The 107,683-nt window shown below is 45.7% G+C and overlaps 2 protein-coding genes, 1 long non-coding RNA gene and 6 pseudogenes across 32 annotated transcripts, besides 3 other annotated features; 2 read left to right on the top strand and 7 right to left on the bottom strand.

Annotated features, from left to right (window-relative positions):
• Window positions 1-1,587: 1,587 nt before the first annotated feature.
• Window positions 1,588-24,270, bottom strand: GARIN1B (golgi associated RAB2 interactor 1B). 14 transcript variants are annotated; one of them, NR_104243.2, is made up of 9 exons: window positions 24,124-24,270; window positions 19,257-19,408; window positions 16,334-16,518; window positions 14,248-14,439; window positions 10,013-10,134; window positions 8,259-8,562; window positions 6,460-6,497; window positions 3,262-3,429; window positions 1,590-2,231 (listed from the first exon to the last, which is right to left on the bottom strand). NR_104243.2 is itself a non-coding variant. In NM_001282789.2 (8 exons), the coding sequence occupies exons 2-8, from the start codon at window positions 19,209-19,211 to the stop codon at window positions 2,218-2,220; spliced, it is 732 nt and encodes a 243-aa protein (NP_001269718.1). In that variant the 5' UTR covers window positions 19,212-19,408; window positions 24,124-24,270; the 3' UTR covers window positions 1,590-2,217. The 14 variants fall into 14 exon arrangements, 9 of the variants coding, with proteins under 9 accessions (XP_047276946.1, XP_047276947.1, XP_047276943.1 ...); NR_104242.2 differs by lacking the exons at window positions 19,257-19,408; window positions 24,124-24,270 and adding an exon at window positions 17,641-17,940 and having other exon boundaries at window positions 14,248-14,500; NM_001282789.2 differs by lacking the exon at window positions 8,259-8,562 and having other exon boundaries at window positions 19,199-19,408.
• LOC124901825 (uncharacterized) lies at window positions 23,083-23,150 on the top strand (annotated as a pseudogene).
• Window positions 24,165-61,702, bottom strand: GARIN1A (golgi associated RAB2 interactor 1A). Of its 17 annotated transcripts, XR_007060033.1 has the most exons (7): window positions 60,781-61,039; window positions 59,874-59,932; window positions 57,472-57,668; window positions 55,518-55,767; window positions 53,182-53,300; window positions 50,022-50,367; window positions 31,069-31,453 (listed from the first exon to the last, which is right to left on the bottom strand). XR_007060033.1 is itself a non-coding variant. In NM_001290254.2 (6 exons), the coding sequence occupies exons 3-6, from the start codon at window positions 57,549-57,551 to the stop codon at window positions 50,172-50,174; spliced, it is 645 nt and encodes a 214-aa protein (NP_001277183.1). In that variant the 5' UTR covers window positions 57,552-57,683; window positions 59,874-59,932; window positions 60,781-61,039; the 3' UTR covers window positions 45,454-50,171. The 17 variants fall into 17 exon arrangements, 4 of the variants coding, with proteins under 4 accessions (NP_001277183.1, NP_001277184.1, NP_001012457.3 ...); XR_007060024.1 differs by lacking the exons at window positions 31,069-31,453; window positions 59,874-59,932 and adding an exon at window positions 24,165-24,246 and having other exon boundaries at window positions 50,076-50,367; window positions 57,472-57,683; XR_007060032.1 differs by lacking the exons at window positions 59,874-59,932; window positions 60,781-61,039 and adding an exon at window positions 61,054-61,702.
• Window positions 30,670-31,869: an enhancer, noted in NCBI's record as "MED14-independent group 3 enhancer chr7:128341516-128342715 (GRCh37/hg19 assembly coordinates)". NCBI's record gives its function as "activates an origin of replication core promoter dependent on BRD2, BRD4, P300/CBP and CDK7 cofactors, and independent of MED14, by STARR-seq in HCT116 cells {active_cell/tissue: HCT116}" and the evidence as "EXISTENCE:reporter gene assay evidence [ECO:0000049][PMID:35650434]".
• RNA5SP243 (RNA, 5S ribosomal pseudogene 243) lies at window positions 35,587-35,621 on the bottom strand (annotated as a pseudogene).
• On the bottom strand, window positions 35,775-35,892 carry RNA5SP242 (RNA, 5S ribosomal pseudogene 242; annotated as a pseudogene).
• Window positions 39,250-39,750: an enhancer, noted in NCBI's record as "H3K4me1 hESC enhancer chr7:128333635-128334135 (GRCh37/hg19 assembly coordinates)". NCBI's record gives its function as "activates a minimal SCP1, AML or CMV promoter by ChIP-STARR-seq in naive H9 embryonic stem cells {active_cell/tissue: H9 hESC(naive)}" and the evidence as "EXISTENCE:reporter gene assay evidence [ECO:0000049][PMID:30033119]".
• IMP3P2 (IMP3 pseudogene 2) lies at window positions 39,407-39,881 on the bottom strand (annotated as a pseudogene).
• Window positions 60,118-60,177: a silencer, noted in NCBI's record as "silent region_18611". NCBI's record gives its function as "represses an Ori minimal core promoter by ATAC-STARR-seq in GM12878 lymphoblastoid cells {active_cell/tissue: GM12878}" and the evidence as "EXISTENCE:reporter gene assay evidence [ECO:0000049][PMID:35858748]".
• Window positions 72,333-92,090, bottom strand: LINC01000 (long intergenic non-protein coding RNA 1000). Its single transcript, NR_024368.1, has 5 exons — window positions 91,952-92,090; window positions 91,050-91,114; window positions 84,349-84,539; window positions 82,236-82,293; window positions 72,333-82,142 (listed from the first exon to the last, which is right to left on the bottom strand). It is a non-coding gene; the product is annotated as a long intergenic non-protein coding RNA 1000 (long non-coding RNA).
• CICP14 (capicua transcriptional repressor pseudogene 14) lies at window positions 74,501-78,280 on the top strand (annotated as a pseudogene).
• Window positions 106,056-106,159, bottom strand: RNU6-177P (RNA, U6 small nuclear 177, pseudogene; annotated as a pseudogene).

The following is a 107,683-nucleotide window of genomic DNA, read 5'->3' as shown; positions in this document are numbered from 1 at the left end:
GTAATTGGTAGATATGGTGGTGAGAGCCTGAAATTCTCTTTCAATTCTGACTATGTTCTCAGTGAAATAGGAAGCAGGGTCATCAGGAGGAGGCATTGGCAGTTAGAGGAGAGAGGTGTGAAATAGCCATTCAGCAGAGTGAACAGATTTAGGAGAACACATGATGATTTCCAGGCAACATCAAGGACCCCCTTGAGGCCATGATGATGACTTTGCAGGGAGACTGGTTAGTATGTCATGTGATCTTCTCCAGAGAGGTTCAGTGGCAAGTTCAGCAGCATCACACAGGCATGGAGCTGGTAGAGAACTGAATTTAGCCAAGGGAAGAAAGTGAGAGAGTCACAAAGATGTTGAGAATGCATGCCAGGAAGTGATAATAATAATGACTGATCACAGATAATCTAGGTTACAGGGGAAGGAAATGAGAACATGAAGAGAGCGAGGAACAGTGAAAACCTGGTAGAAGCAATAGATTGTAGGATTGGTGGGTCAATGGATTATTGGACTCAGGAAAAAATAGGAGGTGTTATAGCTAGGGAGTGGAAATAATGGGGTTAGGTGCAGTTATTAATGACAAACACTAGGGTAAAATCAAGGGAGACAGTGGTCGAGGAGGGTGGAAAAAGCATTGCTGGAAGGCAGGAGTTCAGGGAACAGAGATCAAAGTATGGGAAGGATCATCCATGTGGATGCTGAAATCACTAAGAATTAGGACATAACTCAGCCTTTGAGTAATGGTGATCCAGGAGCTTATTTTTTAGCCTTCTAACAATTTCAGGCTGAAAACTAGTTAAGTGAGGAAAAAGATGCTGCTAGGATATCTTAAGTCAAATCAAAATACCCTCCCCAGCTGGGGGATGGACAGCTTTCCTGAAATACTCATAGTCTGTTTCTCATTAAATGTGAAATTTTTCTTTTTTTGAGACAGGATCTCACTCTGTCACCCAGGCTGAAGTGCAGTGGCACACTCATTGCTCACTGCAGCCTCGACCTCCTGGGCTCAAGCAATCCTCCCATCTCAGCCTGCCTGGTAGCTGGGACTACAGGCACACACCACCACTCCTGGCTAATTTTTTTGTATTTTTGGCAGAGATGGGTTTTCGCCATGTTTCGCAGGCTGGTCTCAAACTTCTGGGCTCAAGTGGTTCACCTGCCTCAGCCTCCCAAAGCGTTGGGATTACAGGCACGAGCTACTGCTCCTGACACTATTGCACATTTTAAACAAAGAGGCCAGTCCATAGACCATCTGACAAACACTCCTTCATGACTCCCTTCATCTATAATTGGTAAACCTCTGATTAACCTGTATGTTGAGCCTATATCTCCTATCTCTGGAATCTCTAATTTAAAAAGCACTAACAAGGTATGTCGACATTTCAAGGGAGTGTTATACAAAAAAGAAGTTGAGCCAGTGTTTGCGGCACGGAGATAATAGCAAACTTAGGGAATTTGAACACAAAAGAGAAATTCGCCCTACCTTACACACCTTGTCTTACTACCTCCTATAAGAACCTTTCTGCAGCTCAAACCCAAACCTCTATTAGGAACAACAGGGCTAGCAAGTCCAAGTTAGGGAACAGGCCAACAAAGAAGGAATGAAGCTTTAATCAGAAGACAGGAACTAGCAAGAAAAACAGATAGAAAGGGAAATGGAAGGTGTCTGGCAGTTCACATTTGTCCAGAATGGTCTGAGCAGGGAAGAAAACATTTCTTTTTTTTGTTTATGGCTTTACTTTCAAGTTTTAAATTAGATAAATAGAAGCTTGGTGAGCATCTCTCAGGGGTGTGTCCCTTCTCTTGTCCTCCTTATCTCGTCTACCAAGTCTCTTCCGTTTCCTATTACCACTTCTCTTTGTGTCTCTCATCTGCTGACTTTCTCCCACCACCTTTCTCATCACCTCCATTTTGCTTCCTTCCACTTCTCTGGTCCTACTTCCCTTTCACTCCTTTCCTTCATCTCTTGGGCCCGGCCATTCTGAGAGCACATCTTGCTAGGCCAGCTCTGGCAGTGGCATGGAGGTGGCATATGCCGAGGTGCAGTGGCGAGGACGTGGTTATGTACAGCTGGAAAGGCTCTGCTGTCACCGTGAGATGACTCTATTCTTCCTTGGTTGCAGTTTTCTCCTACTCTCCATCCCGATAATCCCTCAGCAGCTGAATGCTGCAAAGTGGTGTTGACGAGGCTTGCATAGATTCTCCCCAGTGCGGAAGGGTGGCTCAAATAGAATTTCCTGTGAGTGTAGGAGAGAAAAGTGTTTGATAGGATATAAATTACCTAAAAAGCTCTTTTGTGGGCACACAGATACTTATGCTAATTTAAAAAAATTGTCAACTATCTATAATAGGTATCTTATAAGGGTTGGTGGTGGCCGGGCCCAGTGGCTCACACCTGTAATCCTAGCACTTTGTGGGAGGCCAAGGTGGGCAGATCACCTGAGGTTGAGAGTTCTGAGGTCGAGAGTTCGAGACAAGACTGGCCAACATGGTGAAACCCTGTGTCTACTAAAAATACAAAAATTAGCTGGGCGTGGTGGTGCATGTCTGTAATTCCAGCTACTCAGGAGGCTGAGGCAGGAGGATCACTTGAACCTGGGAGGCGGAGGTTGCAGTGAGCCAAGATCATGCCACTGCACTCCAGCCTGGGTGATAGAGTGAGACTCCGTCTCAAAAAAAAAAGAGTTGGTGGTTTATTCATGACATTTTACTTTAGAAAACAGAAATCACCCCTCCCTTTTAGGGAAATCTATCTCTGGTCAAACAGAGGCACATAGGAAGTACTTCACAAATGTTTGTTAAATGAATGTGTGGATGGACGAATGGGCCTTGAGCATGAAGACAGAAGGACTGGGACCTTAGGGAGGTCTGACCCCACCCCAGCCCCCTTAACCTACTTCCTTTTCACTCTCTGCATCCCAACCCAAGCAGTAAGAAGGCCCTTCAAGAGCTCCAGGAAAGGAAAAGAGAGGAAAGACCACATGGGGAGTCTGCAGAGGAGATCCCTTACACCTCCCATACAGCAAGAGAAAGCAGCTATAGCGTCAACAGCATCTGGGGGAACTCTGGGGGCCCTGGAGGTGCCACACATCATGGTTTTGCTCAGCCCAGTTGGGAAAAGAGGGCTGAGGTCTCTGTGGCCAGCATTCCTCGACCACACCCCACAACTTTCTGGAATCACCCTCAGGACCCCAGGATCTGACCCAGCCCTGAGGCTGAATGCCAGGGCTGCCCCACAATGGCAGGGGATTCCTCCCATTGCTGTACCTATGGGTGGGGCCAGCTGTGGCCCGGTGGAGGCTGCCAGAGTGCTGAGTAGTGAGAGGGGCTGCAGGCCGGAGGGGTTCTCTCTTTCCCACTCTCCGTACGTGAATGAAGCCCTCCAACGTAGGTCACAGGTGCAAGGGATGCTGTCTTCACGGGAAGAATCTTTCCCTAGATCAAGTAAAGAAATGCATTTGCTTGTGTGCTGGTTCACAGAGCCCTTACAGGTTACAGCTGACATTTGGGGGGGTGCTTACGATGTGCCAGGCACCATTCCAAACAATTACGTGCATTCATGGTCCTTTAATCCTCACCTCTGTGAGGTCAGAGAGGGTGAGTAACTTACCAACTGTCACACAAGGAGAAGCAGAGTCAGAATTCCAAGCCTGGCAGCCTGGCTCCAGAGTCCACGTTCTTACCACTATGTCACGTGAACAAGACAGCACCAGTAAAAGGAGAGACCCAATATGATTCAGATGGGTTAACTGAGTGGATTTCCCCAGGAGACTCATCTAGCTGAACTAGCAATGGCCTTGAACCCAGAAGACCTTAAGCTAGAGCCTGTTCTTGGTCCACTTGGCCCTGGCTCTTCAAAGGATGGCCCACAGCCCAGCACCTTGGGCATTACCTGGGAGCATGTTAGAATCGCAGTCTCAATCCCGCTAGACCCAAGAAATTAGAATCTGCCTTTTAACAAGATCTATGGGGGACTGTTTGGACATTAAAGTTTGGGAAGCACTGCAATAATAGGCCATACCACCTGCTGGTGGTGAGTGGAAAGATTCAGCCACACAGGTGCTGTTGGGCCTCTGGTTTTTCCAATTTTAAGTCTCTTTTTCATCCAAAAGTTCCAGAGGCTGGGGTATAACAGTCTTTTTAAACTGAGAGACTACACTCCCTCGCCGAATGAGAAAAGAGGGCCTGGAGGCCACCTGGGATGGTTAATTTCAATTCAATTTCAGCCTAGGAACATCTTGGCCGTGGTAGGTCCCATGATGCCAGATACCCTGCGACCCTAAAATTCTAGCTGTTTTCTCAAGTCCCAGAAATGTTTGAAATATTCCTCACATCTGTTTTCTTCAACCCTAATGTCATGGGGTATGTTTTGAGTGTGTATGTTTATACATATGTGTGTTTGAATGTATGTTTAAATGCAGAGAAATGAGTCACCATCATGTCATTAGTCGCATAACATGAGAAAACATTCTTAGGCTTGGACAAAATGTGAGGCAGCCACAGCTGTGCTCACCATTTAGAACAGGGGCTGTGAGCTGGCAGCCTCCAGGCTGAATGTGGTCTGCAGATATGTTTTGTTTGCCCACTAAGTGTTAGCCAATACTATGCTTGAATATTTTATGGGAAGGTGGTATGCCACATATGTCCAGATCTTTTGGCTTCTCTTGAAAAATCAGAATATTTGGCCTGGATTCCAGCATGGCAACAACGAATGGAAGTCTTAATTGAAGCTTTCACTTTCTCATTGCCACTATCCCCACCACTCCCTGCTGTCTTCTCAGTTTTGACACCAAGTGTCAGCTGCCAGCAGTTGTTTTACTTATAACAGAATTTAGAGAAAAGTTAACCTTTTCTTACATCCATGTCACCCAGCCCTTTATCCATTTTTTTTTTTTAAGTCTGAGTCTCGCTCTGTCACCAGGCTGGAGTGCAGTGGCGTGATCTCGGCTCACTGCAACCTCCACTTTCCCAGATTCAAGCGATTCTCCTGTCTCAGCCTCCCGAGTAGCTGGGACTACAGGTACGCACCATCATGCCCAGCCAATTTTTGTATTTTTAGTAGAGATGGGGTTTCACCATGTTGGCTAGGCTGGTCTCGAACTCCTAACCTCGTGATCCATCCACCTCGGCCTCCCAAAGTGCTGGGATTACAGGCGTGAGCCACCGCGCCCTGCCCCCTTTACCCATTTATACCACCTGCAGTCCTATGCATTTGTAATCCCTGATTTAGACGAAAGTTAGCAGAGTTCCCCTGGGACCTACAGCCTTCTCTAAATTTATAAATATCTTATGATATTTTGGCTGCCTACTGAGCCAACGTGAAGGAATAATTTATTAGTGCCATGGTATATGGGTATTAATTGCCTCCCATTGTGTTCTCAGGCCTCTGCTTCATGCTGTGGATAATTGAGAAGCCTGAAAACAATTTAGTATTCACTGAAGAAATATCCCTCAAACCTATAAAACAACTAGGGAATAATGAAAGAGAGGTTATGACCGAGGAAGGATTAGCCTGGCAGGAAGGTGTTGTGTGAAGGGTAGGATTTAGAAGGATAGGGAGGATTTAGAGTGAAGCATCGGGGGAAGGGAGTGGATGGGGGATGAAGGAGGCATGGGATGGCTAAGGTTTGCTGGAGCAAAAGATTTGGGCTAGAGAAGATGATTAGGCAGAGGGCTGCTATTAGAGGAAGAGTGAGTGAGCAGGTGAGATGGGTGAGATGGGGGAAGATTGTGCAGGGCCATGCATGCCGAATTGAGTGGATTTGGGGTGAACTAGAACCTGGAAATAGGGAACTGGCTGCTTTTTCCAGAATGTGTCATGCTCCCTCTTGCAGACTCTGTCTCTTCTTCCTAGAATGCCCTGCGTTACCTGTTTCAGCCAGCTCACCTGCACTCATTGTCTATGACTCAGTTCAGAAACCATGCCTCCCAGGCAAGCTTCCTGGCAGGAATGAGGGACCCCCTTCTTTGTGCTCCTTTGGCACCCTAGGCACAAGCTTTGAATGTTGCCTGGAAGGAGACATTTTGTAATTCGGGGATTTTCCCATCTGACACCACCAAATTATAAACTTCTTGCGGGAACATGGTGTCTTTCTACATGGTGGCCCTAGAGCCCATCACAGTAACTGGCACTCAGTGCGTGGTTTTGAATGAATAAATGGATAAATGAACTTATGGAAGAGTGCTACAGGCTTGAGATGAGAAGGGCTGGGCTGGGGTAGGGTCTGTGGGTGTAGAAATGAAGTAAAGAATACAAGATACATTGCAAAGAAAGAAATTGGTTAGGACTTGGTGCCAACTTGATTGTGGTGGCCAGAGAGCCTAAAGGAATTCAAACTAAGGCATGGAAGGACAATGGCAATACTGACAGCACCAGGACAACCAGGATGGGGGCTGGAGGGGATCTTATTCTTATATCCAGAGTAGAAAGCTCTTTGAGGCATGGTACCCTGTGCCCTCCCTTACCTGAGCTGTTCTTGTTGGTCTCCACCTTTCTGCTGCTCCTGAAACTCGAGCCATTTCAGGATCAAGGAAATGAAAGTTGAAAGTAAAGGAAAAGAACATTAAATTTGTATTTCAGATCTTGTTCCAAAGTTCCTGATGCAAAGCTTTAGAGACAGATATAAATATGAAAAAGGCCAGCTGTGGCTATATTGGATGGGTGTGACGCATATTAAAGTTCCAGAAAAAAAAAATCGGGAAGGGGGAGGTGGAATGGGGTGGGAGGTGGGGAGCAGAGCCCATGCTGCTGATTTTGCTGAGGAGGAGGGGGTGACTCCATCTGTTCAGTTCTGCATCTCAGCTATTTATTTTATTTGCTGTTAAGTTGCATGTTGTTGCCAATGTGCAAAAACTGATAATAATTGCAACCAGACTAGAACCAGCCCAAATGAGAGAAAAATCATCACTCAGGGGCTTCATTCTGGGAAACTAACAAGAAAGAGCTAAATGTCTGTACAAAGCAATTATCAAGATAGCAATGAAGCAAAAACTAATCCCTTCCTCCCCTCATTTCTTACATCCTTCCGATCTGCCCAGAGTAGGTTGCCATAGCTCCCTAGCTCGTTTTTCCACATCTCTCCTTCCCTTCAAATTAACTGTCAGGCAACAGCTAGCATGACCTTTTCAAAATGTAAATTGGATCACGTCACTTCCCTGTTTAAAATGCTGCTAAGGCTCCCATGATACTGGAAGTCTAAATATCTTCGCATGGCTTCCCAGGCCCCGCCTGGCTCACTCCTTGCCCTCTTCTATTTATTCTCTTCCACCACTACCCGCTTTTCCCCACTGGCCTTCCACCAAGCTTCTTCCTTTGTGGAAGCCTCAGCCTTGCACCTGCCCATTCCCTTAACCTGCCTGGCCCTTCTTCACCCTTTCTTTAGCTGTCTATTACCTATTTTCTCCTTCAGACCTTAGCCTCCTCTCAACTTCTAGAAATATTAAAAGCTGTCTGTGCCAGAGAGTGCCAGTAGGCCCCCAGTGACCCTTTTTGCCTTCTCCCTGGGGAGCACAGTGTCTAATTTTGTGTTGTGTACATGTCTATGCAAAATGGGGAATGCATTTCCCAGCCTCCCTTGCAGCTGAGTGAGGTCACGTGACTGAGTGTGGCCAATGAGGTATAAACAGAAACGGTTCTTTAAATAGTAATTTAAAAATCAGTGATTTGAGCAGACACAGTGGCTCCCTCCTATAATACCAGCACTTTGGGAGGCTGAGGTGAATGGATCACATAAGGCCAGGAGTTTGAGACCAGCCTGGCCAACATGGTGAAACCCCATCTCTAATAAAAATACAAAAATTAGCCAGGCATGGTAGTGAGTGCCTATAACCCCAGCTACACTGGAGGCTAAGGCATTAGAATCGCTTGAACCCGAGAGGCAGAGGTTGCAGTGAGCTGAGATGCCACTGCACTCCAGCCTGGGCAACAGAGTGAGACTGTCTCAAAAAAGAAAGAAAAAGGAAGGAAGGAAGGAAGGAAGGAAGGAAGGAAGGAAGGAAAGTGATTTGATAATTTGAGATAGCCAAAAAGCAGTTTCAAAATACCTTGCTCTATTAGAGTCCAGTGCCCTCTAGCTCAGCAATATGACATCTCATCGAGAAGTTCCTTAATTACAGAGCTCTGTATGATATATGGAGTGACAATCTCCAGGATATATTCTTTATACTGGGCAACAGATAAGTCTTTTTCTTGTGTTAATAGTTTTCTACCTCCAGCCAAGTTAGAATTAACAATACAAGTTAATACTTATTGAGAGCTTACTTACAATTTGCCTCTAAATCTGCTGAGTAGCATTCTAAGTGCTTGGTGCATATGAGCTCATTGGATCCTGACATCTGGATGGCGTTGGCACTATTTTCATTTCCATTTTACAGATCTGAAGACTGAGCCCCCAGGTTTCGATATGCTCAAGGGTGCAGTCAGAGCAATGACTTGGGCCCATGTCTTTGCGAGCTCTTCGTTGCTATAAGCGCTTGCCTCCTCCAAGCTGTACTGGTTTTCAGTTTATTACCAGTGCTCAGAAAGAAAGGGAATTTGTTCTGCCTCTGAACTGCTGGTCCAACTGGTTCCTGTTGTGACAAAATTCTCCTCTCTGACACCTCATTTTTCTCTCCTGGTGACATTTGCTAATTTATTTCTGTTCTCTCCTTTCTATTAAACCATAAGTAATAGGCACTAGGACCCTGGATCCCACTTTATCTGGGACTGAATATTCTGTGGTACCCTCTGGTCTAAGTACGCTCAACTCCTGTCTCTTTTAAACCAACCAGTTTTATACCAAGACTTAATGCTAAGTCATCTGTACATACAGCGACATTTCCTCAGCCATGAAGAAGATAGATCTGTAGCATGGAGCTTTCCAGAACAGACTCTATATTAAGAAAACGATCACAGAAGCTCCATAAAGTCCAAGCAGAGACCTTGGGTGAGTAGGTAAGTAAATCCAATAAGTTGACAATGTTTTAAACAATGGTTTTGGTTATTTCCCTGTAGGACTAGAAACTGGATTAGAAATTAGGTTTTACATGACTGGGCACAGTGGCTCACGCCTGTAGTCCTGGCACTTTGGGAGGCTGAGACAGGTGGATCACTTTAGGTCAGGAATTCGAGACCAGCCTGGCCAGCATGGTGAAACCCTGTCTCTACTAAAAATACAATAATTAGCTGGGCGTGGTGATGTGTGTCTGTAATCCCAGCTACTTGGGAGGCTGAGGCAGGAGAATCACATCAACCCAGGAGGCAGAGGTTGCAGTGAGCCGAGACTGTGCCACTGCACTCCAGCCTGGGCGACAGAGTGAGACTCTTGTCTCACGTAAACAAATGAACAACAACAACAAAAAGAAATTTAGGTTTTACTTTTTCACCTGTATACCTAACTTATCCTCATTGTTGGAGAACTACTTTTCATTTTTTATAGTAGTCCTCCTCTGGAGTCAAGCCCACCATGCTTGCTGTGTGGAGAAGAAGAACAAGGCAAGAAGAGCTGGAGGAAGGTTGTCCTGAGTCAAGGATAAAGACTGAACAGTGACTGGGCGCGGTGGCTCATGCCTGTAATCCCAGCACTTTGGGAGGCCGAGGCGGGCAGCTCACCTGAGGTCAGGAGTTCCAGACCAGCCTGGCCAATATGGTGAAACCCTGTCTCTACTAAAAATACAAAAATTAGTTGGGGGCATGGTGGCACATGCCTGTAGTCCCAGCTACTCAGGAGGCTGAGGCGGGAGAATCGCTTGAACCCTGGGCGACGGAGTGAGAGCCTATCTCAAAAAGGAAAAAAAAAAAAAAAAGACTGGATAGTGAGTGGCAGTATATCGAGGCCAGGCTGGTCTCAAATTCCTGACCTCAAGCAATCCATCTGCCTTGACCTCCCAAAGTGCCGGGAATACAGGCGTGAGCCACCGTGCCTGGTCACGTAAAACCCTGCGCTCATTAACCAAGCTATTTGGTTTCTGGATCTCACAGCCCAGACCATCTGGGTTGCAGGAGGGAATGTCAGAGGCTGGCTTGATTTAAGTCATGTACCTCAACTGGTTCTGCTGGTGTAAGTCGGCAAAAATCTGAGACAGGGCTTCACTCTCCCCCTTGGTCATTAGCTGAATGAGACTCTCGCTGGGCTGGGAGGCTTGGAGTTTCTTCTGTACTAACTATATGAAGAAAAAAAGCAGAACCAGGTGGTTAAGGCCTTGGGGTCTTCACATTTTCCTAATATCATGGTCCAGACTCTAAAGTGTTGGAACTCAAAATTTTCCAAAGTGCAGCCACACCAGCTGCTCACAGAGGCAATTCTGAGGCCATATTTTTTGGTTTACACTCCTCGTATTGGTAAAAATGTCCTTTTGTGCCTTAAGGGTAATATCTTCATTACATACTTTTAACATTACTTAACAGATACTTATTCCTATTAATATACCTTAATATAATGTATGAATAGCCTATTAATATAAGCTTTAATAAAGTTTATGCTGTTTGGTTTTATACTTAAATGTAGGGGAATCATATATTTGTTATAGAAATTTAATTAGTGGAGTTTTTTTTTTGAGGCAGAGTCTCGCTCTTATAGCCAGGCTGGAGTGCAGTGGTGCGATCTCGGCTCACTGAGACCTCTGCCTCCTGGGTTCAGACGATTCTCCTGCCTCAGCCTCCCAAGTAGCTAGGACTACAGGTGTCTGCCACCACACCTAGCTAATTTTTGTATTTTTAGTAGAGACGGGGTTTCACCATGTTGGCCAGGCTGGTCTCGATCTCCTGACCTCGTGATCTGCCCACCTTGGCCTCCCAAAGTGCTGGGATAATAAGCGTGAGCCACCGCGCCTGGCCTAATTGGTGTTTTAAAACTTAATTTCTCTAAGAAATATCCTATAGTGTGCTGCTTTTTACATCGGGGCAAAATTAATTTCTTTCCTGCTGCCTGTGATACTCAAAAGTGCTCCAGTTGTGCATGCTGTCCATGTCCATAGTCACTCATTCATTCCGTATTTATTGAATGCCAACTAGGAGCCAGGTACTAGGGATATAGCAGTAAAGAAGACAAACAGAAACCCCTGCCTTCATGGAGTTTCTGTTGTAGCTGAAGCCAGACTTACATTCATCATGTTCTGGGGCAAAAAGGCCCAGGTATCTTCACTGGTAAATTCTATCAAATATTTAAAGAAGAAGTAATAGCAATGCTTCATGAATTCTTTCAGAAAATAGAGGAGGGAATACTTTCCAACTTCTTCAATGAGGATAATATTAACTTAATACCAAAGCTAGGGGATCACAAAGATATCCCAAGAAAATTACAGACCAATATCTCTCATGAGCATAGATGCAAAATTCCTTAATGTAATGTAAGCAAACTGAATCTAGTAACATATAAAAAATAAGTATATACACCGTGACCAGGCAGATTTTATCGCAGGAACACAAAGTTGGTTTAACGTTAAAAAAAATCAATTCATGTAATATACTGTATTAACAGAATGAAGGACAAACCACATAATCATCTTAATAGATGCAGAGAAAGCATTTAACAAATCTAATACCCATTCATGATGAAAAAAGAAAAGAAAGAAAACTCTTTCAATAAATAGGAAGAAAGGGAATGTCCTCAATCAGATTAAGGGCATCTACAAATATTCATAATAAGCATCATACTTAACAGCAAAAAACTGAATGTTTTTTTCCTAAGATCAGGAACAAGACAAGGATGTCTGCTTTTGCCTCTTCTATTAAACATGTACTGGAGGTTCCAGCTAATGCAATAGAGCAATAAACAAATCTAGATTGGAAATGAAGATATGAAACTGTCCTTATTGCAGATGGCATGAGTGTGTGTGTGTGTGTGTGGTGTGTGTATGTAGAAGATCCCAAGGAATCTGTAAAACTGCTATAATGTATAATGAGGTTAATATTAAAAAACCAATTGTATTTCTAATACTATCAATGAATGACCCAAAAATGAAATTAAGAAAACACAAACACAGTTCTGGTCACAACAGCATCAACAACAATAAGATACTTAGGAAAACATTTAATCAAATAAGTGCAGAACTTGCAGAATTTGTCTACTAAAAACTACAAAATAGGCCAAGCATGTGGCTCCCAGCACTTTGGGAGGCTGAGGCAGGAGAACTGCTTGAGCCCAGGAGCTCAAGACCAACCTGGGCAACAGAGCAAGACCCCATTGCTATTAAAAACAAAACAAAAGCTACAAAACTTTGCTAAGGGAAACTAAAGTATTGAAATAAATGAAAAGACATTCCATATTCAGATGTTGGAAGACACAATATTATCAGATGGCACTTCTCCCCAAAGTGATGTATAAATTCAACATGTGCTTATCAAAATTCTAACAGGTTTTTTTTTTGTGGAAATTAACAAACTGATTCTAAAATTTATATGAAAATGCAACAGATTTAGAATAGCCAACACAGTTTGAAAAAGAACAAAATTAGAAGACTTATATCACCCATTTTCAAACTTAATATAAAGCTACATTAACCAAGACATTGTTTTATTAACACAAGAATAGGCAAATAAGTCAACAGAATGGAACTGATAATTCAGAAATAAATTTTTATATTGATAGTAAATTGATTTTTGATGAAGGTGCTAAGACAATTCAATGTGGGAAGGAATAGTCTTTTCAACAAATGGTGCTAGGCTAATTACATATCCATATACACAAAAAAAGTACTTAGATCATTACCTCATTCCATACATAAATATTAACTCAAAATGGATCATAGACCTAAATGTAAGAGCTGAATCTATAAAACTCCTAGAATAAAACATAGGATAAAATCTTTGTGACTTTGGAATGAACAAAGAGTTCTTAGGTATGCATAGAAAACCTGATCCATAAAAGAAAAAGTTTCATGCCTGTAATCCCAGGACTTTGGGAGGCTGAGGCAGGCGGATCACTTGAGGTCAGGAGTTCGAGACTAGCCTGGCCAACATGGTGAAACCCTGTCTCTACCAAAAAATACAAAAATTAGTTGAGTGTGGTGGTGCATGCTTGTAATCCCAGCTACTTGGGAGGCTGAGGTGGGAGAATCACTTGAACCCAGGAGGTGGAGGTTGCAATGAGCTAAGATTGTGCCATTGCACTCCAGCCTGGGCAACAGAGGGAGACTGTTTCAAAAAAAAAAAAAAAGAAGAAGGAAAAAGTTGATAATTGCACTTAATCAAAATTAAAAACTTTTGCTCCTCAAAAACATCATTAAGAAAATGAAAGGCAATTCATAGACTGAGAGAAAATATTTTGAAATCATCTATCAGATGAAGAACTTGTATCCAGAATATACAAATAATCCTTACAATGCAATAAGAAGAAAAAACCCAATTGAAAAATGGTCAATGCCGGGCACAGTGCCTCACGCCTGTAACCCCAGCACTTTGGTGGGCCGAGGTGGGTGGATCACCTGAGGTCAGGAGTTCCAGACCAGCCTGGCTAACATGGTGAAACCCCATCTCTACTAAAAATACAAAAATTGGCTGGGCATGGTGGTGCGTGCCTGTAATGCCAGCTACTTGGGAGGCTGAGGCAGGAGAATCACTTGAGCCTGGGAGGCAGAGGTTGCAGTGAGCCAAGATTGTGCCACTGCACTCCAGCCTGGGGGCCAGAGTAAGACTCCATCTCAAAAAAAAAAAAAAAAAAAAGCAAAACAAAACAAAAAAAACTACAAATACTCTGTGACTCTGCCCTGGAGTTGGCCCCATGCTACAATATGGATGAAACTGAAAAATGTTACGCTAAGTGAAAGAAGCCAGACACAAAAGACTATATGTTGTAAGATTCCATTTATATGAAATGCCTAAGATGAATGTGTATAGACTAAAAACAGATAATGGTTGCCTAGAGCTGGGAGTAGGAACAGGGAATGACTGCAAATGGGCGAGGGGGTATTTTTTAGGGTAATGGAAATGTTCTGAAACTGGATTGTGGTGATGGTTACACGACTCTATACAATCTACTGAAAGTGTTGAAACTGTGGTTTCAACATAATCCACCATAAAATCCACAATGGTGGATTTTATAAAACAATAAACAATTTATATAGAATTGTTTATATAAAATATATATAAAACAAAACAATTATAAAACAATAAAATCCACAATGGTGGATTTTATTGTTCTAAATGATACTCAATAAAGCTGTTTAGAAAAGGCCTCACACTGAGATCACCTTCATAGGGCACTCACATACCAGCTGGGTTAAGCTCTACCTTGCTGCTTTGGCCTTGACTGCAGGGTGGCAATGGTGCTCACTTACCTTCGAATCTCCTGAGGGGCTGCTGCAGTTCTTGGGTACCAGGCAGTGCGTGACAAGAATCCTAGGGTCTTTGGTGGTGATGGACAGCCCCTTTTGCAGAATTTGAACCAGTCGGATCCAGAAGTGGAAGACAGTCTCAGGATGGTCAGGATGGAGCTTTAGGTAATAAATCTTCTCAGTGACTGTCCTCAACTGCAGGATGCGTTGATAGTGGTCACATACCTGGAGCTCCACAAACCTCAATGGGAGAATCCTGAAGCCACCAGGGAAGACACACACTGACAACCCTATTGCATCCAATCTGACCCTGTCTTCGTTAAAATGAGGCAGGTCTCCTTTAGGACTAAGGCTTTTGGAGGTAGAAAAGAGGGTGCTTTAGCACAGTGCTGCTCAATTGTTGGGGAGACCAAATACACCTGCTGAGCTTGTTTAAAATGCAGACACCTGAAGACACCACTGAAGATTCAGATTCAGTAGGAATTGGGTGTGGCCCTGGAATTTGCATTGTAACTTCCACCTACCCTGCCATGATTCTCGTGTGCCCTAGACCCTATTTGAGAGAGACAGCCTAGGAGGTAAGGTGGCTAGTCATAGGATTTTACAATTTCTTTCTGTTTTTCTTTTCTTTCTTTCTTTTTTTTTTTTTTTTCTGAGGCAAAGTTTTGCTCTTGTTGCCCAGGCTGGAGTGCAATGGCACGATCTTGGCTCACTGCAACCTCCGCCTCCTAGGTTCAAGCGATTCTCCTGCCCTAGCCTCCTCAGTAGCTGGGATTACAGGCATGTGCCACCAGGCCCGTCTAATTTTTTATTTTTGGTAGAGACGAGGTTTCATCATGTTGGTCAGGCTGGTCTCGAACTCCTGACCTTAGGCGATCCACCTGCCTCTGCCTCCCAAAGTGCTGGGATTACAGGCACGAGCCACCGCGCCCAGCCAAAATTTCTTTCTTGAAAGCACCAAAGGAGCTTGCCCCACTGTCTGGCTTGTGCATTTATTGAGTTTAATGCCACAGTTAGTCTTCCCAAGGGAGTTAAAGTTCAAGGATCTGGCTTTGGATCTAATATTAGTCAGCTGGGACTGGGTGGTACTTGCTAGAGGTACACCAAGAACATCATGGAGAGGTGTGTCACTGAGGTAGCATGGAGAAATGAAGGGTTTTCTTGGACTTTTGGGAATTTCTAGAGATTCTTGAGATATCCTACAGATTATTTAAAGAGGCCCCAAAATTTAAAAAGGCTACTTCGTCCCAGACAAGCATGATGTCACTATATGCTACAGCTCTAAGTGAGACTTAGTCCCATTTATTTTACTGATTAAAAAAAAAAAACAAAAAAAACCTGGCCGGGCACAGTGGCTCACGCCCGTAATCCCAGCACTTTGGGAGGCTGAGGAGGGTGGGTCACCTGAGGTCAGGAGTTCAAGACCAGCCTGGCCAACATGGTGAAACCCTGTCTCTATTAAAAATACAAAAATTATCCAGGTGTGGTGGCAGGCACCTATAATCCCAGCTACTCGGGAGGCTGAGGCAGGAGAATCACTTAAACCTGTGAGGCAGAGGTTGCAGTGAGCCAAGATCCCACCATTGTACTCCAGCCTGGGCGATAGTCTTTTTTGAGACTCAGTCTCAAAAAAAAAAAAAAAGAAAGAAAGAAAAAGAAAAAGACAAAGAAAACTGAGGAGCAGCAAATAACTTGTGATTTTAAAAATTGAGTCCAGTTAGTTGTACACCAAGAACTAGAAATAATCTCCTTTCCCCAACCAGTGCTCCATCTGCCAGACTCACTGCCTCCTTGCCCTTGGGCCCAATGCTGAGAGATTTCCTATGAATTCAGTGGCGTCTGTGCAGCGAGAAAGAAAGTGGGCAGGTAGACTAGCCCCTGACTCCTGTCCACATGACATCTCCCTTTGTCCCACTTGGCCTCTGTCCTTCCAGTGCAACACCTGTCTTAGGATACTCTGTTGTCTAAAAAAATCAATGTCACTGCTGATGACATCTCTATCTTCTCCTTGAGTTTAGTAGTCAAGCAACCTCCACTTTGCATCCACCCCTCACCCCTCTTGTCCTCCATTCTCATCTGCATTGCTCACCTCTTCAGGAAGATGTTGGGGGCTATGGATGGTCTGTTCCATGTCTGGTTCTGCCCCTGGTGCCATTTGACACTGGCCATGAGTAGGATGTTGGGGAGGGGCAGGCAGGGTACCGAGGAGGTCACCCCCAGGGCCATGGTGTTGGAAGCTTTGTAGACGTCTCTCCAATTCCTGCCCCTTTTGACCTGCAACACAGCCCCCAGGCACAACCTGAGCATTTGGCAAAAGCTGCAGTCTGTTTCAGCCCAGGGTTTCTCAACCTCGACACTATTAATGTTTTGGGTTGGATATTCTTTGTTGAGGGTAGGATACTGCCCTGCACACTAAAGAATGCTTAGTAGCATCCTTGACCTCTACCTACTAGTTCTAGTAGCACTACCAGCCAAATCGTGACAATAAAAAATGTCTCCAGACATCGTCAAATGTTCCCTGGCAGTTGGGGCCAAAAATCAATTCTTGTTGATAGCCACTATATTGATTAAACAACTACTAGTATTTAAACAATATTTCAACCACCCATTTGTTAACAATTGCCCACAGGAATTACAACCCAGGAGTTCCCTGCCATCTGTCATTTCTGCCAATCCTCCCTGGACTGTTTCCTGGCCTTCTTTGAAAAATGTATCCTCTTGGTCCTTCCCCGAGGTGCCCTATTATCTCCTGCACCTTCACTGAACAGGAAGGTCCTCTCTAACTCCAAAGTGCTGTTCATTCTCGCTTCCATCCAACCAGAGGAGAGCCCAGGCAAGGAGACGAACGTGCACCGAGTGCCTGTTAGACAAGGTACTTTTCTTGCTGTATTTGCATTTCATCCTCAGGTCAGTTCAACCCTTTTACAATCAAGGGGCCAGATTCAGGCTGCACAGGTTACTTGCACAGTCACCTCCCAAGGAGAAGGCAGAGGACTGGAATCTGAGCCCAGCTGTCTCTGGGACCCCAGGTGCTGTTCTTTCGCCAATCCGCATTATTGTTCTCAAGAAGCGTCTCTTTTTACTGCCTCTTTGTTCATCTACTTCAGGTGACAGCCTGGGGGCTGAAGTAAACTGGGGGATTAGATACCAAATTCTCCACTCAGAGCAGAGGACCCCTGACCTTTCTCCCTGGGTGACAGCTGTCTGTAGGAGAAGCCCCGTCTGGGGCTCAGCAAAGCCCAGGTCAGTGAGGGTGGCCTTGCATTCCAGGTCCACTAGCTTCTCCTTGCCTCAATTCTCACTCTGCCCCAGTTTCAGGGATGGACTCTCTCAGTCATATCTTGGGAACAGGTTTCGAAGAATCAAAGAGTGCTATTCTGCGCCACCCAAGAATACCTGGATGAAGTTGCTTTCAAACACCACGGAGTCAAGAAACAGGTTGAATTCTGGAGAATGAACCACCCGGCAGAGCAGTCCCTCCTCCACACCTAGGCCCGCTCCAGGGTTCGGCTCTCCATCCACAGGCAAGAGGCCCCTGAATTCTTCCCAGGCATTCAGGGAAGGGAAGGTTGGATAGGATCTTGTGACTTTTACTGTCTTCTTTGATTTCCTCCAAGTCTTTCTATGTGGAAATGATGACAACATTTCTACACATGCTCAGGGGCCTGCTGCACATTTGTCCTGGGATCTCTGTCTCCCCTCCTGGCCTTGGGCAGCTGGCCAAGCCCTGGGACCACCAGTCAGCTCACAATGATGAATGGATGACATCATGAAAAACCAGGACAGACCTGCAGGAAGGGGAAGTGCAAAGGAGCCTCCCTTTTCCTCCAGAGAGCTTGTGTGCCTTATCCGTGCCTGGACATTCCCCAGCCCTTTTCGGAACCCCAGGACATAGTCCTCCCGGAACTTGCTGAGAAAGCAGTGAGCCAGGCAGAAAGCAAGCAAGGAGGGCTGTCAGGAAGATCCTTCCACTGCTAAGAGGAAAATGCCCTTCCTGCCTTTCAACCCTTCCTTACTCTGAATGCAACCTATCTCACACAACTTTAAAAGCTGCATGTCCATTGAAAACCCCATCTTCCTAAGCTTTGCAGCATGTGGGCCCCCGACACCCTGGTGGATCTGCAGGTTATGGAAGCAGTTGCAGGGCAGTTGGTGCCTGCTCTGCATTCTGCCGCGGCAGGCTGGTTACTTCTGCAGGACTTACTTCCCTTAGGAGGTCAAACTGAAGAAGCAGGAGAAGTAATTAGTTTCTTATCCAGAGGCTGGCTTTGTCAGGGCGCTGGCTGGGAGGAATAGAACCCCGATGAGCAGCTCTGCTAGGTCCCAAGCTGTTCCCCCTCTTGGAGAGTGACAGCATCCCTCACCCCTGAACCAGAGGAGGAAAGAGCCCAAATCATGGGCTGCTAGGTCAGGAAGAAAGAACCAAGCAGGCTGACCACTATTCAAGGCCATTCCTGGGAGAAACTGTTTTCTAATTTGGACCAAATTCTAAATTTTTTTTTTTTTTGAGATGGAGTCTCGCTCTTGTTGCTCAGGCTGGAGTACAATGTGCGCGATCTCGGCTCACCACAACCTCTGCCTCCCGAGTTCAAGCGATTCTCCTGCCTCAGCCTCCCGAGTAGCTGGGATTACAGGCATGTGCCATCACGCCTGGCTAATTTTTTGTATTTTTAGTAGAGACAGGGTTTCTCCATGTTGGTCAGGCTGGTCTCGAACTCCTGACCTCAGATGATCCGCCCACCTCGACCTCCCAAAGTGCTGGGATTACAGGCATGAGCCACTGTGTCTGTCCCAAATTCTGAACTTATTACATAATGAATTAACCATCAAGGTCAAATGTAACACATATAGACAGAGTTTGACAATCATTACACACAAAGGACAAGCATGGAGGCTGACTTTTGTATTTCATTATAAAGTCAGGGAGAAGCCTAAAGGGCCTGGAGGCTCTCACCATCCAATTCCATCAGTCCTTCCCTCTGGTCATTCAGATCACACCCCTGCTCCAGCACCTGTTATAGCTCCTGGCTCAGTAAACCAACTTCCAACCTCACTTTTCTCATTATCTTTTGTTTACCAGGTAGGAAAAGTGTCTTCATGGTCACATTCTCTAAGGATTAGATCAGAGACCACATCCTTTGGTTTGCATTTCCCTGGAAATAACCTAGAAAGGGAACACACAGCACAAAAGCGTAGTAATTAATAAATTGATACGTTGCTGTTCACAGTTAAAGCTTAACCACAACAATAAAGCTCATTGGTTTAGATATACAATTTGAGTATACTTGGCCACTGAGACATCCAAGAGTCAGTTGGGGAGATGACTTCTTCTCTTTTCCATACAAGTCTGTTAAGCCCACTTCTATGGTGTTCAACCCTCAGAGGAAGAAGGCTTGGGTGCCCAGTCTAGAAAGCTGATTGTGAGCAAAGGATTTTTTAGCTCTAAACAAGATGCTAAGCAGTTTTGTAAATGGTGCTTTAAGGTGGCTCACATCTGTAATTCTAGTGCTTTGGGAAGCCTAGGCTCCTGGGAGGATCACTCTAGGACAGGAGTTCAAGGCTACAGTGAGCTGTGATCTTGCCACTGCACTCAAGCCTGCACGAGAGAATGAGATCCTGTCTCTATTAAACAAAAAAATGATGTGCACCCCTTCCTACTTCCCCTGCAAACCTCAAAAACAAGCATATTGAATCTTTTTAGAAACCATGTGACAGATACTTAGTTGTCTATTAGTTGTCTGTCCCAACACCCATTCTGTTTCTTTCTTTTTTTTCTTTTTGAAATAAGGTCTCACTCTGTGGCCCAGGCTGGAGTGCAGTGGCACAGTCTTGGCTCACTGCAACCTCCATGTCCCGAGTTCAAGCAATTCTCCTGCCTCAGCCTCCCGAGTAACTGGGATTACAAACGTGCAGCACCATGCCTGGCTAATTTTTGTATTTTTAGTAGAGATGGGGTTTCACCATCTCTACTAAAGGCTGGTCTCGAACTCCTGGCCCTAAGTAATCCAACCGCCTTGACCTCCCAAAGTGCTGGATTACAGGCCTGAGCCACCATGCCCGGCCCATTCTGATTTTTTAGTAATAGAATACTTGATCATTAGTTGGGCACAGGTCTCCTGTAAGAAAGATTACATTTCCTGGCCTCCCTTGCAGCTAGGTAAGACCATGTGACTACCTTCTGGAAAAGGAGATGTAAAATTATTTACCAATAACTTTAAGCAGTGAAGAAAATAGGGTTAATTTACAGGAAATTAGGACTGTAGAAATTACAAACTTGTAGCTTCTGGGGAAAGTTATATAGATGTAGGTTCCAATAACTTGAGAAAACATTGCTTTTTCCTCCTTGTGTATTCAGTAATATTGATGCTGCCACAATCACTACTGTTTGCACTTTTAGTGATGAAAACTTTGGTGACAGCCTCAACCATGCTGACTGTCCTTTGGTTTGAGGCTAAAGCCACTTTGGCAGTGCAAGGTATCATTTCGTAGCTTGCACAGGAATTACCAGGACATCTGGTTGTCAGTTGGGGCTGGACCCAGGTTTTGTGAAGCCAAGAGTTTATACAATTTTGGAAACTCTTAAAAATAAAAAGACTGGATGGAGGGGGTCATAGGGAGTTATTGTTTAATGGGTGCAGAGTTTCAGTTAGGGAAGATGAAAAAGTTCTGGAGATGGATGGTGGTGATGGTTGCAAAACAGTGAGAATGTACTTCATGCCACTGAACTGCATACCTAAAATGGTTAAAATGGTACATTTTATGTTGTGTGTATTTTACCACAGTGAAAATATGCTAGAACTTAACAAATAAAATTAAAACCCCTACAAAAGTATGATACAAAATTGCTAGAGGTCCTCCTAGGGCCTCATAAGGCCCATATGAATTAGAGGCCCTGAAGCTTTAAGTTTTATTATCTTTGTGGTAAGTCTGTCCCATTTAAATCTATGTCACTATTTAAAACACTTTATTATTGCATAAGCAGTGCAAAGCTTTGTAGAATATTGGAAAATACAGCAAGGTTTTTTTTGTTTTTGTTTTTGTTTTTTGAGGCGGAGTCTCGCTCTGTCATCCAGGCTGGAGTGCAATGGTATGGTCTTGGCTCACTGCAACCTCCGCCTCCCAGGTTCAAGTGATTCTCCTGCCTCAGCCTCCCGAGTAGCTGGGATCGCAGGCACCTGCCAACATGCCTGGCTACTTTTTGTATTTTTAGTAGAGACGGGGTTTCACCATGTTGGTCAGGCTGGTCTTGAACTCCTAACCTCAAGCAATCCACGCACCTTGGCCTCCCAAAGTGTTGGGATTACAGGCATGAGCCACCACGGCCAGCAATACAGCAAGTGTTTAATAAAACTCAGCATAGTCCTGCCTCCTGGAGAACATCACTGTAAGTGTGTGTGTGTGTGTGTGTGTGTGTGTGTGTGTGTGTGTCTGTAAAACCAAAATGAGATCATACTTTAAATATTGTTTTATAACTTTTTAACAACCTGGTTCATTTAGTTGATACTCTCTGCCTTTGAGTTTCCCTATATTTTCATCTTACCTAATTTTCAGGCCATATTATACTTTCTCCAATTAACCAAAATTATTACTACAGCTGGCTTATCCAAGTCAGTACCCAATACAGGACCAAGCATGTTCCCTTAGCTTATTTTAATCTAGTATATTCCCCTTTTTAGGACACTTATTAGTGAGAGCAGTTGAGTGAGTTGTCCCACACCACGTCCTACCTTCTAGGTTTGTCTGGTTGCTTCTATGGGGTGATGTTTAGCTTGATTCTCTAGCTACTCATTTCCTGTGAAATAGAAGCTCTATCTAAAGGGTTACTGGATTCAAGGTAAACTTTTTTTTTTAATTAAAATAGTCACTATTTCTTAGTAAAGCTCTATCACGAGATCTCCGTAAGATGCTACTCTTCTCTCCCAAAGCATGCCAGGAGGAAAGTACACATGACGACTGCATATCAAAAGAATAATGATCCCAGGAAGTGGAAGAAAATATTTGACAAGACTCTTCTCTGCACTCTCAAGGAAATTAAATATAATATGGACCCTCTGAAACAAAAATATAGAGATACCAAAATAAGATGAAATTAAGACCGAAAGAGGTAAGCAAAGAAACAAGAAAAACCAGGCCAGGCGCAGTGGCTCACGCCTGTAATCTCAGCACTTTGGAAGGCTGAGGCGGGCGGATCACCTGAGGTTGGGAGTTCGAGACCAGCCTGACCAACATGGAGAAACCCCGTCTCTTCTCTACTAAAAATACAAAATTAGCTGGGCGTGGTGGCACATGGCTGTAATCCCAACTACTCAGGGAGGCGGAGGTTGCGGTGAGCCCAGATTGCGTCATTGCACTCCAGCTTGGGCAACAAGACCAAAACTCTGTCTCAAAAAAAAAAAGGAAAAGAAAAGAAAAAAAGAAACAAGAAAAACTCACTAAAGATCTGGAAGTCATGTTAGAAGCCATAAGAAGTAGAGCTGGCATGACAGAAAACTGAGTCAGCAACATGGATGACAGGCTTGAGAATATGACACAATAAAGCTGGGATAAATATCATACAATAAAGCTGGGGAGAGAGATGAACTGACTGGGGAGAAATGAGAGATATAGAAAATAGTTATGTTGATCCAACATACAGATTGAGTCCTTAGTGACTAGGGAACAAATGAAATTCAAAAAAGTAATGAAAAACATAAAAAGAAACAGCCATTTCTGAAACAAACCAAAAAAAGTCCTGATTTAGCAAAAGAACAGAATGTACTATATTGCAGGTAAAGTGAGCAAAGAAGCCACTGGCTCTTGTGAAGTTCCTAAATCTTAGGCATAAAGAATGCACTAGCTAAGTGTTACTGCTCTTTTAGAATTTGTCTAGCAGGGCTGGGTGTGGTGGCTCACACCTGTAATCCCAGCACTTTGGGAGGCTGAGGCGGGCAGATCACTTGAGGCCAGTTTGAGACCAGCCTGGCCAACATGACAAAACCCTGTCTCTACAAACAATACAAAAATTAGCCAGGTGTAGTGGCAGGCAACTGTAGTCCCAGCTACTCAGGAGATTGAGGCAGGAGAATTGCTTGAACCCAGGAGATGGAGGCGGGTGGATCATGAGGTTAGGAGTTCGAGACCAGCCTGGCCAACATGGTGAAACCCCATCTTTACTAAAGATACTAAAAATTAGCCGGGCGTGGTGGCACACGCCTGTAATCCCAGCTACTCAGGAGGCTGAGGCAGGAGAATCGCTTGAACCCAGGAGGCAGAGGTTGCAGTGAGCTGAGATCACGCCATTGCACTCCAGCCTGGGTGACAGGGTGAGACTCCGTCTAAAAAAAAAAAAAAAAAAAAGAGAGAGAGAGAGAGAGAGAGAATTTGTCTAGCATGTTTTCTGGTTTCCACTGGAAAACCCCATATTAAAACAACAACAACAACAACATTATACTACAAACATCCAGAAAGAAGAAGCAGACAGTCTACCCAGGGGATAAAAGGATACTGGCCTCAGACCTCTTTCCAGCAAGTTTAGATGGCATAGGACAATGAAACAATGGAGAAAGAATGTTGAGAAGAAAAGTATGTGACCCCATGATTCTATAAATGGCTTAAAATTCATTCAAATATAACAAAAATAATCTCAAAACACTAAGCACACTAAAATAAATCCATAAGCTGGTTCTTTGAAAAAAATTAGTTGGACCACTAAACATTTTACTTTGTAAAAACATGGACATAAAACATGAAATAAGAAAACATAAGTATGTGCAAATAAAGGAGAGGTACAGGCTTCTGGGTGCAGGTAGTGGCATGAAGCTGTACTACTTAAGATGTAGTCCAGGTAGTCAAAGACCCCAAAGTATTGTGACTTAAAATAGAATTTTGATTTTCTCTTACATAATAGTTCAAAGGTCAGCAGTCCAGAGTGGATACAGTTATCTCTGCCCTTCTCAACATGTGGCTTTGAGCTCTGGGTCCTCAGGTGGCTGCTCCAGCTCCTGCCATCATTATGTCTGCATCCTGGCCGGTGAGAAGGGGGAAAAGAATGGGGAGTTCACACTCATTCCTTTTAAGGCTATGACCTGAAAATGGCATAATCACTTTTGCTCACATCCCATTGGTCGGAATTCAAACACAGGGCCACACCCAGATACAAGGGAAGCTGGGAAATGTAGCTTTTCACTGGGTGGCCATGAGCCCACCTACAACTGGAGAATTATTTATTATTTAAGGATGAGGGATATTGATGGACAATTAGCAACCCGTGGGAAGAAGCTATGTCACAGAATGACTCCCCTTGCCATACGCATTAAGTATGTAGTTTATTTAAAAAACAAAAGATTAACTATTGATAACCTAACAAAGAAAGAGGTTAAGTCAGGTGGCCAAAGGGTAGAAAAGACATAAAATCTGGAGATAGCCTGATAATAAAGAATGCTAATTAATAATATTGTCCGTGTTCTCACAAATTACTCCCTCCCTCTCCCCAAATTGGAGAAGAGCAGTCTGAGGGAGTGAGAAATCAGCTCAGGAAAACAATTCAAGAAAACCCTTCAAGAGTAGAAGAAAACAATTCAAGAAAAACCTTCAGAAATCCCCTATCAGTCACAGCACTGTCTCATTAGAGACAGAAAAGCCCAGCTGGGTTCACCATTGTTCAGTTCTTCAGGCTGATTTGACGAAGGATTACCTCATGAGAATAGGATACACCTCCAAATAGAAAAGAGAGCTTTTTAAAATTTTTCAGGAGACACTCAGCCTTAAAAAAGAAAGAAATTGGCCCGGTGCAATGACTCACACCTATAATCCCAACACTTTCAGAGGCCGAGGTGGGAGAACTGTTTGAGCTCAGGAGTTTGAGATCAGCCTGGGCAACATAGTGAGAACTTGTCTCTACTAAAAATTAAAAAAAAAAAAAAAAAAAATTGTCCAGGTGCAGTGGCATGTGCCTGTAGCCCCAGCTACCTGAGAGGCTGAGGCAAAAGGATCGCTTGAGCCTGGGAAAGCAAGGCTGCAGTGAGCCATGACATACCATTGCACTCTTGCCTAGGCCACAGAGATCCTGGAAAGAGGGAAATAAAAGAAAACAAAAGAAAAGAAGGAGAGAAAGGAAGGAGAAAGAGAGAGAGAGAAATAAAGGAGGAAGGAAGTAAGGAAGGGAGAAGGGAAGGGAAGGAAGGAAAGGAAGGAAGGAAGGAAGAAAAAGCAAGAAAGGAAGGAAGGAAGGAAAAGAAAGAAAGGAAGAAAGGAAATCCTGCCATAGGCAAGAGCATGCATGGACCTAATGAAATAAACCAGACACAAAAAGACAAATACTGTATGATGTCACTTATACACAGAATCAAAAATATTTGGCCGGGCAGGGTGCTCACATCTGTAATCCCAGTACTTTGGGAGGCCAAGGCGGGAGGATCATTTGAACCCAGGAGTTCAAGACTAGCCTGGGCAACATAGTGAGACCCCATCTCTAAAAATAAAATATAGTAATAATAAAAATTAGCAGGGCCTGTGTTCCCAGGCTGAGGTGGGAGGATTGCTTGAAGCCAGGAGATTGAGGCTGCAGTGAGCCATGATGGTGCCACACTGTACTCCAGCCTGGGTGACAGAGAAAGACCCTTTCTCAAAGAAAAGAAATTAGTCAAACTCATAGAAGCAGAGTGTAGAACAGTGATTGCCAGGGGCTGGGTAGGGAGGTGAAGATGAGGAGATGATGGTCAAAGAGTACAAAGTTTCAGTTGTAGGATAGATGAATGAGTTCTAGAGATTTACTATGAGGCATCATGCCTACCACTAACAATGCTGTACTATATAGTTAAAATTTCCCAAGAGGGTAGATCTTATATTGAACATTCTTCACACACACACACACACACACACACACACATACATACACACAATAATAATAATAATAGGGCAGAAGGAAAATTCGGGAGGTGATGGGTATGTCTATGGCCTTGATGGTAGTAAGGTTGGCTTCACAGGTATATACCTAACCCACATTCATCAAGTTGTATACATTAAATATATACAGCTTTTTACATCTCAATCATACCTCAATAAAATGGTTAAAAAAAAAAACTTTTAGGAGAGAGCATACCCCATGTCCTCTGACAAAGGCTACAGACAGGCCCCTGAGTCCTCATCACCCCAGGATCTTCAGCCTATGGAAGAGTGAATGTCAATAATACAACCTGCAGCCTTCCAACCCCATTGTAGCCCTTTGCATTTCCCAGAGTCCCACGAGGAGCTGCCTTACTGCCTGCTGTGTGACAGCAAGCAGGGAAGGAGACAGAGGTGAGCCCACCAGGCTCTGGGATCGCAGGATGCCCAGGGATGAAGGATGAGGCAGATCAGAGAACTTCTCAAAGACAGAGGGCTTGCTCAGTAGGGGCGGTGGCGGGTGAGGGAGTCAGCCAGTGTGATTGGGAGACTAGTTACATGAGCAAATAAGTAAACATACTGAGGATAATGGTAGCCAGGTTTCTCACTGTGGGAGGAGGTCCTTGTAAGCATGGCAAGCTTGGGAAGGCTAGAAAGAACCCTGAGGTGGTAGACTGAAACTGGAGATATCAAAATGAACTCAGTTTAAAATATATAAATAAATAGAGAGAGAGAGAGATGGAGATATATAGTTATAGGTGCATGAGTGTATAAAAATGTCTGTGCATATATGGATGTGTGTGCGTGTGTGTGTTTTTCTAAATCTGTCCATTGAGAGGGCCTACAAGCAGTGACACCACAGTAGGAAGAAGCACGCTAAGTATGTAGATTGGTTTCCAAATACCATCTTCCACTCTAAAGAACCGGGATTTCTTGGAGGAATGGCTGATTCCAAGATTGGGGCAGGAAAAGTACAAGATAAGAGTAGGGCCTCTTGTTTGCCAGAAAGGAAGGAAGTGCTCAAAGAATGATGCAGACAAGTCAAAAGAATGCAGAAGACAGCCTGGAGGTGCTCCTGCAGGCCAAATTTGGGACTGTTTGAATGTCAAAGCAGATAATGACAGTAATGAGTTACAAACTCTTGAATAAAATTGGAACCTATGAGTCATACTGATGAGAGAGAGAGGGAGAGAGAGAGGAACCTCTTCCTTATAGTAGAATGCCAACTCTTAATTGTAGAAGGGATAATGGAAGCAGAAAATCACTATTTGGCAGGGCGCCATGGCTCACACCTGTAATCCCAACACTTTGGGAGACCGAAGTGGGTGGATCACTTGAGCATGAAGTTTGAGGCCAGCCTGGGTAACACAGCGAGACCCTGTCTCTACAAAAATTAGCTGGGCGTAGTGGCACGCGCCTGTGGTCCCAGCTATTTGGGAGGCTGAGGTGGGAGGATCACCTGAGCCCGGGAGGTGGAGGTTGCAGTGAGCTATTATCATGCCATTGCACCCCAGCCTGGGCGACAGAGTGAGATCCTGTCTCAAAAAAAAAAAAAAAAAAAAAAAAAAACACCAAAAAAATCACCATTTGGCGCCATCAGTGTTGCGGCTGATTCAGGCAGAAGTTTTCAATAGAGGCTAAGGCTGGTGAGTAGAGGAAGTTTGATGAAGAAATGGTATCAATGCAATCTTGGGATATATTTTTGGAAAACCTTCTGAATTATAGAAGGGGAAGTGATAATGTTATGGTAGAAAAATCTGGCAGACAACAAAATCAGTCCCCCGATGTGCAGCTGTGAGAACGGCACGGCTCCATCCCCAGGGCACTCCTGCCGAGAAAACAAGACCCAAGTTTGACCATGATGAAACACCAGACAGACCCACCTGAAAAGGTAAAGCCTGTGCCGTCTAAGACAGTTGAGAACAAGAAAGACAAGGAAAGGACAAGAAACTGTTCCCGATTGGGGGATGGGGTGGAAGGATCATACTGACAACACATGGAAACCAAATTCCATGTATGTTCATGAGGGAAATGTTTCTAGCAGCTTTATCACCCAAACTGGAAATGACCCAGATGTCCTTCAGCAGGTGAGTTGATAAACAAACCGCGTTACATCCGCACAGTGGAATACCATTCAGCAACAAAAAGGAACAGACTGTTGACTCATGCAAGAGTAAGGCTAAGTGAAAGAAGACAGAAAGCTCCATATTGTAGGATTCCATTGACCTATTTTGAACTCCTTCCTCTGACAGTGAGAAAGCTGGCTCTCATGATGGTTCCTTATTTGTTCAGTCCTAATATGCTGAACATTATAATGTAATGTAGTTTCAGAATTGCTAACCCATATTGTGTAAGAAGCAAATTTACCCACTAAAGCAGGGGTCCCCAGCCCCCAGGCTGCTGCAGACTGTTAGGAACCCGGGTCGCACAGCAGGAGGTGAGTGGCCGGCAGTGAGTGAAGCTTCATCTGTATTTACAGCCTCTGCCCATTGCTTACATTATCACCCAAGTTCGGCCTCCTGTCAGATCAGCGGCGGCGTTAGATTCTCATAGGCGTGCGAACCCTATTGTGAACTGCACATGTGAGTGATCTAGGTTGCACGCTCCTTGTAAGACTCTAGGCTGGAAGCGGTGGCTCATGCCTGTAATCCCAGCACTTTGGGAGGCTGAGGTAGACAGATTACCTGAAGTCAGGAGTTTGAGACCAGCCTGGCCAACATGGTGAAACCCCGTCTGTACTAAAAATACAAAAATTAGCCAGGTGTGGTGGCACATGCCTGTAATCCCAGCTACTTGGGAGGCTCAGGCAAGAGAACTGCTTGAGCCTGGGAGATGGAGGTTGCAGTGAGCCGAGATGGTGCCACTGCACTCCAGCCTAGGTGACAGAGCAAGACTCTGTTTCAAAAAAAAAAAAAAGGTTACTCTAACTAATAATGCCTGATGATCTAAGGTGGAACAGTTTCATCCCGAAACTATCATCATCATCCCCGCCCCCCCACCCTCCATCTGTGGAAAGACTGTCTTCCAAGAAACCAGTTCCTGGTGCCAAAAAGGTTGGGGACCACTGAACTAAAGCACAGCTTTTATGCACTTCTTTTGGTCTTTAGCCAATCAGTATAGTTTCCCAAAGCAACTGAGTGAGCTCTTTCTTCTCCATTCCCTTCAATACAGTACAGTTAGATTCATTTGTCACAGTCTGCATTCCAACCTGGGTTCCCCTGACATTCAGTTGATTTTTTTCCTTTGCATACAGTGAAACTCACTCTTTGTGGCATACCTTTTAACAAATGCACAGGGTAATGCATCCTCCAACGTCGAGTCACCTCTCGTGCTGTTCCTCTGTAGTGAAATCTTCCCCCAAGCCCTAATTGGCCCCACTGAATTGTTTACTAATCTGCCAAGCACTGATTTGGCAGCATCTGCACTTTCTTTTTCTTTTTTTTTTTTTGAGACAGGATGTCGCTCTGTCATCCACACTGGAGTGCAGTGGCAAGATCATAGTTCACTGCAGCCTTGAACTCCTCTGCTCAAGCGATCCTCCTGCCTCAGCCTCACGAGTCAGTAGGACTATAAGCTGCTCCACCATGCCCAGCTAATTTTTAAAATTTGTTGTAGAGACGGGATCTCTCTATGTTGCCCAGGCTGGTCTCAAGTGATCCTTCTGCCTTGGCCTCCCAAAGCGCTGGGATTATAGGCATGAGCCACTGTGCCCTGCCCTGTACATTTTGATATGCCGTATTTTTGTTTTCATTCAGCTGGGCGCAAACTGTTTTAAAATTTCCCTTTAGTCCTCTTTGATCCATGGGTTATGTAGAAGTGTGTAGTTTATATTTTGGGATTTCCCAGAAATCTTTCTTTTACTATTTACAGTTTAATTTTGTCGTGGTCTGATTATACACTTTGCATGAAATTTGTTGAGGTTTATTTTATGGCCCAAAATGTGGTCTCTCTTAATAAACATTCCATGTGTACCTGAAAAGAAAGTGCATTGTACTACTATTGAATAGCATGTTCAATAAATGCCAATTAAGTCTAGTTGTTTGATAGTGTTGTTTACATTTTCTGTATTTTTACTGATTTTTATGGCCTATTTTATCAACTTACTGAGAGAAGAATATTGAAGACTTGATCTATAATTGTGAACTTGTCTTTTATTTTTCTGTTCTAACAATTTTTGTCTCAAGTATTTTGAAGCTCTATTTTTACATGCTTGCACATTCAAAACTATTTTATCTTTTTGGAGAATTGATCCCTTTATCACTATATAATGCCCTCCTTATGGCTGCTAATATTCCTTGCCTGGGAGTCTGCTTCATCTGATATTAAAATAGCTACTCCAGCTTTCTTTTGGTGTGCGTTACATAGCTTTCTCTGTCCTTTTACTTTTAACCTTTCTGTCTTTACATTTTTAAAAAAGATTTCTTGTAGATTGCATACAGTTTGGTCCATTTTTAAAGCTGATCTGACAATCTCTGACTTTTAACTGATGTGTTTAGACTGACTGTCCACATTTACTGTGATTATTACTGTAGCTGCATTAACATCTACCATATTGATCACTGTTTTCTATTTGTTCCATCTGTTCTCTGCATCTTTCCTTCATTTATTCTGCCTTTTGGGGGGGTTATTGATCATTTTTTATGATTCAATTTTATCATCTCTATTATCTTATACATATATCTCATATTTATAATGTATAAAAACATATTTTCAAGAAATTTTAGTGGTTGCCCTAATAGTCATAATATGCTTCTACAGTTAACTGAAATCCAACTGCAAATAACATTATACTGCTTTGTGTGTAGTGTAAGGATCTTACAACAGGTCTTTCCAATATCTCCCTCCTGTCTTTTCTGATATTGTTGTCATACAGTTTACTTTTATATATGTTACAAACCTATAATATATTGCCACTATTTTTGCTTTACCTTTTAGAGAAACTAAAATTTTTTTAAAAATTGATTCTGTCTTATCTTCTTTATTCCATTTCCAGTGTGCTTCATTTCTTTGTGCAGATTCAAGTTTCAGTCTGCTATCACATTCCTTCTGCTTGGAGAATATTCTTTAACATTTCTTGTAGAGCTGGTCTGCTGGCAATGCATTCCTTCAGTTTTCATTTGTCTGGGAAAGGTTTTTTACCTCTTTTGTATTGTGAAGGATATTTTCACTGAGTATAGAATTTTGGATTGCCAGAGATTTTTGTCTTGATTTGCTTCATTTTCACTTTAAAGAAGGTCAGACCATTTTCTTTTGGCTTCTGTGGTTTCTGATGAGAAGTTTACTGTAATTCTTATTTTTGTGTAGGATATAATAAATTCCTCTTCAAAGCCTTAAGCCTGTTAACTTCCTTTAAAATTCAAGAGGGAGAAAATTGTTAAGTACAATGAGTTCTGAGTTCCTCTCCAAAGAACCAATGTATCAGTATGTTCAGCTCCCCTGTTCTTTGTTCTCTGTTTTAAACTTTAATTTCCTCGTTCTTTACGTCTCCTTGCCCCTAGTTTCAGTGAACAACCCCCTCCTAGCCTCTATCACCTGCTCTGTTTTTAGTCACCTGCTTTGTCCTTAGTCATCCTTAGTCACCTGCTCTGCAACCATCCCTCCTGCCAAAACTACTCACCCTGCCACTCTGGCTCATACCTTCTCGCTCTTTAAAATAGCCAATCAGAATTAGCTTAGACTGTGCGATCCAATCCCAGCCAATAGGGGAAAGACACAGCAGTAGGGACAAGCTACATTAGGAATAAGACCCCCTTCCCTTCCCTTCCCTTCCCTTCCCTCCCCTCCCCTCCCCTCCCCTTCCCCTCTCCTCCCCTTCCCTTCCCCTTCCCCTCCCCTCCCCTCTCCCTCCCCTTCCCCTCCCCTCCCCTTCCCCTCCCCTCCCCCTCCCCTCCCCTCCCCCTCCCCTATAGATGTACCCTTCTATAGAAGTAAACTGCCTTGCTGAGAAAACTTTTGCCTGAGTGCTATTTTCACTTGGTGGAAGCGAGCATTTACTTCTAACATTTGTTTCCCTCTATGGAATACAGTTGACCCTGGAACAACATGGGGCTGAACTTTGAGGGTCCACTTACACCTGGATTTTAAAAATACACTCAGTTTACTCTCCATATGGGTGGGTTCCACGTCCAGAACCAAATGCATTATGTGAAATATGGTACTGGCTGCATGTGAAGCCCGTCTAGATGGAGGGCTCACATTTCCTATCAGTTGGTTCCACCAGGACTTAGGACTGTGTAGATTTGGTATCTGTGGGGGAGCCAAGCCCCTGTGGATATTGAGGGACAACTGTGTTTCTTTCTTCTCTTGCTCCTTCAAGATGTCTTCTTTTTGTTTTGTTTTCAGCAGTAGGAACTTAAAATGTGTAGGTAGTGCATCGTGTGTGTGTGTGCTCATGTTAGTACATCCTGCTTTCTGCTCTCTGAGCTTCTTGGATCTGAGGTTTGATGGCTGTCATGAATTCTGAGAAATTCTTGGCCATTATTTCCTCAAATATTTCTTCTATCTCATTTCTTCCCTTCTCCTGGGATTCCAGCTATGTATGTATGCATGTTTCAAGCTCATATTTTAATATTGATTTTAACATCTAAATAAAATGGCAGCAAATAGAATCTATCTTGTATTAAAAGAATAATAAAACCTTACTAAGGCCGGGCACCGTGGCTCACTCCTGTAATCCCAGCACTTGGGGAGGCTGAGGTGAGCAGATCACCTGAGGTCAGGTGTTTGAGACCAGCCTGGCCAACATAGTGAAACCCCATCTCTACTAAAAATACAAAATTAGCCACGTGTGGTGGTGCATGCCTGTAATCTGAGCTACTTGGGAGGCTGAGGCAGGAGAATGGCTTGAACCCTGGTGGCACAGGTTGCAGTGAGCTGAGATCGTGCCACTGCACTGCAGCCTGGGTGACAGAGAGAGACTCCGTTTCAAAAAAAAAAAAAACAAAATACAAAACAAAACAAAACAAACCTTACTAAATGTCAGTACTAAAGAAAGCAAGAATAATTGAAGATTACAAATTATATAACTACAATTCACATGCTAATTAGTCAAGAGGAAAATAGCCTATGATGCACCACTGCACTCCAGCCTGGGTGACAGGAGAGACCCCATTTCAAAAAGAGAAAGGAAAACAAAAGTATAAAGAAAGCTTGAAAGTAAAAGAATGAAAGAGAAATACACTATGTAAGTACTAACAAAAGAAAGCTGGTGAGCTATATTAATGTTAGTCAAATGGACTTTAAACCAAAAACTGTTGCTAAAAAGACAAAGGACCACTGTGGAATGATAAAACGTTCAATTCACCAGGAACATAAAAAAAAATAAAACTCAAAAATATAATAGTCTCAAGCTATATAAAGCGAAATTGACAGAACTGCATATGGACAAAGTAATAATCACAGAAGGTGATTTTAATGCCTTTCTGTAATTGATATAGCATGCAGACCAGATCAGTAAGGATATAGAATATTTAAACATGATTAACAAACTTGATTTAATAGACCATAGGCAGAGAACACTACACCCAACAATTGCAGAATATGCTTTAATTTTAAGTACATAGGGAAATTTATAAGTAAAAAATGGCCAGATTATGAGCAATAAAGCAAGTTTCAGCAAATTTTAATCACTGAATTGCATATAGCAATATTCATATCTGGATCGCAATGCACTTAAGCTATAAATCAAACGAAAAATCACTAGGCTGTGGGATTCAGTGAGATTCAGACATCAAAGTGATTATAAATCAGGAGAGTGCAAGCATCCCCGAAAATCTTCAGGCATGACAGGAGTAGCCTAGAGGCTTGAGTCACTTCATTTAGATAATAAAAGAAAGAGTGACCTTAGAAGGTTACAGAACTTGACACCCTGAGATTACACAAGAACAAATGAATTGTTAAATAAGAAGCAGTTGAAGTGCTTGTTTCAATGAAGTTGGTTGTTTTTGGTGGTGGGGGGGGGGGGGCAGCAGGTATGGACAGACAGGCCCCAAAATTACTTTAGTTCTGTATTATTGGAATCTTTATGAACAATATTTTTGTAATACATATTTAAAATTTTTTATTAAAAATTCATTTAAATGTTCATTAAGTTTAATTCAGTTGGTGCCTTGTTAAATATAAGAGACAAAGAGTTAGAGATGACTATAAGGACTTGAACCTGGCTGCCCTGGAATACTATAGTGATAAGGACAGAAACCAGGACTTCAGTAGCAAGAGCCCTCACGAGAAGTCAATAAGTTAGCTGACACAGGATGTTCCCCTATTCCCTGACATGACCATGGTAGGGAACCTCCAGGGCTCAGCTGGCTGGAGCAGAGGCTATATAATGAGGGGCATTGGCCGGGCGCGGTGGCTCACGCCTGTAATCCCAACACTTTGAGAGACTGAGGGGGGCGGATCACTTGAGGTCAGGAGTTCGAGACCAGCCTGCCCCCCAACACAGCAAAACCCCGTCTCTACCAAAAACACAAAAATTAGCCAAGTGTGGTGGCAGCTACTTGGGAGGCTGAGGCAGAAGAATTGCTTGACCTCAGTAGGAAGAGGTTGCAGTGAGCCAAGATCGGGCCACTGCACTCCAGTCTAGGCGGCAGAGTGAGACTCCATCTCTAAATAAATAAATAAAATCAAACAAATACAAATGAGGGAGATTTGGAACCTGATTTTATGGACAGAACAGGTATCTAGGCAGGAACCCTCCCTCCCACAGACAGCCCAGAAGAGATTGAAGATTATAGGACCTAGCTGGAGTCGGGGTGGCATGGGTTAAGGAGGGGCAGGAGAGACTCTGAGGCGTGGGTGATGGCATGGCTGGGATTGAACCAGGGAGCAGGAGAGGCTGCCCAGGACTCGCTGACCTGAGGGCTGAGGAGAAGGTGTGGGAAGAGCAGAGCAGAGGAGCCTAGAGAAGCAGCCCCAGTGTGGGGTGTGGGCAAGAGAAGGCAGAGATGGTGCAGGAGCTGTCTAAGTGCCACCAAAGTCAACAGAGAAGCACTGGGGAGGTCAACACTCCTCCAGTGTTGTGGTTCTCAACCCTGTCAGACCCAAGTCCTCTTTTTACGACAAATATTTTGTCACACCGTTTCACCAGCCTGAAATAAAATTAATAATGATTGTAACCTACCTATACATACAAATTTTAAAAATTGATATCCTGCCCCAACTGTAATATACAAGGAAAATATAAAACAATGCATAAGTCAATATGTAAATGCTTGTGCACGACTTCATTCGAAGCCATGAAATAGAATCAGAAGCTTGTACCCAGAATGCAGTAGTTACAAAAATAGACCCATAAAGGTGTATTGAATTTACTACTCCAAAACAGTAAAGATCCACTACAGATTGGCAAATGGGGCTCAAAATAGTCAGTCGGGGTGGGGTGGCGTTATTGTGAATCAATGAAATGCTAGGGTTAGTCCGCTCCGCCAGGGGGCTGGGAGAGGCACAGCCAAGCCGGTGGGGTCCTAAATGCGGCCACATCTTAGCTTCCGAGATCAGACGAGATCGGGCGCGTTCAGGGTGGTATGGCAGTGGCGCCTGGTGCTGCAGTGGCGGACCCCCACCAGGAGGTCCCGGGCTGCGACGGAGTAAAAGGGGGAGCAGAGTTAGGGGGCGGTTGAAAAGCGCGGCGACAAAAGGGGGAAAGAGAGAGGGAGCGGGAAGCCAAAAACCTACAGCACCCGGTATTTCCAGGCGATCTCCCATCCAAGTACTAACCAGGCCCGACCCTGCTTAGCTTCCGAGATGAGACCAGATCGGGCGCGTTCAGGGTGCGTAGATGCCGGCAGTGGCGCCGGGCTGCCCCAAGAACCCCGCCCAGCCACGCCCTCAGAGTTGTCCGCTCTGCTTACATGGCCGGGTGAAGAAATTGAGGTCTTGAGGCTGGCTGTGATTCACGGGACCACTGGCAATGACTCCAGCAGTCTCTGGTTACTTGGCGCCCATTTCCTTGGCTTGATCTGGGGAGACCTGTAGGGAGAATTCTGGACCCAGGAGAGCTGCCCTGCAGGAGCCGCCTGTCTTTTCCTGCTGGCTTTACCCTTCCCTCCAAGCCCCACTCAGAGTGAATCCCAACTAAAACCAAGGTTGTGTAGGGGATCTGAACCCCACTTATTAAATAGGTTTTACTGTCCTAGGAGCAACTTTGTAATGATTTTCCAAACTGTGAACAACTTTTGGTTAAGCACCAAGAACAAACAAACAAAACACACACACAAACCCCAAAGTACCATCTTCCCTTGATTTACATGATGGTTAACTTCCTGGAAAATTCTGTGTATATTAAAATTGGGTGAGTGGGTTGGGGGAGTTAGGGTCTAGACTCAAGTAGTTGTAAACATGTTCTTCACCTGCCAGAATGGTCAGAGTGGCATAAGAAGATCATTATTTATTCTCTGTAGGGCTTCCAGCATCATGGCCCTCAACTGCCAGAATGCCGTTAGTGCCCTCCAGCCATGGTGACTCCCCAAACACCCCATCATTTAAGAACTTCCAAACACCTTCTGTGGTGGAGTTCTGCCCACTGGGACTCATTGACCTAGAATCCTTTTTCTTTTTTTTGAGACAGGGTCTTGTTCTATTGCCCAGGAGGCTGGTTTTGAACTCCTGACCTCGAGTGATCCTCCTGCCTCAGCCTCCCAGAGTGCTAGGATTATAGGCGTGAGCCACCACACCTGGCCTGACTTAGAATGTTAGACCTGAAAAAAGTTAATAATCTTGTTACACATCTCAGTCCAGACAAAAAACTGTGTTGACAGAAAGACTAGAGAAAGTTGATACAAAGACATCTAAAATGGCCAAGAGGACATAGAGATTATGGGACAGATTAGAAAAATGAGACACAGAGGGGCAGTGGGCAGTTTCAAAACACAATGGACAAAAAGGTGTATAGAAGTTCCACAGAAGCAGCCAGGCACAGGGGCTCACGCTTGTAATTCCAGCAACTTGGGAGGCTGAGGCAGGAGGATCACTTTGAGCCCAGGAGTTCGAGACCAGCTTGGGCAATATAGCAAGACCTCACCTCTACAAATAATAATATTTTTAAAAATTAGCCAGGCATCGTTGCTCACCTGCAGTCCCAGCTACGTAGGAGGCTGAGGTGGGAGAATAGCTGCAGCCCAGGCATTCAAGACTGCAGTGAGCCATGATTGTGCCACTGCACTCCAGCCTGGGTGATAGAGTGAGACCTTGTCAAAAAAAAAAAAAAAAAAAAAAAAGGAAGTTAGGAAGGCAGGGAGGGAGGAAGGGAGGGAAATTCCACACAAGCATCTACACTTCCTTGGGAATGTCTTAAAACCTGAAAAATATTATTTTGCACAATGTGTAGTATAGGTATGGAATTTATTCTACTGGAGGAAAAGGAAATAAATAAAATAATATATGGCTGGGCATGGTGGCTCACACCTGTAATCTCAACACTTTGGGAGGCCGAGGCGGACAGATCACTTGAGGCCAGGTGTTCAAGACCAGCTTGGCCAACATGATGAAACCCTGTCTCTACAAAAGAATCTACAAAAATTAGCCAGGCATGGTGGCCCACACCTGTAATCACAGCTACTGGGATGGCTGAGGCATAAGAATCACTTGAACCTGGGAGGACGAGGCTGCAGTGAGGCGAGATCACACCACCGCACTCCAGCCTGGGCAACAGAGCAAGACTCCCGTCTCAAAGAAAAAAAATAAAAATAAAATTTAAAAATGTTCAGGTGGACTTGGGCAGTGGTGTAATCTATACTTCTCCTTGTGGTGACCATGAAGATGCTGTATTCAGACCTCCAGCTGCAGGGAGACCCCATTCCGGGGAGATGCAGATTCCTCTAACGTGCACTGAATTTAAGGGTTCATTGTCAGTCTGCTGAAACTTTCTTGGAACTGTGCTGCAGCCTGAGACTCTCCTACCCAGTCCTCCTTGATTTCCCACTGGTCAAATCCAACCAAAGCCGGACAGCATGCGCCTCCCTTGATACAGTCCATAGAGGTTCCCAGCCTCTGGGGCAGAGAGCAGGATGGTGGAGGGTGGACAGTGGCTTGGCCTGGCCTGGGGTGGGATGGGAGCAGGAGCTTAGAGAAGATACCCAGCGTATTACCAAAGACTTGGTTTGGCCTGCAAAGATAGTAACATCTTTTTCTTTAAAGGTTAGACATAGTGAATAGAGTTCCTTAAGCCCTTGTTGATTGGCTTCTCATTGTTTGCAGCTAAACGTGAGACTGGTATAGACCTTAAAGCAAGAAGGCAACTTGCTATAGAGATAATGTCAGTACACAAAGACCAACGGAACTAGGAAGAAAGGAGTCCAGAAAAGAGCTGAGCAAAGCAAATTTCAGTCTTTAGTGAAGAAGGCTGGAAGTTCAGCCTTCAGAACTCCATGCATGATATTCACAGTTGAGTGACTATATTTATGCCTAAATTAACTGCCTTGCAAAATATATTTAGTCTTCATTTCAGTTTGTGAGTTTAGTCATTCTCCACAAACCCTTTTCCTGTGCTTATAACCTCCCAAAGTATTGTTATATATAGATGCATGGACTGGGTGGACTGAATTCTTATGCTCAGAGAGGAAAAATTCTTGTGACCAGTACCCCTTATAGAATTGTCCTATCAAAGTTTACTTACATTATCATGGGTTATATGTTACACGTGGACTAAAGTCCATGTGCTGGTTTTTTTCTTTCTTTCTTTCTTTTTTTTTTTGAGACAGAGTCTCACTCTCTTGCCCAGGCTGGAGTCCAGTGGCACAATCTCGACTCACTGCAACCTCTACCTCCCGGGTTCAAGCAATTGTCCCTGCCTCAGCCTCCCGAGTAGTTGGGATTACAGGCACCCACCACCATGCCTGGCTAATTTTTGTATTTTTTAGTAGAGACGGGGTTTCACCATGTTGGCTAGGCTAGTCTTGAACTCCTGACCTCAAGTGATCCGCCCGCCTCAGCCTCCCAAAGTGCTGGGATTACAGGCGTGAGCCACCATGCTCGGCCAGAGTTCTTGCTTTTACACTAAAAAGTTTCCAACACAAGAAGCTAACAATTCTACAGTGCAGCACCAAACCACTTTTCACTGTCTCCCAAGGCACAGTCATTTAATAATCAGTAGTCCAAGTACTAAGAATACTAAGAAAATTTCCTTGAAAACAGGCACCACGCCCTCTCCCCTCCTTGGCTCTGTGCATGGCCTGCCATTGAGGAACCTAAGAAACTACAACCTGCTGACACTCTTGTGGGGAGCGCCCTTATAGAATCTCCAGCATTGGTTGTCGTATCTGTAAAAGACAGGCAGCCGTGGAGACTAGGAGACCAGCTAGGCTTCCAGATCGAAGTCATTGCACTCCCCGTTGTATGATGGCATGTGTTGCTTGATCTTGGATGAGCCGACCCAGGTGACAAAGTCCTCCATGCGGCATGTGACAAAGAAAGGTGGAGTCGGTAACCACATCCAGGGCCTACAAGCACATGGCTTTGCTCCATGAAGGCCCTGCAGCCTGAGGAGAATGGTAGGGAGGAGGCAGCAGCGACAACGACAAGGACAAGGCCTGGACAAAGCCCTGACAATGTCGCAGAGTTCGAGCAAGCCATGTGTGGGCACCAGGCCCAGAGCATACAGCTTGTGCAGCAGTGTTTGGGCAGCTCTGGCATGCAAGGCTCCGCTGGCTGCAGCACGGGTCGGCCTCCCTCTGCAGCCAGGGAGGCAGCCCGTGGAGGCTGTGGTCCGTGACCTCCCATTTCAGGAAGTCCACCTGCTCCAGCAGCTTCTGCTCATGGAACTTAAGCTTCAGCACCACGATGACTACAGACAGAGTGGCAGGACCCCAAAACACCACATTCCTCTTGCATCCAGATATGGCCCTTGAACGGAGTGAGAGGAGGGATGGAGGTCACAGACATTTCTTTCCTTCCTTGTCCAAGGCAGTGTACTTAATTTGGAGACTTTAGAAAGATTATAAAAGCAACTTAGAATACTCTAACTGTGACTATTTCTTTGCATGTAATGGATATATGGTGTGTTTCTGGCTGCTGTTGCAATTATTAACACCACAAAACAATGTTTTCTTTGGACATAATTTAAAAATTCAGTGATAGTTTACTAAAAGAAAATTATCTGTATCCCCAATGGGGAAATAAATCGATTTGTTCTAAATCAGGCAGGAATCAGAGACAGAGCAAAATCCAGAACCGCCTTCTCTTAGACTATCTGTAGATTGTGGTAATTCTGGTGGTTTCAAGTTACAGCTTCTGTAAATGGCCTCAGCCTTAATAACTCTAAATATTCATTTTAAATTATGAAGCTTTACCACTCTCAGTGATTGGAACCACTTTTGAAGCCATGGTCTTGGATTTCTCGAGATGAGCCCCTTGTGTTTTGTTTTCTCTAAATTGATGACCTGTGTTTCTGGGAGGTCACTAATGAACCCAGAACCACGCGTTTCTATACATTCATGCTCCCAGCTTCTCTGCTTCCCTGCCGGCTGCCTCACCTACAACAGTAAAGCCCTAATTAACCCGCTGCTTATTTTTCTCAAGACTTACAAAGGCATTTATGAAGCTTCCATATAATTTCCACCACATCTTTTAAGAGGGTCCATTTGGGTGTTATTCCTTGAGGACATTTTCTCTTTTCTCTGAATTCCATGTCAGAAACTTTAAGATGCATTTTTACATTGTCTTGGGGATTGTTTTTGCAGATGCCATGTCCTGGTGGAGCATAATTAACTCCGGATAACAATGTTTTGTTTCTTTTCTCTTTTAAATGGTGTGTGTATTGGCCATTAGAAATTTCACCAATCCGTGTGGTGTTTTCATCTAAGAAATAGATTCTGAGAAATCAACTTCAAGGATGAGCCCAGTCAGCAAGGGCTGTTGTTTCTTCCCTCATTTTGAAGGAGAAACAATGTGGAGCAGCCACAGCTGGCTATGGCAGAAAGGGATTTATTTAACAAGAAATAGACACTTTAACTGGGTCAGTCTAGTAGGACCCAGGCACTGGCAGGTACACACATATGGCTGGCACGTTTCCCTACGCAGCTTCCATGTTTCTGGGCACAGAACCACATCAATTAGACTTCATGGGTGTACACGTAGAAAACATGCAGCCAACCCAAGCCGAAGGGAATTTATTGGAAGACTATTGGGGAGCTCTTCATACCAACTGAAGGTTAAAAGAACCAGGCATGGAGAATAGGCCAGAACCAAAAAGCAGTAAGCTGGAGGGAAGCCCAGCGACTGTCTCATGGCCGGGACTGCCTGGCCAGGATGGTGGCCCCACTGCGACAACGCCTGCATGGAGATGAGTGATGTTCCTGCTCACGTTACACAATTCAGGAAGGGGGCATCAAGCTAGCTAAGTCCATACCAGGGATCTGAAGGATGAAGGGAGGGAGTGGTTACTGGATACAGGAGAGTCTAGTAGAGGAAGCCACCACGAGAGGAGCAGTTTTGTTACCGGAAAGGGGTCCCGATCCAGACCCCAAGAGAGGGTTCTTGGACCTGGTACAAGAAGAACTCAGGGTCAGTCCATAAAGTGAAAGCAAGTTTATTAGAGAATAGCAGCCCTTTCGCATGCTAATGCATTATAATGAGCATATAATGAGCAGTGGGGACGACCAGAGGTCCCTTTTATCACCATCTTAGTGTTGGTGGGTCTTGGCCAGTGGTGTCTTTGTGACCTGTATCTTGTGCCAACCTCTTATCTCATCCTTTGACTAAGAATGCCTAGCCTCCTAGGAATGGAGCCCAGTAGGTCTCAGCCTTATTTTACCCAGCCCCCATTCAAGATGGAGTTGCTCTGGTTCAAATACTTCTGACAGTTTCCCTCTGTTAACAGCCTACCTTATGTCACCACAAGGGAGGAAATAGTTGTCCTGACCCCATTCTCCTCATCCTCTCTGATCTCCTGCCTGGGTTTCCCACTGGCCAAACCCACCTGGAAACCAGACGTGATGAGCTCTTAGATGTAGATCAGCTTGGAGAACATGCAGGAACCAAGGGAATTCTGGGGCACAGAACTTCCAGCCATGGAAGGGAAGGGTTTAATCTTCACCTTTTTTCCCTTCCCCTTTCCCCCATCCCCCAAATTGAGCTTCAACCATCCTCTGCTTTGATTCAATCTATATTCGATGTGTACAGTATTATGAATAGTCAAAGATATAGTACATACTTGAATTATATTTCTTTTTTTGTACAACTTCTTCCTCTCAGAGTTAATATTTATATTATTTTTTGTTTGCTTGGCTTAATAGTCCTATTCCTAACACACCCCTAAACTTTGCCATAAGCGTAAGTCTCTCAGTGCATTCAAACACATCAGGTATTCCATCAATTTGATCTTTGCGGAGATGTATTTAGCAGAGTCCTCTCTCCTGCTCCAGTAAGAGCTGACTGCTTTCTGGGGCTGCTGTTCTCCTGTCATTCTGGACTCTCTCTTCATCTCTCTTCACCTGGATATTGCCTTCACTTTTTTCCTACATTGAACCCACCACTTTCCTGGAGCCGTGTTTTTCTGAGTTGACTTCATTTTAATTGCGTACATCCTCTAGGAGTTTCTTAAGGAAGAGTTGTATGAAAAATTGCATAGAACATGTGGAAAAAGATTTTTTAAAAATAAAAAATAATTTTTAATTGCATGTATGAAGTTTGGAGATTTTAATACCTAAGGGTGAAAGTGATTTCACCAGGTGCACAAAAATCATTCCACCAACTGAAAACTGAACTGCGGCTGCCATTTTTGTCTCCTCCTACCATTAGGAGAGCATGGTGTTATGTGTAGAAGGGGGTTTTGGAGTTGTTAGAGTGGATTGACCGTTATTATTATTATTATTTATTTATTTATTTTTATTGATCATTCTTGGGTGTTTCTCACAGAGGGGGATTTGGCAGGGTCATAGGACAATAGTAGAGGGAAGGTCAGCAGATAAACAAGTGAACAAAGGTCTGGTTTTCCTAGGCAGAGGACCCTGCGGCCTTCCGCAGTGTTTGTGTCCCTGAGTACTTGAGATTAGGGAGTGGTGATGACTCTTAACGAGCATGCTGCCTTCAAGCATCTGTTTAACAAAGCACATCTTGCACTGCCCTTAATCCATTTAACCCTGAGTGGACACAGCACATGTTTCAGAGAGCATGGGGTTGGGGGTAAGGTCATAGATCAACAGCATCCCAAGGCAGAAGAATTTTTCTTAGTACAGAACAAAATGAAGTCTCCCATGTCTACTTCTTTCTGCACAGACACAGCAACAATCTGATTTCTCTAACTTTTCCCCACCTTTCCCCCTTTTCTATTCCACAAAACCGCCATCGTCATCATGGCCCGTTCTCAATGAGCTGTTGGGTACACCTCCCAGACGGGGTGGTGGCCGGGCAGAGGGGCTCCTCACTTCCTAGTAGGGGCGGCCGGGCAGAGGTGCCCCCCACCTCCCGGACGGGGCGGCTGGCTGGGCGGGGGCTGACCCCCCACCTCCCTCCCGGACGGGGTGGCTGGCCGGCGGGGGCTGACCCCCACCTCCCTCCCGGACGGGGTGGCTGCCGGGCGGGGACGCTCCTCACTTCCCAGACGGGGCGGCTGTCGGGCGGAGGGGCTCCTCACTTCCCAGACGGGGTGGCTGCCGGGCGGAGGGGCTCCTCACTTCTCAGACGGGGCGGCTGCCGGGCGGAGGGGCTCCTCACTTCTCAGACGGGGCGGCTGCCGGGCGGAGGGGCTCCTCACTTCTCAGACGGGGCGGCTGCCGGGCGGAGGGGCTCCTCACTTCTCAGATGGGGCGGCCAGGCAGAGACGCTCCTCACCTCCCAGTCGGGGTCACGGCCGGGCAGAGGCGCTCCTCACATCCCAGACGGGGCAGAGGCGCTCCCCACATCTCAGACGATGGGCGGCCGGGCAGAGATGCTCCTCAGTTCCTAGATGGGATGGCGGCCGGTAAGAGGTGCTCCTCACTTCCCAGACTGGGCAGCCGGGCAGAGGGGCTCCTCGCATCCCAGACGATGGGCGGCTAGGCAGAGACGCTTCTCACTTCCCAGACGGGGTGGCGGCTGGGCAGAAGCTGCAATCTCGGCACTTTGGAAGGCCAAGGTAGGCGGCTGGGAGGTGGAGGTTGTAGCGAGCCGAGATCACGCCACTGCACTCCAGCCTGGGCAACATTGAGCACTGAGTGAACAAGACTCCATCTGCAATCCCGGCACCTCGGGAGGCTGAGGCTGGCGGATCACTCGAGGTTAGGAGCTGGAGACCAGCCCGGCCAACACAGCGAAACCCCGTCTCCACCAAAAAAATACGAAAACCAGTCAGGCGTGGTGGCGCGCGCCTGCAATCGCAGGCACTCGGCAGGCTGAGGCAGGAGAATCAGGCAGGGAGGTTGCAGTGAGCAGAGATGGCGGCAGCACAGTCCAGCTTCGGCTCGGCATCAGAGGGAGACGGTGGAAAGAGAGGGAGAGGGAGACTGTGGGGAGAGGGAGGGGGGAGGGGGAGGGGGAGGGGAGGGGGAGGGGGGACCGTTATTATTAAAAGCAAAAAGATGGTTCTACAGAATGGGGGCAGAGAGGAGTAGGAATGGTACTCAGAGGAAACTGAGATGCCTCTTTACAGCTCTTGCCCAGTCAAAAGAAGATCACACAACTCTACATGTGCAAAACCATCAAGGGCTTAGGATTTTCAGGAGTGAAAGTTTGTGGACTCCCTACCAGGGAATGAACCCAGTCAAAGCAAGAGGTACCTGGAATGGTAGTATAGGAGGGAAGTAAGAAATGACAACTACTACTGACTTGTAACCAAGAAGCAGAAAGAACTAAAACTTCCACCTGTATTTCTTTCTTTGCAGTGATGTATGTTATTTAAATTAAATCCTTCTCTCATTTTGTGCATAGGGTATGCTTGTGGCGTTTATATTTACTGTTTGGTCTAGAAGTTTTGTGATACAAAGGTAAGGAAGAAACCAGGGGGGCCAGGCGCGGTGGCTCACGCCTGTAATCCCAGCACTTTGGGAGGCCGAGGTGGGCAGATCATGAGGTCAGGAGATCGAGACCATCCTGGCCAACCTAGTGAAACCCCATCTCTACTAAAAATACAAAAATTAGCTGGATGTGGTGGCGCGTGCCTTTAATCCCAGCTACTCGGGAGGCTAAGGCAGGAGAATTGCTTGAACCTGGGAGGTGGAGGTTGCAGTGAGCCGAGATCACTGCACTCCAGCCTGGGCGACAGAGCAAGACTTCATCTCCAAAAAAAAAAAAGATTGTATGTGGGTTTGGACAGTGTCCGAGAAGAATCTAGGTCTCATAGAGGATGTCAAGGCGTAACAATACTCTAAAAAAATGACTAGGCAAGCAAGCAGGTTGATTTACCATGATCACATAGGTGCCCAAAGTAGACAGAGATTCAATGAACCAAAACAGAATAGTTTATTGCCAACAGCAAACAGCCAGAGCACCAGCATGGCAGTACCAGTTGCTCTGTCCCCCAGCAATACAAGGGGCTTTGCATACAGCTGAGGCACCCATGGTGAAGGGCTCAGTAATTTTTACAACAAACAGTAACCAAACCTGTCTCCTCCTCCAGAGACAGAGGACAGTTAGGACTTGAAATTTGACACGCTTAGCAAGGATGTGTAGAGATGCTCAAGGCCCATGGTGGAGTACCTCTTCCAACAGAGAGCAAAGAGACTGCCATGGAAATTTGTTATTATCAGCCACCAGATAACCGTTCCCCTAATGGTCTTCTTGTAACACTCCTCAATTTCCTTTGGGGAAACCACCTAGCTTGCTGCAGCATTTGATGAAATGGTCAATTCACTACCCCTATCTGAATTCACAGAGCTGTTCTGGTGTCAGAGCATTCCAAGATCGGCTCCGCAGTTGTCCCTTTGATTTTGTGAGCCAACCCACATCCGTCCAATGAATTCCTTTTGGTTTAGATTAGAGTCAGCTTCTCTTACTGGCAACCAAAGAAGTCTAACTGACATAAAATGGCATCTGTTATGACAGAGTTCACAGTTCCACCAAGGAGACAGACATGTAAACAAATAGCCACAATTGGGTGAGAAATGCTATAAAAATGCTATAATACAAGGCACATGTAAGGCACAATAGTAGCATTGAAGAAATCCATCAATAAGGATAAGTGTCATGAGGGCAATATGTGGAGAAAGTAAGCAAATGTATCTCAGGTAGAACAAAAGTATATACAATGTCCTCAAAGTATCTTCAAACATGGCGCATTTAGGGAACCACAAGAAATTTGGCATGGTGGGAGCATAAGATTCTATGGCAGCAGTGGCCAGTGGAGAGGCTGGAGAGAGAGGCAGGGGTCTAGTCATTTCATGTCAAAGGGTCTGGTTTTATTAAGGAGGAAACTCAGTCAGATATATTTTTTTTTTTTTTGAGATGGAATCTTGCTCTGTTGCCCAGGCTAGAGCGCAGTGGAGTGATCTCGGCTCACTGCAACCTCTGCCTCCCCAGTTCAAGAGATTCTCCTGCCTCAGCCTCCTGAGTAGCTGGGACTACAGACGCGCACCACCACACCTGGCTAATTTTCACATTTTTAGTAGAGACAGGGTTTCACCATGTTGGCCAGGCTGGTCTCAAACTTCTGACTTCAAGTGATCTGCCCACCTTGGCCTTCCAAAGTGCTGGGATTACAGGTATGAGCCACCGTGCCTGGTCCTTTCTGTCAGATTTATGTGTCAAAAAGTTGCTCTGTTAGAGGTATGAAAAGGGAATGAGTTGGGAAGACATTGGAGAGGCATCAAGAGTAATTTGGATTTTGGAGTTAGACAGACTGGCTTCAAGTCCTGGCTCTGCTACTTACTACCTGTGTGACCTTAAGCAAGTTCTTGAACCTCTCTGTGGCTCCGGTTTATCATTTATAAAATGTAATAATAAGATCTACTTCTCAATGGCTTGTGGTGTGGTTTATGTGATCTTTGTAAAGTCAGCATAGTGCTTAGAAGATAGCAAATTTCTAAAGATGTTAGCTATTATGATGATGATGATGATAAAGTCTGGGAGACCAATTGGGGTTACTATTTTACTTTATTTTATTTTGAGACGGAATCTGGCTCTGTCGCCCAGGCTGGAGTGCGGTGGCGCCATCTCTGCTCACTGTAACCTCCACCTCCCAGGTTCAAGAGATTCTTCTGTCTCAGCCTCCCGAGTAGCTGGGACTACAGGTGTGCGCCACCATGCCCAGCTAATTTTTGTATTTTTAGTAGAGATGGGGTTTCACCATATTGGCCAGGCTGGTCTCAAACTTCTGACCTCGTGATCTGCCCGCCTCAGCCTCCCAAAGTGCTGGGATTACAGGCCTGAGCCACCATGCCTGGCCTGGGGTTACTATTAATACAATAGTCTAGGTGAGGGCTGATGAAGGCTTAAACCAAGACAAAGAAGTGGGGATGACAAGCCTTTCAATGTTTATAAGTATGCCATATAGATAGGATGGCCACATGATTTGTGATTCACTGAGGGACACTTCTCAGAGTGAAATGGGTATGTATTAATAATGATACCAGGACAACAGGCATGCATTTGGAAGTACAATCACCCTGCACATTAGTCTTTTCTAAGTTCAGCTTCTAGATGTCCCTCACCAGCACCAACAATGCTCAGCTTATTTGATTGTAACATACTGAAAGGAAACTTGTTTTTAATTTTACTGGAGGCAAGACAAAACCAACAAGCATCAGGCATCCTCTTAACTCAGATGTCTTTTCTGACTCAATTCAGCCAGATTTGACTGCTCAGCCCAACTGAGCATGCACAAGAGGAGGGCAACCATGTTCTTTCTTTCTGCACCACATAGGATGTGAACCACACATGCTGGAAAGCAGGGCCTCCAGCTTTCATTTGCAGACTGGGTGGCTCAGACATCAGGTCAACATTAATGGCTTCACTATGTCTCCAAAATAGGACTTGGCATCTCTCCCAGACCCTCCCTCAAGGCAGGTAACTTGTCCGTCTGTCTTGTTCTCTCCAATATACTTAGCGTCAAACGCAGTGTCTAGCACCTAGCAGGAGCCTGACAAATACTTATTAAATATTGGAGTGGGCGTGGTGGGGCTGGGCGTGGTGGCTCATGCCTGTAATCCCAGCACTTTGGGAGGCCGAGGAGGGTGGATAACCTGAGGTCAGGAGATCAAAACCAGCCTGGCCAACATGGAGAAACCCTGTGTCTGCTAAAAATACAAAAATTAGCCGGACTGGTGGTTCACACCTGTAATCCCAGCTACTTGGGAGGCTGAGGCACAAGAATCGCTTGAACCTGAGAGGTGGAGGTTGCAGTGAGCTGAGATCACACCACTGCACTCCAGCCTAGGCAACAGAACAAGACTGTCTCAAAAAAAAAAAAAAAGGAGTCATGGTATTTTCCTTGTAAGTATTCCCTATGTGTATAAAGGTTGGCCAAAGCTCCTACCCCATTCCCAATACTCAAAGATGCCATGTCTTCCAGTTCACTTTCATTAGGTTCTGGGTAAGAAACAGTCAAATTAATCAGAATTTCTGGTGATGGGCAGTCAATATCTTCCTCACCATGTTTTCATTAGCAATGAAATGTTGTATGAGCCAGGGGAGCCTTCATAGCTTTACACTAACACAGGGCAATGAAGACCTAATTTATTCTTTTTTTTTTTTTTTTTTTTTTTGAGATGGAGTCTGGCTCTGTCACCCAGGCTGGAGCACAGTGGCATGATCCCAGCTCACTGCAAGCTCTGCCTCCTGGTTCAAGCAATTCTCCTGCCTCAACCTCCTGAGTAGCTGGGACTACAGGTGTGCACCACCACATCCAGCTAATTTTTGTATTTTGGGTAGAGACAGGGCTTTGCCATGTTGGCCAGGCTGGTCTCGAAGTCCTGACCTCAAGTGATCTGCACACCTTAGCCTCCCAAAGTGCTGGGATTACAGGCAAGAGCCACCGCGCCCAGCCAAAGACTCAATTTCTTGCTTGATATAGTGGAGCAACACAAAGGAATCTTCCAGCTGGTTACCATCCTTCTCAGGATTTCTTTTATTTTGGGCTTGCAGTAGCTCAACCTCTATTTCCCCCTGCCCCTTTGAAAGTTGATTTCTCCTCAGAGGCCCTTTCCAAGCCAGCCTTGGACTGGCTTTCTTGGCTTTGCTTGGCTATTGTGTGGTTTCAACTGAGCAGACTGATATATGATTTGGATCTGTCTCCCTGCCCAAATCTCATGTTGAATTTAATCCCCAGTGTTGGAGGAGGTGCCTGGTGGGAGGTGATTGGATCATGGGGGTGGATTTCCTCCTTGCTGTTCTCATGATAGTGAGTTCTCACGAGATTTGGTTGTTTAAAAGTGCATAGCACCTCCCACTTCTTTCTTTCTCCTGCTCCAGACTCGTAGGACAGGTCTGCTTCTCTTTTGCCTTCTGCCTTGATTGTAAGTTTCCTGAGGCCTCCCCAGTCATGCTTCCTGTACAGCCTGGGGAACCATGAGCCAATTAAACCTCTTTTCTTTATAAATTACCCAGACTCGAGGCTGGGCCTGGTGGCTCACGCCTGTAATCCTAACCCTTTGAGAGGCCAATGTGACTGGATGGCCTGAGCTCAGGAGCTGGAGACCAGCCTGGGCAACGTGGTGAAACCCCATCTCTACTAAAATATAAAAACTTAGCCAGGTGTAGTGTGTGCCTGTAGTCCCAGCTACTTGGGAGGCTGAGGCTGGAGAATTGCTTGAACCCAGGAGGTGGAGGTTGCAGTGAGCCATGATCGCACCACTGTACTCCAGCCTGGAGACAGAGCAAGACTCTATCTCCAAAATAAATAAATAAATAAATAAATAAATAAATAAAATTACCCAGTCTCAGGTAGTTCTCTGTACACACAGACAGTAACTTTTCCCACCTATTTTTCCAAAAACTGCTCCTGTTCTCAGTCAGTCCTTTCCCAAACTGGAGCCTCCCTATAGCCCAACCTGCAAAAATTAGGGACTCACTTGGAAGTTTATTGGTGGAAGTAGAGAAGCACCTTGTTGGAAACACCATCTTACCTCTCCCAAGGTCACTTGGCTCACAGTGGAAAAGGAGCATTATAAGAGGTGGTAGCAAGTACACGTATGCAAGGAAGAGCATGTTTTGCCTAGGTGTCAGGCTCCCAAGAAGTGCTCTCCTAGGTAACTGGCTATATGAACTTGTAGAAGGTGCTCATTCCAGTCCTCTTGTTCCCAGAGGCTGTGGCTCAAGGCAGCTCTCATGGGTATATTCAAATTGATTGGAGATGCCACTGGAGAGGGTATCTTGTAGCTGCTGCAGTTGTCTATTTCAATGGCAGTGTCATTGTTCCTGTAGGAGCCCAGGGAATTTTGGGGTTATTGAAAGCAATAGAAGAAAAAGAAAACATTGTTAAAATTTAACTTAAAAACCACTTTCAGCTGGGTGCAGTGGCTCACACCTGTAATCCTAGCACTTTGGGAGGCCGAGGTGGGCGGATCACTTGAGGTCAGGAGTTCAAGACCAGCCTGGCCAACATGGTGAAACCCCGTCTGTACTAAAAATACAAAAATTAGCCAGGCATGTGGCACACGCCTGTAATTCCAGCTACTCGGGAGGCTGAGGCATGAGAATTGCTTGAACCCAGGAGGCGGAGCTTGCAGTGAGCAGAGATGGCACCACTTCCAGCCTACGTGACAGAGTGAGACTCCTTCTCAAAAAACAACACAAAACAAAAAAAACCAACTCACTTTCTAATCATGCCTTTTTCCAGCTCCAGTGCTTTAAGGACATGTAGAAATATGGAAATGTGGGGCAGTGACAATATGCACACATGCAATAATGTTAAGGGCAACCCGAGGAGAGAAAGCCACAGAGGAGGAGGAGGGAGCCTGGAGCTAAGGCCTGCCCTGTGGAGGAACAAACAACTCTTCAAACCTTAAGTACTGCTTTGATGTGTTGAGAATATAATGTATTATGACTCAAAGACAAAATCCCGGGGACTAAAAATTTAAGATCAGAGAAGTGAGAGTGAGCTGGGCTGCCTGAAGGGATTGCCAGCCTTGGTAACCAAGGGCTTGGGTTGTCACGTGGGGAGAGAGTCCTTTGTAAAGAGTTGCTGGCTCCTTTTCCTTAAGCTGAAAGAGAGAGCCTTCCTTGGACAACCCAGGGGGCTTGAGCTGTGGCTCTAGGACTCTGGGAGAAGAGTTGTTTCTGTGCCTAGGAAGCAAGGTCCTCCTCTCCAATGGCTGGTCAAAATATGAGAGGATGATTCCTGAGGACCAGATGTGGACTGTATGAGAGAGAGCAAGCAAGTGTACACCAGCCTGGAGCCACTGTAAGCCTTACCCAGGAGGACTCCTTAAAGGGGATAGCTAGTGCCTGGGGGAGCATGGTCCCTGCAGAGCCATGGCCAGGGGGGTTGTGGGGGGGGGTGCAGTGTGGCCAGATGAAAGGGAGGTGTTGCAGTTGAGGGGCCAGAAAGGAGATTTCAAAGAACCCAAGAAAGCTCCTGGCCAGCTGTGATGGCTCATGACTGTAATCCCAGCACTTTAGGAGGTCAAGGTAGGAGGACTGCTTGGGCTGAGGAGTTTGAGACCAGCCTGGGCAACATAGCAAGACCTTGTCTCTACTAAAAATTTAAAAAATTAGCCAGGCATGGTGGTGCATGCCTGTAGCCCCAGTTACTTGGGAGGCTGAGGTGGGAGGATTGCTTGACCCCAGGAGATTGAGGCTGTAGTGAGCCAAGATCATGGCACTGCACTCCAGCCTGGGCAACAGAGTGAGACACTGTTGGAAAGGAGAGGAGAGGAAAGGAGAGGAGAGCAGAGGAAAGGAGGAGAGGAGAGGGGAGGGGAGGGGAGGGGAGAGGAGGGGAGGGGGAAATAAAAGAGAAAGAAAGAAACGAGAGAAAGAAGGAAAAAGAAAAAAGAAAGAAAGCTCCTAAGAGAAAAAAGGTAGCTTTAAATATTAGGAAACAGAAAGAGAAGAGTGACAACCCAGTTCCCCCCTAGGAAAGGTCACCTTGATAGGGAGCCAGACTGAGGGTAAGAAGATGTGATAAGTTCAGGGTTTTGATAGTTTTCAGACATTAGATATTTTAATTTCAGAATTGAGGCTGCTTTTGCAATTTAAATGGACCAAAGGACCTTTTATATTCTCAGAGAGAGCCCATATGCTATGTGGCCTGCCCAGAAAGCCAGCTTTTATCCAGGGGCAAGAGGAAACCTTCTCCCACTGAAAAAGTTATGAAGGGCAGACAAAATAAATTTGCATTTTGATGATACCCTACAAGTTGCACTTGTGCAGCATATTGGTTGCACTATCTTGCTTTGAGTTTCTATTACTTGTTACAGAAAGAATCTAATACAATTATTAGTAAATTAATGAGACTTTGGAGCTACTGGTTGTTTCCCTTATTCTGTCCATTTTGCAGAAGAGGCTGGTGAGGACCAGGCGCAGTGGCTCACATCTGTAATCCCAGCACTTTGGGAGGCCAAGGTGGGTGGATCACCTGAGGTCAGGAGTTCGAGACCAGCCTGGCCAACATGGTGAAACCCTGTCTCTACTAAAAATAACAAAAAATTAGCCGGGTGTGGTGGCGGTCGCCTGTAATCCCAGCTACTTGGGAGGCTGAGGCAAGAGAATCGCTTGAACCCAGGAGGTGGAGTTTGCAGTGAGCTGACATCACGCCATTGCACTCCAGCCTGGGCAACAAGAGTGAAACTCTGTCTCCAAAAAAAAAATAAAAAGAAAGAAAGAAAGGAAAAAGAAAACTAAAAAAGAAGAGGCAGATGAGGCAAAGAGAACTAGGGTTTTACCCCAGGGATCCTTGTGAGCTTGGATTGGAAATAGTCAATAGCTAACTCCACCATGAGCCTGCTTTGTTAGCTTACACTTCTTTGAATTAATTTTCTCATCCCTCATTCCTTTTATTGAACACCTGTCATTAGAAAACACTGGAGTTTGCCTAAGAAGTGAATATTCAGATCAAAGGGCCAAAGACCTTGTTTTCAAAGGCAGGCTTACAATAAAATTGACAGAAAAAGCCATGTGCATGACTATCTAAAATACAAAGAATACAAAGAAGGAACTGAGATAGGTTCGTTGACCCCATGACTTCACACTGGAGGAAGGGATCTGGAGCTGACCCCACAGAGGACCCACCTGTCTGCTGTGAGCTGGGGCTTTCCTGAGAGCTGTGAGAAACTGCCACTGGTCTGCTCAGCCGCCAGCAGCACGAGGGGCTCGCTGGGCTGGGGGGATGACAGGAGGCTGTTTTCAGGCTGGATGGAGAAATTTAGCGTCAGATGGCTAGGTCTGCTCAGAGAGTTCTTGGCCTCCTCGGGGTAGAACTTTGAAGGGGTTTGTGATATTACAGTTGAGTTTCACACCCTAACCCTGGGAACCTGTTCCTTCAGCATTAAGTCCCGAGAATCATCCAACAAGAAATGAGACCCCTGGCAGGGTCACACCTGCTCCCTGGTCAACTGCAGTGGCTGCTCTGTCCTGAGTGCAGATCTGAACGTTCAGAGGCAGGGCTGTCAGGCTGTAAAACTGCTGACCTTCAGAGTCAATAACATACTTGAAGCACAGAACTTAAGTGAGAGGAGGAAAGCATTTAGATTCTGAAATCTGAAGGTTTTGAACAGTCCAATCTATTGGCCTTCCTTCCTGTGCTTCTACACCAAGCAGGACCTGGAAAGGCCTTATGTGTATCAAAGACGTACCCTAAATAAACCAAAGAGGAAGGGCAAATACTTGAGGAAATATTTGTAAAAATTTGTAAGGGTCCAAAATCCCAATGTATAAAAAGTTTTATTTTAGGCTGGGCGCAGTGGCTCACACCTGTAATCCCAGCACTTTAGGAGGCCAAGGTGGTTGGATCACGAGATCAAGAGATCGAGACCATCCTGGCCAACATGGTGAAACCCCGTCTCTACTGAAAATACAAAAATTAGCTGGGCGTGGTGGCGCACACTTGTAGTCCCAGCTACTCGGAAGGCTGAGGCAGGAGAATCGCTTGAACCTGGGAGGCGGAGGTTTCAGTGAGCCAAGATTACACCACTGCACTCTAGCCTGGTGACAGAGTGAGATTCCATCTCAAAAAAAAAAAAGTTTAATTTTACAAATCAATTTAGAGAAACACAAGATTGCCAATAGAAAAATGGCCAAAGAACACAACAGACAATGCCATATATATGGCATTAATATATATATATATAAAAACAATCTTGTGTTATATATAACTACAAATACATAACAATGTAACGATTGTTACATACGTATATATGTAACAATCGTTACATAAGTATATATGTATGTAACAATCGTTACATATGTATATATGTATGTAACGATTGTTACATATGTATATATGTATGCAACAATGCTGAAACTCATTGAAAATCAGAGATGCCACTTCTTTACCTATTATACTAGGAAATGCATTAAAACATTTACTTCTTAATTGTAATAAGATACACAGTAACATACTAATCTTTTTTTTTTTTTTTTGAGATGGAGTTTCACTCTTTCGCCCAGGCTGGAGTAAAGTGGCATAATTTCAGCTCACTGCAACCTTTGCTTCCTGAGTTTAAGCAATTCTCCTGCCTCAGCTTCCTGAGTAGTATTATAGGGGCCTGCCACCATGCCTGGCTAATTTTTGTATTTTTAGTAGAGACAGGGTTTCACCATGTTGGGCAGGCTGGTCTCGAACTCCTGACCTGAGGTGATCCACCTGCCTCGGCCTCCCAAAGTGTTAGGATTACAGGCGTGAGCCACTGCATCCAGACTACAGACACTCATATGATTGGTGAGAGTATAATTTGGTATGATATTTATGGAAATAATCTGGCAATATGTGTTAAGAGCCTTGAAAATGTTCATGCTGTTTGAATTCTACTTCTAAAAACCTAACTGAGAATATAATCAGAAATGTAGATCATACATATAAATGCTTGTTTTAGCATTATTTACAATAATAAACAAATACAGGCCAGGCACAGAGGTTCACACCTGCAATCCCAGCACTTTGGGAGGCCAAGGTGGGTGGATCACTTGAGGACAGGAGTTCAAGACCAGCTTGGCCAACATGGTGAAACCCCATCTCTACTAAAAATACAAAAATTAGCCAGGCATGGTGGCACACACCTGTAATCCCAGCTACTCTGGAGGCTGAGGCACAAGAATCGCTTGAATTTGGGAGGTGGAAGCTGCAGTGAGCCGAGATCGCGCCATTGCACTCCAGCCTGGGTGACAGGGCATGGCTCTGTCTCAAAAAAAAAAAAAAAAAAAAAAAGAAACATTTCTAAATGTCTTAATATTAGGGACTGGTCAAATAAATTTTAATTCATTCATACTACTGAATAGAAATTATCAAAATGATATTTACAAAGAGCTTTTAAAAGACATGGAAACAAGTCTATATATATACACAGACACTTACATATATACTTATATATACTTATTTCTCGACAGGTCCCGGAAGGAGGCCCACTTACTGTTGTTTCTGTGGAGTTGGTGGGCATCTTGGGCACCAGGCAGTGAGTGAATTTGATTCTCGGGTCTTTGGTGGTGATGGACAGGCCTTTCTGCAGAATTTTCACCAAGCGGACCCAGAATTGAAACACAATCTCTGGGTGTTTTTCGTGGAGCTTCAGATAGTAGATCTTTTCGGTCACTGTCCTAACCCTCAGGATGCGCTGGAGCCGGTCGTAGATTCGTAGCTCCACGTACTTCAGGGGGAGAAGCCTGGACATAATCAGGACATTTCCATGGGAGAGCCCGTGGTTTCTTTTTTTTTTTTTTTTGAGACGGAGTCTCGCTGCCGCCGAGGCTAGAGTGCAGTGGCGCGATCTCGGCTCACTGCAGGCTCTGCCCCCGGGGTTCACGCCATTCTCCCACCTCAGCCTCCTGAGTAGCTGGGACTACAGGCGCCCGCCACCACGCCCGGCTAATTTTTTATATTTTTAGTAGAGACGGGGTTTCACTGTGTTAGCCAGGATGGTCTCGATCTCCTGACCTCGTGATCCGCCCGCCTCGGCCTCCCAAAGTGCTGGGATTACAGGCGTGAGCCACCACGCCCGGCTGAGCCCGTGGTTTCAATCGACCATGTGGGTGCCCACCTAGAGGTGGCTCAGCGACACTGGCCTCCTACCTCTCTGCTTGGGGGATGCTGAAGGGAGAAAGCTCATGTAATGAAAGTGGGGGTGATTACTAAGACTGACTCTTCTCCAATTTCCAGGACTTTAGTAGGAATACAGGTGTATGCCAGTACACCCACCTAATTTTTTTGGTATTTTTTGGTAGTAACAGGATCTCCCTATGTTGCCCAGGTTGGTCTTGAACTCCTGGCTTCAAGCGATCCTCCCACCTCAGCCTCCCAAAGAGCTAGGATTACAGATGTGAGCCACTGTGCCCTGCCAAGATAAGTATGATTAATTCCGCTTTACAGATTTCGAGGCTGAGGCTTAGAGAGGCTAAGTGATTTGCCCAAGTTTAGATCTTATTAAGTGTGACCTGGAACTAAGGTTTCCTGACTCAGTTTCTAGGACTCTTTCTCCCTATATCCTGACTTACTGTGTCGAAAGGGCAAGGAAAAGGATAGCTGTCTCCTGTATATCTAGTATTTTTTTTTCAATCTCAGCATTTCATAGTCGTGTTTGACTTTTGTATCCCCACCTTTTCCTTGGAAACCCCCTCTATCTATATTGACAAAGAAACATTTCTAAATGTCTAATATTAGGGACTTGTCAAGTGAATTTTAATTCACTCATATTACTAAAGAAATTATCGAAATGATATTTACAAAAAGATTTTAAAAGACATGGAAACGTGTCTATATATACACACACACACATATATACACACACACTTACACACACACACACATTTACAGAAAAGGAAGCCAAGATTCTCAAAAACCAGGCTCGAGACAAGGACTGGGTACTGCCCTATCCCAGCACGAAGCACAGTGCTTGGTAAATATAGATACTAAATAAATAAGGTCAGGCGCGGTGGCTCACGCCTGTAATCCCAGCACTTTGGGAGGCCGAGGCAGGTGGATCACGAGATCAGGAGATCGAGACCATCCTGGCTAACACAGTGAAACCCCATCTCTACTAAAAATCCAAAAAAAAAAATTAGCTGGGCATGGTGGCAGGCGCCTGTAGTCCCAGCTACTCGGTGAATGGCGTGAACCCGGGAGGCGGGGCTTGCAGTGAGCCGAGATCCCGCCACTGCACTCCAGCCTGGGCAACAGAGCGAGACTCTGTCTCAAAAAAAAAAAAAAAAAAGATACTAAATAAATCGTTGCTAAACAAATGAATGAATGAGTTCTACAGGGTTTATGCACTAAAGAACGCTATCTTTTCTTTTGATCTAAAATCCAGCTACAAAGCAATGCATATCCCAGTCAATCATTCCATCCCTTCCCGCCCTCCCTCAAGCCTTTACCTGCTGAGGTTGATGACTGGGGCGTCACCAGGTGTGCTCCAGGTGGTAAATGGACCCTGGGGCCAGGTAACATTGGCCATCAGGAGGACATTGGGGAGTGGCAGGGAGGGCACCGAGGAGGTGACCCCGAGGATCACGGTGGCAGACCCTTCACAGACATCTCTCCAGTTCCCGGGCTTAGTGACCTGGAAATCAGCCTCAGGTACATGGGTCAGAAAGGAGCAGAAAACAAGGGGTGGAATACAGATGCTGGAAAGTGGCACATCATCTTGGGGGCAGGTGTGCACACACTGGGCTGGGCCCTGACCTGCTATTGATCCTTTTCATTGGCCTCCCCAAATACACTTTAAGGTCATTGGCTGCAGGAACCCTGTGTCATTCTTCTCTGGGTCCTCTGTTTTATCTAACTAAAAAGATAACTGTTTTATCTAACTAAAAAGATGCACTAGCAAGAAAAAGCTGAGTGGCACTGAAGTTTTCATTCCCCCATCTTTGGGCAGGAGAAGCCAGCACTGGTTTCTAGTGGCCCAAAAGGGAGATTGTGTGAAGAAAGTCCCAGAAGGAGAGGAAAGTGAGGAAAAAGCTGTTGAATGGGGAAGACCCAGACAGCTTGAGTTGAGGGAGGTTTGGAGCACTTCTCCCAGGATGATGGAGGGGCTATCTTGTTGCTGGGTCTTGAGTGGAATGAGGACCTATTCTCTTGAAGCAGAAGGCGGCCATCACAGGACAGAAAGACTGGATGCCCACCACTGGGCACTGTGTCTCAGCTAAGACACCCCCCACCTCACTGTGCACGGCTGGCAGAAAAGCACCAGAGCTGTGGCCACTTAGGAGCCACAGGGACCTGGATAAGGAACATATGAGGAGGGACGCCTATGTTCCCAAGGCCAGAGGGCCTTCTCCCAATGCTCTACACTTTTTTTAGAAAATAGAGATGGGGTCTCACTATGTTGCCCAGACTGGTGTCAAACTCCTGGGCTCAAGTGATCTTCCCTTCTCAGCCTCCCAAAGTGCTGGGATCACAGGCATGAGCCACTATGCCCAGCCAATGTTCTAGACTTTGTAAAACTATCGACACCATTGCCCAGTCCTTGGTGGAACTGGGGATGAGGGAAAGCCCCAGGGATGACTGAAATGTAATTTCCCACCAGCCTGACCAGATGGTGTTCCCAGAAAAGTGAATTTTGATTTTGAAAAAAAAAAGTGACACTTCTTGGAGCCCTTGTTGAGGAATGAAATTCATATCCTCTGCAAAACACAAAGGGTTGTACACATTGAGAGTAAGTGCTCAATAAATGTTTGTGGGTAATGCTGCTTTGAGATGATGATAGTGATGGTGATGTGCAGGAAGGGGGAGAGAGGAAGCAGTGTAACTGTACTATAACAACTATAACTATAACTAATATGTGGGTTGCATCACTTCAAGTAAACTTTGGACTGTGTGCGGTCATTCATGCCTATAATCCCAGCACTTTGGGAGTCCAAAGCCGGAGTATCACTTGAAGCCAGGAGTTCAAGACCAGCCTGGGCAACATAGTGAGACCCTGTCTCTATCAAAAATTTTTTTTTAAAAAATCAAACTTTGAACTTTTCTGTGCGGGTCAGCCTCTCCCTAGCACATTCTAAGTTTGCTGCTACCCAGGTCACTTAGTGTCCATTCAGAGAATCTAAACAGTTTTAATATTAGGCCAAAGAAAACAGCACTTTGGGAGGCCAAGGCGGGCAGATCATGAGGTCAAGAGATCAAGACCATCTTGGCCAACATGGTGAAACCCCATCTCTACTAAAACACAAAAAAATTAGCTGGGCGAGGTGGTGCACGCCTGTGGTCCTAGCTACTCGGGAGGCTGAGATAGGAGAATTGCTTGAACCCAGGAGGCAGAGGTTGCAGTGAGCCTAGACCATGCCAGGGCAACGGAGTGAGACTCCATCTCAAAAAAAAAGCACACATTAAGAGAAGAAATTTGCAGCTGAATCATTACACCCAAATAGAAATGACTAGAAATTGGATCCTGAGACTGGACTTCCCATGTTATTGCTCTGTCTCCACCAAGGGTATGTTAGGAATGAGCTCGCCTCAGGTTTGCCAGCTGATCACCCAACTACACATCTCCTGGGGCACAGTAAAGGGACCGTGGAGCGGCAGGAGCCATAAACACAGCTCTCCAAAATCCGGGGACTCCATTAGGGAGCAGCTCGCTGCTCTGTGAAGAGTCTCCAAATTAAGCCCAAGACCCACCTCAAACTGTTCCCACCTTCTCTCCTATAACCCCTGGCTACTTTCCCATTCCATTTGAATGGGTCTGTGTCTTGCAGACCTTGCATTCCAGCCTCCCTGCCTTTCCTTAGGTACTTTGAAGCCCCTCTGTCTGGGATATCCTCCCCGCTGCTCTTCCACTTACCAAAATCTCAGCAGTCTCTCAAAGAATGGCTTAAGACCCTTCTGGAAAGCCTTCTTCAACTGCCAAAGTCCAGAGAGAATGCCTTGAATGAATGCCCCCAGCACCTGCTCTCTGCAGTCATGCCTGGTGCATCAGCTGGCCCAAGCTCTCTGACATAGAGCTTGCTTAGACAGTTACCAAATAACAGGTAAACCAAACTCATAGGCTTCCTGGCCAGGGACACTCTGATTTTTCTCTGCACCTCCTGCCCTGCACTCAGTAGATGTTTAGTGTGTGCTTACTGGCTGATTAACTGGTTATGCTCTCCTGCGCAGGAGCATGGGTTCAGGCTAGACCGCTAGAGGGAGGCAGGCAGCACCCGCGTTAAGACTTGATACTTACGAAAACGACCACCTTCCACTCCCAGTGGCCCCATCCCAGGCTCACTTCCATTGGTCATGTCACCACCATCCTTTTAGGGAATGGTAGGATCTGGGCAACACCTATTTACCCAGTGTCTTTGCTTTCAAACAAGGCTGTTTCTAAACCATCCCAGACTGAGGAGGATGGATTTCAGAGCAGAGTTTCTAACAGCAACCTTCATTCCCTGTAACCATCCACTTTGGACAAGTGGCCCAGAAAGGGCCTGTGAACCCTGCCTGGAGACTGAGCTCTGATCTCTCATTTGTAAAGCATAAATCAATTTCCCTAGAACAGATGACCTGCAGGTAGCTCTATCATACGGTAGGCACAAATGGAGGTGAACTTGGGACCCAGACCTTCTGGTTTTCTCTAGCTTTGGTGGCTTCTTTGTCCCCCCGCCCCCCCCTCCCCCAGGGCTTTAAAAGGCCACAGCATCTCCTAACCAACCCCTAGGAACAGGTTTTGGAAACAGAAAGACAGCTGGCCCTGAGCTCCACGAGGGTACCTGGATAAAGTTGCTTTCAAACACCACCGAGTTGGAGAACAAATTGAATTCTGGAGAATGAATCAGTTGACAAAGAAGGCCATTTTCCACCCCAAGTTCCACTCCAGGGCCTGGTTCCCTGACCTCAGGTGGGAGGCCCCTGATTTTACTCATTGGTTCTTGGTAAGAATGGGCTTGGGAACATTTCTGGGGCTCCACGCCGACCCAGCCCAATGCCAGGATGTTGATGTGATCTGCCCCCACCTCCCCAGCATTTCCTCCCCATTTACTTACGGGCTGTCCACCAGGGCTGGGAGGGCCTGTCAGCTCACAATGGCAGGAATGACATCAAGGAATGTGATGGTGACAACAGAAAAGGGAAAAAAAAAAGAAGAGGAAGGACAGAGGATGTGCCAGGCTCTTTTCTCCCTCTTTCCACCAACTACAAACCAGCAGTAATGCAGCCTATTCCACTTTGTAAACATTCAGCCTTACCCCACATGGAAAAAATGACCCTCCCAAAGTTATGCCAAGGCAGCAGTGAGCTGGCCAGATGCAAGGAAGGCTCTCGGGAACATACAGGCTTTAATCCTCTTGGCTCCCCTTGAAGCCCCTCACCAAACTTCCATGGGACTTGTTCACCTGCCCAGGGAAGTCTAAGGATAGGAAAAAGGGAGTTCATCTTCCCTACCCCATCTCATGGGAGAAAAGGAGATTTTTTTTTTTTTTTAAAGAAATGGACACCTGTTAACTAAACTGAGAAGCTTATTTATTTGGAAACAGTGGGCAAAGGAGAAGGCAGTGGCACAGTTGTATGCTGGAGCCAGACCAAAACAGGTCACGAGAGCTGGTTGTTACATTTTCAGGAATGCTACAAACCAGTTGTTAAACACAGCAATTATTAAAACTTTTTTTTTTTTTTTTTTGAGACAGAGTTTTGCTCTTGTTGCCCAGGCTAGAGTGCAGTGGCGTGATCTCGGCTCACCACAACCTCCGCCTCCCATCTTCAAGCAATTCTCCTGCCTCAGCCTCCCGAGTAGCTGGGATTACAGGCATGCACCACCACACCCGGATAATTTTGTATTTTTAGTAGAGACAGGGTTTCTCCATGTTGGTCAGGCTGGTCTGGAACACCTGACCTCAGGCGATCCACCCACCTCGGCCTCCCAAAGTGCTGGGATTACAGTCATGAGCCACCAAGCCCAGCCTTTAAAACTTAAATGATATAAACTTGGCTGGGCTTGGTGGCTCATGACTGTAATCCCAGCACTTTGGGAGGCCGAGGTGGGTGGATCGCCTGAGGTCAGGTGTTCGAGACTAGCCTGGTCAACGGGTGAAACCCCGTCTCAACTAAAACTACAAAAATTAGCCGGGTGTGGTGTGGGTACCTGTAGTCCAGCTACTTGGGAGGCTGGGGCAGGGCGATCGCTTGAATCTGGGAGGTGGAGGTTGTGATGAGCCAAGATGGTGCCACTGCACTCCAGCCTAAGCGACAAAGCAAGACTCTGTCTCAAAAAAAAGAAAAGAAAAGAAACAGTATACAGTGGTGGGCTGCTGCATATCTCTTCCCAGGGTGTGTTCAGGAACTTCATCTTGTTAGCTAGCTTGAAATCAGCAAGTGCTACAAATCAGGGTTTGATTTATTGTTCTGTTGATTGTCTAAACTAAAGTGATAGAGAAAATGTTAATTATGCAGATTAAACTTAAAGATGTGTCTGTAGCTATTATATTTTGGGCATAGAAAAATCTGAGAAAATAGCCTTCCAGTATTTGAAGACTTACCTAATTTAGCGAAGAAGTTGCCCACGTCATTGACAAATGAGTAAAGTTCCAATACACAACTTTGTTATTTCACTTTTGCCTTGCTCATTAATGTAAATCAAAATATCAACCAATATTCATGTCAGAACTATACTTGCTTGTCAGTTGCAATCATAGGTTGGCTAGAAATATCAGCGTTTGACAAAAATCAACAAAAGCTTTTGGTAAGAATCAACTGGTCATATGAAATTTACAATAAAGAGTATTATAAGGCCAGGTGCAGTGGCTCACGCCTGTAATCCCAGCACTTCAGGAGGCCAAGGTGGGTGGATTGTTTGAACTTAGGAGTTCAAGATCAGCCTGGGCAACATGGTAAAACCTCGTCTCTACAAAAAATACAAAAATTACCCGGGTGTGGTGGCACGCCCTGTGGTCCCAGCTATTTGGGAGGCTGAGGTGGGAGGATCACTTGAGTCCAGAAGGCAGAGGTTGCAGTGAGCAGAGATTGTGCCACTGCGCTCCAGCTTGGGTGACAGAATGAGACTCCCATCTCAAAAAAAAAAAAAAAAGGGATCCTAAAATTGTATATTTAAAAAGAGAAAAAGGGCTAGGTGCAGTGGTTCACACCTGTAATCCCAGCACTTTGGAAGGCCGAGGCGGGTGGATCACCTGAGGTCAGGAGTTGGAGACCAGCCTGACCAACATGGTGAAACCCCATCTCTACTAAAAATATAAAAAATTAGCCGGGCGTGGTGGCAGGCATCTGTAATCCCAGCTACTCGGGAGGCTGAGGTAGGAGAATCACTTGAACCTGGGAGGTGGAAGTTGCAGTGAGCTGAGATCACACCATTATTGCACTCCAGCATGGACAACAAGAACAAAACTCCACCTAAAAAAAAAAAAGAAAGAAAAAAGAATCCAACATCAGATCACTTCCCAGTTGGATGTATGAAAATTGGCACTTCTGGCTGGGTGTGGTGGCTTACACCTTTAATCCCAGTACTTTGGGAGGCCAAGGAGGGAGGATCACGAGGTCACGAGTTTGAAACCAGTCTGGCCGATATGGTGAAACCCTGTCTCTACTAAAAATACAAAAATTAGCTGGGTGTGGTGGCATGCGCCTGTATTCCCAGCTACTCAGGAGGCTGTGGCAAAAGAACCATTTGAACCCGGGAGGCGGAGGTTGCAGTGAGCCAAGATTGTGCCACTGTACTCCAGCCTGGGCCACACAGTGAATCTCTGTCTAAAAAAAAAAAAAGAAAGAAAGAAAAAGAAAATCGGCACTTCTTTTTCCATTCCAGGCATCAGCGAGGTAGGTGTAAGAGCTGGTGTTCAGGGCCGGGCGCGGTGGCTCACGCCTGTAATCCCAGCACTTTGGGAGGCCGAGGCGGGCGGATCACGAGGTCAGGAGATCGAGACCATCCCGGCTAAAACGGTGAAACCCCGTCTCTACTAAAAATACAAAAAATTAGCCGGGCGTAGTGGCGGGCGCCTGTAGTCCCAGCTACTTGGGAGGCTGAGGCAGGAGAATGGCGTGAACCCGGGAGGCGGAGCTGGCAGTGAGCCGAGATCCCGCCACTGCACTCCAGCCTGGGCGACAGAGCGAGACTCCGTCTCAAAAAAAAAAAAAAAAAAAAAAAGAGCTGGTGTTCAACAGTGACCCTATTGTTTTTGTGGTGGGGGCCTTTGCCTAGAGCAAGGTCAGTGTGGAATATACAGAGAAGGATGGTGTCTAGCAGCAACTACCTCCTTTCTGCTGCCCTCATCTGTGCAAAACTTATCACAGCCTTTGAAGAAATGGTGGGGGGTGCCACTTGACAGTAATAGGACATTATTCTGAAGCCAGAAGCTGTAGACATCATGTCCCTTGAGGCTATTCTGAGCTGACTGCTGAAGATGACCTTCCTGCACTGAGATTGTAGGATTTGGGGAAACCAAGGCTGTATATTTGCTATTGTTTATCCCATACTGTTCTTGCAAACAAAACAAAACAAAATAAAAATTTACTGGGACACCATTGCCATGGTACCAACTTGTTCCCTTTACCTGCTATCTCCTATCTTTGGTACCGGACAAGAAACTTTCACCCAAGGACTTGCTCTTCAGGTTGCATCAAGTTGAAGAGGGATGAAGTATTAGTTATCCTTCTCAGAATGTCCTTCCTAGACTATGCAGGACAACTACCAGGCTCTCTTGCCTTGGTGCTTATTCAGCGAGCAAGCCAATGGGTCAAATCATTCTTTCACATCTTTTAAACTCTCAAGACACACACCGTGGCTGTCAAGACACACATCTGCCTGTGACTGAGGCTCAATCTCCTAGCACTTCTCTTCTCATCAGGGGAGACACGTGCTTCTCACTGGTGTTTCCCTGAAGCTGTACCATCAGAAGCAGCTTATATCTTATTGGCTTATATCTTCCTAAGACTTGATCATTAGAAGTGGAAACTAACATTTATCTTTTTAGCATACAAAGTTTGTAACACCAGAAATTCAAACCTTCAAAGTTGTTACTTTTGCTTTCTTATAATAGTACTCCCTATTCTTGACATGTTTTTCTCTTTTCCTTGTAAAAGAAATAGGAAATTTCTTTGACAATGTTTGCAGCATATAAACCAAAAATTTAGATGACAAGAACATCAGCATGACCCCAAGTGCTAGAGTACCTCATTTATTTATATGTTTATTAATTTTTAATTCTTAACCTCCTAAAGTCCATCATTTACTTTTAAAATAGGTTTTTAAGTAAGTAAGACATTTACTTTTATTTTACATTTTACTTTACTGCAACATTATTTGCAATAGCAAAAGACCAGACGACTTGAATATCCACCAACAGGGCACCACTTAATTAAATTATGATACATCTGTATGATGTAATGTTAGGCCATTCATAAAAAGCCCACTTTATATGTACTGATATAGAATGATCGCCAAGATTATTAAACTTTAAAAAGATGCAGAACAGTGTATATAGTATGCTAGCACAAGGATATATATCCATATATACTTGAACATGCACAGACAATTTTGGGAGGAGAAAAAAGGAAATGCTAACAGTGATGGCCTTAGGACGGGGAGGGGGCAGGGATTGGTATCTTTGGTGAAACAAAGACTTACTTTTCACAGAATACCTCCTTTTTTGTACTATTTGAAATATTTTTGTACTATTTGAAATATTTACCATGGGCATGTATTTCTTATTTAAATAAATAAACTTTAAAGGTGTTAAAGAAATTCCCTATGTGCAGCTCTACAAATATTTACTGAGGAGTAAATATACACAAAGTATGGTAGGTATTAAAATAATCATTACTGGCTCTAAGAGTGGTCTGATCAGAGTTGTGGACATGTAGATGACGCTCATTTGGAGATAACTGTACTTCTTGAGATAGAAACGTATTTAAAGAAATAATGGCTTAAAAATTTCCAACTGTAGTGACAACTATAAATGTACAAGTCCACAAAGCTCAATAAACCCCAAGCAGGATAAACACAAATAAATCCTTATGAGGCACATCGTAATCAAATTGCTGATAGAAAGAAAACCTTAAAAATATCCAGAGGAACCAAGATAAGAATTACAGCAATCTTCTTGCTCCAACTGTTGAAGCCAGAAGGCATAAACATCTTAAGATTGCTGAAAGAAAAAACTGCCAACTCAGAGAATTTTATGTTCAGTAAAAATGTCCTTTAAAAATAAAGATGAATGTCTGGGTGTGGTGGCTCACACCTGTAATCCCAGCACTTTGGGAGGCTGACGCAGATGGATCACTTGAGGCTAGGAGTTCAAGACCACCCTGGCCAATATGGTGAAACCCCGTCTCTACTAAAAAATACTAATAAAGGAGAAAGTTTATTTTAAATTAGTAGTTCATGGTGCATCCCTATAGTTCCAGCTACTTGGGAAGCTGACGTGGGAGGATTGCTTGAGTCCAGAAGTTCAAGTCCCACCTGGCCTGGGCACCATGTTGAGATTCCCATCTCTAAAAAAAAAAAAAAAAATTTGAGGGGAACTAAAGAATTTTTCAGCTGGGTGCGGTGGCTCATGCCTGTAATCCCAGCACTTTGGGAGGCCGAGGTGGGTGGATCATAAGGTCAGGGGTTCGAGACCAGCCTGACCAACACGATGAAACCCCATCTCTACTAAAAATACAAAAATTAGCCGGGTGTGGTGGCGCGTGCCTGTAATCCCAGCTACTCAGGAGGCTGAGGCAGGAGAATCGCTTGAACCCGGGAGGCGGAGGTTGCAGTGAGCCAAAATCGCGCCACTGCACTCCAGCCTGGGTGACAGAGGGAGACTCCATCTCAAAAAAAAAAAAAAAAAAAGAATTTTTCAGACAAATAAAAGCTGAGAAAAATTGTTTCCAGTAGACCCGAACTACGAGAAACACTAAGAGTTCTTCAGGAGGAAGAAAACCACCACCAGATGGCAGCTTAGATGTACACTGATGTAACGACTAATGGCACTATTTTTTTTTCAACTTGCTCTTTTCTCTTAAACATATTTTTGAGATACTTTTTTAAGGATAGTCTTTCCATGGCACTAGTGAGACATTTTTAAAAGCCCTTTGTAATTTTAAGCCATTGATGTTTTGAGATTGTTTATTACCTCAACTTAACCTAGCTAATCCTGTCTGGTAACAAGAAAAAATTCTTGAAAGTAGAATTGCTGTGTGAAAGGATGTATATGAGTTGGGTGTGGTGGCTCACGCCTATAATCCCAGCACTTTGGGAGACTGAGGTGAGATTGCTTGAGTCCAGGAGTTTGAGACCAGCCTGGGCAACACAGTGAAACTCCATCTTTATAAAAAATACAAAAAATTAGTTAGGCATGGTGGTGCATGCCTTTGGTCCCAGCTTCTCAAGAGGTTGAGGTGGGAGGATCACTTGAGCCTGGGAGGCAGAGGTTGCAGTGAGCCAAGATCACGCCACTGCACTCCAACCTGGGCAACAGAGTGAGACCCTGTCTCAAAACAAATAAATATTTTTTTTAAAAGAAGAGTGTATATGCTGATGGATACTACTGTGATGAACTTCATAACAAGTATACAAATTTAAATTTCCACCAACAATGTTTGAGAGTTTGTGCTTCTCATAAATCCACCATCTCAGTATGTCATAAAGCTTTTGAACTTATCAGGCTGAAAGTTTTTAAAATGATATCTCAATGTAATTTTAATTGGGCATCTCTTCATTTATCTCATTGGTTTTTATTCTATGAATTTTTAATTCATAACATTTGCCAATTTTTCTATTAGGCTATTAGTCTTTTTCTTATCTATTTTATAGGCAATCTTTTTATATTGCAAAGACTGAGTTGTCATTTTTTCCTAGTTTTTTATTTGTCTTTGAATATGTTTACTGTGTTGTTGCCTTGTGGAATTTCTTTTGGTAGTTAAATTTATCAATATTTTCATTTATGGCTTTTGGATTTTTGTATGATATTTTGACAAAGTTTCCCCATTCCAAGGTTATACAATCATTTCCCCATGGTTTCCTGAATGACTTTTACGGTTGTTATCTTTCTATTTAAGCCTTTAATCCATCTAGATTTTTTCCTGGTGTGTGATGTAAAGTCTAGAACCAATGTGGTTGTCTGTATTTCCCCAGATGGCTATCAATTGTCCAGTGTCACTTATTGTATAGGATGTTACATCTTTCACCACTGATTTGAGATTCATTCATTTAACAAATGTTTATCAAGTATCTACTATATATGGTAGGCACTTTCCTAGATGCTTGGGATAGATCAGTGAACAAAATAAAAAGGCTACGTTTATGCGAGGGGATTCCAACAATTAAAAAAACACAATAAATAATCGCATAGTGTGTTAGGAGGTGGTCAGTGCTATAGAAAGAAAAGAAGAACAGGATGAGGGGGACCAGGAATGTTGGGGATGGATGTGGTGGAAGGCTGTGCTATTAAATAGGCTGGTCAGTTTAAGCCTCATTGAGATTCATGAGGACAATACCACCTTTCTCATAATCAAAAGTCTTAACTATAATAGGCCAATTTCAGAATTTATTTTACATTGCTTTCATCTGTCTATTCACACTCTGGTACTACACTGTTTTAAATATTGAGGATTTATAGTATTTCCAAACTTTACCAGGTTAGTTTGAAGGAAATAATGTTTTCTTTTTTTTTTCTTTCCACAGGTGTTATCTCATAAAGGAGATAATTTTTAAGGTATGAAATTTGAAATTTTTTTTTCTTTTGGGGCACAGTGGCTCACTACTATAATCCCAGCACTTGGGGAGGCCAAGGTGGGTGGATCACCTGAGGTCAGGAGTTCAAAACCAGCCTGGCCAACATGGTGAAACCCTGTCTCTACTAAAAATACAAAAATTAGCTGGGCATGGTGGCGCAGGCCTGTAATCCCAGCTACTCTTAGGAGAATCGCTTGAAGCCGGGAGGTGGAGTTTGCAGTGAGCCAGGATGGTGCCACTGCATTCTAACCTGGGCAACAGAGTAAGACTCCATCTCAAAAAAACAAAAACAAAAACAAAAAAACTATGGAGTTAAACCAATGAATTTTTTTTCTTTTGAATAGCAAGGCATTGCATATTTGGCAGGTTTTTAAAAATTGTTTGCAGCAATAGAAGTAATTGTTTACAATTGGTTCCTGTTTCTGACTGGATAAAACTCATAGTAGCAAAAAAACTTTCACAATAACAGCTCCTGAAAAGTTGAAGTTGGTCATAAAATAAATTACTAATTTTAAATTCATAAAAGAAGTACCTGACTATAACTGCCAAACATGAAGGTATCAAAGTACTAATGTACTCATGTCCTTGTACAACTGACCTGTATCAGAGTGCCTCATTTTCAAAATTAGGACTCTCTCATATTTCTACAATTTCCAAATGCATTATCAATTTTTTCATTGTTTTTGAAATCCGAAGAATTTTTAACATGACTGTAAAAGTATTTAAGGATATTTATATCTTCAAATGTTACAAAATTATTATTATTAAAAACAAACATAAAATAAGGTAAAAAGGAAATGAATAACATTAATATCCATATCTAATCACTGGGATTATACATTCACAGTGCAGGCCAGGTGCGGTGGCTCATGCCTGTAATCCCAGCACTTTGGGAGGCCGAGGCAGGTGGATCACTTGAGGCAGAAGTTCAAGACCAGCCTGGCCAACATGGTAAAACCCTGTTTCTACCAAAAATACAAAAATTAGCCAGGCATGGTAGTCCACACCTGTAGTCCCAGCTACCTGGAAGGTTAAGGCATGAGAATTGCTTGAACCCCAGGAGGCAGAGTGCATTAGTCTGTTTTCACGCTGCTGATAAAGACGTACCCAAGACTGGATAATTTACAAAGAAAAGAGGTTTAATTGGACTTACAGTTCCACGTGGCTGGGGAAGCCTCACATCATGGCAGATGGCAAGGAGGAGCAAGTCACATCTTACAGGGATGGCAGCAGGCAAAGAGAGAGAGCTTGAGCAGGGAAACTCCTCTTTTTAAAACCATCAGATCTCATGAGACTTATTCACTATCACAAGAACAGTACAGAAAAGACTTGCCCCCATCATTCAATGACCTCCCACCTGTCCCTCCCACAACACACAGAAATTCAAGATGAGATTCGGATGGGGACACAGCCAAACCATATCATTCTGCCCCTGGCCCCTCCCAAATCTCATGATCTCGCATTTCAAAACCAATCATGCCTTTCTAACAGTCCCCCAAAGTCTTAACTCATTTCAGCATTAACTCAAAAGTCCACAGTCTAAAGTCTCATCTGAGACAAGGCAAGTCCCTTCCACCTATGAGCCTGTAAAATCAAAAGCAGGTTAGTTACTTCCTGGATACAATGGGGGTATAGGCATTGGGTAAATATAGCCATTCCAAATGGGAGAAACTGGCCAAAACAAAGGGGCTACAGGCCCCATGCAAGTCCAAAATCCAGCAGGGCAGTCAAATCTTAGAGCTCCAAAATGTTCTCCTTTGACTCCATGTCTCACATCCAGGTCATGCTGATACAAGAGGTAGGTTCCCATGGTCTTGAGCAGCTCTGCCCCTGTGGCTTTGCAGGGTACAGTCTCCCTCCTGGTTGCTTTCATAGGCTGGCATTGAGTGTCTGTGGCTTTTCCAGGCACACAGTGCAAGCTGTCAGTGGATCTACCATTCTGGGTCTGGAGGACAGTGCCCCAGTAGGGACTCTGTGTGGGGGATCCGACCCCACATTTCCCTTCTGCACTGCCCTAGCAGAGGTTCTCCATGAGAGCCCCACCCTTGCAGCAAATTTCTGCCTGGGCATCCAGGCATTTCCATACATCTTCTGAAATCTAGGTGGAGGTTCCAAAACCTCAATTCTTGACTTCTGTGCACCTGCAGGCTCAACACCACATGGAAGCTCAACACCACAAGGCATGGGGCTTGCACCATCTAAAGCCAGGGCCCGAGCTCTACATTGTCCCCTTTCAGCCACAGCTGGGGCAGCTGGGATGCAGTGGACCAAACCCCAGGCTGCACATAGCTTGGGGACCCTGGGCCCAGCCCATGAAACCACTTTTTCCTCCTAGGCTTCTGGGCCTGTGATGGGAGGGACTGCCGTGAAGGCCTCTGACATGGCCTGGAGACATTTTCCCCATTGTCTTGGGGATTAACATTTGGCTCCTCCTTCCTTATGCAAATTTCTGCAGCTGGCTTGAATTTCTATTCAGAAAATGCAATTTTCTATCGCATTGCCAGGCTGCAAATTTTTCAAACTTCTATCCTCTGTTTTCCTTTTAAAACTGAATGCTTTCAACAGCACCCAAGTCACCTCTTGAATGCTTTGCTGCTTAGAAATTTCTTCTGCCAGATACCCTAAATCATCTCTCTCAAGTTCAAAGTTCCACACATCTCTAGGGCAGGGGCAAAATGCTGCCAGTCGCTTTGCTAAAACATAACAAGAGTCACCTTTGCTCCAGTTCCCAGTAAGTTCCTCAGCTCCATCGGAGACCACGTCAGCCTGGGTCTTATTGTCCATATCATTATCAGCATTTTTGGCAAAGCCATTCAACAAGTCTCTAGAAAGTTCCAAGCTTTTCCACATTTTCCTGTCTTTTTCTGAGCCCTCAAAACTGTTCCAACCTCTGCCTATTACCCAGTTCCAAAGTCGTTTCCACATTTTCAGATATCTTTTCAGAACATCCCACTCCTGGTACCAATTTACTGTATTAGTCCGTTTTCATGCTGCCGATAAAGACATACCCGAGACTGGGTAATTTACAAAGAAAAGAAGTTTAATTGAACTTACAATTCCATATGGCTGGGGAAGCTTCACAGTCATGATGGAAGGCAAGAAGGAGCAAGTCACATCTTACATAAATGGTAGCAGGCAAAAAGTGAGATCTCATGCAGGGGAGCTCCTCTTTTTAAAACCATCAGATCTCAGCTGGGCACAGTGGCTCACGCCTGTAATCCCAGCACTTTGGGAAGCTGAGACAGGCAGATTATCTGAAGTCAGGACTTCAAGGCCAGCCTGGCCAACATGGTGAAATCCCCTCTCTACTAAAAATACAAAAATTAGCCAGGCATGGTGGCAGGCAACTGTAATCCCAACTACTTGGGAGGCTGAGACAGGAGAATCACTTGAACCCGGGAGGCAGAGGCTGCAGTGAGCTGAGATTGTACCACTTCACACCAGCCTGGGTGACAGAGTGAGACTCTGTCTTGGAAAAAAAAAAAAAAAAAAAAAAAAAAAAAATCAGATCTTGTGAGACTTATTTACTATCATAAGAACAGCACAGGAAAGAATTGATTGCCCCCATCATTCATGGACCTTCCACCAGGTCCCTCCCACAACACATAGGAATTCAAGATGAGATTTGGGTGGGGACACAGCTAAACCATATCAGAGGTTGCAGTGAGCTGAGATCGCACCACTGCACACCAGTCTGCACGACAGAGCAAGATTCCATCTCAAAATAAATAAATAAATTCACAGTGCATTAATACTATATCAATATCACAAACATACCATTTGGTATAAAAATATAATTGCTGATTCATCATTTGCAGATTTGTACTCTATTACCACTCATTTTTTAAAATCTTTAATATTTCCATTTTTATAGTAACAAAAACCCAAACAGTAATATAATTGGCCCCAAATCTATCCTTCCTGTTTCCTTTTAACATTGTAATTGGTTCTCGTTTTTTTTCTAAACTTTTAAAAATTAAAAAGAAATAAAATCATAATTGGTACTCTGAAATGAATATGCAAAACTAAATAATTTTTAGACTCCTATATATTTGCTTTCTTGATTTGGTAAAGTTCTTGTAACTATTAAGGCCCCAGGAACATTTTATCTTCAGGAAATCTTGTTAGCCACAGTTAAACCTCTCAAACTTTCTAGATAATATTACTTTAGGAAGATTTTCAGGTCACTCTTTTACTTCTCCCTAATGCATATTCATACATGTGCACAGGCAGACTTTTAAGTGTTCTATCACATGAAATTCTGATTCCTTCCTTTCCATTCCAATTTAACACTGTATAACTGTCTTGGCAGTGATGTGTTATTGTTTTATTGTAGAGGTTTGTATAATAAAGGCCTGTACAACATGTACCCTTTGATTATGCCCACATCCACCTCCATAGCAACAAAGACCCTTGTAAGTGACCTGAAAAGGAAAAGGCAACTGTGGTGGCCAGTCTCCCAGAGGACCCCAGTGATCGTCACCTCCTGGTCTTTGGAGCAGTCTCCAAGTCCCTATCCATAACATATCAGGGTTGGTCTGTGTGACTGAAAGGATAAGGCACAAGTAGTGATATGTCCCTTCCAAGATTAGGTTATAAAAGGCACTGCAGCTTTCATCTTGGTAGTTTTTTCTCTCTCCGTACCACCCTCACCTTGGCCCTCGCCCTCCTGTCATTCCACCCAAGGGGAAGCCATCTGCCATGTCATGAGCAGCCTTGTGGAGAATCCTCACAGCTAAATTTTATTTTAAGTAAAATAAAATTTAGTAATTTCTATTTTAAGAAGCGTGTGTGAATACTCTCCCTTTCATCTCTGTATTACTCTAGCTACCTATGTCTTTAAAAAATAAATAAATAAAAATAAAAAATAAAAAACAGGGTCTCACACTGTTGTTCAGGCTGGAGTGCAGTGGTGCGATCATGGCTCACTGCAGCTGTGACTTCCCGGGCTCAAGTGATCCTCCCACCTCAGCATCCCAGGTAGCTGGGACTACAGGTGCGTGCCACCATGCTCAGCTAATTTTTGCATTTTTTGTAGAGATGGTGTCTCATTATGTTACCCAGGCTGGTCTTGAACTCCTGGGCTCAAGCGATCCTGAAACCTTGGCCTCCCAGAGTGCTGGGATTATAGGTATGAGCCACCACTAGGTCTACTTTAAAAGAAATGCTTAATGGAGTTTTTCAAGTAAAAATGAAAGAAAGCAGCTGGGTGTGGTGGCTCATGCCTGTAATCCCAGCATTTTGGGAGGCCAAGGAGGGTGGATCACTTGAGGTCAGGAGGTCAAGTCCAGCCAGGCCAACATGGCAAAAACCCACGCCTTCTAAAAATGCAAAAAATTAACCAGGTGTGGTGGCGGGTGCCTGTAATCCCAACTACTCAGGGGGCTGAGGCAGGAGAATCAATTAAACCATGAAGCAGAGGTTGCAGTGAGCCGAGATCACACCACTGCCCTCCAGCCTGGGCGACAGCAACACTCTGTCTCAAAAAGAAAAAAAAAAAGAATGCTAATCAATCACATGAAAGCATAAGAAAATATATAATATTCAGCAGTAAAGGTGCATATACATGGGAGGCTGAGGCCGGAGAATTGCTTGAACCCAGGAAGTGGAGGTTTCAGTGAGCTGAGATCGCACCACTGCACTCCAGCCTGCCAAACTGCATCTCAAAAAAAAAAAAAACAAAAACAAAAACTTGAGGCCTGGCCTCATGCTCCCCTTCCATCCCCACTTCCGTGGGTCCAAGCTGCCTTGGCTGAGGAGGGGGCTGAGGAGGTGTGAGCCCCTGCCAGGAACCCCCTGCCCAGACCATGTACTTGGCCCACAGGCCCCTGATGTCTGCGTCCAGCGAGGCCTCCAGTGGCGTCAGCATGTTTGTGTGGAGGAACGTGGAACCTTGCTCTGTGGCTGTGTTCTCCTGGTACTCTGTCCCCTTCCTGACCCCTCCCTGCAGCTATGTGAGGTCCAGCAACCTGCCAGTCACTCAGTGGCCTCCAACCAGAGCAAAGAACCTGCCAAGTCAGCAGCTGTTGCTCATGAGTGTCCACCAGGTGGGACAGGGAGTGCTGACCCTGGGTGGCCCCCTGGAGCCACCTGCCCTGAAAGCCCAGGGCCCGCAACCCCACACACTTTGGGGGTGGTGGAACCTGGTAAAAGCTCACCTCCCACCATGGAGGAGGAGCCCTGGGCCCCTCAGGGGAGTCCCTGCTGGACAGTGAGACAGAGAATGACCATGATGATGCTTTCCTCTCCATCATGTCTCCTGACACCCAGTTGCCTCTACCAGCCAGATGATGTCAGGCCCAGTCCCTCAGTGCCCTGCGCAAGGAACAGGACTCATCTTCTGAGAAGGATGGATGCAGCCCCAACAAATGGGACAAGGACCACATCCGGTGGCCCATGAGTGGCGGTCATGATCTTCAGCAAGCGGCACCAGGCCCTGGCAGGGCGCACCAGGGTCACCCCAACCAGGACAACCGGACCGTCAGCCAGATGCTGAGCAAGCGGTGGTACACCCTGGGGCCCAATGAGACGCAGAAATACCACGACCTGGCCTTCCAGGTGAAGGTGGCCCACTTGCAACAAGGACCGAAAGAAGTCCAGCTCAGAGGCCAAGCCCACAAGCCAGGGGCTAGCAGGAGTGTAACAAGGGCTCGTGGGAGCGGAGAATATCAGAGACGGGCACTGCCACTGCCCCTGGGGTGTCCTCTGAACTCCTGTCAGTTGCAGCCCAAACACTCCAGAGCTCGGATACCAAGGAGCAGCTTCTGTGGGGCAGAATGGCTGCACACAGTCAGGGAACCTGGCTTAGCCTGGCCCAAGCCTTCTCCCACAGTGGGGTACACAGCCTGGACGGCAGGGAAATAGACCGTCAGGCACTACGGGAACTGACACAGGTGGTGTCTGGCACTGCATCATACTCTGGCCCAAAGCCTTCTACTCAGTATGGAGCTCCAGGCCACTTTGCAGCCCCTGGTGAGGGAGGTGACCAGTGGGCAGCCCTGCTGCTGCCCACCTGAGCTGCTCATTCCCAGCACATGGCCAGTGAGGACATAGCAAGTGACGAGGAGCACACGGTCATCCATGAGGAGGAGGGGGTGATGATGTCATTGCTGATGATGGCTTTAGCACCACTGACACCGATCTCAAGTTCAAGGAGTGGGTGACCGACTGAGAGTGGGGACAACTCTGGGGAGGAGCCAGAGGGCAACAAGGGCTTTGGTGGGAAGGTATTTGCACCTGTCATTCCTTCCTCCTTTACTCCTGCCGCCCCTTGCTGGATCCTGAGCCCCCAGGGTCCCCCGATCCACCTGCAGCTTTTGGCAAAGTCTATGGTCCCACCTTGTCCTCCTCCTACACATACTCGGATGCTTCCTCCTCAACCTTGGCACCCACCTCCTTCTTACTGGGCCCAGGAGCCTTCAATGCCCAGGAGTCTGGTCAAGGCAGCAGAGCGGGCCCCCTACGGCCCCTACCCCTGGGGATGGGGGCCCAGGGACGCCTTCCAAGGTGACCTGTTTCCTCCCAATGGATCCTGCCACCTTCTGGTGCAAGAGACCTGAAAGTGTGGGCGACCTGGAGCTACCAGGCTCCTCAGTCATCAGGGTCCCTCCCAACACTAAGGCTTTCCTAGGCAGGAGCTGGGCTGAGCCACCCGGGGGGCAGAGCCTGAAGAGAAACTGACTGGGCTTTCGGGGTCGGGGCAGAGGGAACCCCACGGACATGGATCCCACACTGGAGGACCCCACCACGCCCAAATGCAAGATGAGAAGATGCTCCAGCTGCAGTCCAAAGCCCAACACCCCCAAGTGTGCCATGTGTGATGGGGACAGCTTCCCCTTTGCCTGTACAGGTGGAGAAGCCAAGGACAGGCTCAGGGAACCGGAGACCGAGAAGGCGCTGTCCTCTTCACTGCACGTGCCCTGGACCAGTGCCGGCCCTGATCATGCAGCTCTTCCAGGCCCACTGCTTCTTCCTGTCCACTAGGCCACAGCCGCCCTCCAGGCCCACTATGCACACATCTTCCCCTCCAAGGTTTGTTCTGCCCCTGCCCTGACTCCCAGCCCTGTGGGGGTCCTGACCGCACCTCACCTGGCTCAGACTCTTGACGCTGCCCTGGCTGCCCCACCACTGCCTCTGCCCGAGAGTCACGTGAGGCTGAGAGTAGGGGCAGGGGCAGCAGTGGTGCCAGTTGGGGGGCGGTCCAGTGGGAGGAGCCTCAGCCTCACGGGCTGCTCCGTGGGACTGATGACTGCATGATCTTCTGGGCACCTCACGGATCTTCAACTGCAGGTGAAACGGATGCTGGTGGTGGGTGCAGGGCCGCTGGGAGCTGCTGCATGGTTCCCAGAGGCTGGACTGGGGCAGGTGCCAACTGAAGCTGCTGGGGCAGCATGGGCAGGATGTTCTGCACACAAACCTTGGAGAAGACGATGTGTGCATAGCGGGTCCACTGCTGCTGCCCCTGCCCTGACTCCCAGCCCTGCCTGACCCCACCTCAACCTGCTCAGGCTCTGGCGCAACCCTGGCTGCCCTGCCACTGCCTCTGCCCCAGAGTTGGGGCCTTGACAGCCTGGTTGGAAGGGGACACCCCAGCCCTGCCTAAACACCTGGGGGGTCTCCATAACTACCACAGGCAGGTGGGCAACCCCAAAGATCCCAGGACTCACAGTACCCCCTGAGAACATGGACAGTATGTGGGGGTAGCAATGGAGGGCAGGATGGTTATCTTCTCCCAGGTAAAGCCATTTAATCCTTTCAGTTTGGGACGGAGTAAGGCCTGCCTTTTTTTTTTTTTTTTTTTTTTTTTGAGACCGAGTCTTGCTCTGTCGCCCAGGCTGGAGTGCAGTGGTGCGATCTTGGCTCACTGCAAACTCTTCCCACCGGGTTCACGCCATTCTCCTGCCTCAGCCTTCCGGGTAGCTAGGATTACAGGTGCACGCTACCACGTCCGGCTAATTTTTGTATTTTTAGTACAGACGGGGCTTCATCATCTTGGCCAGGCTGATTTCGATCTCCTGACATCGTGATCTGCCTGCCTCCCCCTCCCAAAGTGCTGGGATTACAGGCGTGAGCCACCACGCCTGGCCAAGGCCTGCTCCTCTTATCTATACCCCCTACCCCTGCAGCTGTGCCGGGGGAAAGCTGGGCAGTTTCCCTCCTCCGAGCCCCTGTACATACCATGAATTGTGGGACCTTCAGAGCTTTTCACTTTTCGGAAAATAGCTCCTGCTGGGGCTACAAGATGGAGTGTGAAGAGGGCCTTGGGCCACAGGGAGGCGCCTGTGGACTAAGGGGAGTTCATGCACCCCTTCTTTCCCCAGAGGGGCTGGACTCAGGTGAGTATGGGGGTGGGGGCTCCTGCACTTCGACACAGGCAGCGGAAGGGTTTTCTCCCCATTCCCTCTGCACTCCCAACTTGAGCTATACTTTTTAAGAAAGTGATTCACCCTGCCTTTGCCCCCTTCCCCAGAACAGAACACGTTGATCATGGGCGATATTTTTCATTGTGCCAAAAAGTTGCCATGACCGTCATTAAACCTGTTTAACACCAAATAATAAGGAAAATAAAACAAAAAGTTCGGGCATGGTGCAGAAACTCACTCCAAATAAATTACCTACCAAAATATATAATGGTGGAAATATTCCAAAATTCCATATTTTGGGATTTATACACAAAAGATAAACAAATTAGAGGCCAAGAGGCTGCCGGAAGGGAAAAACGGGGCCTGGAAAGGCCGTTGTGAGGAATGAGCTTGGCCTAAAGAGGCCACTGGCAGGCAGTAGCTGGACCTGCCGAAGTGGCCGAAAGGCAGGAGCTTTGGACGGGGGAGGCCGCAGTGAGGCGAGAGCTAGCTGGGCGTGGAGAGTCCACTGTGAGGCCAAGGCCAAGGCCAGGCCCGTGCAGGCCTTTGAGAGGCAGGAGGCCGGGCCTGCAAAGGCCGACTGGAGATCAAGTTCTGCGCCTGAAGAGGCTGCCAAAAGTCAAAAGCGGGGCCTGGGAAGGCCGCCGAGAGCCATGAACTGGGCTGGGCCGAAAGAGGCCACTGGGAGGCAGGAAGAGCTGGGCCTGGAGAGGCTGACTCGAGGAAGTTTTGCACCTGGAGAGGCCGCCGAGAGGACGGAGCTGGGCCCGGGGAGGCCGACTTGCTGCTCTTCCAGGCCCACTTCCAGGCCGACTTGAGGACGACTTGGGCCTGCAGAGGCCGCTGGGAGGCCGGAGCTGGGCCTGGAGAGGCCGACTTCGGGACGATTTGGGCCTGCAGAGGCCACCGGGAGGCCCAAGCTGGGCCTAGAGAAGCCCACCAACCGGAGGCCGTTTGGGGCCTGCAGATGCCATCGGAGGGCAGGAGCTGAGCCTGGAGAGGCCACCGTGAGGCCTGAGCTGGGCCTGGGGAGCTTGGCTTAGGGAAGTTGTGGGCCTACCAGGGCCTCTGGGAGCTGGGCAGGAGCTGAGTCCAAAGACGTTGTTGGGACCTGGAGTCGGGCCAGAGTCCGGCCTGGAGACGCAGCCGGGAGGAAGAGCTGGGCCCGGAGAGGACGCTGGGAGGCTGCAAGTGGGTCTGAGAGGCCGACTTGAGGAGGCCCGGCCTCTGCCTCCCGCATGGCCCAGCTGTTCCTCCTGGCTGCATCTCCCGCCTCCCAGCAAACAAGCTCTTTTGGCTCAGCTCCCGCCGGCCTTTGTAGACCCCGAAGTTTCTGCAACCAAGCTCTTCAGACCCACATCCCTTCTCCCAGTGACTGAACAGTCCCAGCTCCAGCTGGAGAAGGGTGTCTGCAGACCCCGCTGTTGCCTCCCAGGGGAGTCTCCAGGCCCAGCTCTCGCCCCACCGCGACCTCCCAGGCCCAAGTCCCTGCCTACCTCCCAGCAGCCCGCGTGCGACCCTGCTCCTCCCTCACGGTGGCCTGTTGAGGCAGGGGCTCACACTGACCTCTCTCAGCGTGGGAGGGGCCGGTGTGAGGCAAGGGGCTCAGGCTGACCTCTGTCCGCGTGGGAGGGGCCGGTGTGAGGCAAGGGGCTCAGGCTGACCTCTGTCCGCGTGGGAGGGTGGGCATCAACAGGCCACCGTGAGAGAGGAGCTGGGCCGCACGTGGGCTGCTGGGAGGCAGGCAGGGACTTGGCCCCGGGAGGCCGCCGTGGGGGCAAGAGCTGCGCCTGGAGAGGCCCCTGGTAGGCAAGGGCGGGGCCTGCAGAGGCTGTTCTCCAACCAGTGCTGGGCCTGTACAGGCCACCAGGAGGCAGGAGGTGGGCCCTCAGAGCTTGGCTGGAGAAAGTTCGGGGCCTAGAAAGGCGGTTGGGAGCTGGGCAGGAGTTGAGCCAAAAGAGCTTGCTTACTTGCTGGGAGGCAGGGCCAGGAGAGGCCGACTTCAGGACAACTTGGGCCTGCAGCGGTCGCCGGGAGGCCCAAGCTTGGCGTGGAGGAGCCCACCGACCGGAGACCATTTGGGGCCTGGAGATGCCATCGGAGGGCAGGAGCTCATCCTGGAGAGGCCACCGTGAGGCCTGACCTGGGCCTGGGGAGCTTGGCTTGAGGAAGCTGTGGGCCGACCAATGCCGCCAGGAGATGGGTAGGCACTGAGTCCAAAGAGGTTGTTGAGAGGCAGGAGTCGGGCCTGGAGACGCAACCAGGAAGAAGAGCTGGGCCCGGAGAGGACGCCCGGAGGGTGCAAGTGGCTCTGGAGAGGCCGACTTGAGGAGGTTCTGGGCCCGGAGAGGCCGCCGGAAGGGAAAAACTGGGCCTGGAAAGGCCGTTGTGAGGAACGAGCCCCATGGGCCTGAAGAGGCCACTGGCAGGTGGGAGCTGGGCCTGCCGAAGCGGCCGAGAGGCAGGAGCTTTGGACTCGGGAGGCCGCAATGAGGCGACAGCTAGCTGGGCGTGGAGAGTCCGCTGTGAGGCAGAGGCTGGGCCTGTGCAGGCCTTCGGGAGGCAGGAGGCTGGGCCTTGTCGAGGCCTGCAGAGGCCACCGAAAGTCAAAAGCGGGGCTTGGGAAGGCCGCCGGGAGGCATGAGCTGGGCTGGGCCGAAAGAGGCCACTGGGAGGCAGGAGGAGCTGGGCCTGGAGAGGCTGCCGAAAGGCAGGAGCTTCGACTGAGGATGCCACAGTGAGACACCATCTGGGTCTGGAGGGTCCACTGTGAGGCAGAGGCTGGCCTGTAGAGTCCGACAGTAGACAGAAGTTGGGCAAAAGGCTGATTTGAGGAAGTTTTGGGCTTCAAGAGTCAGCCACGAGGCAGGCACTAGGCCTGGAAATGGCCCGACAGTCATGAGTTGGGCCTAAATGGGCCACTGTGAGGGAGGAGCTATGCCTGTTGAGGCTGCTGGCAGGCAGGCAGAAATTTGGCCTGGGGCAGCTGCCATGAGGCAAGAGCTGGGCCTGGAAAAAGCCCCTGGGAGGCAAGAGCAGGGCCTGCAGAGGCTGTTCTCAAGTCAAAGCTGGGCCTGTTCATGCCACTGGGAAGCAGAAGGTGGGCCTGGAGAGTTTGACTTGAGGAAGTTTTGGGCCTACATTGGCCGCCATGAGCTGGACAGGAACTGGGCCAAAAAAGGCTGTTGTGAGGCAGCAGTTGTGCCTGTAGACCCAGCCAAGAGGAAGAGGTGGGCCTGGAGAAGCCCCCATGACGTAGAGGTTGGGCCTGTAGACGCTGACAGGAGGCAGGAGCTGGGCCTGGAAAGGTCAACTTGAGGAGATTTTGGGCCTTCATAGGCCACCAGGAGGCAGCAGTTGGGACTACAGAGTCTGACTTGAGTAAGTTTTGGGCCCGGAGATGACGTCCTGGGACAGGAGTTGGGCCTGGAGAGGCCACCGTGAGGCATAAGCTGCATGTAGAGAGGCCCTGGGCCTGTCTAGGCTGCTGGGAGACAGGCAGGAATCTGGCCAGGGAAGGTTGCCATGAGACAAAAGTTGGGCCTGGAAAGGCCCTTGTGAAGCATGAGCTTGGCCTAAAGAGGCCACTGGGTGGCAGGAGCTGGGTGTGTAGAAGCTGCTGAAAGGTTGGGAGCTTGGCTTGGGGGGTCCACAGTGAGGCAGATGCTGGGCGTGAAGAATCTGCTGTGAGGCAGATGTTGGGACTGTAGAGGCCGACGGGAGGCAGAGGCTGGGCCTGGAGGGGCCACCAAGATGCAGGAGCTGGGCCTGGAGAGGCTGCAAAGAAGCATGAGCTGGGCCTGGTGAGGTCGACTTGAGAAAGTTCAGGGCCTGGAGAGAAGGCTGGGAGGCAGGAGCTGGGTCTAAAGAGGCCATTGTAACGATGGAGCTGTGCCTGTGGAGGCTGTTGTGGGGCAGTAGGCTCATCTGCGGAGACTGCCGTGACGTAGGGTATGGGCCTAAATAGGCCATTGTGAGTCATGAGCTTGGTCTGTAGAGGCTGATTGGAGAAAGTTCTGGGCCTGGAGAGGCTGCCGGGAGGTAGGAGCTGGGCCAAAAGATGTAAGCACATTTGCATTTATTAGGCACTTTATTTCCATTATTACACTGTAATATATAATAAAATAATTATAGAACTCACCATAATGTAGAATCAGTGGGCGTCTTAAGCTTGTTTTCCTGCAACTGGATGGTCCCACCTGAGCGTGATGGGAGAAAGTGACAGATCAATAGGTATTAGATTCTCATAAGGACAGCGCAACCTAGATCTCTCACATGCACAGTTCACAACAGGGTGCGTTCTCCTATGAGAATCTAATGCTGCTGCTGATCTGAGAAGGTGGAGCTCAGGCGGGAATGTGAGCAAAGGGGAGTGGCTGTAAATACAGACGAAGCTTCCCTCACTCCCTCACTCGACACCACTCACCTCCTGCTGTGTGGTTCCTTGTGGCTCCATGGCTCAGGGGTTGGGGACCCCTGCTCAAGTGCATCCAAAACGACCCTTCCCACACCAGTCTTCACAGTGGTCAAGTGCAGCAACCACTTAGCTCCCAAGGCATGTGCCTCAGCTGGCATTTCGTCACAATCAACAGTAAGTGGTAGCTTGAGTCACTGTGAGGTCACCTACTGGAAATCACCAGCATCCCATTTCCCACTGGCAAAGAGCTCAGCACTGCCCCCTGGGAAACCAAACCTATGCCCAAATCCCATCTGTGTGGGTTTATCTCCTGGGACCCTTCCTAACATATTAGTCAGAGTCCAATCAGGAAGCATAAACCACTCAAAAGTTTAAAGTGGTAAAATTTAATATGGAGAATTATTCATTATAACAGGTGAACAGCATAATGAGAGATTGGCTAGCACAAAGTAAAGAGAACTCTAGAGAATATAGGACTAGCCCAGGCCAGGCATGGTGGCTCATGCCTGAAATTCCAGCAATTTGAGAAGCTAATGCAGGAGGATTGCTTAAGGCCAGGAGCTAGAGACCGGTCTGGACAACACAGTGAGACCCTGTCTCTATCCAAAAGAAGAAAAAAGTTAGCTGGGGGTGGTGGTGCACACTTGTAGTCCCAGCTACTCGGAATGCGAAGTTTGAGCCTGGGAGGTCAAGGCTGCAGTGTGGCATGATTATGCCACTACAGTCCAGCCTGGTGACAGAGCAAGACCCTGTCTCAAAGAACCAAACAACAACAACCATTTACAGACAGAAAAGAAATAGAGCTAATAAGCTGAGGAAAGATGTTGAAATGTGACAAGTAAAGTAATATGAGTTCTTTTATCTATGTAAAATAATCAAACAAAAAATGACTTACTAAATTATAATACCCTGTGCTGGCAAAGGTGCAGTGAAATGGGCACTTTCTTATACTATGAGGGGTGTTTAAATTGTGTATAAGCCTTCCAGGGTAAAGCCTGTCAATTTTTTAAAATAATGGAGACAGGGTCTCACCATACTGCCATACTGCCTCCTCCAACTCTTGGCCTCAAGCAATCCTCCTCTCTTAGCCTCCCAAAGTGCTAAGATTATAGCTGGGAGGCACCCAAAACCCTGTCAATTTACATCAAGGGTAATGAGAATGTCCATTCACCATGACTCACAGTAATCTTACTTCTGGGGAGACAATTCAATCTAAACAAAAGGTCATCTGTACACACACAGTAAAAATCTGGGAGTAACTGAAGACAGAGTTGGTAAGTGAAATAAGAAACAGTTATAAGAAATTAAACTATGGTATCAATAGGCACCTGGTAAAAGGTCAGTTGATATTAGCTGCTACTTTTTTGTTGTTTTGAGACAGGGTCTCACTCTGTCACCCAGGCTGGAGTGCAGAGGCCTGATCATGACTCACTGCGGTCTCAGCCTCCCTGGGCTCAAGTGATCCTCCCACCTCAGCCTCCCAAGTAGCTGGGACTACAGGAACATGCCACCACACTAGGCTAATTCATGTATTTTTCTGTAGGGATGGTGACTCCCTTTGTTTCCAAGGCCTATCGCAAACTCTTGGCCTCAAGCCATCCTCCTGCCTCAGCCTCCCAAAGTGTTGCGATTACCAGTGTGAGCCACCACACCTGGCCAGCTGCTACTTTTATCAATATTATTATTATTCCACTCAATTAAAAATTATTATTTTCAAGGCTATGCAACAGTATGTATCCTACAGCGTAATTGTAAAAACATATACAGTCGTCCCTCAGTATACAGAATTAGTTCCAGCCCCCCATCTCTGCATATACCAAAATCCATGCTTACTCACGTTTCACTGTCACCCCTCTGGAATCCACGTATACGAAAATTCCAAATATTAGTTGGGCATAGTGGCAAGCACCTGTAGTCTCAGCCACGTGGGAGGTTGAGATGGGAGGATCGCTTCAGCCTGGAAGGTTGAGGCTGCAGTCAGCTGTGATAGCACTACTACACTCCAGCCTTGGACAACAGATGGAGACCCTGTCTCAGAAAAAAAACAAAATAAAACAGGTTAGAAATTGTAATGAGGTCTGCTGGGCAAAATTCCATATAAGCAAAGTATAAATTAATAAAGCAAATCGTGACAAATTAGTACGATTGACTTTCTGGAGTTTCTGACAATAAAAGTAAGGAAAATGCAGAACACAAAGACAGAGAGTAAAAAGAGAAATTAGGAAAGCATTCTACATGTTGAATAGGAAGACACTGGCCATGTTCGTGCAGCGGCAGTATGTCGTGACATGACATACCTTGGAGAGAAGTTAACAGATGAGGAAGTTGATAAAAATCATCAGAGAAGCAAAATACTGGTAGCGACACTCAAGTAAAACATGAAATTTCCATAACTTATGTCAGCAAAGTGGGAATATTGTACAGTGTGTGTTGAAGTTCCTATACAACATTGTTTATCTGCCTTTTGTTTGTTTGTAAGGAATGTATATACTAAAAGTTCTTCTTGCTGTCAAAAGAATATGTGTGAATAAGTCATTTTAACTTATTCTTCTGCTTTTCTTTTATCTTCCTGCCATCATCCCACAGCCTTACTTTAGAAATTTTTTTTTTAGAAAATTGAACAAGTGCTCCTTGTGGTGGCACATGCCTCGAGGATGGGAGGCAGGGGTGGAAGGGTCACTTGAGGCCATTAGTTTGACACCAGCCTGGCCAACAAAGTGAGACCCCATGTCTACAAAACAATTTAAAAATTAGCCAAGTATCGTCATGTATACCTACAGTCCTAGCTACTCAGGAGGCTCAGGTAGGAGGATCCTTAGCCCAGGAGTTCAAGGCTGCAGTGAGCTGTGATAGCACTACTGTAGTCAAGCCTGGGTGACAGGGTGAGACCCCATCTCCTAAAATAAAAAACAAAGAAAAAAAATAGTTCAAGTAGCAAGTTGTATGTGGCTTACTCTGAATATTTCTAAACTAGAAATTCTCAGTCTTTCGGGGTCTAACATCCCTTTACATTTTTTAACTTTATTGAAGATCTCTAAGACTATTTCTTTCTGTAGATAATTATATTAAAACTAGAAAATAAGACACAAGTTTTTAAATATTATTCATCACATATTAAAGCCATTACATGTTGATATAATACAAGATTTTAAAAATATTTAATATTCATTACATATTAATAATAAAACCATTACATGTTGATATAATACTTTTTTTTTTTCTTTGAGACAAAGTCTTGTTCTTTTGCCCAGGCTGGAGTGAAGTGGCGCAATCTCAGCTCATTGCAACCTCCGCCCCGCAGGTTCAAGCGATTCTCCTACCTCAGCCTCCCAAGTAGCTGGGATTACAGGCGCCCACTACCATGTCCAGCTAATTATTGTATTTTCTTAGTAGAGAAGGAGTTTCGCCATGTTGGCAAGGCTGGTCTTGAACTCTTGACCTCAGGTGATCCACCCGCCTGGGTCTCCCTAAGTGCTGGGATTACAGGTGTGAGCCACCACACCCACCCCGATTAATATATGTTTTAAAGCACTGATTAGTCAGGCAACAACACCGGGCAGGGGTCTCCTCATTCCCAGCGATGCAAACCCCACTGCACGGCTAAGGGGTTGCAAGGGCTGCAGAGCCAAAAGGCTCTGACTTGAGATATTATTTCACTTGTATTTTTATTTGTATTGTGAGACAGGTCCCGCTCTGTCACCCAGACTGGAGTGCAGCTGTGCACTTACAGCTCGCTGCAGCCTCGACCTCCTGGGCTCAAGCCAGCTTCCTGCCTCAGCTCCCCAGTAGCTGGTAGTACAGTTGAGTGTCACCATGCCTGGTTATTTTTTTAATTTTTTTGTAGAGTGAGGGGTATTGCTGTGTTGCCCAAGCTGGCCTCAAACTCCTGACCTCAAGAGATCTGCCCACTTCAGCCTCCTGAGTAGCTGAAACTACAAGTACACATCACCATGCCTAGCTACATTTATTTAATTTTGAAAAATATTTTTGTAAAGAGCAGATCTTGCTGTGTTGTCCAGGCTGGTCTTGAACACCTGCCCTTAAAAGATACTCCCACCTCTGCTTACCAAACAGCTGGGACTACAGGCATGAGCCACTGCAATGAGCCTGAAGAAATTTCTTTAATCTAGCATCCCATACTTGGTAGGATTGGGAAAGGCAGTAGTGTTTTTTAAAATTACTTAATAATTTCAGTAACAATCAAACTCAACCTTGACCCCTGCCTTCTCTCACACCCCATATCCAGTCTGTCAGGAAATCCTGTTGACTGTCTTCGACATGTACTAAAGATCCCCACCCAGCAACTCCCTGGCCTCCTCCCCTACTTCTCCCCTCTGACCATCTCTCAACACCACCATGACCCTGGTCAGGACCACCATCATCTCCCGCCTGGATGTTGCCAAAGCTTGGCCCCCATGCTTCTACCCACATCTTCCCGTAGTCTTTCTCAACTCAGCAGCCAGAGAATGCTTTTAAATCGGGAGACAGATCATGTCGCCTCTCTGCTCAGAACCCTCCTGCAGTTCCCATCTGAGTCAGAGTAAAAGCCAAAGCCCCAGTAATAACCTCCCAGGGCTTATGTGATCTGTACTGATCCCCACCCAGCAACTCCCTGGCCCCCTCCCCTAATTCTCTCCCTCTCTCTGTCTGCTCCATGGGCCTCCTTCCAGAGCCTCAGACACACCTCAGACACTTTATTCTATTATTTCTGCCTACAATCCTCTTCCCTCAGCACCTCGGCCAGCTCCTTCCCCTCCTTCAAGTCTTTACTCAATTTTCACTTAGGAGGCCATCCCCGACCATTCTATTTAACATTGCCATCTGTCCCCATGCCCACCATGCTCATTTCTTCTTTCTTTACTTTATTCTTTCTTTTTTTCAAGATCTCACTGTCACCAAGGCTGGAGTGCAGTGGCGCAATCACAGCTCACTGCAACCTCAAATTTCCAGGCTCAAGCGATCCTCCCACCTCAGCCTCCCAAGTAGCTGGGACTCCAGGTTCATGCCACCATGCCTGGCTAAATTTTTTAGTATTTTATTTTATTTTATTTTGAGACAGAGTTTCACTCTTCTTGCCCAGGCTGTAGTGTAATGGTGCGATCCCAGCTCACTGCAACCTCCCAGATTCAAGTGATTCTCCTGCCTCAGCCTTCCAAGTAGCTGGGGTTACAGGTGTGTGCCACCACGCCCAGCTAATTTTTGTATTTTTAGTAGAGCCGGGGTTTCGCAATGTTGGCCAGGCTGGTCTTGAACTCCTGACCTCAGGTAATCTGCCCGCTTCGGCCTCCCAAAGTGCTGGAATTACAGGTGTGAGCCACCACGCCTGGCCAATTTTTTCATTTTTTGTAGAGATAAGGTCTTACTATGTTGCCCAGACTGGTCTTGGACTCCTGGCCTCAAGTGATCCTCCTGCCTAAATTCCTAAAGTGCTGGGATTACTGGCATGAGCCATCATGCCTGGCTTCATGTTCATTTCTTCTTGCTGCTGCAATATAGTTTGCAGTTTCCCATATTTAGTGGCTTAAAACACCACAAATCTACCATCTTACAGTTCTAGGGGCCAGAAACCCAAACTAGGTCTATTAAGGCTAAAGTCAAAGTGTCAGCAGGGCTGCATTCCTTCTGGAGACTCTAAAGTGTTCCCTTGGCTTTTCCAGCTTCTAGAAGCCACCCCCATTCCTTGGATCATGGCCCCTGACTCCATCTTCAAAGCCAAAAGTGAAGCATCTTCAAATCTCCCTCTCTTACCTCTGCTTTCATCACCACATCTCCCGCTACAATTCTGAATCTCCTACTCTCTTTCTTTTATAAAGACCCTTGTGATTGCTGGGCATGGTGGCTCCCACCCAGAATCCCAACACTTTGGGAGGTCAAGGCAGGAGGAATACTTGAGGCCCAAAGTTTGAAACTAGCATGAACAACACAGTGAGACCCCCACCTCTAGAAAAAAATAAAAATAAATATTAGCCCGACATGGTGGTATGCGCCTGTAGTCCCAGCTACTTGAGAGGCTGAGGTAAGACAATCGATTTAGCCCAGGAGTTTGAGATCAGCCTGGACGACATAACTAAATCTCATCTCTACAAGGACGAGGTGGGAGGATCACTTGAGCCCAGGAATTTGTGGCCAGCCTGGGCAACAAAAGAAGACCCCATCTGGCCAACATGGCCAACCTGGCCACCATGGTGAAACTCTGACTCTACAAAAATGAGCTGGGCATGGGTGACATGCCTGTGTAGTCCTAGCTACTTGGGAGGTTGAGATGGGAGGATCGCTTGATCTCAGAAGGCCAAAGCTATAGTGAGCTATGATCACATCACTGCACTCCAGCCTGGATGACACAGGGAGATTCTGTCTCAAAAAAAAGAAAAGAAATATATATTTAATCTCTGTCCCTGGTTCCTGGCACAGAGCTTCTAAAGCTCTTACAAAGACCTCAGTGATAGATGTGACAGGAACATCTTTTGTTTTAATATTTGGTCTTGGTCCCAGGTTTCTAACACAAGAGCCTCTGAGAACTTTGGGATCTCCAGCATGGTAAGAATGCATTTGGGGATGTTGTTGAGATGACTGGGTGTGGCAAGCTCCTAAATTTCTTCAAGAGGAGGGCTGATTACCATGCAACCACATGGTAAGAGGCGTGGAACTTTCAGCCTCATGCACTGAACTCCAGGAGGAAGAGGGGCTGGAGACTGACTTAATCACCAACAGCCAAATATTTTATCAATCATGCTTGCATAATAAAGCCTCCATGAACACCCTGAACGGGGTTTGCAGAGCTTTCAGGGTTGCTGGACACAGGAGATGCTGGGAGAGTCGCATGTTCAACAGAGGGCATGGGAGCTCTGTGCCCCTCCGAACTTAACTTGCCCTGGGTATCTTTCTTTTTTTTGAGACAGGATCAGGCTCTTTTGTCCAAGCTAGAGTGCAGTGGCACAATCTCAGCTTACTGTAACCTAAGCCTCCTCAGTCCCCAGCTCAAGGCATCCTCTCATCTCAGCTTCCCTAGTAGGTGGAACTCTAGGGGCACAACACCACACCGGTTATTATTATTATTTTTAAATTTTTTATAGAGACAGGTTTTCACCATGTTGCCCAGGCTGGTCTCAAACTCCTGAGTTTAAGCGATCTTCCCACCTTGGCCTCCCAAAGTGCTGAAATTACAGGCATGAGCCGCTGCATCAAGCATGCACGTCTCTTTCATTGACTGTTTCTGAGATGTATCCTTCACAATGAACCAGTAATAGGAAATGAACTGGCCAGATGTGGTGGCTCACATCTGTAATCCCAGCACTTTCAGAGGCTGAGGTGGGAGGATCACTTGAGACCAGGAATTTGTGGCCAGCCTGGCCAACACAACAAGACCCCATCCATACAAAAAATAAAAGAAACTAGCCACATGTGGTGGTGCAGGCATGTAGTCTCAGCTACTAGGGAGGCTGAGGTGGGAGAACCACTGGAGCCCAGACAATCAAGGCTGCAATGAGCTATGACTGCACCATTGCACACCAGCCTGGGCAACAAAATAAGACCCTCTCTCTCAGAAAAAAAGAAAATAAACTGTTTTTCTGAGTTCCGTAAACTGTTCTAGCAAATTATTAAACCCAAGAAGACAGTTATGGGAACCCCTGATTTGTAACAGGTCGGTCAAAAGTACAGGTGACAACTTAGGACTTGCCATTGGCATCTGAAGTGAGGATGGTCTCGTGGGACTGAGCCCCTAACTTGTGGGGTCTGTGCTAACTCGAGATAGTGTCAGAATAAAGTCATGGGATACCCAGTTAATATCCAGAGCACTGAAGAATCTGGTGTAGAAACTCCATACACACATTCAGTCGGAAGTGTGTGAGTAGAGACAAACATGGGCTTTTCTGTCACCTGTCTACCTGCTTAACTGCATAGGAGAGGCAATACGTGGTGCTCATGAACAAAGCAAACATTAAAGTCAGACCAGACCCAACATCTGACTCAGTCTTAATATCCAGGTGAGCTTGGGCAAATCATTCATTATTCCTAAGGCTTCATCACTCCATTCATAAAATGGGGATAACTGTGGCACCTACCTGTGATTCTGTGAGAATTAATGAAATATTATGCTTGGGGTTATTGTGATCATTATACCTATTCCAAACTATTTGACAAGGACAGTGATGGATGATGACATCAAAAAATCAGAAACTGCAATGAGGTCTCTCAGGCAAAATTCCACACAAGCAAATTACTGTCTCTACAAAGCATTCCTGCCACACTTAATTCACCATTCCCTGAACAAAATATGCCATCTTCGTTGTTCAGGTCTGTACAGTGCTGGTTTCCCTTCCCGGGCAGTTTGCTCCATCCCATCCCAGCCCATTCCCCATCCCTCCACCTCCCCCTTCCCTCCCCACTCTCATACAACTCTTCCTCATCTTTCAGGACTTGGCTTCAATGTCACCTTAACTGGAAGCTTCTCTCACTCTCCAGAAGAGCTTCCCATTGCACTTGATGCATGCACTATTATTTGATCATTTTTGAGTTACAGTCCAAATCTTTTTGTACCTGAATAACATGTTGCTCAGTCAGTCTCTCTTCCTGGATTCAGAGGTCTTTCATGGTAGATCCAGCTGGAAGTGACAAAAAGACATCTTTTGACATAAAGGGATGACACAGACAGACATAAGTTCTTAAACATCTTAAATGTTATGTGAAAATTAAACAGAATTCAAAGACTTAGGAGGGAAAGTTACTGCGAATGTCATAAAGGGTTAATTTGCATTTTATTTTATTTTATTTTTTGAGACAGTCTCATTCTGTCACCTAGGCTGGAGTGCAGTGGTGCAATCAGGCTCACTGCAGCCTTGACCACCTGGGCTCAAGTAATCTCACTTAATTTTTTTTTGGTTTAAGAAAGTCTTGGTTGAGGGTGGTGGCTTATGCCTGTAATCTCAGCACTTTGGGAGGCTGAGAGAGGTATATTACTTGAGGCCAAGAGTTTGAGATCAGCCTGGGCAATATATTAAGACCCTGCCTCTACCAAAAAACAGAGTGAATGTGTGGAAGACAATTTTTCCACAGACTGGGAGTGAGGGAATAATTTCAGGATGATTCAAGTGCATTACATATATTGTGCACTTTATTTCTATTATTACTACATAGTAATATATAATGAAATGATTCTACAACTCACTATAACGTAGACTCAGTGGGATCTCTGAGCTTGTTTTCCTGCAACTAGACTGTCCATCTGGGGTGATGGGAAACAGTAACAGAATATCAGGCATTAGATTCTCATAAGGAGTACACAACCTAGATCCCTCACATGCACACTTCACAACAGTTTGTGCTTCTATGAGAATAATGCTGCTGCTGATCTGACAGGACATGGAGCTCAGGTGGTCATGCAAGCGATGGGAGGGGCTAGAAATACAGATGAAGTTTCCCTTCACTCGCCTGCTGCTCACCTCCAGCTCTGTGGCCCTGTGGTTGGAGACCGCTGCTCAAGTGCATTCGAAAGGATCCATCCCATGCCATTCTTCAGAGTCATCTTTACTGCTGCAGTGGTCAACTTGTAGCACCCCTAAGCTCGCAGGACAGGTGCTTCAACTGGCATTTCATCACAATCAACAGTATGTGGTAGCCTGAGTAATTTTGAGGTCACTTACTGGAAATCACCAGCATCCCATATCCCATTAGCAAGGAGCTCAGCACTGCTCCTTGGATAACCAAACCTATTCCCAAATCCCATCTGTGTGCGTCTATCTCCTGGTACCCTTCCTAGCATCAATTCTGTATTTGCAGGAGTCCAATCAGGAGACACAAACCACTCCAAAGTTTAAACTAGAATGAGCAAGGTGGCTCACACCTGTAATCCCAGCACTTTGGGAGGCCAAGGTGGGTGGACTGCTTTGAGCTCAGGAGTTTGAGAACAGTCTGGGAAACATGGCGAAACCTCGTCTCTACAAAAAACACAAAAATCAGCTGGGTGTGGTGGCACTTACCTGTAATCCCAGCTACTCGGGAGGCTGAGGCAGGAGAATTGCTTGAGCCTGGCAGGTGGAGGCTGCAGTGAGCAGAGGTTATGCCACTGTACTCCAGCCTGGGTGACAGTGTGAGACCCGGTATCAAAAAGAAAAAAATGTATATATATGTAAATTTAATATAAAAAGTATTAATTTTGGCCAGGCACAATGGCTCATGCCTGTAATCCCAGCACTTTGGGAGGCCAAGGCAGATCACCTGAGGTCAGGAGTTTGAGACCAGCCTGACCAGCATGGAGAAACCCCATCTCTACTAAAAATACAAAATTAGCTGGGCATGGTGGCACATGCCTGTAATCCCAATTACTCGGGAGGCTGAGGCAGGAGAATCGCTTGAACCCGGCAGGTGGAGGTTGCGCTGAGCCGAGATAGCGCCATTGCACTCCAGCCTGGGCAACAAGAGTGAAACTCCATCTCGAAAAGAAAAAAAGGTATTAATTTTTACAGAGGATTAGCACAATGAGGGACACGCTAGCACAAAGTAAAGACAACTCTAGAGAATACAGAACTAGCAGAGGCCAGGCATTATGGCTCATGCCTGTAATCCCAGCAATTTGGGAAGCCTAGGCAGGAGGATCGCTTGAGGCCAGGAGTTGGAGACCAATCAGCGCAAAATAGTGAGACTCTGTGTCTACCAAAAAAAGAAACATTAGCCAGGTGTGGTGGTGGTGCACACCCGTAGTTCCAGCTACTTGGGAGTCTGGGGTGGGAGAATCCCTTGAGCCTGGGAAGCCTACACTACAGTGAGCCAAGATTGTGCCACTGCACTCCAGCCTGGACGACAGAGTGAGACCCTGTCTTAGAAAGAAAAAAGAAAAGAAAGTGTTAATCCCCCTATGGGAATCTCCTCTTCTCCTGCCCTCTCTGGAACCTCACTTGTCAGTTCTTCCTCCCACTTTCCTGTATCTTTAACCTATCCCCTACTTTTAGCTCCTTCCCATCATCATTTAAATTACTCAAACTTCTTCTGTTTTAAAAACCTCTCCCTAAACTCAGTGAGAGGTCTCCTACACACCCATTGAGCCATCTGCTCTCCCTGGTGCCTTCTCTACAGCAGCCTGAGCCATGTCTCTAATCCATTAATCTCATCATGTTACTCCCCCATTTACATCACTTCTCCTTGCCTCAGGGATTAAGTCCAAACCCTTCAACAGCCCCTGCTCTGCCCTGCCTTGCAAGGCAGCCTCATTGCTTGCCCCTCTCCATTTCATCTGCTATGGAGTCCAACTGAGCCTCATCTGCCCTTTGAACACACACTCTTTCTCCTCTGGGAGTCTCTGAAGTGGGTGATATCCTCTGCTTATAATACGCTTCCCCTTAAACCTCTACTCTCTTCCTAGCTAGCTTCGACTCTGTCACTTGTCCGCTTTGGCATCACCTCCTCATGGAAGACTTCTTTGACTCCCCAGATTCTCAGGAGCATGGCAGGTGAGGTGCTCCTCCCATGAATGGATGGAGATTAGGGAGTGTGTGTTATTCATGCTTAATTCACCAGTGCTTAGCTGAGTACCTGGCATAAAATACTGTGGTGGCCAAAGTAATAACCCCCACCCCCACCAATTGCTCATGTCCTATGTTACACAGCACAATTACATAGGAAGGGGGAATTAAGAGTGCAGATAAAATTAATGTTGCTCATCAGCTGACCTTAAAACAAGATTATCCTGGAGTATCTAGGAGAGCCCATGTAATTACAAGCATTCTTTAAAACTGGAAGAGGGAAGTAGAAGGTTAAGAACCAGAGACGGTGGGCACAATGGCTCATGCCTGTAATACCAATACTTTGGGAGGCCAGGGCAGGAAAATCCCTTGAGTGCAGGAGTTCAAGGTCAGCCGTGGCAACATACTGAGGCCCCATCTCTACAAAAAAATAAAAACAAAATTCACTGAGTGTCACGATGCTTACCTGTGGTCCCAGCTACTGGGAAGGCTGACATGGTAGGACTGCTTGAGCCTGGGAGTTTGAGGCTACAATGAGCCATAATTGGACCACTGAACTCCATCCTGAGTGACAGGGCAAGGTCCTGTTTCTAAAGAAAAAAAGGACATTGGAATCAGGGTCCTCTCCATCCTGAGGTGCCTACAAGGCATCTCTCTCTGCAAACGAGCAAACATCACCCTCTAACTCCTTACAGAGTGGAGCAGCAGGAAAACTCCTTCGCCTCATTTCTGTGCTGCTTGGGAGGCCTGGACAGCCCAATAACCAGCTCCTTGCTGATGAAGCAATCAGGAAATGGCTCGAGTTGAGCTAAGGAGAATTTGGATCCTTCTTTTGGTTCTCAATAGGCAGGGTAGGGGCCAGGCATGGTGGCTCATACCTGTAATCCTTGCACTGTGGGGGGCCAAGGTGAGAGGATTGCTTGAGGCCAGGAGCTCAAGACCAGCCTGGGCAACATAGCAAGACCTGGGTGGCATACACCTGTGGTCCCTACTACTTGGTAGGATGAGGTGGGAGGATTGATCACTTGATCCCAGGAGTTTCAGGCTGCAGTGAGCCATGATCACACCACTGCACTTCAGCCTGGGTGACAGGAGCCAGACCATGTCACAAAAAGTTACAAAAAGAAAAAAAAAACAGAGAGGGAGAGAGACTATACACAGGCACCACCACATTTGGCTAATTTTTAAATATTCTGTAGAGACAAGGTCTTGCTAGGTTGCCCAGGCTAGTCTAAAACTCCTGGCATCAGGCTGGGCATGGTGGCTCATGCTTGTAATCCCAGCACTTTGGGAGGCTGAGGCAGGCAAATCACCTGAAGTCTGAAGTTCAAGACCAGCCTGGCCAACATGGTGAAACTCTGACTCTACCAAAAATACAAAAATTAGCTGGGCAGTAGTGGCGTGTACCTGTAGTCTCAGCTACTCGGGAGGCTGAGGCAGGAGAATCACTTCAATCTGGGAGGCGGAGGTTGCAGTGGACCCCATCACTGCACTCCACCCTGGGTGACAGAGCGAGACTCTGTCAAAAACAACAACAACAACAACAACAAAAACAACAACAACAGAAACTCCTGGCATCAAGACATCTTCCTGTCTTAGCCTCCCAATGCCCTGGGATTATACTCTTTCCTATAATTGAAGACACTTGTTCTTACACTGCTTTAAGGTATAAAGGAAAAAAAAAAACAGATAATGGCAAATGTTGGTGAAGGCCGGGCATGGTGGCAGCCTGTAATTCCAGAACTTAGGGAGGCTGAGGTGGGCAGATCACTTGAGGCCAGGAGTATGAGACCAGCCTGGGCAACATGGTAAAATCCCATCACTACAAAAAAAATATAAAAATTAGCCAGGCATGGTGGCATACACCTGCAATTTTCAGCTACTCAGGAGGCTGAGATGAGAGAATCACTTGTGCCTGGGAGGTCAAGGCTGCAGTGAACTGTGATGGCATCATTGCACTGCAGCCTGAGAGACAGAGCAAGCCCCTATCTAGAAAAAAAAAAAAGTCAGTGAAGATGTGGAGGAATTGGAACCCACATACATTACTGGTGGGAACATATAATCGTGTAACCATTTTGTTTGGGTATTTCTTTTCTTGTCATTTTAATTGGATTTTTTAAAAATCAAGACAGGGTTTCACTATCTTGCCCAGGCTGGTCTTGAATTCATGGGCTCAAGCCATCCTCCTAGCTGAGCCTCCTGAGTAGCTGGGATTACAGGTGTGAGCCATTGCACTCAACTGGTGTAGCCACTTTAGAAAACAGTCTGGCAGTTTCTCAAAAGGCTAAATGTACAGTCATCCTATAATGCAACAATTTCACTCCTAGGCATATATCCCAGAAAAATAAATGTCCACACAAAAACTTGTACAACAATCTTCATAGCAGCATTATTCATAATGACCAATACATGGAATACATGGAAACAACCCAAATATCCACCAACTGATGAACAGATAAACAAAATGCAGTGTGTCTCTACCATGGAATACTGCCATAGAAGGAATGAAATATTGATACACACTATGACATAAAGGAACTTTGAAAACACTGTGCTAAGAGGGAAAAAAAGCCACAAAAGATCACATATTGTACAATTCTATTTGTCCAGATTAGGCAAATCTATAGTGACAAAAAAATTAATCAATGGTTGCCTAAGGCTGGGGGCGAAGGTAGGTGGGGAGAGTAGGAGGTAGTGGCTAAGGGGTATGGATTTCTCTATAGGGTAATGAAAGGTTCTAAAAGTGACTGTGGTGATCGATGCACAGCTCTGTGAATATTCTAAAACCTACTGAATTGCAGATTTCAATAAATAAAGTGAATGGTATGTGAATCATATTTTAATAAAGCTATTATTTAAAATAATGATAATAGGGGGCTGGGCACAGGTGGTCATGCCTGCCTGTAATCCCAGCACTTTGGGAGGCTGAGGCAGGAGGATCACTTGAGGTCAGGAGTTTTGAGCCCAGTCTGAGCAACCTGGCAAGATCCCGTCTCTATGATAAAAAATGAAAACACTAGCTGGACATGGTGGCACATGTCTGTAGTCCTAGCTACTTGGGAGACTGAAGTGAGAGAACTGCTTGAGCCCAGGAGTTTGAGGCTACAGTGAACCATGATCATGTCACTGTACTGTAGCCTGAGCAACAGAGCAAGACCCTGTCTCTGAAAAGGAAAGAAAACAAATGCAAGTTTTTATCACTTTGTGAGTGTAGCCAAGTTGGAGGAGAAATAGACAATAATAAAAGAGCACTGAATAATGAGGCTGAGTGGCTGGTTAGGCTCAGTTGCTAGCTAAATGGCTTCTAAAAAATTCATTAACAAAGTTACAGCTCTGGGGACAGTCATGTAGTCAAAGAATGAATGCTAAATTCATTACAAATGCCCATGGTCTTTCTTTACATGCCTTCTAGTGAAAAATTCCTAAGTGCCTAAATAGCAAGTCTGCAATGATAACAGCTGTTTATTAAAGACTACAAAAAAGAAATGGAGGCCAGGCGTGGTTGCTCACATCTGTACTCCTTGCATTTTGGGAGGCTGAGGCAGGCAGATTGCCTGAGGTCAGGAGCTCCAGAGGAGCCTGGCCAACATGGTGAAACCCCATCTCTACTAAAAATACAAAAATTGGCTGGGTGTGGTGGCGGGCGCCTGTAATCCCAGCTACTCGGGAGGCTGAGGCAGGAGAATTGCTTGAACCCAGAAGGTGAAGGTTGCAGTGAGCCAAAATCGCACCACTGCACTCCAGCCTGGGTGACAAAAGAAAGACTCTATCTTAAAAAAAAAAAAAGAAAAAAAAGAAATGGCATCTTCTTCAAGAATTACATAGTGTTTCATGATAAAGAAGCTCTAATTTTGCATTTGTTCAAGTATTGATGAGATTTAGCCAATACGACACCCATCTTGGATAAAATGCAAACAACACAATTTTATTTTCTCATTAACAAAACCGATTAGGTAGTCTAATATCAATTCTGATCTTATTAAAAACTGATCAGATTTAAAAAATTATGGAATTATGGAGCCAATAAGATGTTACAACCTGTTCCAAGGGGAATTCCAAAATCCACACATATCTGAGACCATCAAGTATGATGAAATATATTTGATTACTATATTGAAAAATAAACTGATTACATAGCCAACAATTGGACAGGGGTCTCCTCATCCATAGCCACACAAACCCGATCATGCAGCTATGTGGTTACAAGGCCTACATAGCCTAGAAGGGACTGGTCTGACTTGAGATTTCATTTGTATTTGTATTTTGAGACAGGGTCCCACTCTGTCACCCAGGATGGAGTGCAGTGGTATAATCATAGCTCACTGCAACCTTGACCAACTGGACTCAAGAGATGCTCCTGCCTCAGCCGCCCCCATACCTGGGAATACAGGCAAGTACCACCATGTCAGGCATTTTTTTCATTTTTGTAGAGAGAGAAGTCTTGCTATGTTGCCCAAGCTGGCCTCAAACTCCTAGAATCAAGAGATCTGCCCATCTCAGCCACATGAGTAACTGGGGCCATAGGTACATACCATCATGCCTGGCTATATTTATTTTATTTTATTAAATTTATTTTTTTTATTTTTGTAGAGAGGAGGTCTTGCTATGTTGCCCAGGCTGCTCTCAAACTCATGGCCTTAAAACATACTCCCATCTCTGCCTCTCAAACTGTTGGAACTATAGGTGTGAGCCACTGCACCTGGCCTGACTTGAGATTTCTTTTATCTAGCATCCTTTACTCGGTAGGATTGAGAAAGGCAGTAGTGTTTTTTAAAATTACTTAATAATTCAATTAGAATCAAACTCAACCTTGACCACTGCCTTCTCTCACAGCTCACATCCAGTCTGTCAGGAAATCCTACTGACTGACTTCAACACGTATCCAGGCTCTGACCATCTCTCACCACCACCATGAATCCGGTCAGGATCACTATCATCTCCCACCAGGATATTGCCACAGCTTGGCCCCCATGCTTCTACCCAAATCTTCCCATAGTCTTTCTCAACTTGGCAGCCAGGTCGTGCTTTTAAATCAGGAGACAGATCATGTCACCTCTCTGCTCAGAAGCCCTCGGTGGTTCCCATTTTAGTCAGAGTAAAAGCCAAAGCCCCAGCAATAGCGTCCCAGGGCTTACACAATCTGTACCGATCCCAGCCCAGCAACTCCCTGGCCTCCTCACTGACTTTGCTCCCTCTATCTCTTTGCTCCACTGGCCTCCTTCCAGAGCCTCAGACACACCAGAGAGTTTCCTCCTTTATCCAACAGGATAAAGATCCTGTTGACTCAGCATACAATGCTCTTCCCTCAGCACCTTGGCCAGCTCCATCACCTGCTTCAAACTTTTGCTCAATATTCACTTATGAGGCCAACCCTGACCACTCTACTTAACATTGCCATCTGTCCCCATTCCCACCATGCTCATTTCTTTCTTTCTTTTTGAAACAAGGTCTTGCTTTATTGCCCAGGCTGGAGTACACTGGTGCAATCACAGCTCACAGCAACTTCAACCTCCCAGGCTTAAACAATCCTCCCGCCTCAGCCTCCCTAGGAACTGAGACTACAGCTGCATGCCACAACACCTGGTTTTTTTTTTTTTTTTTTTTTTTTTTTGAGACGGAGTCTTGGTCACCCAGGCTGAAGTGTAAGGGTGTGATCTTGGCTCACTGCAATGTCTGCCTTTTGGGTTCAAGTGATTCTCTGCCTCAGCCTCCCGAGTAGCTGGGATTACAGGTACCCACCACCACACCTGGCTAATGTTTGTATTTTTAGTAGAGATGGAGTTTCACCATCTTGGCTAGGCTGGTCTTGAACTTCTGACCTCGTGATCCACCCTCCTCGGCCTCCCAAAGTGCTGGGATTACGAATGTGAGCCACTGCACCTGGCCTTTAAAAAAAATTTTTTTTAGACATGAGGTCTCATTATGTTGCCCAGGCTGGTCTTAAACTCCTGGGCTTAAGCGATCCTCCTACCTCAGCCTCCTAAAGTTCTGGGATTACAGGCGTGAGCAACTGTAACATGAGGTCCCAGTTTCATGTTCATTTTTTGTTGTTGCTACAACAAAGTACCCTACATTTAGTGGCTTCAAACACCACAAATCTACCATCTTACAGTTCTGGGGGCCAGAAGCCCAACTAGGTCTATTAAGGCTAAAGTCAAGGTGTCAGAGGGGCTGCATTCCTTCTGGGGGAGGCTCTAGACAGAATGTGCTCCTTTGCCTTTTCTAGCTTCTAGAAGCCACCCCCATTCCTTGACTTACCTCGTGATTCCATATTCAAGGCCAGAAGTGCAGCATCTTCAAATCTCCCTCTCTGACCTCTTCTTCCATTACCACATCACTTTCTCTAATTCTGACTCTCCTACCTCCTTCTCTTATAAGATCCTTGTGATTGGTGGGTATGGGGGCTCCCATCTGTAATCCCAACATTTTGGGAGGCCAAAGAGGAAGGATTGCTTGAGGCCAAGAGTTAGAGATCAGCCTGGGGAAAATAGGAAGACCCTGCCTTTACAAAATTAAAATTAAAATCAGCTGGACATGGTGATGCACGCCTGTAGTTCCAGCTACTGGAGAGGCTAAGGTGGGAGGATCGCTTTAGCCTAGGAGGTCATGGCTGCAGTGAGCTATGATCACATCACTGCACTCCAGCCTCAGTGGCAGAGTGAGACTCTGTCTCAAATATAAGAAAAGAAATATACATTTGGTCTCTGCCCCTGGTTCCTGGCATAAAGCTTCCAAAGCTCTTATAAAGCCCTTCGTGACAGAGGTAATAGGAGCATTTTCTGTTTTGATAGTTAGTCTTAGTCCCAGGTTCCTGACACAAGGGCCTCTAAGGTCTTTCAGATCTGCAGCATGGTAAGAATGCATGTGGGATGCTGTTGAGCTAACAGGGTGGCTGCAAGCTCCTAGACTGCTTCAGGAGGAGGGCTAGCTGCCAGAGAAAGCAACCACTTTTTTTTAAAGCAACCGTTTTTTTTTTTAAACGGAGTCTGGCTCTTATAGCCCAGGCTGGAGTGCAATGGCACAATCTCAGCTCACTGCAACCTCCACCTCCCGGGTTCAAGCAATTCTCCTGCCTCAGCCTCCCGAGTAGCTGGAATTACAGGGATGTGCCACAACGCCTAGCTAATTGTTGTTATTTTTAGTAGAAACGGGGTTTCACCATGTTGGTCAGGCTGGTCTCAAACTCCTGACCTCAAGTAGTCCATGTGCGTCAGCCTTCCAAACTGCTAGGATTACAGGAGTGAGCCACCACACCTGGCCCCAACTACATTTTTTGAGGCTTGGAACTTTCAGCCTCACCTGCTGAACTCCAAGAGGCAAAAGGAACTGGAGATTGACTTAACTACCAATGGCCAATGATTTTATCAATCATGCTTCCATAAAAACCCAAACAGCAGGGTTTGGAGAGCTTCTGTGTTGCTAAACATAAGGAGGTCCTGGGAGGGTAGTGTGCCCAACAGAGGGCATGGAAGCTCTGTGCCCTTCCCCACTTACCTTGTCCTGTGCATCTCTTTCATTGGCTGTTCCTGAGATGGAGCCATTACATTGAGCCAGTAATAGAAAATAAGGTGGCCAGATGCGCTGGCTCATGACTGTAATCCCAGCACTTTGGGAGGCAGAGGTGGGCGGAATCACTTGAGCCTAGGAATTTGAGACCAGCCTGGGCAACATAAGAAGACCCCATCTATACAAAAAATAAAAGAAATTAGCCAGATGTGGTGGTGGGAACCCTGTAATTTCAGCTACTTGAGAGGCTGAAGCAGGAGAATCACTTGAGCCCTGGAGGTTGAGGCTTCAATGAGCTATGATTGCACCACTGCACACCAGCCTGGACAACAGAGCGAGGCCCTGTCTCTTAAAAAGAAAAGAAAAAAACCTGTTTTTCTAAGTTCTGTGAGTTGTTCTAGTAAATAACTAAACTCAAGAAGAGGGTCATGGGAAACCCTGATTTCTAACTGGTTGGTCAAAATACAGGTGACAACCTAGGACTTGCAACTGGCATCTGAAGTGAGGGTGGTCTTGCGGGACTGAGCCCCTAACCTGTGGGTTCTGCGCTAACTCTAGGCAGTGTCAGAATGGAATTGTGGGATATGCGGTTGGTATCCAGAGAGTTGGAGAATTGGTGTAGAAACTCCGCACACACATTTGGTCAGAAGTCTGTGAGTAGAGAGAAACGTGTTGCGGGAAGTCAGGGACCCTGAACAGAGGGACCGGCTGAAGCCACAGCAGAAGAACATAAATTGTGAAGATTTCATGGACATTTATTAGTTCCCCAAATTAATACTTCTATAATTTCTTATGCCTGTCTTTACTGCAATCTCTGAACATAAATTGTGAAGATTTCATGGACACTTATCACTTCCCCAATCAATACCCCTGTGATTTCCTATGCCTGTCTTTAATCTCTTAATCCGGTCATCTTCGTAAGCCGAGGATGAATGTCCCCCCAGGACTCTGTGATAATTGCGTTAACTGCACAAGTTGTTTAAACAATATGAAACCTGGGCACCTTGAAAAAAGAACAGGGTAACAGCAATTTCAGGGAACAAGGGAGATAACCTTAAACTCTGGCTGCCTGTGGGCCGGGTGGAACAGAGCCATATTTCTCTTCTTTCAAAAGCAAATAGGAGAAATATTGCTGAATTCTTTTTCTCAGCAAAGAACATCCCTGAGAAAGAGAATGCACCCCTAAGGGGAGGCCTCTGAAATGGCCGCTTTGGGGACGGCTGTCTTTTATAGTCATAGATAAGGGATGAAATAAGCCCTGGGCTCGCGTGGCGCTCCCAGGCTTATCAGGACGAGGAAATTCCCGCCTAATAAATTTTGGTCAGATGGGTTGTCTGCTCTCAACCCCTTTCTCCTGATAAGATGTTATCAATGACAATGCGTGCCCGAAACTTCATTAGCAATTTTAATTTCGCCCTGGTCCTGTGGTCCTGTGATCTTGCCCTGCCTCCATTTGCCTTGTGATATTTTATTACCTTGTGAAGCATGTGATCTCTGTGACCCACACCCTATTCGTACACTCCCTCCCCTTTTGAAAATCACTAATAAAAACTTGTTGGTTTTGCGGCTTGGGGGGCATCACGGAACCTGCTGACATGTGATGTCTCCCCTGGACACCCAGTTTTAAAATTTCTCTCTTTTGTACTCTTTCCTTTTATTTCTCAGACCGGCCGACACTCAGGGAAAATAGAAAAGAACCTACATGAAATATTGGGGTGAATTTCCCCCGATATCACATGGGCTCTTCTCTCACCTGTCTACCTGCTTAACTGCATAGGAGAGGCAATGCATGGTGCTCATTAACACAGCAAGCATTAAAGTCAGACCAGACTAACATTTGACTCAGTCTTAATATTCAGGTGAGCTTGGGCAAATCGCTCATTAACCCCAAGTCTTCATCATTTTGTGCATATAATGGGGATAACTGTGGCACCCACCTGTTTTTGTGAGAATCAATGAAATATTATGCTTGATGTTACTGTGATCATGATACTATCTGACAAGGGCAGTGATGCATGATAACATCAAAAAATTAGGAACTGTAATGAGGTCTCTTGGGCAAAATTCCATACAAGCAAATGACCGTCTCTCCAAAGCATTCCTGCCACACTTAATTCACCATTCCCTGAACAAAATGTGCCATCTTCATTGTTCAGGTCTGTATAGTGCTGGTTTACCTGACTGGGCAGCTCACTCCATCCCATCCCAGCCCAATCCCCATCCCTCCACCTCCCCCTTCCCTCCCCACTCTCATACAACTCTTCCTCATCTTACAGGACTTGGCTTCAATGTCACCTTAACTGGAAGCTTCTCTCACTCTCCAGAAGAGCTTCCCATTGCACTTGATGCATGCACTATTATTTGACCATTTTTGAGTTACAGTCCAAGTCTTTTTGTACCTGAATAACATGTTTCCCAGTCAGTCTCTCTTCCTGGATTCAGAAGTCTTTCATGGTAGGTCCAGCTAGAAGTAACAAAAAGACATTCTAAGAAAAAAAAAAAAAAAAAAAAGAGGGATGACACAGACAGACATCAGCACTTAAAAGTTTTAAATGGTATGTGAAAAACAAAATTTAAGCGCTTCTAGGAGAAACGTAGGAGAGAAGGTGTTACTGGAAATATGATAGAAGGTTAATTTTTATTTTATTTTATTTTATTTTTAGAGAAAGGGTCTTGCTCTATCGCCTAGGCTGGACTGCAGTGGTGCAATCACAGTTAACTGCAGCCTCAACCTCCAGGGCTTAAGCAATATTCCCATCTAATTTTTATTTTGTTTAAGAAATGCAGTCTTGCTCTTAGCAAAGCTAAAGTGCAATGGTGTGATCATAGCTTACTGCAGCCTCAACCTTCTAGACTCAAGTGATCCTCCAGTCTTAGCCTCCCCAGTAGCTGGGACTACAGGTGTGCACTGCAACGTGTAGCTCATTTTTTTTTTTTTTAATTTTTAGTACAGACAAAGTGTCGCTATGTTGACCAGGTTGGTGGTGATCTCCTACACTCAGGCAGTTCTCTCACCTCAGTCTTCCAAAGTGCTGGGATTTACAGGTATGAGCTGCCACACCTGGCTGAGGGGGTTAATTTTTAATTATATAAAGAGCTCAAAGCAAATATCAGAAGGAGCCTAAATGCCTCCAGCAGTTGACTGGTACTGGTAAATTGTGATACATCCATATAATAAAATATCATGCAACCATGAAAAGGATTAAGATAGATCAATAGGTATTGGCACAAATGTCCATGAAATATGAAAATGTGAAACGATGTTCAATCACCATGTTACATATCTTGAAGGATATGGCCCATTTTCTCAATAGCAATTATTTCCTGAGATAAGATTATGGGTCTAAAGAGTGAAGGACATTTTTCACTTATTTAAAAGTATTTACTATTTTTATAATTTAATAAAAGATTAAACAGATCATCGAATTAGTAAAAGACAAAGTAACTCTATAAATAAATGGAAAAGACACAGATACCCCAGGCATGTTGGCTTATGCTTATAATACCAGTACTTTGGGAGGGGGTGGTGGGGGCATTGCTTGAGGCCAGGAGTTCCAGACCAGCCTAAGAAACAAAGCAAGACCTCGTCTCTAGTAAAAATAAAAAAATAAAAATAATTGGCCAGGCATAGTGGCATGTACCTATAGTCCCAATTACTGAGGTGGAAGGATCACCTGAGCCTAGGAGGTCAAGGCTGCAGTGAGTTGAGACTGTGCCACTACACTCAAGCCTAGGAGACACAGCGAGACTTCATCTCAAAAAAAAAAAAAAAAAGGACAATAAAGAAATAAAGCTAATAAGCTAACATAAGGAAAGATAAAATATATGACAAATAGGCTGGGCGCATAGCTCACAGCTGTAATCAAGCACTTTGGGAGGCCGAGGCGGGTAGATCACGAGGTCAGGAGTTCGAGACCAGCCTGATCAACATGGTGAAACCCCATTTCTACTAAAAATACAAAAATTAGCTGGGCATGGTGGCATGTGCCTGTAATCCCAGCTACTCAGGAGGCTGAGGCAGGAGAATTGCTTGAACCTGGGAGGCAGAGGTTGCAGTGAGCCGAGATCACAACACTGCACTCCAGCCTGGTCGACAGAGCGAGACTGCGTCTCAAAAAAAAAAAAAAAAAAAAAAAAAGGTGACAAAGTAATAATATGAGGTCTTTCATTTATCACACAGAAAATAACTTGTTAAATTATAATACCTGTGTGGGCGAAGGTACAGTGAAATGGCCATTTTCTTGTAGTATTAGTGGTGTTTAAAATGTATATAAGCCTTCCAGGATAAAGCTTGGAAATTTTTTTTAAATCATACAGACAGTGACTCATTATACTGCCTCCTCCAACTCCTGGCCTCAAGCAATCCTCCCACCTCAGCCTCCCAAAGTGCTGGAATTACAGGCTGACAGCCACCATGCCTGAAAGCTTTGCAATTTACATCAAGGGTAGTAAGAATGCTCATGCCCTGTGACTCACAGTAATCTCACTTCTGGAAATTTCATCTTTGGATATAATTCAAACTAAACAAAAGGTCATATGCACAAACACAGTGAAAATCTGGGAGTAATTTTTTTCTTTTTTAAAAAATACGGAATGCTTCACAAATTTGCACGTCATTCTTTCACAGAGGCCATGCCAATCTCTCTATTGTTCCAACTTAAGTATGTGTGCTACTGAGGCAAGCATGAGTAATTTAAGATAGAGTGGTTAAGTGAAATAAGGAAGAATTATGGAGAATTTAAAAATCTATGCTATTTATAGGCACCTAGTAACAGCTCAGTAAATATTAGCTGCTACTATTATTATTTTTATGGTAATTTCACTCAATTAAAAATTGTCATTAAAAATTACCATTGTCATGGAACATAATGTCTCCTACAGTATAATTGTACAATACAGATACAAACAGATACAATTTGTCCCTTGGTATATGGGGGGATTAGTTCCAGCTCTCCCATTTCTGTGTATACCAAAATCCATGCATACTCAAGTTTTCGAAGTCAGTCCTGTGGAATCCACATATAACACAAATGGGAAAATTAGTGAGGTGTGGTGACAAGCACCTGTAGTCCCAGCTACTTGTGAGGCTGAGGCAGGAGGATTACTTGAGCCCAGGAGGTTGAGGCTGCAGTGAGCCATAATTGCACCACTGCACTCCAGTCTGGGCAACAGAGTGAGACAGAAGGTTGACTTTTTAATAGAATTTTTCTGTTCACTTGAAGATATGGTCAGGATTGTGGCATATGAAAATTCTTCATAAAATAACTATCTAATCCAATTAATGCTGGAATTGGGAACAGCAGAAGTGTCATCTCAGAGCTACTCACAATGAAAGGTGATGTCTGGGGCTCAGGTGTGTTGAGGTCCCCATGCCTGGACTATGGGTGCTGAGTGGGATTTACTTGTCCATCCATTTTCTATATTCCAGCACTGGGAAACTAGGGTTTATCCATCTTGATAAGATGTCATTTAAATTCCACTTCGCAAGAACCACAAATGGAAGAAAGGCCATGAAACCACAGGACAGTACTTGTTCTCAAGGGAATCTTCAGCTCAGGTGGCTCTGTAAAAGAGAAATTACATTGTTGAAAAATCGTTGCAGGTCAGGTGAGGTGGCTCATACCTATAATCCCAGCCCACTGGGAGACTAAGGCAGGAGGATCCCGTGAGGCCAGGAGTTCAAGACCAGCCTGAGCAACAGAGTGAAACCTCATCTCTACAAAAAATTAGAAAATGAACTGGGTGCGGTAAAACATTTGTATAGTCCCAGCTACTCTGGAGGCTGAAATAGGAGGATCACTTGAGCCCAGGAAGTGGAAGCTGCAGTGAGCTCTGATCTCACCACTGTACTCCAGCCTGGGTGACAGAGTGAGACCCTGTCTCAAGACACACACACACACACTTAGAGGCATACTATTTCATGTGGAAGCTACCATTAAATCAATGTTAAGTGTTAATTACTTCACATAATCTTCTAATCTGACTTAAGACTGAAGACGTACCTCATGAAGCTGATTTATCAAGTTGTAAATCTTCACCTGTTGAATTCATAAGTTCACGTCTGAAAGGTGAGAATAAATACTTAATATTCACTAGGCAATATTCAGCAAAGTAATATCCACTAGTACATATTTAATATTTCATCATGAACTGTGGGTGTGAAGAGAAAAGACAGGCTGGGCACAGTGGCTCACACCTGTAATCCCAGCA

The sequence above is a fragment of the Homo sapiens genome, chromosome 7 (assembly GCF_000001405.40).
Source record: "Homo sapiens chromosome 7, GRCh38.p14 Primary Assembly".
Lineage (NCBI taxonomy): Eukaryota > Metazoa > Chordata > Mammalia > Primates > Hominidae > Homo > Homo sapiens.
This window is presented reverse-complemented; position numbering and strand designations above follow the sequence as displayed.

Excerpts from the sequence above, each read along its gene's own strand:
- GARIN1B (XM_047420987.1), bottom strand. The coding sequence starts at position 17,889 with ATGTTGTCATCATTTCCACATAGAAAGACTTGGAGGAAATCAAAGAAG. Across the intron at positions 16,519-17,640 it reads TTGAAAGCAACTTCATCCAG|GTCAAAAGGGGCAGGAATTG; the intron begins GTATTCTTGGGT and ends GCTGTGTTGCAG. Across the intron at positions 10,135-14,247 it reads GCCCCTCAGGAGATTCGAAG|TTAGTACAGAAGAAACTCCA; the intron begins GTAAGTGAGCAC and ends TTCTTCATATAG.
- GARIN1A (NM_001012454.6), bottom strand. The coding sequence starts at position 60,933 with ATGAGTAAAATCAGGGGCCTCCCACCTGAGGTCAGGGAACCAGGCCCT. Across the intron at positions 55,768-57,471 it reads CCAGTCATCAACCTCAGCAG|GCTTCTCCCCCTGAAGTACG; the intron begins GTAAAGGCTTGA and ends GATTATGTCCAG. Across the intron at positions 50,368-53,181 it reads CCCCAGCTCACAGCAGACAG|GAACAATGACACTGCCATTG; the intron begins GTGGGTCCTCTG and ends GGGCTCCTACAG.